We start from the raw sequence: 144,179 nt of genomic DNA, 5'->3' as shown, positions 1-144,179 counted from the left end.
GTTAGGAAAGGCCAATAAACATGGACATGCACCACCACACTGAGAGTCATAAACTCTAACTAGGTGGCTACAGGGAAGAGTTTAGATAGTGACTTGACCATAGTTACAGTACAGGGTCTGACTCACGATTAGAACTTAGTAGTATCTAGTGAATACATGGAAGAACAGATGTCAGCTATGTAGAAAATGAGAAGTAACACAATTACCTAGAGGCAAGAAAACCATTGGAAAAACCAAACTTCAGTTTTCTGTTATTGTGTGGAATAAGTTTCTAGAAATACAAATGACAGAGGTTTAATGGGTTATATTAAAATCAAATCAAGTTCTATAAATCAACTCCTCCCTTGGCACATATCAGGTCACTTTCTTTTGGTGTCCCATACTACTCCACATAAGCCTCTTTCATAGAATTGGACTGTTTGCTTTAGTGAACTATACAGATTGATTAACCTGCAGAAAGTGTGGCTTGAATGCAGATAGGCATAAGAACAGTATCTGTGTTCCCTGAATCCAATCTAGTGAATTCCTGGAGTGCTCAGTCATCTACCAGGGACACCCACATACAATAGAAGATTTAAAACTCAAGACGGCTAAGATTTACTCTTTTTTTTAATACAAGACTTTAAAATTGACTTTAAGTCTTTCAACCATGAAGGTTACTTTATCTTTGTGATTATTTTAAGTCTAGTCAGTGGAAGAATTGTGAACAAACTCAAGGCCACAAGTACAAGATGTAGTTAACAATGAACAACTTTATTCAAAAGAAGATGTGCAATCATTCAATTGGTATATGAAGATGTTTAATATCAGGAAAATGGAAGACATAACAAATGTCAACTTTCAGATACTAAGTAACACCCATTAGAATGACCACTATTATAACAACAAAGGATTGCAAGATGACGACATGGAAAAGATAAAATATTGGCCTATTTTGATCTAGCTACAGTACTACCAGGAATCGAACCTAGTAGGGGATAAAATCAATATGTCAAAGAGATACTTGCACTCCATACTAATTGCACTGCCAATTGCAATAGAAAAGATAGAAAGTCAATATACATGTCCCTCAGAAGATAAGTGAACTAAAGAAGATGTGGTGTATATATATACACAACATTATAGTATTCTACCATAGAAAAGAGAAGGGGCAGCATGTCTGACAGCATCTGTACTAACTAGTTTTATGTCAACTTGACACAAGCTACTATCCTTTAGAAGAAGGAATCTCAGCTGAGAAAATACCTCCACCAAACTGACCTTTGGACAAGCCTATAGTACACTTTCTTGGTTGATGTGGGAGGTACTACCCCTGAGATAGTGGGTCCTGGGTGCTACAAGGAAGCAAGCTGAACAAGAAACTAAGATCAAATCAGTAAGCAGTGCTCCTCCAAGGCCTCTGCATAAGATCCTGATTCCACATTGCTGTGCTGCTTGAGTTCTTGCACTAACTTTCCTCAGTAACAGACTGTACACTGAAAGAAACCCTTTCCTCAACAACTTGCATATGACCATAGTCTTAAAATAGCAGTGAAAACACTATCATACCATCATGATCCTAGAAGATATTGTGATCAGAAAACTATGACAGGCACAGAAATATAACTACCACATGAATTCACTCCAATATGGAGTCTAATGTAGCATGATAAATAAAAGGACCCAGAGACTCATACTGGTTCAAACTTCAAGGTGACTATCAGAAAGGCAAAACAGGTGGTCCAAGCCTCAAACTGTAACCTCTCCCCAGCGTGGATGGAGAGTGAATGCCTCCTATTGACTACTTGCTCATGTCTTTTACACCTCTCTAGTGCTGGGATTAAAAGTGTGACCAATAATCTTGTGTAGATATGGATGGCCTTGGGCTCACAGAGATAAGTCTAACTCTTAATCCTGATTAAAGGTGTGTACCAACACCTCCTGGCTTTTGGCTGCTGGAATTAAAGGTGTGTATCACCACTGCCTTGTCTGTATAGCTGGAGACTGACTTTGCTTTTCCGAATCCTCAGGCATGCTTTAATAAATCATAAATAATATATCACTACAGTATAAAAAGGCAGAATTCTGAGAAACAGAAAGAAAAATATTTTCAGTGTCTTGAGTGATTAAAGACTAGGGATTAGAAGGTATTGTTCTAAAGATATTATAACTACAGTGAGATAGGAATATTTTTTAAATGTCCAGGATAGGTAAATATTTAGAGACATACAAATAGTCAACTGATTGTTGGGTTTGTGGAAATGAGGTAAGAAAATGGGAGGGCTGAGGGAACAAATAGCGGATAAGGACTAAGTTACTGATGCTGTTGTCTGGATGATGAAAATGTTCCAAAGTTGATGGTGATGAAGAACAAAATAAAATCCAGTGAATTAACTGTAACATCCACTTTATATGGGTAGATGGTAAGAGATATCAATTATGCCTCAGAAAAGTTGTCTTCATAAAACAGATATTTGACTGTGTTTGGTATGTATGTTTGTGTGTGTGTGGGAGGGGAGGGTCAGGGCTCTAGACACCGAGAATGTAAAAGGTCTCATTTCCAGCCTGTCAAGGGACAAGGAGTAGAAAGAAAGGCAGCTCGCCTTTTCAATATTTAAGATATTTTAAGTTTTCCCAGTCCGTTTAAGACTCTCCTTTAAAATCATAAATTGTGACTGCATTTAGAAGACAAGAGTAAAGGGGATATAGAGAATACATAAATACATCAACACATACATATTTGTTATCCTACAATATTCACTATTGTAGTAATAGATTTGTGTATGTTTGTCTTGTCGTATTCATATTTGATCTTATAAAATTAAGGAAAATTAAAATTAAAGAAAATAATCTCCCATAAGCCACAATTACGAAGTTTTATTATTTTTTCTTTAAAAAGAAAAGTTAAAACAAAGTACAGATGACCTAGAAGAAGTCAATGGCATCAGCTGCTTGCTACTTTCCCCTCCTATTCTTTGACAGTGCAAACTCTCCTTAAAGCTCTAGGACTACCTCTCCAGTTGGGTAGACGTTATGACAGTACGATGTCAGCAATAACTTCCAGTCAACATTTCATTGTCATGACACCCTCCTTTTAACTTGACACTATTAAATCAGTAGCTGTTATATTAGAATTCAGAGCATCTTTGAGATGAATGGCATCTACCTCAGCAGCTCCATTTCCTATGGGCATAACGACTATGTCAACAGATAGAAAGGGCCCTTCTGAGACTTGCTTCCTCGCCTGTAATATCTAGGCCCTCTTTCAAAAACAAGAACACAGTTGTTGTTGCTTCAGATGCTGGCTCTTGCTTGGTGAGATGAAGACTATTATCATTCCCGTAGGCAAAATTTGCTGCCCAAAATGAACTTGATAAGTTTTGCATGTTATTTTAGGTTGTCCTGAATGTAAAAAAGGTTGACATAATTTCTCCTTTCCTTACCTCCCACAGGGAAACAATCATACATGTCATATGAGTATATACACACATACATATACTTGTAATATTTGTGTACTGCAGAAAGGAATAATACAAACTTACATCACACTTTCCATGTTTATATTATGCAAAAACGTCCACAGTAAGTAATTCTTCATTATTGTCTATATTTTAATGGTATTGAATTCCCAAATACTTTAACAATACAGAATGCCACTGACAAAGCCTGGAGGCACCGGCTTCCTTTGGGTATATTCTTTTCTATAATGAACTAAGAAGTTTTCTTTCCTTTTTGAAAGAGTTGAGTGAGTTTTCATAATCAGTTTAAAAAATGAAGACTCTGGGGCCTTCTTGGGGCTTTAATCCTTGTGACTTTCTGAATCCCACAGTCCTAGAAAGTCCCCTCCTGGTCCACTCTCTGGTGTCACAAAAGTTAAATCAAATAATTGTTCATTTCTTTGGCCCTTTCAGCCAGGAGGCTGTTTGAATTATGAAAAGTAAAGTTCTCAGTAGATTTTTTTAAAATGAAGATTCTGGAAATCTAATTTCTTCTTGTTTGTGAGTAGTTGAATACGAAGTATCTGCTAAACATTACACATAAATTTGTTAACTGACTCAAACAGTTTGTAAGAGCAAGCCAACCTCTTCAGCTGTGGCAGCGAAGAGATCACGTTGCTTTAGCGCTTCTGTATGTGTAAACTTAGTATGGAGGAGTGAAGAGAAACAGAAACAGCTCTCAGATGTGTCAGAGATTATCCTAGAATATATGCATTGTATGTGTGTGTGTGTACATATTCTGTTGTAATAAATATTTTTCAGACATGGTTTTGTGTTTTATTTCCTCTATGCCATTCTATAACAAAGATTTTGCAGGGAAGAGTGCTGTAGAAAAGAGCTCAAGAGAGCTGAAGAGGCAGAGAAGTAACCTGTAGTAACCTAACAATGCAGATCATTCATTCTGCATCCTCCTCTTCTCACATCCCATAACTCTCTCTGTACAGGCACCAGAAAAGCAACCTCCCCCAAACCCACAACCTTCGTCGTAGAAGCAGTGGGACAGGAAACTTGTCCTGACCACAGACTTTGCCAAAGGAAAAGTTCCAGACAGACTTGACCGCACACCCGAATTGCACAGAGTTGCAGCACACAAGTGACATGAGACCCCTTTGATGGTTTAGGAAGAAGAAACCCAGATGCTTTGTGTTCATGCTCACTGTGGACACTGTGGACATCTTGAAGCCCTCTGTCCTGAAATCAGGGCTTGAGACTCCAGACGGGAACCCAATTAAAGTTCTTCCGCCACGATTTGTTATGCCATAGAGAAGACTGGGAGTGGATTGTGGGGGATTGTTACTTCTTTTATTTAAGCTGCTCATTTTTTTTTTCATTTATAAACCCCTGGTAATGGGCAAAGTTGGAGGCCGTCATTGCCTCAAACACAAAAACTTGGGGCAACTGAGTCTCTTAATGTTGCCTTTCTGATTTCCGGTGTTTTAATGTGTGATCTTAGGTAGCCTGGTCTTACCACAGACTTCGCTACTGTGCCAATGAAAAGATTGGATTGTCATTGTCCTTCCTGCAGTAACCTGTGAATTTGAGGGAGTAATTTTGAATCTTAATAGCCTTAGATTTAATTGGGTTCCACCTAGTGGCCTGGACTCGCATTGCTGCTGTACATTCTATAGGATTTTCTTTTTTAGACTTTCAGAAAAGTGATCTGGATGCTTTTGTAATCAATAGGATAGAGAAAAAAAAAGGAAAGGAATAAAAAGGAGGCAGGAAAAATATTTATTCTGAGGCCAATGTTATTAAAAGTCTCTATAAACTATTATCTCTAATTGAGGTAACATGCACAGCTACTGAGACTGACTATATTTTAGGCAGTAACTATTTACATGTAAACCTTTAAAACACACTTAAATATGTCACAGTGTGCCCACATTTATTCACTTAGAAGGTCATAAATTATTTCTTCTGGGAAATTCCATAGTCAGCAACATGTTGGATACAACACTGTTTTACCTAAGGGAATAATTCTTAGGTGAAATAGGAAAATCATTGAAAAACCAACAGCATCACCAAAAACCACCTATAATAATGTTCATATTTTCACTAGTATCTTTTCTGAGATTGTTAAGGGAAACTCTTGGGATAGAAAGATGCAGGAAGCTGCTTCCTATTATCCCCAAGAGACTGATAACACAGAAGCAGCAGATGTTTATAAGTATAGTTAGAGCTCTGCATGTAAATATGGGAGCTATCATTGAAATCTTACAAATGGGATTGCACTGTTAATACAACAGAAAAGTCTGTTTATTTGGGCAGGCAAACTATTCTTCACTGAGCAGAAATCGCAGAAGAATAAAAGACAGGGAAATCATTGGCAGAGTAGGCTGTTTAAGAAACACTCCGTCTTCTAATAGGATGTAGTTGAGCTCTGCACAGAAATTCAAAAACTTAAAAAGACACATATCAAGTAGAAAATAATTCAAGCAGTTCTGATGTCAAAAGCTAGGTGTTGAGAAGCAGGTAAAGTGCATTTATCATTTTTATGTTCTACATTTTATTTTTCTTGAACAAAGCTGTTATTCTATGTATTTCTTTCTGGGGTTAAAATTGAACTAGCCATGAATATTGTGTATGTCTGCAACTAGTATTGAGAGGTTGCAAAGGATGTGGGCATTTCCAATGGCATATCATACTTCCAGTCCTGGAAATCACTTACTAGATAGTAACTTCTTAGCTCTTTCAGAGTTATTTTCTTCTTTGCTAGTTTGGGAAAATTATAATAATATTTATATAGCAGTGCTATTAGATCTAAGGTTAACAAAAATAATAGCAGTATTAAAAGTAATGATATTGTTTTTAGATGTTAGAGAGATTACAATGAATAGTAAAAATAAAATTAAAATTATGTTATTAGCTTATGAAATCCTGATGAAATGGGTAGGTATGTAGTATGAAAATACTAAAGGAAAAAAACACACCAAACTTGACCATTCTCTTTGTTTGTTTTGATCATACTCTTTGAAAGAATAGTCAATGATATATATATATATATATAGTATGCATATATGATATATATATCAGGATAATATTAATAATAAAATAAACAAGAACATTTTAGAATAGAAATATGCTAGCATCTCTAATAAGAACCTATGCAAAACTCCTAAATATTAATTGACAGATTAAGCAAATGATATCCTTATGAGTTAATTCCATATTATGTCAATCTGAAACTAGTATAGCTTACTGTATTAAGATAATCATATGTTTATCTCTATCTGTTGCAGCATAACTCTGTAGGCATTGTTCAGTGTTATAGTATGCACCTGATATGAGCCATACCCCTAGTTTGATTTTCATACCACAACTTAATAATAGTAATAATAAATGTGTAGAGCAAAGATGTGTGGTAATGTTCATTGTTTATTTACATTATAAATTTCCACCAACCAATTAACAGAAACTTTCTTAAATAGTAATCTACCAGTTCCTCATCATACAGTTGATATTTTGTGGTAATTCTTTGGCATTTGTAACACATAATTAGAGTCAAGAGAGAATGCCCAATATTTCCTATCCTACATAACATTTGACTCAAGATATTGTTAAGCCTAGCTCCAGCATTGGAGAAAAGGAAATCAGTCATTACTTGTCACAAGTAACTTGACTGTTGAGTGGAAGACAACAAAAATGTTGCAAACATATTTAGTTAATTCAGCATAAAATTAATTTGTAATTTATATGACAGTAAAATGTAATTAGAAAATGTTTGCACAATTTTATAAAAGTGAATAATACCTAAGGTATCTCTCCATTAACAATAAAAGATATTATTGAGAGATTTTAAATATATTCAGCTAAAACCCAGATGAAAGGCACAAATGTCCAGGGTTACTCATAAAATGTTGACATTAGTTGTATAGTAACTCCAGTAAGAATGAGTGAACTAATTGATTGCTCTCAATAGAACAGATGTCAGGAAATATTCTTACAAAAACTGCCATTGACTTCCAAGCTTTGATCAGGTCTAGCAGGAAAAGTTGTGGAATGGCTTGTGAAAGGTTGGAGCCCGACACGTGCTAAAGCAGACATCAATAATCAAGCTACAGATGTGGGAGTTTGGGGAATTGATTCTGGTTAGTGGGATAAAAAGATTTATATGTGTGCATATACCACAGGAATCTAAAAATAAATAGACCACATGAACTGATTTTTCAGTGGTTACTGACACATTATTTTAACAATATTTCTGTATCTTGGCTTTATGCAAATTCATACTTAACTATAACTTATTGAATAGTAGAACTTATTAGAATCAGTACTTTCTCTTAATTCAACACGAAATTCAGCTAATTTGGTAAGAAACATCAGAGCAATAGTATTCAAAACTAGGAGTAATTTCACATGTCTATTGTTAGTATTGCAAATTTTTTGGCAACTTGACAGGACATGTCTGGCAGAAGAGCAGACCACCCCCCCACCGCCTCCCCTTCTCACCTAGCAGATGTGTCCCAGTACCCAAGTGATGTGAACATACCTTGTTAAACACAAGGCATGCTGCCAGAAGATCAATTTGGATACCTGCTGAGCTTCTCCACTATCTCTGTTCTCTTAGGCCCAGTTGTCAGTGTCACCTATCACTGCAACAGAATACTCGTGCAGCCTTTCCTTCCCCTTGTCACTGAGTCCTACCCCCTAAAATGGGTGGACACCACCTTCTCACACAGCTGCCAGATGGCTAGGCAGGCTTATAGCAAACTTCTTGCTCTCTCTGTTCCCCTCTAGACCTAATCTGTAGGGTCACCTCTACCACTGCAGCAGACCATCTATCTCTAACCTCCACTTGCCTCAGCTTCAAAAAAGCAAGCATTCCCATGAACACACTAGTTTAACAGGTCAGTAAAAACATGTAGCAGCAAACACACCCTCAGAAAATCCAGAGAAGAACCAGAAGCCAAGGGACAAAACACTCATCCAAGAAAGACAAATCCAGAAATGAGCAACAAGACCTATAGTCACTCCAAATCCAGATGCCTAGACACCAGCATAAGAAAACAATCAATAATAACCAGTGCAGTATGTTTGTGCCAGAGCCCATCTATCCTACAACAGCAGGATATTCCAACTCTGAATATCCCAACATATTTAAAGCACAAGGAAAAGACCTTAAAACCATCTAGATAAAAATGATAGAGGTCCTTAAAGAGCAAATGAATAAATCCTTTTAAGAAATCAAGGAAAACGCAAATACATAATTGGAGGAAATGACTAAATTCCTTAAAGAAAGCCAAGAAAAAGCAAACAGTTGAAGGAAAGAATAAAACTACTCCTGAGGCCTAGGGACTGTAATGGGGATTCCATTCTGGTGGACCAGGCCATACAGAATCTGCGGACTTTTCAGTGTTAGTCCCATCTCTACCCCTGGGAAGAGGAAAGCCATCAGAGTATTGAATGTGTGCTCACCCACCAGAAGAGGGAGATACCCTACCAGCACCCACTGGAAAAAGGAATGGGAAGACAATATTATAAGAACATATTCAACAACAGGAAGGTCAATATGACTCCACCTGAGTCTAGGGATTCCACACCAGCAAGACCTGAACATCCCAACACAGATGAAGCAGAGGAGAATGACCATAAAAACAAATTTATTAAGATCATAGAGACTTGAGGCTCCAAATGACACTGTAACGATAAGCGACACACTTACTGAAAGTAAAACTAAGAATTTATTGTAGAAATTACTCACAAGATACCAAACAAGTAACCCAGATGAGCCAAGTAGTTTTCCCGCTGCCAAACCGGAAGCCGAACTCCAGGAAAAAAAGAGCAAGACTTCCTGTGTGCTGTCTTTTATGCCTTCCCCTGTAACACCCCCTAGCCATGCCCAAAAGTGGGCCTGGCTAGTGATGTAGTTCACCGCCTACGTACATATACATCTTTACGTCCGGCTTTATATGTCTTCAGTCATGCCTAAAGTGGGTGTGGTTAGCAGTGTGGTAAACCGCCTTTTATTACCTCATCTGTATGCACCTCCAGTAAGTCACATGGTTAATGGCGGCATACAGGTTTTCTCCTACAGAGACTCTCAAAGAGGAAATGAGAAAATCCCTTAAAGAAACAAAAAATTCAAGAAATTGAATAAAAGATAAACCAAAAGTTGCAAGAAATAAACAAGTTTCTTAAAGAAAACAAGGAAGCCAAGAAAAAGCAACCAAACAAGTGAAGGAAACAATTCATACAGTGCAAGGTTTGAAAGCTGAAATAGAGACACTACACATGCACACACACACACACAGTCTGAGGGAATGCTGGAAGTAGAAAAGCTAGGTAAATAATCAGGAACTACAGATGCAAGCATAACGAACAGAATACAAGAGATGGAAGAGAGGAAACTCAGGCATTTAAGATACATTAAGTGAAACAGATTCATTGACCAAAGAAAATCTTAAGTCCAACAAATCCCTAACACAAAATATCCAGGATATATGGGAAACAGTGAAAAGGCCAAACCTAACAATAATAGGTATAGAAAAAGGTGAAGTGAAAGACCCTTCAGTCTTTCTCTTGGGACCCTCACACCAAAGACCACCAGGGAGCCAAAGTTCATTGCAAAACACAAGAGGACTTTTATTAAGCTGGCACACCAGGGTTCAGCAGCCTTCAGGAAGGAGTGACACCGAGCAGAAATTACAATGAGTTTTAAAGCCTGAAACCGCAAACAGGGTGGTGGGGGTACAACGGGAGTTTGGTAATCAGTGCCAGACATTCATGCAAACACACATGCTTGTGGCTGACTGGCTTGTTACCTATCTTAGGCAATGGCTGTGACCCTTTTCTTGGTACCTTGAAGTCTGGGGAATGTTCCCAAGTCCTTGAGGGGAACCTTCAGGTCTGGGGAATGTTTCCAAGTCCTTGAGGGCAACCAGGGGAGGATATCTATCTTTAATTGCAGCTACTCACCCCAGAGATAGCTAGTAATTTTCCAACTGCTGGGGCTCTTCAGAAGAAACCCAAATCAAAGGTGCAGAAAACGTATTCAACAAAATAATAGAAGAAAACTTTCCCAACCCAAAGAAAGACATGCCAATAAAAGTACCAGAAGCTTACAGAACATCAAATAGAGTGGACCACAAAAAATCCTTTGCCACATAATAATCAAAACACCAAACATACAGAATAAAGAAAGCATATTAAGAGCATCAAAGGGAAAAGGCCAAGTAACATTTAAAGGCAAACCTATGAATTACACCTGACTTTTCCAAGGAAAAGAGACCACGGATGCCAGCACAGACTACTAAACTCAGCAAAGCTTTCAATCACTACAGAGGGATAAAACAAGATATTCCATGACAAAACCAGATTTAAACAATACTCATCCACTACAGAAAGTTCTGGAAGAAAAACTACAACACAAGAAAGTTAACTACATTCACAAAAACATAGGCAATAGATAATCCCACTTTACCAATAACCAAAAGAGAAAAAGGGGGGGGAGATCCACACAAAATTCCACCACCACCAACAAATCCAAAACAAGCAAGAATGCACAATCAATAGTCATTAATATCCCTCAGTGTCAATGGTCCTAACTTGCCTATAAAAAGACACAGACTACCTGAATCAATATCAAGACAGAATTCATCCTTCTGCTGCATATAAGAAATATACCCCAAATTTGAAGACAGACATTACCTCAGAGTTAACAGTTGAGAAAAGATTTTCCAATCAAATGGACCCAAGAAACAAGCTGGTGTAGCAATCCTAATATCTAACAAATTAGACTTCAAAATAAAATCAGTCAAAACAGATGAAGAACATCATTTCATATTCATCACAGGAAAATTAACCAAGATGAAGTCTCAATTATGAATGTCTATACCCCAAATACAAAGGCATCCATTTTTATAAAAGAAACATTACTAAAACTCAAATCACACATAAAACCTCACAGTTATAGTGGGAGACCCCAACACCCCACTCTCACCCCTAGATAGGACCACCAGACAGATACTTAAGAAAGAAACAAAGGAACAAACAGAAGTTATGATCCAACTTTGTTTAACAGACATTTATAGAACATTCCACACAAACAAAAAGAATATTCCTTCTTTTCAGCGCCACAGGAAACCTTCTCTAAAATTCACCAAATACTGGGAAATATAGCAATCCTCAATAGATACAAAAAATGGAATAATCCTCTGTATCTTATCCGACAACTATTTTTTTAAAGCTAGAATTCAACAAGAAAACAAATTACAGAAACCCTCCAAACTCACAGAAATTAAACAATGTGAAATTGCAACATTCCTGGGTGAAGGAAGAAATAAAAAAAAGAAATAAAAGACTTCCTTGAATTCAATGAGAATGAAGACACAACATACCCAAACTTATGGGACACTTTGAAAGCAGTGCTATGAGGAAAGTTCATATGAAGCACTATGTGCCCAGATGAAGAAACTAGAAAATTAACAACACAACTGACAGCTCTAGAACAAAAAGAAGTAAAATCACCCAGGAGGAGTGGACACCAGGAAATAATCAAATTGAAGGTTGAAAGCAATTAAGTAGAAACAAGGAAAACAAATACAAAGAATCAATGTAACAAAGACTTGGTTCTTCCAGAAAATCAACAAGAAAGACAAACCTTTATCCAAACTGAAAAAAGGGCAGAGAGAGAACATGCTGTTTAACAAAATCAGGAATGAAAAGGGGACATAACAACGGACACTGAGAAAATCCATATTTTGAAAACCTGTAATCCACAAAACTTGAAAATTGAAAGGAAATGGAAATTTTTCTGGATAGATATCACTTACCCAAATAAAATCAAGAACAGATAAGCAATTTAAACAGACCTATAATCCCTAATGAAATGGAAGCAGTCATCAAAAGTCTCCTAACCACCCCCCCAAATCCCAGGATCAGAAGGTTTCAATGCAGAATGCAGAATTCTACCAGAAATTCAAAGAAGAGCTAATATGAGTACTCATCAAACTGTTCCACACAATAAAAGCAGAAGGGTCATTGCAAAACTCTTTAATGAGGCTAGAGCAATACGGCAACAAAAGGAGATCAAGGGGATACGAATTGGAAAGAAGGAAGTCAAACTATTTGCAAGCAACACAAGGAATTCTACCAGGAAACTCCTACAACTGATAAAGACCTTCAGCAAAGTGGCAGGATACAAAATGAACTCAAAAAAATCAGTAGCCATACTATATATAGACAATAAAGGGGATGAGAAAGAAATCAGAGAAACGTCACCCTTTACAATAGCCACGAACACCATAAAATATTTTAGGGTAACTCTAACGAAACAGGTGGAAGATCTGTATAACAAGAAATTTGAGTCTTTAATGAAAGAAATTAAAGAAGCCCTCAGAAAATGGAAAGATCTCTCATGCTCTTGGATAGGTAGGATCAATGTAGTAAAAATGGCAATCTTACCAAAAGCAATCTACAGATTCAATGCAATCCCTACCAAAATACCAGCACAATTTTTCACCGACCTTGAAAGGACAATCCTCAACTTTATATGGAAAAACAAAAGACCTAGGATAGCCAAGGCAACCCTGTACAATAAAGGAACCTCAGAAGGCATCACCATCCCTGACTTCAAGCTCTATTATAGAGCTATAGTCCTGAAAACAGCTTGGTATTGGCACAAAAGCAGACAGGTAGACCAATGGAATCGAATCGAAGACCCTGATATCAACCCACACACCTTTGAATACCTGATCTTTGACAAAGAAACTAAAAATATACAATGGAAAAAAGAAAGCATCTTCAACAAATGGTGCTGGAGTAACTGGATGCTAGCATGTAAAAGACAACAGATAGATCCATATCTATCACCATGCACAAAACTTAAGTCCAAGTGGATCAAAGACCTCAACATCAATCCAGCCACACCAAATCTCTTAGAGGAGAAAGTGGGAAGTACCCTTGAACGAATTGGTACAGGAGACTGCTTCCTGAACATAACACCAGTAGCATAGACACTGAGATCAACAATTAATAAATGGGACCTCCTGAAACTGAGGAGCTTCTGCAGGGCAAAGGACACAGTCAACAAGACAAAAAGGCAGCCCAGAGAATTGGAAAAGATATTCACAAACCCCACATCTGACAGAGGGCTGATCTCCAAAATTTACAAAGAGCTCAAGAAGCAAGCCTCCAGAACACCAAAGGATCCAATTTAAAAATGGGCCCAGAACTAAACAGAGAATTGTCAATAAAGGAGTCCAAAATGGCTAAGAGACACTTGAGAAAGTACTCAACATCTTTAGCCATTAGGGAAATGCAAATCAAAACAACTCAGAGATACCATCTCACTCCCATCAGAATGGATAAAATCAAAAACACTAATGACAGTTTATGCTGGAGAGGATGTGGAGTAAGGAGTACACTCTTCCACTGCTGGTGGGAATGCCAACTTGTACAGCCACTTTGAGATCAGTATGGAGATTCCTCAGAAAAATGGAAATCAGTCTACCACAAGATCCAGCAATTCTACTCTTAGGCATATACCCAAAATATGTACCCTCATAAAATAAGGATATCTGCTCAACTATGTTTATAGCAGCATTATTTGTAATAGCCAGAACCTGGAAAGAACCTAGATGCCCCTCAACTGAAGAGTGGATAGAGAAAATGTGGTACATTTACACAATGGAGAAAAAAACAGAATCTTGAAATTTGCAGGCAAATGGATGGCACTGGAAGAAACATTCTGGAGTGAGGTAACCCAGTCACAAAAAGACAAGCATGGTATATACTCATATACTCACTCATATGTGGATTTTAGACATGGAGCAGGGCATTGCCAGCCCACAATCCCACCGCCATAGAATCCGGGGGTGCAGGGAGGACCCTAAGAGAGATATATATGGTAACCTGGAGAAGGGTTAGGGGATGTGATCTCCTAATTGGATTGGGGGGGGAAGGGGAGAGTAGAAGGAGATAGGAGAAAGAGAGGGAGAAAAGAGGAGGGGAGAGGAGGACATGGGAGAGCAGGAAGGTTGAAACAGGGTAAGAATAGAGGAGAAAAGGATGGAGATACTATAAAAGAGGGAGGCAGTATAGGTTGGAGGAGAGATCTGGCACTAGTGAGATCTTCACAGATCTACAAGAATGACACCAACTGGCATTAAGGCTACCTTAAATGCCCTCCCATGATAATGAGAATGATGACTACCTTATATGCCATCCTAGAACTCTCATTCAGTGGCTGATGGAGGCAGACACCCACAGCTGTGAACTGAATTCAACTCCTGGAACCCAGTTGCAAAGAAGAGTGATGACCAAAGGATTCAAGATCGGGCTGGCGAAACCCACAGAGTCAGCTGACCTAAACAAGAGGGGACACATGGACCCCAGACTGATGACTGAGGGGCAGTATGAGACTGATCCAGACACCCTCTCACCGAACCTGGGTGACAGAGAGGAGGCCTTGGCAATTTGTGGGATCTTGGAGAGTGGAGCAGTATTTATTCCTGGCATACAGAAGGACTCTGGGAACCCATACTACTTGGAGGGATGCTCTCTCAGCCTGGGCACATGGGGAAGAACCTGGGCCCTTCCCGGGATAATGTGACAGACTCTGAAAATCCCTCATGGATGCCCTTGCCCTCCCTGGGGAGCAGAGGGGGGATGGAATGAGGATGAAGGGCTGGGAGGATTGAGGGGTGGGAGGAGGGGAGGGAGAGGGAACTGAAAGTGACATCAGTAAAAAGTTAAATAGAAAAAAAAATATATATATACCTTAATAGAGGGAGCCAATATAGGTTTAAAGAGAAATCTGGCAATAGGGATATGTCCAGAGATATACTAGGATGACCCTAACTAAGAATATAAGCAATAGTGGGGAGACTACCTTAAATGCCTTTCCCCTAGAATGAGATTGATGGCTACCTTATATGCCATCATAGAGCCTTCATTCAGTAGCTGATGGAAACAGAAACAGATACCCATAACTAAGCACTGAGCCAAACTCCTGGAATCCAGTTGTAGAGAGGGAGGAGTGATGAGCAAAGGTGTCAAGACAATGCTTGGGAAAACCATAGTAACAGCTGGCCTGAACAAGGGAGAGCTCCTAGACCCCCAGACTTACAGCTTGGAAACCAGTATAGAACGGAACCTGGCACCTTGTACATGTGTGTCATTTAGGAGGCCTGGGCAGTCTCCTGGGTCCCTGGTAATGGAACTGTACTTATATCTAGTGTATGAACAGATATTGGGAGCCCATACCTCATTCAGGGATATTCTCATAGACACACAGGGGAGGGCTTAGGTGCTGCCCCAAATGATGTGACAGATTTTGATGATCTCTCATAGAAGGCCTCATCATATTTTATGCAGCAGAAGGGAGATCTATCATACATGAAAGAGAATTAGTCATTAAAAAATCTCATGACCCCTCCCAAAAAATTCCCAGGGCCAGATAGTTTAGCACAAAATTCTCCCAAACTTTCAAAGAAGTGTTCATACCAACATGCCTCAAAATTATTCCACAAAATAGAAACAGAAGGAACATTGCCAAATTCATTCTGTGAGGTCACAGTTAACTTGATATCCAAGCCATATAAGGAAGGACACAACACAGAAAATTACAGACCAATTTACTTTGTGAACAAAGATACAAAACACTCAATAAAATAACCTAAACCAAGAACAAATCAAAAAGATTATCTACCAAGTTTAATTAGCCTACATACCAGAGATGCAGGGATGGTTCAACAAACAAAAATAAGCAAATGCAATCACCATATAAGTAAAGTGAAAGAAAAAAATCACATAGTCAATTTCATTAGATGTACAGAACATCAGCAGCACAGGTATTAAGATCAACAGTTAAAAAGGGAACCTCATGAAATAAAAAAGCTTCTGTAAGGCAAAGGACACTATCAGTTAGAGAAACCAGAAACCTACATAAAGGGAAAATATTTTTACCAATTCCATATCTGATAAAGGTCTAATATCTAAAATATACAAAGAATTCAAGAAATTACATTATCAGAAAGCTAAATAGTTCAATTAAAAATATGATACTGAGGCCGGGCATTGGTGGTGCATGCCTTTAATCCCAGTACTTAGGAGGCAGACGCAGGCAGATCTCTGTGAGTTCAAGGCCAGCCTGACCCTGTTTCGAAAAACCAAAAAAAAAAAAAAATGATACTGGGCTAAATAGAGAATTGTCAATAGAGGAGTCTCCAAGGGCTGAGAAACACTTAAAGAAATGTTTAACATCTCTAAATTTGGATAGTTAATATATCTCAACTATTTTTTCCTTTCTGGTATCTGTTTAAGCCAATTAGAGATAAGTATTGCCTCATACATGTATGAACTTTAGAATTATTCCTGAATAGATGCATTTTATAAGGCAGAACGGAAATGAGAACTCATAATTATACTGTTAAAATTTTTGTATATTTTAGAGTTCTTAATTTGAGTAAAAATTAAAGTGTTCCAAATTAAAAACGAGAGCAAGGATGTAAGTTCTGTGATGTTGGTTAAGAGTATGTCAGATTTGTACATTAGTATTGTACAAACAGGACAATAAAATCATGGTATTTAACTGTATAATTACATGATTTTGCAGGGAAACATTTAATTTTCCATATTTTTCATTTCTCTCTGACCAGTTCCTATATTTTTACATGCCCAATTCAGCATAAGTTTTTGAAGATCTTTTTCATCTATATTATTAAACTTTCTTTAGTTATTATTTGTATATATTTTCTGTATAATTATCATTTCAACACAGAATAAATGTACTTAATTTGAAGATAAATTTTGTTTTAAAGCTTATTTTTATAAATAAAGGGAGACTAATACAGTGCCTTCCATCAGCCTTTAGCTAATACTTGATTATTGAATGAATAAAATTAATAGCAAAATTATTTTAAGACAAATGCAAAAAGATAAAAACTAAAAAGCAGTCTTATATTTTTATTTGGGAAGTATTACTTTTTCTGTTTCTCATTCTGAAGATGACAGATCAACAGAAAAAATCATTTGAGAGTTATATATGGGAATAGGAATTGAAAGCAAATTTTTTATTTTACCAATTAATTTCTAGAAAAGAAGCCACATTTTTATTTTAAAAACACATTTAAAAAATGGTGTATTTCTATGGCTCTAAACGTGAATTATCTATGACTAACATTTAATCTTTTGCTGACATTTTTCCAGTGACAGTACATATTTCAAATAAAAAAGACACAACTCTATAAAAACAGTAGAATTTGTAAGAATGTAATATTTTCTTCAAGCTTAAGGAACACAGTTATATCATGCTTTGGTCTTCCTGTGTACATTTTTATCTCCCACAGCCCAACAGGCACTTTAACTTTTTCCCTCAAACCTGGTACACTTTTAAGAACTCAGTACAGAATACAGGTGACTATTGTGCTGATATTGGTTATTATCCTAAATGGCATGTGGATATCTAAAAAAATGTCATCAGCAGTACTTCTTGCATGCCCCATAATCACCACTAAATCAGGACTAGAGGGTAAGGTAAGTGCTTCTACGTAGAATGACTGGTGATGACTTTATTAAATCAGGTGCATAATACACACATATTTAATATTCAGAAGAATTTTGTGGAGTGTAATTAAGCAATAGCTATCAGATAATTAGCTCCAGCTCCTAGCAGAATCAAGTGCCAATAACATTGGATGGAAGTAGTAAAGTTTGATCTTGAAGTCCTGTTGCCATATGTACAGGGTCAAGTCATTTGCTAAAGTGTTTGAGGTAGTGCAGGCTTCCAAACAGTGATTCCAATATATTGGTTCTGTTACAGCTCCAAAATCTCTCAGTCCCTCACGTCTACAATTATGTCAGAAGAAGGTTATAGGGAGAGATACTCAAGTGGTTTATAGCCAGGTTATTTTACTAGTAGTCCATCTCTGTGTAATACTGATCATATCCAAGTCATGGGACCTAGGACCTAACTTCAAAGAAAGCTGGAACAGCACTGCTCCTTTACTTTCTAGATAGAGAAGGATTCGTTAGCACCTTCTTGTCTCCTGAAAGCTACAAAAAGAAACAAGTGCATGCTCTACAGTGACTCCTTTTAAACTGTTTCTTCCCTGATCTGCCCCACAAACAGTCCAATTGCAACAGTGCTAATCACTCCAAAGTAATAAAACATTGCTTTACGTCCCAAAGCCGTCTCAGAATAATAGTTATTTCTATTTTTGGACTTAGTGTGCTTGAAAAATAGAAGTATCACTTGAGACTGAAGGTGTCTTTTTATTTACCTTATATTCCACTTTGTTGAGAAACCACTTATGGGGCAAGGAGATTGAAAGGTTTCTTTCACTCGTTCTAATCATGAGCTTTTCAGGATTGAGGCAAGTGATACAAAAACTTCAGATTCCAGAAATGTCATGCTCAAACTCTGTGAGTGGGATCTGTAGCCAGTGCTCCATTGCCATGATAATTGTTCAATGATTATTCTTTCCCTCTTGGGCTCATTGTAGATTCATTAGAAGCTTTCAATCAGGTTCACTGGGTTTCCACAGTGTTGAAATATATTCATAACGTTTTCCATTGGGCTATGTAGACACAACCCCCAGTCCTTTCTTTACAGGTCTGATAACTTGCTTGTGGGCTAACTCTTAAACATAGTCCCTTTGAAAACTAACTTCAGGCCAGCTTCTTGCTACACAGTTTATATTGAGTCTTTGAAACATAATACATATTCTCACCAATTATCTGTAAACTGGGGAAGCTAAGGGCTTTTAATGTACTTCACTCTGGTACTAGAGCATTTTCATTAATAGCATTTAAAATTTATACTTCTTCAGCATTAATTCTAAAAGATTTTTAAAAATACATTAGGTCATTTCAGTTGTTGTTAGGAAAATCTTCAAAATTGACTTGAGGAAAAGAAAATGCTTTTTTGTTGTTGTTTGGAAACAAGTGGAAGAGAAAAATCATAAAACTTTCTACTACTTTCTTTTAAAAATTCACTCCTTAATGTAATTTAGGGAAATGGATTTCTAGTCCTATTCTTTCAAAGCTGTATTAGAAGTGTATTATCTCTTTGAGGTTTGGGCAGGAGTTAGGATTAGCACTATAGTGGTTTGAGTGAGAATGATCCTCATAGGCTCATAAACTTGAGTGCTAGCTCCCCAGTTAGTGAAACTCTTCTGGCAAGAATTAGGAGGTGGGACTTTGTTGGAGGGGGCGTGTCACTAGGGATGGGCTTTGAGGTTTCAAGCTCATGCCAGGCATGGTCTCTCTCTCTCTCTCTCTCTCTCTCTCTCTCTCTCTCTCTCTCTCTCTCTCTCTCTCTCTCTCTCTCTCTGTCTCTCTCTCTCTCTCTCTGTCTCTGTCTCTCTCTCTCTCTCTCTCTCTCTGTCTCTGTCTCTCTCTCTCTCTCTCTCTCTCTCTCTCTCTCTCTCTCTCTCTCTCTCTCTCTCTCCTCTCTCTGCTTCCAACTTGTGGATGAGATGTGTGCTCTTGGCTACAGTGCTACAGTGCCCTGACTGCATACCTGCTACCATGCTTCCTGCTATACTGGTTATGGTCTCACCTTGGGAATTATAAATATGCTCTCAATTAAACACTGTCTCTTCTGAGTTGCCTTGGCCACTGTGTCTATTCATAGTAATAGAACAGTAGCTAAACAAGTACCATACTTGTTTTTTTAACTGTGTAATTGCCTTTAACTAGTACTGAGAATATTATTAGTATTAACACATTGTTAACTGAAGTCAAGAATTTCAAGAAATGGTATACTTAAAACAGAAGGGTAAATTAGCTCGATACCAAGGGTTATTGTTTTTGTTTTTTTAATGCCGTTCAGTGCATTAAAACTGCAACATGTAAGCATGTTTATCAGATTACTTTGAGGGCAAAAAGTCATCAATAATTTAGATCTCTTCAAAAATGAATGTTGAATAGACATAACACATGACACTGTGACTTTTACAGCATGGTCATCTCACATAATTGTGTTGGATTTAACATTAAATAGGAATCTTTAGTGTTATTTAACAATATGAGATTACCTAATATGTTGTTAATGTGGGAGAAAACTGTATGATTTGTGGCATGGGAGGGGGTCATTGGCTACTTAACTAAATTTACAACATAGACAACAGATAGCAGAATAGACAATTATCAATAAAAATTATATGATAAAACATTCGATAAAGAGGCCAATTCTCTAAGAATACAAACCCATTCTAAATTCCAAGGTTTAGAATGGGAGCCTCTTAGGTCTTTGTCTCTTTGAATGGACAAGACTGTGTGATTTCACTTATAATTCCGTACTCTTATTCCTCATACACTGAGTAACTTGCCTTAAGAAGGAGAATGGCTTATTGTTAATCTCCCCCTGCTGATCTGAGATGCACTCTAGCCATCTGAGACTAACGGAGTGAAAATTTTTCTCTTATAAAAACTTTTGCAAAATCCCAGCTCTGTTCATGCCCAGGCTCCTTGACTTTCCAGTGTATCAGTCACATGGTTGTCAAAATGCCTCCTACCTCTGGTCCCCTAATGCAAACCTCAGCCTTGTCTCAGAATGGACAAATGCTTCTTTTCAAGAAGAAAAGTGATTCTAGACCATAAACTGCTTTTTCAATAGGCACTCCTGTATTAGTTACTTTTCTCATTGCTGAGAAAAAATACACGACAAAAGTAGCAGCATTTGGATATATTTTCAATGTGTTTGAGAATACAGCCTTTCCTGGCATGGAAGGCATGATGGTAGCTGGTTACACTGCATCCCCAATCAGGAAGCAGAGTGTGATGCATTTTCTCCGCCTGTGTGTGTGTGTGTGTGTGTGTGTGTGTTTGTTGGGGAATCAAGTCTAGGGAATGGTTTTGCCCACATTTAGAATGGGTCATCCCACTTCAATTAAGTCAATCTAGAAAGTCTCCCACAGGCACAGCCTAAACCATTTTTCCTAGGTGATTGTAGACCCTATCAAGTTCAAAGCATTAATCATTCTAGTCTTCATAGCTTCTCAATACATTTTAAATAAGATTTACTGTATTTTATCTAACTTTCCATAGATTTACAATTTATCCTCAAGGAAGCATACATACTTCAAGGTATAACATAATCTACTACATTTGAAAGTGAAAATTCTCTGCTCCACTGCTGTTATTATTTATTATTATTATTTTGAAAGGTACTTTTTATACAGCCCTTAAACTCATGATCCTCCTGCCTTAGAAGAAGAAAGACTGAAATTACAGGGGAAACCACAATGGCTAGATATGGCATTGACATTTTAAAAGTAATTAGCAAAAATAGTTGGCTTTATTTGATGTTTCAAGTATTATGGTAACACGCACACACACACCATTTGTGTCTTGTTCTTATTTGCTGCCTCCATCATCTCTATATTTCCTGTAAATTTCAAACACCAAAATCCAAATGATCCATTCCACGCATAGCTCAAAGATGAACTCTATGTACTAAGCTCTCTTCCTTATTGTTTGAAGCTACACTTCATTTATAATACAGAGGTAAATGAACAATCTGAGAAGCAGTGACTTCCCTTTAAACTACTAACTTTTTAAAGGTAATTTCAAAAAGAGAAAAGAAATGGGATTTGCTTGGTGGTCACTTTTATTTAACTATTTTCATGTAAATCATCTAATTGATTTTTAAAACTTTTTATTACTTTAATTTTAAATAGCTTGCATCACAGGTCAATCCCAGTTCCCTCTCCCTCCCCTCCTCCCGCAGCCCTCCCACCATCCCCCTCAGCCTCCCACCCTATCCCCACTTCCTTCCACATAGAGGATATACAGTCTGCCATTTCGCTCAGAGTAGGGTCTAGGCACTCCCCAGTCCAGGCTGAGAGAGCATCCCTCTTTGTGTTATGGACACACGAAGTCCATTTGTATGTCAGGAATAAACACTGATCTACTGCCCAGGGTCCCATAGGTTGCCCAGGCTTCCAGCAGAGACAGCTGATCTGAACAAGGGGGAGATCTTGGATCCCAGACCTACAGCTGGGAGGCCAGCATGGGACTGATACAGATCCCCTGAGTGTGAGAGTCATCTAATTGATTTTTTGCAAACAATTTCAAAGGTACTATCTTCTCCACTATAGAAATCAGTTGATTAAATAAAAACTTAGGAATGGAGGTGTGGGATGCAGGTGTGGTTCAAGTTAATCCAGAGACTGAAGTGGATCTCTTGAGCCTAAGTGTTCAAAGCCAGTATGTATACCATAGCATCTTAAGATGAAATATGAGTAACTTGAGGCTTCAAAGGTTTGGATATCTTACATACACACTCGTAGAACACTGAGGAGCAAGTGCCTTGACCTCTGAATGAAACTACAGCCCAGGCTTTTGAGACACACCAAAGACCCTTTAAATGTTTTTGTTCTTAGTGGGAAGAAAAGGTGAGATTATAATGAAAGTTTTTCTTTGATCTATTCTGGTATGCTGGCCCCATAAAATACATTTCAAAAGTTGCATAAAGTCTTCGCCAGTAATTACATGGCTACATAACCTCCTTGGCCTAGTTGTTTAAAAATAATCTTGGAAGTCTCCATTTCCTCTCAAATGCCAAATTTATATTAAATTTAGGATTGTATTGCTATATCAGTGATAGAGGGAGAAATGAATCTGGCAAAGGTTTGTTTTGAGGAAATGTAGAGACTGCTTAGAAAGAGTGTTAGAGAAGGGGAGGACATTGCAGCAGCTGGCTGGACAGGAATTCTTGAAGGCATGGTGCAAAGGTTCTAAAAGTTGAAGCCTTCACTAGCAGAAAGAGCAGAGGCCTTGAAATATGGGATTGGATTAGACTCATTAGAGGATGTAGGCCTCTGAGTGCCCAGAGCCCAGGAGCCTAGAGCTTCTGCAGGTGACTGATGAGAAGCTACCTGTCCAGGCACAATGCCATTACATTAGTTGTGAAAGGTACCAAGGAAGGTGGTGCCAACAGAGCGGCAAATGTTGGGTGGAGGAAGGATTGGGTACCAGGTAAGAACGGGAAACAGGCAGAAAGAGAGTAGGTTTCTGCTTAATCAGCTTTTATATCACTGTAAACAGCTGAAATAACAATATAAGAAGGAGGATTATTTTAGCGCACAGTTGTAGAGGCTTCTATTCATGGTTTAGTTCCATTGATTCTTTGCTTGCATTGAGGCAGACAGCTGTTGATGGATATATGACAGAGGCTTACTTCCTGGTAAACAGGAAGCAGAAGGGTAAGAACGGGATTGGGAAATCAGGAGTGGTGGTATACAGAGGCAGGTGGATCTCTAAGTTTGAGGCTAGTCTGGTCTACAAAGTGGGTTCCAGGACTATACCAAGAAAGGATATATGGAGAAGCACTGTTTTGAAAAGAAAAAAAGGTGAAGCAGGACTAGGGAGCATGGATAGCCACAGAAAATTCACCTACCAGTAACCTACTTTCCTTGGCCATTCCTCAGCCCCTAAAATTGCTACAATCTTCCCAAATAGCACAATCAGCCAGGGACTAAGCGATGAAAACATGAGCTGATGAACAGCATTTCATATCCTTTGGGGGAATCTTAAATATTTGGTGACAGGAGATCACAGAAAAGTAGCAAAGCAGTTTCAGTAAAGCAGGCAGCAAGCATCTCCTGCTGACTCATGCAAAAGACTGCATGAGCAATGCCTCACTGTTTCAGCCAGTAACTCTCTCACTTAAAGCCCTTAAGTGTAGCAAAATGTTTAAAATTTTCCTATGTAGCAATTTTAGTTATTAAAGCCTGAGGGGTATTTCTGGTTGTCGTGTGCTCAATTAACTACAGTGCTTCTTGTGTGTTAATTTTTAGGACATCCCTTTTTTTCTCTACTAGTATTTATTTAAAAAAAAAACTCATCTGAGCCAGGCAATGGTGGCACATACCTTTAATCCCAGCACTCAAAAGGCAGGCAGATCTCTGAGTTCAAGGCCAGCCTGGTCTACAGAGTGAGTTCCAAGACACTCACAGCTACACAGAGAAACCCTGTCTCAAAAAAAGGTAAAAAAAAATCATGTGTTTCAGTGTAGCCAATTTGAAGTTTTGCTGAGTAAGTCAAGGGTACTCTATCAAGAACTAAATTATTAGAAAGTTAGACTAATGTTTAGGTCACTGTCTAAATGTATTTCTCGTGTCTTTTTTTTTTACCAAAAATAAGTGGCCATGTGCCAAGAAAAAGAATAAGTATTATCTCACTAGTTTTCATAGATCTACAAAAATCCTCTCCTCAAATCATTTACAGGGTAAGTATATCAATAAATGATTGAAGAAATATTAAATGTAGTAACTTTTGCTCCACCTGAAATATAAATACACATTTCATTATATTTTTTCTAATTTTCTTTTATTGAAAATATATTTTTTCACAGATTGTATCCTGAGTATGGTTTTCCCTTCCCCAACTCCTCTGAGACCCTCTCCACCTCCCTTCCCATCTGAATCCACAACTTTTCTGCCTCTCATTAGAAAACAAACAGGCATTTGAAGAATAATAAATCAAATAAAACCAAACAAGCAGGAATAGGACAAAGCAAACAAGTAGAAGAAAAACTGAAAGAAGAAAAACAGCACAAAAAGCATGAGAAACACATAGAGACACAGAGACAACGGACACACGCAGGTCTGTATGTACCCTTGGTCTCAGTATCTTCATGTTTACTTTTTTCTTCATGCACTTTTTGTTTTAAACCTATCTCATGTGATTTGTTCTTTTAAACTGTCCCATAGATAGTTTTCATTATTTATTTATTTATCTATCTATTTATTATTTATTTATTTTTGTAATTACCAAGACCTCGTTTTAGTGGAGCAACTGAGGTAATGGTGCAGAATAAAATCTTGGAAAATATAAAGGTTGGTTGCATGTTCCTTCTTTTTTTGTTTACTACTCTGTATCCTGCTGAGGAACTTGTTCATGTCTGCAGGTACAAATGAATGACCTGACCCATATATCTGCTTACCACCCGAACTGACTTTCTGGCCCTGGTCAATTTGGGTTCAATGTACTTCAATTAATATGATGCTATGATAAGTTCTAGATAGCAAATAGCACCAAAACTAACTTTATGTCCAAAAGCATATCATGACACAGAAATCAATGGCAAAAATGACTTTTAATTTAGTTCTGTAGCAACTCATCAACTCCTGTATTCAGTATTCCAGAGTTAAAACATCTTTCATGCTTCATAGAGGAAATGTTTAGGAAATCTTCCTTGGCAGTGATGCCTCCATCCACACAACTTGTAAATCTTAGTTATTGGCCAAGAACACACTACATGATCAGGATGTCATTTTTCAGAATCAGATATGTAATATGGTCACATTTACCACTAAATAGAGTACTTATTATAGAGACAATGCTAGAGACTTTGCTTGCTGTACAAACTTTTACTGTTTTACCATAAATTCTGAACACTCTTGTTTCATATAGTAACCCAAATATTTTTCATCCCTATTTTTTGTTCTTGACTTTTTAAATAACTTGTAAACAATCTGAGAAAATTTTATAACATGAAGTTGTATAACACTTCCGATTAGCGATATTATTTATTTAGGAATCTTAGAAGATATTTGAATATTGTAAATGATTGATGGCCACTTAACAACTGTGTTCCTAAAGTATTGTGTTAGTCATTTTCTGATTGTTTCACCCCTAAGGTGTATTCTGTTTTCTTCTATTTTCCTGCTGTAGTCTATGTGGATGACCACCATGACCAGAGCTTAAATAAGGCTGCATAGCATCTCTTGAAATTAGAGTATACTCATCACTCCTATGTCTGAAAGAAGTCCACCCGATCCTGTTATTTAGTAAGAAAGAAATTCACTGGTTTGGGACCAATGACCATTCCTCTTTGTTTGGGTGGCTAGGTTCAAGTTATAAGCCACACAATTATCTATAGTGGCCTTGGCCATGACTCATTCAGACACTGTTACATGCATCAAAATATAGTACTCAAGGAGACCAATATTAATTGGGATTTTAGAGAACAATAATATCTTTCTTCTACGAAAGACACTAAATGTACACTTTCCACCACTGGACTCTAATAAGAAAGCAGTATTAGCCATAACAGACAATCTCCTGGTTTTCTTTTCCAGCAATGGGACCAGGGGACCAGGTAAACTGGGTACTGTATCCAGTCCTGCCTTCTAGTGCCTGGGGACTGCCATAGAGCCTTTCCAGCAGGAGACACACACCTCAGATTCCTAGTCTTCTCTTCCACCAATGGGACCAGGGGACCAGGACCAGTGCCTGCAGACCACCAGTGAGAGCCTACACACCCCAGATTCCCGGTCTTCTTCTCTACCAATGGGACCAGGACTAGGACCAGGAAGAGGAGAACTACCATAGTATCGGACTTGCTTGTACCCACCGAAAGGGAACTCTGGTCTCCTAACCACCAGACCAGTAAGGGGATCTTTCTGCACTCACTAGAAGAAGGGATGGGAAAGAGACAATACAAAAATGCACTCAGCAACAGAAAAACAATATGACACCACCAGATTCCAGAGACTGCACACCAGCAAGACTCCAACATTCCAATGCAAATGAAGCAAAAGAGAATGACCTTAAAAACAACTTTGTGAAAATGATAGAGGTCCTTAAAGAGGATATAGGAAAATCTCTCAAAGGAATGGGGGAAAAAACAAAGCAAAAAATGCAAGAAATGGAAGAAAAAACAAGCCAGAAATTTCAAAAAATGGACAAAAAGACAAAGCAAAAATTGCAAGACACAATTCGAACAGTACAAGGGTTGAAAACTGAAATAGAGACAATAAGAAAAGCACAATCTGAAGGAAGGCTGGAAATAGAAAAGCTGGGCAAACAGGCAGGTACTATAAATACAAGCATTACCAACAGAATACAAGAGATGGAAGAGAGAATCTCATGTGTTGAAAATCTTAAGTCCAACAAATCCCTAACACAAAACATCCAGGAAATATCGGACACCATGAAAAGACAAACCCTAAGAATAATAGGTATAGAAGAAGGTGAAGAAAACCACCTCAAAGAGGCAGAAAATATGTTCAACAAAATCATAGAAGAAAGCTTCCCCAACCTAAAGAAAGACATGCCAATGAAGGTACAAGAAGCTTACAGATCACCAAATAGAGTAGACCACAAAAAAGTCCCCTCACCACATAATAATCAAGACCCCAAATATACAGAATAAAGAGAATATTAAGAGCAGCTAAGGAAAAAGGTCAAGTAACATATGAAGGCAAACTTATCAGAATTACATCTGACTTCTCCATGGAAACTCTGAATCCCATAAGGTCCTGGATAGATATTCTACCAACACTAAATGACCATGGATGACAGCCTATACTACTATACCCAGAAAAGCTCTCAATCCCTATCGATGGAGAAAATAAGATATTCCATGATAAAACTAGATTCAAGCAATACATATCCACTAACTCAGCCCTACAGAAAGTTCTGGAATGAAAACTCCAACCCAAGGAAGTTAACTACAACGAGAAAAACATAGGCATTAGATAATTCCATCTTACCAACAGCCAAATGAAAAAAGGGGTGAAATTTCACACATAATTCCACACCACCAACCAATCCAAATCAAAGAAGAAGAATGAACAATCAATGGTCATTAATATGCCCCAATATTATTGGTCTTAACTCGCCCATAAAAAGACACAGGCTAAAAGAATGGATTCGAAGACAGAACCCATCCTTCTGCTGCATACAAGAAACACACCTCAAACTCAAAGACAGGCATTATATCAGAGTCAAAGGTTGAGAAAAGATTTTCCAATCAAATGGACCCAAGAAACAAGCAGGGGTAGCAAACCTAAAATACAACAAATTAGACTTTAAAATAAAATAAATCAAAAGAGATGAAGGAGATCATTACATACTCATCACAGGAAGAATCCACCAAGATGAAGTTTCAGTTCTGAACATCTATGCCCCAAATACAAAGGCATCCACATTTGTAAAAGAAACATTACTAAAATTCAAATCACATATAAAGCCCCACACACTTATAGTGGGAGACTTCAATACCCCACTCTCACCACTAGGAAGGAATACCATACTGAAACATAACAAAGAAGCAAAGGGGCTAATGGAAGTTATGACCCAATTGGGATTAACACAAATTTATAGAACATTCCATCCAAATAAAAAAGAATATAACTTCTTCTTAGCACCACATGGAATCTTCTCAAAAATCGACCACATAGCAAACCTCAGCAGGTACCAAAAAATTGGAATAACTCCATGCATCATCAGACCACCATACATTAAAATTAGAATTCAACAACAACACAAATTGCAGAAACCATACAAACTCATGGAAATTTAATAATACACAATTGCACCATACCTGGGTCAAAGAAGAAATAAAAAAAGAAATTAAAGACTTCCTAGAATCCAATGAGAAAACATCACATACCCAAACCTATAGGACACGTTGAAAGCAGTGCTAAGAGGGAAATTCAAAGTACTAAGTGCCCACATGAAGAAACTGGAGAATAGTAACACTAGAGAATTAACAGCACAACTCAGAGCTCTATAACACAAAGATGCAAATTCACCCAGGAGGAGTAGAAGCCAGGGAATAATTGAACTGAGGGTTGAAGTCAATAAAGTAGAAACTACGAAAACAACACAAAAAAAATCAGTGTAATGAAGAGTTGGTTCTTTCAGAAAATCAACAAGATAGACAAACCTTTGTCCAATAAGCAGAGTGTGAACAAGCATATTAACAAAATCAGAAACGAAAAGGGGGACATAACAACGGACTCTGAGGAAATTCAGAGAATCATCAGATCATACCTTGAAAACCTATACCCCACAAAATTTGAAAATTTAAAGGAAATGGACACTTTTCTGGATAGCTACCACTTGCCAAAATTAAATCAAGAATAGATAAGCAATTTAGATAGACCTATAACCCCTATGGAAATAGAAGCAGTCATCAAAAGACTCCCAACCAAAAAAAGTCCAGGTACAGATGGCCTCAGTGCAGAATTCTACCAGAAATTCAAAGAACAGCTTATACCAATTCTCCTCAAAGTATTCCATGCAATAGAAGCAGAAGGGTCTTTTCCAAACTCTTTCTACTAGGCTTCAATGACATTGATTCCCAAGTCACACAAAGACATAACTAAGGAAGAGAACTTCAGACCAATATACTTTATGAACATTTATACAAAAATACTCAATAAAATTCTGGCAAAATGAATCCAAGAACATATCAAAACAATCATTCACCACGATCAAGTAGGTTTCATCCCAGGGATGCAGGGATGGTTCAACGTAAAATCCATCAGTGTAATCCACCATAAAAACAAGCTGAGAAACAAAAATCACATGATCATCTCACTAGATGCAGAAAAATCCTTCGACACAATCCAACACCCATTCATATTAAAAGTCTTGGAGAGATCTGGGATAACAGGAACATACCTAAACATAATAAAAGCTATATACAGCAAACCAACAGCTAACATCAAACAGAATGGACAGAAACTCAACGTGACTCCACTAAAATCAGGAACAAGACAAGGCTGTGCACTCTTTCCATACCTTTTCAATATTGTACTTGAAGTCCTAGGTAGAACAATACGGCAACAAAAGGAGATCAAGAGGATAAAAATTGGAAAGGAAGAGGTCAAATTTTCAATATTTGCAGGTGATATGATAGTTTACATAAGTGACCCAAAAAACTCTACCAGGGAACTCCTACAGCTGATAAACACTTTCATCAAAGGGGCAGGATACAAGATCAACTCAAGAAAATCAGTAGCCCTACTATACACAGATGATAAAAGGGTCGAGAAAGAAATCAGAGAAACATCACCCTTTACAATTTCTACAAACAACATAAAATACCTTGGGGTAACACTAACCAAACAAGTGAAAGACCTGTATCACAAGAACTTTGAGTCTTTAAAGAAAGAGATTAAAGAAGACTTCAGAAAATGGAAAGATCTCCCATGATCTTGGATAGGTAGGATCAATTTAGTAAAAATGGCAATCCTGCCAAAAGCAATCTACAGATTCAATGCAATCCCCATTAAAATACCAGCATAATTCTTCACAGACCTTGAAAGAACAATAATCAATTTTGTATGGAAAAACAAAAGACCCAGGATAGCCAATACAACCTTATTCGACAAAGCAACATCTGGAGGAATCATCATCTCTGACTTCAAGCTGTATTATAGAGCGGTAGTCCTGAAAACAGCTTGGTATTGGCACAAAAATAGACAGGTAGACCAATGGAATCAAATTGAACACCCTGAATATTAACGCATACATGTATGAACATCTGATCCTTGACAAAGAAGCTAAAAATATACAATGGAAAAAAGAAAGCATCGTCAACAAATGGTGCTGGCATAACAGGATGCTGGCATGTAGAAGAATGCATATAGATCCATGTCTATCGCCATGGACAAAACTTAAGTCCAAGTGGATCAAAGACCTCAACATAAATCCAGCCACACTGAAACACTTAGAAGAGAAAGTGGGTGGTACCCTTGAATGAATTGGTACAGGAGACTGCTTCTTGAACATAACACCAGTAACACAGACAGTGAGATCAACAATTAATACATGGAACCTCCTGAAACTGAGAAGCTTCTGTAAGGCAAAGGACACTGCCAACAAGACAAAAAGACAGCCCTCAGAATGGGAAAAGTTATTCACTAACCCCACATTTGACAGAGGGCTGATCTCCAAAATTTAAAAAGAACTCCAGAAGCAAAGGATACAATTAAAAAGTGGCCTACAGAATTAAATAGAAAATTCTCAACAGAGGAGTCTAAAATGGCTGAGAGGCATTTGAGAAAGTGCTCAACATCCCTAGCCATCTGGGAAATACAAATCAAAACAACTCTGAGATACCATCTTACTCCTGTCAGAATGGCTAAAATGAAAAACACCAATGACAGTTTATGCTGGAGAGGTTGAGGAGAAAGGGCAATACTCCTCCACTGCTGGTGGGAATGCCAAATCATACAGCCACTTTGGAAATCAGTATGGAGATTCCTCAGAAAAATGGGAATAAGCCTACCAAAAGACCCTGCAATTCCACCCTTAGGCATATATCCAAAGATGCACATTCCATGCAACAAGGACATCTGTTCCACTATGTTCATAGCAGCATTATTTGTAATAGCCAGAACTTGGGAGCAATCTAGGTTCCCCTCAACTGAAGAGTGGATATGGCACATTTACACAATGGAGTACTATTCAGCAGAAAAAAATAATGGAATCCTGAAATTTGCAGGCAAATGGATGGCACTAGAAGAAACCATCCTGAGTGAGGTAACCCAGTCACAAAAAAAAAAGACAAGTGTAGTATATACTTTCTCATATATGGATTTTAGACAAAGACTGGGCTGGTTTCACCACCAGAAACAGCTGACCTGACAAGGGTTAGCCCTTGAATCCCACACTGATGGTTGGGAATCCAGCATGGGACTGATCAAGACCTCCTGAATGTGGGTGCCAGTGAGGAGACCTAGGCAATCTATTGGGCCTTGGGTAGTAGGTCAGTAATTATCCCTGGCATAGAAATGGAATTTGGGTGTGCATGCAACAATGAGAGATTCACTCTCAGGCTGGATTCTTGGGGGATGATCTAGGACCTGCCCTGAATGAAATGACAGACTATGGACACCCCCATGGATGGCCTCACCCTCCATGGGGAAATGAGGGGGTATTGGAGGGGTTGGTGGGTGAGAGTGGGAGTAGGGGAGGGAATGGGAGAGGGAGATTGGATTGATTGTGAAGCAGCATTGTTTCTAATTTAAATTTAAATTTAAAAATAAAAATTAAAACAAAAATCAGACAATCTTGGGACCAACCTCAATAGGATGCTATATTAGCTGGGTTGCAATAAACAGAAATCATTCCGTATTAATACAAGCTTATTCATATAAAGTTCAATATTATTTTCAATTTCATTGCTTTCAAATACAAATGATCTTTACTTTTTATAATGATCAGTTTTATAGAAATATAATTGACACAAAATATAGTTCTTTGAATGATACCGACAGGCAAGAAAGAACATTGTACCATCAGTAAATTATCTTTCTATGCTCAATCACCCTCCTCTAAGACCTTTTCCTTCTTCTGCTATGCTCTCAGGCTGTCACTAGTCTGTTTTCTGTTATAATATGATGGTTTCTATTGTAAAGTACTTCACAGGCATAACATTACAAGTGACACAGTCTACTGATCATCACAGGATTATTATTTTGAGATAAATACATATATTTTCATGTATCTATAATTATTCCTTATTACTAAGTAAAATCCATTATACAAATGCTCCAAATGTACTCAATGTTAATGAATTTATGGGTTGTTTCCTATGTAGGGGATTAGAAATAAACTGAATATACATATCCATATATATTTGTATAGACATGCTTTCAATTATTGTAGGTGAAGACATACAAGGAGAATATCTGGGTCATATGCTTAGTGTCTTTAACATTTTAAGCAAATTACAAGATAATTTTCTGATTGGGTTCTCTATTTTATATTATCTTGAATGCTTTCTCTCTGCATTTCTTTTAAGTTGGTCTTATTATCTTTATCTCACTAATTTTCTCACAAGGTGGTTGTTATTATCACCTAGTGATTTTCTTAATTCTAATCATTATAGTTTTCATATTTAAGGAACTTTCATCTCAAAACATTATACTAACTCTCAGTATATGGAACACAGTGTAATTACTAATTTCTTTGTCTAGTAGTTCTATGATCTGTGTTATTCCTTTGAGGGTTTTCAGTGCAATGTTTTCCCTTTTCATTGTGGACAGTATTTTCCTGTTTCTTTGAAACTCTGGACATTTTTATTTGGGTGTCAAATATTATAGTTTATTCAGCTTTGATATATGCTAGATATTTAGCCCTGCAAAAATTCTTCAAAGCTGTTCTGTGGATAGTTATGGCAGATGGAAGCAATCTTATTCTGTAAGAATAAGGAATAGATAAAGTAATTTTATTTCTCTATAGGGACAAGACCTTTCTGAAGAATATGCTGCAAACCCCATGAATTATGGAGATATGATACTTACTTACTAGCTGTTAGGAACAGACACTAGTTCTTGCCTTGGTCCTTCTAGTACTGTTCTTCTTAAATTACTAATTTGACAAGTTCATACAGTTCCTTCATCTGTTTGCTGGTCAGTGTTTTGTAGAATACCAAAAGATGCATGCATATGTATCTTGTGTGCATTTTCTCAACTCTGTCAGAATAGTTCTACCCTTTCTGTTACACCGCCCTGTGACATCTACTTCTTTTCTTTTTACCTCTAACTCACACATCCAATTTCTTAGAAAAATGTTCTAGGCTATACCTCAACTTCCTCTCCCTGAATCAGGTCTTAAATGGACAGTAAACTGGAATGGGGCAGGACTTGCCTTACTGTATGTCGGATTGCTATACTCATTACTTAATACCAATACCCAGTACTTGATGAGCTAATGCTTCAAGTATTTAATTTGGCTTATTTGTTACTTAAAAAATAAAGGAAAATGCAGATCCTTCCCTCTATCTATCTTATCCCATATCCAAGCTCCTTGAATTCTTTGGCATTATTAATGTACTAATCTTTATCTTCTCCATCTCAGAATTCAGACCATAAAATATCATGTATGGGTCATTTTTGTGAGTTACATCTGAAACTAGTCATCCAGTAATGTCCCATGACTGCATTTGCTTGAAAGGTCAATAGGGAACAGTAGCCAGTCTGTACTCAAGTCCATAGCACACTGAACATTTATGGGTAACAAATGTCAACATTACTTCATCTCTCATATAATAAGGAGTACCATTCCATGTTAAGGGAAACTTTATGAAGTCCATCATTTATGATCTTCAGGTAATCTGCTCTCCATTGATTTTGCATGTTGTTTTTAATTAACTCTTAGAATTTGGGACTTTAAATATGTAAAGACCTTTCTTATGTCCACACAACAAATGATATTGGAAAACAGAAGAAACAACTATAATTAAAACTTTCATTTATTCTGCAATATGAATGAGGCAGCTTCATTTCTCTAAACAGAAGTCAAAACATATTTGCTCTCATTTGATGAGGATTAAAAACAAGTGAACCTAGAAACTGTGACAGAGCAAAGAAAACTTGAGGCTAAAACAATCAGAAAAATATTAATGGATAAATGATGGTGTCACTATACAAGTTGATGTGACAGACTTTGATGATCCCCATGGAAGCCCTCACTATTCTTGGGGAGTGGGTAGGGATAGGTTGGGGGCTTGGTAGGGGTATGGGGAGATGGGAGGGAGAGGGAACATGGGGATTCATATGTAAAGTGATTGTTTCTAAATAAAAAATTAACAAAAATTCTTTCATTTAGACAAAGAAAATAGTGGAATATTACTTAAGTTGTAGTTCACAACCAAGTCAATGCAGCCATCAGGTCAAAACTGGCATAAAGGGAAGAAAGGAACAAATGGATTAAAAAATAAAAGTAAAGGAATGACATGATATTGGAAAATCCTTACCTATTACCTATTAATGATTACTTTAAATATAAGAGAAGTAAACTCATCAATTTAAACTACTATTATGATGGAATGGATAAAATAAGATCTAGCTATGTTCTGAATATAAGAGACTCACTTTACATTTAAAATACACATAGGTTGACAGGGAAATAAATATATATACCACACTAGTGTAATCCAAAGAGAGTAGAGTGGCTATACTTAAGTCAGATAAAGTAGGGCTATAGAAAAATGTAGTCATAAGATAAAGTCATTATAGAATAAAATGGTATATTCCCCAGGAAGACATAATAATTGTAAATACATATTCACCCACACCAGAGCACCTAGATATGTAAAACAAACACTGGCAGGTACAAAAGAAGAAGTAATAACATATTTAATATACCAATTTCAACAATGGATATGACATTCACAATAAAAATTATTAAGAAAAAATAGCTTGAACACTTACGTATTCTTGACAGATATTCCCAGTATGCTTTGTCATACGGCAGAATATGCTTGCTTTTAAATGAAATGTGGAATATCCTTCGGGATTTCTAGATATCAATCTAAAAGCTTATTTATATTTAATTCTGCTTTATTTTAAACGCATTTGTTATATTTAAGGTTAAATGTAATGAGCAGAATACAGTTATCATTATCTAACCTTAATAAAACCATTTTATTTTTTAGTTCTACAATCAATCATCTTTTCCATCACTTGGGTCCTCAGATTCTGGAATTTATCTTCTTCCCTACATGATTGAAATGTATTCTATTGGGAACTGGATAGCTCACTCAATGGATAAGAGCCTTGGCTTACCTTCCAGAGGATCTGGATTCAATTCTTAGTGCTGATATGGTGGCTCATAACTGTTTGTAACTCCAGTTCTAGTGGATCGGACACACTCACACAGAGTATAGCAGGCAAAACACCAGTACACATGAAATAAATGAATCTTTAAAAAAAACTATTTCCTGGGCTGAACTTTTCCTTGCAATAAATTATTAAACAATAAATAATAGCAACATATTCTTACATTTTGACATGTCCCTTAATGCTACAAATTCATACATTGTTTTTTTCTAATTACAGAAACAGTAGTTTAATTACTTTTTGTTCTACAGTATGAATCACTAATATATTTCCTCTGTAATTAAAGCAACTACAACTGAGAGAACTAAGTGATGTTAAAAAAGATTAGGATGTCAGGATAACATCACTATACTTCTGGAATCAGTATTTCCAGGAATATATTAAGTACAAAACAGCTGGAAGTTTTGTTGGATTTGGTAGAAAACCTAATTAAGAAGTACATGGTGACACACACCTTTGATCCCAGCACTCAGTGGGCAGAGGCAGGTGGATCTCTGAGTTCAAGGCCAGTCTGATGGTAGAGCAAGTTCCAAGACAGACAGAGCTACACATAGAAACCCTGTCTTGGAGTCATTCCAGACCCTACCCCCGGCGTACCCAACTTCAGGTGAGCTTGGCTCCTCTGAGGGACCCCTTCCCTGCCCATCACCCACCCCCACAATCTTCCAGAGGCTGCTCTGGGTATTGAGAGGACCTGCCCACAGGAGGAAAGACATCAGTCCTCACAGACCCAACCCACAGCTCTCCCCACACCTGCACGCCCAGCCCCATGTGACCTTGGGTCCTCCTGTGAGCCCTCCCCTGCCCACCACCCACTCCCTCTGTCTTCCAGGGGCCCACTCCTGTGATCAAGAGGACCCACCCAAATAGGAAAGACATAAGCATCCAGAACCCCCGTTCCGATGTGCCCAGCTTCAGGAAAAAGGTCAGCTTCAGCATCAGAAAAAAAGGAGACCAGTGGAGACAGAAAGACCCCACCTGAACTCACTGGAAGAAGAGATGGAAAGAAGACAGAATAAAACTCACTCAGCAATAGAAATAGAAGAAAGGACAAACAAACAAAATACATGAAATGGAGGAAAAGGCAAACCAAGAAATTCAAGAAATAAACAAATCTCTTAAAGAATCTAAAGAGTACCAAGAAAAAAAAACAAACAAATGAAGGAAACAACTCAAACAGTTGAAAGATTGAAAGTTGAAATAGAAACAATAAAGAAAACACAAAATGGGGGGATACTGGAAATAGAAAAGATGTGTAAACAATGAGGAACTACAGATGCAAGTATCACCAATAGAATACAAGAGATGGAAGAGAGAATCTCAGATGTTGAAGACTAATTAGAGGATATACACTCATCAACCAAAAAAAATCTCAAATCCAACAAAATCCTAACACAAAATATCCAGGAAATATGGAACACCGTGAAGGAGCTAAACCTGAGAATAATAGATATAGAAGAAGGCAAAGAAATACAGCTCAAAGGTACAGAAAACATATTCAACAAAATCATAGAAGAAAACTTCTCTAACCTAAAGAAGGATATGCCTATGAAAATACAAGAATCTTACAGAACACCAAATAGGCTGGACCAGAAAAAGAAGTCCGCTCACTACATAATAAGCAAAACATCAAACCTACAGAATAAAGAGAAAAGAGAATAAGAGCAGCTAAAGAAAAAGGCCAAGTAACATATAAAGGCAGATGTACCAGAATTACACCTGACTTCTAAATGGAAAGTATGAAAGCCAAAAGATCCTGGACAGATGTCCTACAAACGCTAAGGGAAAAAGGATGTCAGCCTAGAATATATCCAGCAAAGCTTTCATAACCATAGCTGGAGAAAACAAAATATTCTACATGGATCAGGATAGTACCAGTCTGCACTTCCACTGAAAGAGAGTCTGGGAAACAGGATAGAACCTAAGAGATATGCATGGTACCCCAGAGAAGAAGAATGAGGCAAGATCTTCTGAACAGATGGGGAACATGGCAAGGAGTAGGGGGAGAAGAGGAAGAGAGAGTAGGTCATGGGGGAACAGGAAGGTTGAGTGGGGGATACAATAGGGGGAACAGGGAATCATAGGTTAGAAGACAGATCTGGCACCAGTGTGACCTCTAGTGATCTAAAGGGATGACACCAACTGGCAAACTAAGCAATAGTGGAGAGACCACCCCGAATGCCCATTTCTGATAATGAACTTGATGTCTATAACCATCCTGGAGCCTTCATCTGGTGACTGATCGAAGCAGAGCCAAACACCCACAGTTAAACACTGAACTGAACCCAAGGAACCCAGTGACTGAGAGACAGGAGCCATGAGCAAATGGGCACAGAATGGCCTGACGAAACCAGCATAGACAGCTGATCTGAACAAGGGGGAGCCCTTGGACTGCAGACCGACAGCTGGGAGGCCAGCATGGGACTGATCCAGACCCCCTGAGTGTGAGAGTCAGTGAGGAGGCCTGGGCAACCTATGGGGCCCTGGGCAGTAGATCAGTATTAATCCCTGGCATACAAATGGACTTCGTGTGTCCATAACACAAAGAGGGATGCTCTCTCAGCCTCGACTCATGGCGGAGGGCCTGGACCCTGTCCTGAGCGAAATAACAGACTCTGGATATCCCCTATGTGGAAGTAAGTGGGGATAGGATGTGAGGTGTGAGAGGAGGGGAGGGAGAGGAAACTGGGTTTGGCATGTGAAGCAAGCTCTTTTCTAAAAAAATGTAATAAAAATAATGTAGAAAAGAAACCCTGTCTTGATAAACCATCAGTAATAATAATAATAATAATAATAATAGTAATAACCACCTTCATTTTTTCTCAATTGTATTCTTTAAGTTTTGCATGGTATAAAAGATAAATGGTCACAAAATTACATTTAGATAACAAATGTTTTCAAATATACACAAGCATGTATATTTGTCTATAGTGGCAATGGTATTTTAGAAAAAAATCTATCTCATATACCCTGGTCAACAATATTAAATGATTTGTTGTATTAATTGTGGAATAAAATTCAACTCCTTCTAGACTACACCCACTGACCAAATGACTGATCAATTGTGATGTCTTAATTTGAAGAACAGTCATCAGACAAGACTCTCTAACTCCTGTTTCCCATGACCTACTGGAATCCTTTTTTTTGGAAGCATAAAAAAGCAGGCTTTTTCAAGACTTCCTTTTTCTAATAGTTAGTAGAAACAGGAAAATAACTCCACAAGCTTTCATATAACTTCCTTCAGGTCATTACCATACAATTATTGGTGATTGGGGCAGTTCTTGAATATTCTGTCTGACTCAATCACAGCTTGATTGGACTTCATCTTCATTCATTCTCCATGATTATATGAAACACCCTTGATTAGAGGTTTTTTTTTAAAACTAAGCTTCAAAATCTTTGATAAACACATGCTCCTCCCTCAATGTCTTCAGTCACCAAATGAAGAATTTTCCTGTAAATAATTCACCCCTTTCTTTTTGCGTTCATTTCTTATGCTCATTACAGAGAGATAGGGAGAGAAAATGAAACTCCAAGTGTTTGTGAACCACAGGACAATTGTTCTACAGATGTTACTGGAGTTCATACTGAAACAGGAACTTACTGCAGCCTGTAATTTTCACATGTTTCTACAATGGAAAATGTTCATATGCCACCATAAGCTTCACAGGCAAAATGGAAAAATATGTAATTTATTCTATAATTCCATAATAAGATTAATGAATATTCATTGAGCTGTGACCATAGCACTGTTTAAGGTTCTGGACTTATAGGTACGAAGGAGAGAATTAGTAGAGGAACTTAAAATACTAAACATATAAAATGTCAAGTAAGCATTTAACTGACATAGAGACCGTGTCACCAAATAAAGTAGTGTTAGAAATACGAAATAGCTTTTTCTAAACCATTTATTTGCTTGTGTGTGAGTGAGTGTGTGTGTGTGTGTGTGTGTGTGTGTGTGTTACATAAATACATGAGGCAGCCAGAGGAGAATATCAAGCATCCTCCTGTACCATTCTCTTCTTATTCATTTGAAACAGGGTTTTAACACTGAACCTGGAGCTAGGAAGGCAGCCAACAACGTATGGGAATTTATTTGTCTCCATCCTCGACAGTGCAGGAGCTGTAGGTGCAGGCAGCCAAGCCTGGATTTTATGTGTGTTCTGGGGATTCAAATTCAGGCCCTCATACTTCTGTAGCAAGCATTCTTATGTTTTCAGTCATCTCCCTAGCTCCAATAGTAATGTTTTAATGTCAGTCAGTAAAGTTATGCAATGCTTCAAACAGCCCAACACTTCCTTACATTTGTATGAAAAGGCGTTTCATTGGAAGGTAGTGCTTCATCTGACTTGATGTCTTATACCTGTGGTTTCTAAGATTATGAAGCTTACTTAGTTCTTCAGCTTGTAGAAGAATGTATCTTGGTGGTTCTTTAATGCCCTGGGCCTGGAGGGAGACAAAACTTTGCCCCCTACTCACTGGTCAGATCTCACTCATACAATCAAACTTAATTATAAAGAAAGTTAAGAAATTTATACCTTCTAGGAAAAAACACTAACCAGTTCCTATAAAGAAGCCAACACTGAAAGTAACTATGTATATTAAGCTACTGGGTTAAGATTTATCTTATCTCTAAGTTCAAAGTTAGTTTTTGCTGAAGTTCAATTAAATCTGATTTTCTCCTACCTACTATATCAAATACTGCAATTAACACAGTTGTCAGATAAGTTTTCCATGTATATCAACAAGCAAATCAAAGAATGCACTGCTGGAGTTCATAGGAAACAGAAACAACAAAATAAACAAAAGTGAAACATTAAAATAGGAAGCACTTTTGTAGTAAAAACAGATTCAGCTCGAGCAGAAGAGGAGCAGGAGAGAGCAAAGAAAAGTGAGTAAAAAAAGACTAGAACAAAGCAACACACACTTGTTCAAAACAGCCAAGTACTAACAAACACGTGTAAAAGCAAATGTAATCCCTGAAGTCAGACACTGTTCAGTTTATATTTGAGCTCAGTTAATACGAGTTATTTTATTATGAACCTTAATTCTGCTTCTCTCAGCTTCAATTTAATTGATAAACTGAAGCCAGCACATATACTTCAGGCTTAGGCTAACCTCTAAACAACACAATGCTAATAAAAACACACAGAAAAAAAACCTCACAGTAATATTCCCCTTTTCCTTTTGTGATAGGGTTCGGGTTGAGGTTGAGATTGGAGTTGGAGTTGAGGTTAGACTTAGCCTTCCTCCATTCAACCTCTCACCTTCCCTTTCTTAGATTTTTTCTTCTTTTCTGTCTTCCCAATGAATTATTTGCCCTTTCCATGTAAATATACTAATAGCTCAGTTATTCCCCTGAAGATTACAACTGAAGTTTCAACAAATGCTCTTCAAGTAAGGACTTCAGAAGGGCACCTTCAAATAATCTAATTAAGATTATAATTAAAATGTTCTTTATTAGATCCAAAAATTCTACCCTACTGAGACTTTTGAAGTATTTTCTTTAGATAACACATCGTAGACACTCCCTACTCTTGCTTTGTTGATGTAACTGATAATGAGCTTTAAGCATCTGACTGGATGGTCAGAAGCTGGAAAATGGCAGGAAGAAAAACAATGTAAATGGGTGGTAGAGCAGTGTGAGGATTTAACAAAATTCTTAAAACTATTTACTTTCCTCATCATTAACTGCTTTACTTGAAGTATCACTATTTGGATTTGTTTCATTTTAACAAGTCATCATAATGAATTTAAGAGGAAAGAATGGGTTTTTGAATTCCACTTCTGTGCATTTTTCTTGAGTAGAGAACATTTGTCTTAGAATTTTATGAGGTCTTTAACCATATGTTTTTGCATATAGTCTCTTATGTAAGAGGTTCAGTGAAATTTTCTTTGTTAATATCACCTCTAGTTAAATCTTTAATTAAAAGATTTGAATCTTTATTCAGCAGTGTGAAATGCTTTGATGAAGCCCTGATAAGAAGTTCTAAGCATAATTATGTGTAGAAAATTTGCATATGCTGGAAATCATGTTCAAAGACCACGAAGACTTTTGTAAAATTTGTACTTCAGTGGAGCTACCTAAATATATGAATTACAACTTATATAGCTCAAGAAGACTATTTTTATAACTATGTTTTATTTTGGAAAAAGCAGATGTTTTATTATCTTTGAGGAAGGAAATGATTTAACTTAAAATGTTATTTCCTATGATATATCACTTTATATATAATGTGTTTAAAGTAAGAAAACATCTTATTAAGACTCTAGAGATGTTATATTTGGAAATGTCATACTGGATTAAAAAGTTATAGCTTGCTAAGCTTTCTCTTGAGAACATTTTTAAGAGAATAGAATATGAAGAAAATGTTAGTGTCTAATATTTGAAAGCAAAGAAATAATCATTACATAAACAAGTAGAAAAAGATGTTATGTTCCTATTATTCTTCTAAGCATATTTACACATCTACATACACTCATATGTATTAACAGATAGAAGTAAATAAGTAAAGTGTCTGCTAATTTGACTCAATAATGAAGATAAATTCACCATTTAATGATGTATATTAGCAGAAGGATTTATGACTCATTAGTAACTCTCCAAAATCGTTTTCATTGAAGACTCCTTGCTTTTTCATGAAGTAAATAGCAATGTAATATATTTACATTACAAACAGGTGGTCAGAAAATTCATTGTTATTAAGCCATAGCATGCTATCTTTTACTGAGTACTGATTTTTTTCAAAATATAGGTGTATCTAGGCTGACCTTGAACTCAAGATCCTTCTGCGTCAGTTTCCTGGATGTTAATATTATAGGCATGTACATTATACATGGGTTAAATACTAAATATGCATTCACTCAACACAATCAAGAGATTTTTTTGTTTTGTTTTCTGAGACATGGTTTCTCTGTGTAGCTTTGGAGCCTGTTCTGGAACTTGCTCTATAGACTAGGCTGGCCTCTAACTTGCAGAGATCTGTCTGTCTTTGTCTTCTGAGTGCTGGGATTAAGGGTGTGCACCACCACCACCTGGTCAGTAACAGAACTTTTAAAATTAGTTCTTAGAGAACTTCATACAGTAAGTTTTGATCATATTCCTTCTCCCAACTCTTACAAGATTTACCTGCTCTTCACTTCCCACCCAATTTGCTGTCCTCCTCACCTCCCTTTTTTCCATAGATGACAGTGTATGGTTCAACCATTCCTGGTTATGAGCCTTCCACTGGAGTATGCTCACCTTATCATGGTCTATAATTTTAGAGAAAACTGGCCCTTCCTCTCCCAGCAGCTAAGACTTGTGAATAGTTAAATAACATTGAAACTTCATGCCCTAATCTACACTCCATGCTTTTATTTGACTTGTAATAGACATGTACAGGTCTTTTCATGAAGTTAAAAATCATTGTGAGTTCATATATGCAACTTCCCTGCTGTGTTTAGAAGATACTGTTGCCTTGTGGTCATCCACTGCCTATATCTCTTACACTCTTTTGTCCCCTCTTCCTCAATGACCCTAGAGCATTTGCAAGAGGGGAGCTATATATATATATATATTCATTCATTTAGGGTTGTACATTTTGACATCTCTTAGTCTCTGCACATTTTGGGTGTGTGTTGAGCTTCATCTACTGAAAACAGAAGATTCTATGATGAGCTTTGATTAATGCCTTAATATATGGGTATATTGATAGGTCATCAGGGGTTGGTTTGAAACAGTCTATTTAGAACAATAATAATAATGTGTTCTCTCATACGGTCCATGATAAATCTAGCCATTGTTTCTTGACCTAATAATGGGCTTCATCTTGGGGAAGGGGCCTTAAATTTAACTAGAACGTAGTTGGCTAATCCCATGATATTCATACCTCAGTTGCATCAGTGGCCGTGTCTTGTCTGGTCAGTTGTTACTGTGGATCATAGAGTTCATGCCTGGGTAAATTAATTAATTTTCTTTTCTAGTAGCATGCTTACTTTAAGTATGACATTTTCAAAAAGGTGTGTGTGTGTGTGTGTGTGTGTGTGTGTGTGTGTGTGTGTGTGTTCTGTGTGCCCAAGGAGTTAAAAAGAGGACACTGGACTTCCTGGAGCTGGACATACAGGTACTTGTTCATGTTTGATGTGAGTACTAACAATCAAGCTTGGGTCTTCTGCAGGAACAGCCAGTGCTCTTAACCACTGACTCATTTCTCCAGTATGACTTCATTTTCAGAGAAAAGACAGAGAAACAGAAGGCTAAGGCATCCTTTTAGTGTTTTGTGTTAGCACATATTAATTATACATGAGGTAGATTTCATCATGATATTTGTGTATGTGTGTGCAATGTGTTTCAATCATATTCATCCCATTACCTTCTCTTATTCTACTCCCATTCTAACTGATAACTTTCCTCTTCCCAACTACATCTCTATATGGTGTGTGCATGCACGTACGTGTGTGTATCCCAGTGAATTTCACTGTGGTTGTTTACAGAATTGTGAGGTAAGAGTGTCTTGATAGGAACTTGATTGAATACCTTACCAGTGATTGTATTTAACTGTATAGGAGAACTGTGGAGGCCTTGAGGCTGTTTTCATTACATGACAGGGTTTTGATTGGATTAGTCTTCTGCAGATTTTGTGCAGGGCATGATCTATTGTGAGTTCAAGAATACAACACCCTTGTCATGCCCAGAAGTTATTATTGTACCCTGTCTTTTACTGTTCCTTTGGCTATTATGTTAGTTTCAGAGACATATTCCACAATATTCCTGAGCTTTGGAGAGAGTGGTATAGGTCTTGCATTTATGGCTGGCCATTCAGCTTATTCTTAAACACTTATTTTCATTACTTTGATCATTATTGCATCTCTGCAGTTACTAGTAGCTACTGCAAAATGAGCTTCTCTACCCAAAGTGGACAGTAGCATTATTCTATGAGTATAAAAACAATTACGTGGAAAATTGGACAGGCACATCATATTCCTTTAGCAAAACAATAACAGTAAATCTCCCACTAAAACCTTTGACCTCCCCATCCACAGGCTTATGCTTATCTGTTTCACAAGATCCCAGAATTAATAACTATTTTCAAAAAAAGGAAACAAGAAACTTTGCTTAAGGCCTATGTTCTTAACTACCTCTTAACTAGAATGTTCTGCCTGAACCCACCAAATGTCTACTGTGTCACTTTATACTTTGGTTTATGTGTCACTGCAAGGGAGATGAATATGTTTCCAGATCTGGAAGGTTCTCAGTTCAAATCCCACTTCCAATGAAATTACATGCAAAAGATCTATTAAGTAACAGTTCTATCTCTTACAGTAATAATGGTGGTCTCTTCTCTGAACAATTTTTAATGAGAGCATATTTAAGTTGTATTATATCCAAAGATGGTAAGTGTGTGAGTTAATGCATATGTTAAATAACTCAATTTACTCATCCTTTTATATATAAGTGTGTCTTAAAGAATGTGCTGTCCATGATATACATACATGCTGTCACACATAATTTTATCAACTAAAATAACGTATAAAAATCCAGTTCAAGAATTTATATGCTAAAATTTATATATATATGTCTTTGGAAAATGAACCTGTCCTCCCAGATTTAATTTCTATATAAAAAATCCAATAATAATACTGTTTGTTGTTAAAGAAAGAGTGTTCTTTAATTATATATAGGACGTAAACATGAAAAATATGTGTTGGAACATTAAGTGACTTCTTTGAGACTGCACAGTTAATTAATGCTACAGTCTCCATTCAAGTTCGGGTTCACTGATGCAAAACAGCACATGTCACCAAATGTCAGAGAGGCTAGAGTCACTCTAGTTGGCTATGCTCAGGAATGCTTCCTTAAAGTAGGAAGACTCTTAAGTTCTTAGTTTTTAGCTTGATTTAGTCAAGTTTTTTAGATTTATAGGATAGGCTGATGTTTAATCAGACAGTACAGTATTTAGTCTTTAGTACTTTAGTAAACAAAATATTGTGATTAGTGTTTAACCTTAATACTTAATAAACAGAAGAACTATTTTTAATCTTATGGCATGTTCACAAGAGAAGAATTCTTACCTTACTTTCATATAGGGATTTCTTAAGCTACTATTCTGATTTGCTACTAAGAATCAAGGTTTATTTCTTCTTGGTCTTTTGACTAATATCAACCGTAAAATTTGAGGTTCAGAAAAATCCAGTGACTTCTTAAATTCATACTACAGGCAAGTAATGGGGCTGGTATTAAACTGAATAATGTGTCTTCTATGGTAGAATTTAAAGTGCCTTCCAAACGTGAGTAGCTGGCCTCCCATCAGAGTGTGTCTCTGGAATCTGCTATAAGCATTTCCTTCTCTCAGGCAAGATGACCATAATTTCCTTTGTTGAGACCCATAATTAAAGCCTTCAGCAATTCCTGTATACCCAGTGTTCCAAGCCTTCTTTTTTCCCTAGTTATGTTAGCTTCTCTATGTAATGAGTGTCAGGTAGTACCAGCTAATTAACGAATGGCAGACACTGCATGTTGATACATAACTCTTCACTCAAAAGCCCCTACTTGCTATCTGTGACTTGTGACCTCATTGTGAACTCAAGTTGCAATAAGGCTACCACTGTGATTGAGGTTAAAGTAGCTGTAATCTTCTTAGCCTTAGTTGAAACTGTGAAGGTCTCTTTCATCTTCAATTATTATTTATTTGGCCTGTTTCCCTGGAAGGCAGGGGGTTCTCTAATCCTTTAGACTGAGCCTCAGGAGTCTGCCCCAGCAGAAAGGAATGCTAGTATTACATACCAGGAGCTAGAAGACTGGGTCTTGACCCCAATAAGGATAGAAGTAGACATGTTTCAGAAGTTCACTTGTCTCATGGCTCAAGAGAAGTTCCTAAAATTATAGATGATTCCTACATCAAGAAGCATTAAAACACTGAAAACCCCTTATTTTCAAAATGAACGAACAATAAAACTAGACAAACACAACAGAGCAGAGAGCAAACTGAAGTACTGCAGAGTGACTCACAGATGACCCAGCTGATGAATGATTGTCTCCTGAAGTTTCCAGGCCAGCAAAGCTAATACTATCTCTATATGCACATACTTTACTTTAGGACTGTGAAAAGCATTAGAAAACGCATCCTGGAGACCATGTGTCCAGACGGAATTAACTTGAGAACTTTAAGGAATCAGTGAAGTTTGTTTGCACATCCATTGCATCAGATGGAGGAACAGCAATGGTGTGACCACATTCACTAAAAATGACTGTTCTACCAACAGCCCCTGCAAGTACTTGTTTTACATGGCACCTGACTGGGCTGTGTACAGCTCTAATCTGAGTCTTTAGATACTGGGCCTCATGCCTCTTTTGGGAATTTATTATGAGAGTATATGTCCCAAGAAGCCCAGTAGACATGCTTCCTGTGGCATCTTGCCTCTGTCATGAGCCTATTGCACAACAATACTCCTCACTTGTAGAAATTATCATGGCTACACTGGCTAAGAAGGGCTGGCACCAATCATTTGCACTACAGAATCTGACCAAAAAGATTTAAATAGACCTGAGCTAAGAGACCATTTTGATAAACAGCCAACTGAAAACAAAACCCTCTCGTCTTTCCTAAATACTTCCTATCAGAAGCTTTTTGAGGACCAGACTCAATGCCCCCTCAGGATTCAGACAGGAATCTTCAACAAGTGGGGAACTTAGAAAAGTCTGAGAGTGAATGAATTCTCTACTATGTTATTTTCCACATAGGTTTCTTTATTGTTCTGTTTCTATTCTAATTATCCTGTCCTACTTTGAATTCCTCCTAGCTTCTTCTTTTTTCTAACCTCTTCTTCCTCTACTATAAAAACTTTTATCTTTCAGGAGCCTTGACATGATAATGAAAATTGGAAGAGTTACCTTTTCATTAGTCAAAAGCATGTTTCTAGGGAGTTGAGCCATTACCATGGCAAAACAAAGGTCCAGGGTTACAGAAGTGAGACCATAACCATGAGGGGGTGGAGGGTACAGTGAGGTAAGTTTTGAGGCATAGGTCTGTTGTTAGTAGACTGGCAAATAAAGAATTGACATGCTTTTCTTAGTATCCTTGGTTGGACATCTGTGACTTTGACCTTGTACATAGTTGTAATGTTTTAAATTTATGATTATTTACAAAAGGCCTTTTGTCTAGTTTGAACTTGCTTTAAGGTGGAAGTGAGCTAATTGTGTGCAGTTAATAGTCTGAGCAAAAGGAACAAGCAGACCTTGTGGAACAAATAGATCCAATTATGAAGCATACCTCAGTATATATTCTATATATCGAAATTATACAGGTAATGAAAAGTTATCTTCCTGACTATCCACAGATATATGTGCCCAGTAGATGGAATATTTTCATTAGATAAACTTATACCAGTGGGAAAACACCCAAGCCTATTCTTAAGGAAGAAATGAGGTTCTTATGGGAATAAATGAAGTGACTCATAAGAGAAATTACAGACAGGAGAAACTGGTTTCCACAGCCAGTAACTCCAAAGCCTTTCCAGGTGGGGTTCCCTTTCAGATAATCCGGTAGGCTGATCTGTTGAACAATAGTTAACACCTGCTGTATCTCTCATGGCCCCTGACAACTTCCATTCTACCTTTCGTTTTGAGTATTTTTTACCCAAAGTTCTGAATAAAAGATGGCCTTTAAGTGGCTTCAAGTAAAATTACAGAAACCTGTCATCTCTCAGATGGGTGATATCAGTTTAGCAGTTTAGCTCATCAAATTTTATTTCAATGTATAGCTCAGAGGAGTTTTGCTTTCCATAGATCATCTATTATACCTCTTGCAAAAATGAGACTGGGATGAGTCAGGTTTGCAAATCTACAGGAAGTATACAATTTCTTTTCTTTAAAATACTTCCAAGATGGCAAGATGGGAAGTGATGTTCTTAAGTAGTGAACTTTCCAGTTTATTTTTTAGGAACCTGAAAATACATTATTGCCCAGCAGCAACACAGAAAGCTTAATGAATTAAGCTGTAAATGCATATGATAGAAACATGATAATTTGATGATTGCATATGCACCTAGATAGAAATAAACAATATAGTAAAACTTTTTTCTGTGAAAGATGTAGATAACCAAGTTGAACAATCTTTCAAAGACAAGAGAGAGAAATGTGAAATATATTTTAAATATACTCATCACGGTCTAGTGTTAGTTATATGTGAAACACTTTGAGATACTGAGGATACATGAAAACGCAGTGAAAATGTCAAAGTAATAATGTAACAATGTTTTTTTTCAAAAAAAGAGGAAGGTGAAGAGTTAAAAGTACTTAGTGACTGAAGCCAAATATATCAATGGAAAACTTCTAATACTTAGTGGAAATAAAACTAAGAAGATGTTCTTAAATAATTTTGCACCAAGTTTAGAAATTAATACTCTTACCTTGGTAACTTTTTTCCCCAGTTACATACACACACACACACACACACACACACACATATGATAGACATAGGTACAGTCAATATATGTCACTATATCTTCATATAAATATTCATATACAGAGAAATATGATTAATGTGCCATTTAATGCTTTTTTCAATGTATTCTACATATGCATGATAAAGCTGATAAATAAAAACATATCACATGTAACTTTAAATGTTGCATTTTCAAATAACTTTATAAACCCATTAACTAAATTTCATGAATTAAATGTTACATGAAAGTAAGTTACTAAATTTTATGGACAATGACATCATTGTCATATCAACTTTCGATTGATGTATATTCTGGCTGCTATTAAATTTCATGGTATATTACATACCTTGTGCCAAGATTTTGAATGATTGCCAATTTCGTTTTTTATTCTTTTTTATTATTCATTTTACATACCAACCACAGTTCCCCTTCCCTCCCCTCTTTCCCACTCCTCCCATCACCTCCCCACAACCCACCCCTATCCACTCCTCAGAAAGGGTAAGGCCTCCCATAGGAAGTTAAAAAGACCTGGCACATTCAGTTGAAGCAGGACTAAGTCCGTCTCCCTTGTATCAAGGTTGAGCAAGGTATCCCACCATAAGGAATGGACTTCAAAAAGCCAACTCACGCACCAAGTTTATATTCTGCGCCATTGCCAGGGGTCCCACAAACAGACTAGGCTACAAAACTGTTGCCCACATGCAGAGCTCCTAGTTGGTCCCATGCATGCCCCCCAGCTGTCATATTGTCTATGAGCTCTCACAAGTTCCTGGACCCCACTTGCTCCTATAATCCCTCCTCCCTCTCTTTGACTGAACTCTCTGGTAGTTGGATGTGGATCTCTGCATCTGATTTCATCAGTTACTGGATGCAGGTTCTATGATGACAATTAGGGTAGTCACCAATATGATTATAGGGGAAGGTCAGTTCAGGCACCCTCTCCACAATTGTTAGGGGTCTTAGCTGGAGTCATCCTTGTGGATTCCTGGGAATTTCCCTAGTATCAGATTTCTCCCTATCCCTGTAATGGCCAATTTCTGTAGAGTAGATTTTTAAGAAGACATTGGTTACACAGCTCATACTGTTTGTTGGATAATTATGTCTGTGTTTCAGATCCATGATGCACATGTTTATAAATGTCTTTATAATTTAGAGAAGCTGTTTAACAGGAAGTAGCACAAGTAGCAATACTAGGCTGATAATGAAGTCAGTGACAGAGTCAGAAAGGAAAGACAAGCCCATGAAGCTTCTTTCCAAGCAGTCTTTGTTGGCTTATGTCTTCACCATTGCTTTTTATACATGCCTGTTGGAATGGTCATATGTTAGAGTCAAACAATGACAACTTCAACAGCTATACAAAACAGGTATCTTACTATACATAGGCTCACAGCAACAGAAGACATAACCTTTTGTGTTTTCTATTTTATATAATTATTAAACGATTCTTGAACATACATTCAGGGCAGAGCATCAAATGTAGCTGCCCCTGAATAGGTGGGAAAAATGTCTCAAACTTCCAGTTATGATGTGTCAGGCACAGTACTATGTACTGAGAGAATATATGCTCATAATCTCACAAGTAGAGTAAAGAGGAGATAATGGCTCCAGAAACAAACTTTGGAGAAAATGCCAAACCAGCTTTCATGAAAGGGCATAAATCTCTTTTCAGACTCAATGGCAGGTATCAGTTAGGAATTCAGTTTGACTGCACATAACAGAACCCAACTAAACTAATCGCTAAACAAAATAGAATATATCTTTCTCATGCATAAAGTAAATCTCAAAGTTATAGAGAAAATATAACTATTCTATTTTCGAAGAAGATTGATCTAAGGCTGAACAGAGTTCAGGCCTAGTAAAACTTAGTCAGGAAGATTATTTTAGGAAGACACTACTTGAAGAGCTATTAAGACAGAATAAGATTGGGTCAGTGAGACAGTCCTGCTGGTAAAGGTATTTGCTGCCAAGTCTGATGACCTGAGTTTGATTCCCAGAACGCACATGGTAGAAGTTGACAAATAACTGCTAAAAGCTGTTCTCTAACATCCACACTTATATTGTGGCATGTACGTACCCCCACTCCTCCCACACAAATTGGAAGGGTAAGGAGGGAGGGAGAAAAAGAAGGCAAGAATAGGGAACAGAACAGGGTAAATGGGAGAGGCACTGGAGACAACTATCAGCAAACTGCTGCCAACGGGAAACTGGGGCAGGATCAGGAAGGAGACAAGAATACTATGTAATGACATCCATGAGCCCAGTAGGAATTTTAACCCAAATTAACCCATCAATGCCTCCTTAGCTAAATACGGGCTGCTGAGGCTGAGTCACTCCAGAACAATGGCCGGGCCCTGTCTGACTGGTTCTGAGTGTCACATGAAATGGAGTGTTGGTTTGTGGTGAAGGAAAACTTCTAAGCACTGATAAGATCAGTGGGACGAGAATGACACATGTTGGCTGGAAAAATACTGACACTCAGCTGAGAACTTGGCAGCAACACTTTGCACACCATTGTCATCGCACACTGAAGCCTGAAACCTGCATTGAGAGTTTCCAAAACTCCTCATTCAGGGCCTATTTGTGCACTCGGATTCTTATCTCTTTTAGGTATCAGCAGTGTTGTCTGTATAGGTAAAAATGAAAATTAGAAAAGCAGGAGCAACACAGTGTCAAAAGGCAGTCATCTCTCCACCCAAGAATACACTTACAATTATATACAATAGTCTATCCTTCTGATTTCATTCTATGAATAATATATTGATGTGTTTGTGAAATGAAAGTTAAGGAAGCATGTGTTTTATTGTAACTGATAATTATAGTTTGTGATTTGATTTTTTCCCAAATTTTAAAATAAACGTTACGAAGAAAATATTTTGAATATTTCTCAGTGCCTTGCTGGTATCTCAAGATTATTTAATTTTCACTATTTAAATTGATAGAAATTATGTCTTCATATTATTGTATCTTTGTGTTTCTCATGTACCAAATTGTTTGTGCTTTTATGTATGGGGTTGGTTTTAAATAATATAATAAGAATTATGCATATAAAACATATACCTTTTTTCCTTTCTTCGTTGTAAATTTCCAACCATCTTGCATCTTTCATTTGTCTTGTTTCCAAAGACATACATACATACAAACACACAAACATACATGCACAACCATACACAGTGACATATACCCAAACACAAACACATATGCAACCTCACATGAAGACATCCACATCCTTTTATCATCCCTGCCTTCATGTGACCCTTCTTAACAATAATATTGAATAACCATATGCCTTTATCTGCTAAGGCTACTGCTGTGCTGTAGAGGAAGCACACTCCGGAACTGGCCTGTGTAGCATCAGGGGGATCAGCCGATGGATGTTGGTAATAAAGAGGGAGGAGTTAAATGTGGCTAACTTTCCAGGCTGTGTATATGATGTGAGGGTGGAACCACAGACCAAAAACCATGAGTACAGGAAAAGGAACAAGTCTGTTAGGGTAGATAATGAATTCAGTTTTGCCCATGTTGCAGTTCAAATGCCTGCCAGAAAACCTGGCAGAAATGCCCAGCAGCCAGTTTGTTAGCAGTGTATGGAATTCAGTGGTAATGCTGGGGTTTAAAGCTTGACTGTGGAAATCAGCAGCCAAACATTTGTTGGCTTAACATTTTTCTTTTCAGTGTATATCTTGGGCCAAGTATTATGAAAAATGTTTTATCGCATTTTTTCATTTAGTCTTCTTAAAGAATTTATTAGGTAAAAAGTATTACTGTTCTCATTATATGTAGGAAGGGTCACAGTTACAGAAATTAAGTTACTAAGGTGTTACTACTTGGTAGTGGTAGAACTTAAGTGAAAATTTAATCATTGGACTAATTTGATATAGTCTAACACAGTGAGTGAGTTCAAGTAAAGAGAGACCCAAAGGATAGAAAATGGTAAAATACTAGACAGACAGAAAAGAAAGGAAGTTGCCAATGAAGGGGATTCAGAAATGGTCACAGAGTAGGTAGAAAGACATGTAGATAATTTAATCAGAATGGGTACATCTGGATGGTAGGGGCTTATGTGTTTCCCGTTCTTTTAGATAGATGTGAGAACCTTGTTTTGACCTTTACCCTGAAACTGTCCACAGTATGATGGTAGGTTTTTGTTTGTTTTGTTAAGTTTTTGGTTTTTCTTTTAAATTTGGTTTTGATTGAGCGTGTGGGGGGATTTAAGGAGAGGGGGCAGATGTGAAGAGTTTGGAAGATAAGTAGGATCAGAATGCATGATGTGAAATGCACAAAGAATCAATGAAAGTTTAAAAAAATACCTGTCCATTGTGGTGTTTTACACAGAAATATCTTTGATGGCTTAATGGTGTTTCAAGAATTTTCTGGCATAATTTCATCCTTCTGGCTACATTGCATGGCTTCTTATATCATCACTTGTGCAGACTCCGAGGACACTCAACATTGGACACCCTCACTCTCATAGTATTACTGCCTTCTCTGGGAGCAATGGAAGAAGCCACCCTGGCACACCCTAGCTATAGATACGAGGTTGGATCACTGCTCAAATAAAAAGTATGCCATTTGTATTTGTTGAGAAAGTGTGGAGCATGTACTTTTATCATAACCTTGTAACTTCTGTAAACTTTATATAGAACCACTGCTTTTTTCTGAAGAGCCTGAATATGATAGTATAGCAACCGTGCATGCGTGCCACACACACACACACACACACACACACACACACACACAACCTAGAGGAGACATTTGTTTCTATATTTTTCAGATCTGAAGGAATGTGACACATACAAAAATGTTGGAGCTCTGTATTGAAAATGCTATTCTGTTGCTGTGACTGGAGTGACTGTTTAAACCATTTAATGCTCATTTTGCTCAAATAAAGAGACGGTGCTTGCTATAGGGCAATTGTGAGGCTTAAATAAATTAAGTTGAATAAAGAAACTTTAAATTTGACTATATTTGGAATGATTTGATGCATGTGATTCTCATATACTTGCCTTTCAGCTATTCCATAGCTTTTGTCTCCTCATCCATATTGGGCAGGTTAGAAGGAACTGAAGCTCCAAGTCCCACAGATATGTCCAAGGTACGCCTAATATGTGCAGCTATGAACATAATTCTTTCAATGAATCTATGACCCAAAATTATTTAGGAGGGAATCAGGTTTCCTGATATAGAGAAATGGAGATTTTAAAACCTCAACTTCAGTAAATTTCTGATGATAATTGCTGAATATTTCATAGAAGCTATTGGTGGAAAAAGTCCAACTTCAGAATTCTTACTTACTGAAATGTGATCATTTCAAGCACTTTCCACTCTAAATCCACCTGGGCTTCTGTCCAAATAATCTGAATGTTAATGTCCACTTGGAGACGACTCCTGCATTCCTGAATCAATACTGGATGTAGCTAACGCCCATTGCTCAAGTGAGTACAGGTTTGAGAGGAACAGGTTTCAGACCTGCCTAGCGGATGAAAAGGGAACTCTTTGAAATTAACAGAGCAACGAACGAACTGCAACCTTAACTTTGCAGCTCCACTTGTTAAAAAGTGCTTTAGGAGATTTTCAGATGCCACAGATAAGTGCAGATCTCATCTGAGATCTCTAACTCCCTGGTTTTGCCTCAGGAATGAATACACTTGAAGAGAACCTTGCCTCATTCCTTTTATTTGGTGTAACTATTAGTAATGCCCCTTTCTGTTCCCAAGAGGCCCAGTTTTGTGTAATATATTATATGGCCATCTCTTCAAAAGCCCTTTTTAGAGCTAAGGCCCTTCTTTTTTTATAATATCTTCCTTATACTAATCTAAGAAAATTTAGTTTACCTTTCCAACAACAAAACCTTTGGGACCAAGTCTATCTTGCAGTCCTTTAAGTATTTCTTTGATGCAATAATTAAGAGCTCACATAAGCTAATGAGTAACTCCCTGTGGTTCTTTTAATGGCAAAAGCAAATAAAATAACTTTTCAGAGCCTCATTTAATTTGGCAACCCCAGAGAGAAGCAAAAAGGACTGGCTTTTAAGTTTATATTTGTGAAGCAATTTCCAATCGTTTTAATTAGTATTTCCACTTAATAAGTGAAAGCTTTTGTGTCCACACTGGACAGCAAGTGAATGGAGACAGAGATGGCCACCACTGTGCTTTCTGGGCTATCAGGAAGACCTTGAACTAAAGAGTATTTTGCAGACTCACACCTTTCTGACTTGCAGCATCTGCCTTTCTGCTGTTGGGGAGAGGGTGTGAAGTGATTTGGCAATAGGAGCATGGTAAGAGCATGAAAACAGTGCCAGGGATGTGTGGAGAGTCACTGGGAAAAACCGGTTTCCCTGATGCAAATATGATGTTGAGATAGTGCCCTTACAGGTTCAGGGACCTAGTTAGATTTCACTAGACTGACTACTACTAGTCTGTATTTCCCATGCTACTTAAGTCCAGATGGTTTAAAAAGAAACTAAGAGTAATTTCTTCCTGTTGTGAGGAATTATCATAAGACCACAATGAATACCTCTGGAAACAAATTACACATGCCTAGTCAGAGTGCCTGATAACTCTGGTTGGGTACTGCACCTTAGGGGAACTTCTACTGCCACAGAGTCCAGGAAACAGACATGTTAGAGCTCCTTCCATGACACTAGACCTGTTTTTTAAGCCCCCCATTTTCATGAACATTGGCTCTAGAAATCCTGAGTTCTGCTCCACCTGTCCTAAATCATACATTTGAATGACTTATGTCGCAATACATTCCTAAACTGGAGAGATCAGATCAAGGTCAAGATGACACAGCTGGTATCTGGCTTGGGAAACAAACCGGGGCCTGCAAAAATGTTGAGGTAGATACAATAGTGAGGGATGGGCCATACTGTGTCTCAAATTTCTGCCTGTCTGCTTGTTTCTTCCATCATCTCTTGCCCACAACCAAGGTTTTTCATATTTAAAGAAGTATGGTTCAGGATCTGGCAAGGGTTTTATTTTTTTCAGAATATCAGGATTTGTTGATGTTAAAAAGGTGTAAGCACTTCCAGTTCCTATGGGCTTTTGCTGGGATGTGAAGATACAGTATTGGTCAATTCTGACAGCAGGCAGGTTGTTCCTCACACGTGTGTATATGTGTCAACTGTATATGTCAAACCAATGGATGATACTTACCTAAGCACTTCAACAAAATCAGAAGCCAGAATGGTTCTACATATCTTCCCTTATTGTTCCATTTGAACAAAGCTTCTGAAATTATCATGTAAGGAGAAACAAAGCTGAGGAACCAATCCCCATTGACAGAGCATAAAACTTCCCTGTCATTTTCCACTAAGAGCTGTCATTTATTCACATTTAATCAGCACCTACTACATGCATGAAAGTATATGTATGTATGTATATACACATGCACACACATGCTCCCTCTCCTGGTCATTCAAACATGACTGCTTTCTCTTTGTCTTGAACACCAAAGTTCAGACGTTTACACATTTCTGGTCTCCCAGGAAAGGCTCTCTCTCCTTCTGAGAGGCTGATGGAATTATGTAATTTCAGAGAACAGCAGAAAGACTTTGACCATAGCATGCTTTGCACTCACTATTTTATACAGATTGAATCTCATTTCTTATACTCTCTAGCTACATGGCACCTTAGGGAGGTGCCTGTCAATATTGCTTTCCCCATTTGCAATCACACACAAAACCTCATTTCATAAAGAAATGTAAAAGCAGGGCCTTCGACAGCTCAGTTGGTAGAGCAAAGGACTGCAGTGGATAAAGGAATATAAAGACAAAATAAGATCACTCAGTCCAAGCTCCCTTCCTTTCTGAGCACACTGGGTACAAAATGACCCATATTGACTAAGACTGGAGATCCCCAAACATCCGCATGTTCCTTTCCTCACTTCCTGAATCTCCTGGGGAGTATTCAACTATCCAAGGAGAAATTTCTGGCCTCCTTAAGCAAACAGCCAAACCCACACAGCGTTTCAACATTCTTTTTTCCTATTTTACTGGGTCTGTGATTATTTAAACATTTCCACAAGCTCAGGGCTTGCTGCATAGAGCACACCATTAAGTGAATGACTAAGAAAGAAGGTGTTTATACCTGCAGGACCAGGGTTCGAAACAGACGTTTTGTTTACACTACTGAGGTATATCGGGTTCTTGGGACTCCTCATTTGTTAAAGAGGAAGAATAATTACACTTATTTATAGGACTGTCAGATGAATAAGTGGCATATGTAAGAGGGATTATAAACATTTGCTGCTACTTATAATGATAAGACCTCACATGTGTAGTCGCTCAATAAAGGGGGGAGGCCTTAGGACGGGAGTGGAGGCTGAAAGTTTAGCAAGCCCTCAGCATTTCATCTCAGGGGCCATTAAGGTTATTAACCGTTTAATAGGTTTAAAGGTGCTAAGAGCATTACCACTGTCCAGCTGTACAGGCAAAGGGGCTCGAAGGATTTGTCCAGTGTCATTTAACTCCTGGCTCAACCTAAACCGAAGACTTGAGCTCCTGCTTTGGTATTTCTCATAGCCTCCCCAATCTCACACCACAGTGTGGGTGGCAGCAGGGTAGCCTCAGAAGCCTTTGGACACTCAGTTCTCCCCCAGGCAGAATATGGAAAACAAAACCCACAGCTTACAAGTTTGTGCCCTAGACGAAAGTTGGGAAAGATCTCTGCGAAAGGCACGCAGCACTGTGCAAATAAGAGCTGGAATTGGCAAAAGCACTCAGGTCCCTTAGCTTCCAGGGCTGGGAGTCACTCCTGTCTCCTCCCACTTTGGAGACCGCGGTGTAGGAAGGAGGATTAACCCCGGGGGAGGAGTTCCGCCCCAGTTCCCCAGCCTGCACCAGCACGCCCGGCCTTCCTTGGTGCCCACACTGCACGCCTGGGTCTCTGTCCTGCGCCCTAGCCCCGGCTACATTTCCCAGGGCAGGCTCCAGGCTCCGCAAGACCAGCGGGCCTCCAGGATGCAGACCCCGCACAAGGAGCACCTGTACAAGCTGCTGGTGATCGGAGACCTGGGTGTGGGCAAGACCAGCATCATCAAACGCTACGTGCACCAGAACTTCTCCTCTCACTACCGAGCCACCATTGGCGTGGACTTCGCGCTAAAGGTGCTCCACTGGGACGCGGAGACCGTGGTGCGCCTGCAGCTCTGGGACATTGCAGGTGAGCGCCTAGAGCAGCTCGCTCAAAGGGGAGGGGTTGGGGGAGTGGAGAGTGATTTTTCAGCTGCTTTCCAGTCCCAGGATCCAGGAGATCCAGATCACCAAAGTGGTCCACTCTAGGAAACTTTGGCTAGTGCCTTGGAAACCTATTTTCAAAGAATAGAAAGTGTTTTCTTCCTGTTGTTTTTGTTGGGTTTTTCACTAGCTGCAACTTGAAATAACTTTGCTCTCACCGAGTGCCATGGCTCCTGCTGACCCTTCCACTTTCTCCTGAGATTCCTGGGTGAGCATTCTGTGGCCAGGATGCAGGAGACCATAGTGGCATTCTGTTTCCATTCTAGTCTCTTTCTGGACACAAGTAGCCCCGATTCGGTCTAGTGTCCCACGTGGCCTTCATTCTGGCCAGCAGAGGGGAAGCCCCTAGGAAATTTAAGAGGGAGCAGGATTATCTCAGGTTAACTCTTCTTTCCCAATCTCGAATTTCAGGAATTTATTTTATCCCAAATTTCATTACCATGGTTACCTTTTCAGTCAAGAAAGTTTGAGATTGTTGATTTTGTATACAGCTAGGGCAAGCTATCTCTTCCCATACCATTCCTTTTTATGTCTGCCTCTCTCTCTATAGTCTCTCTCAGAAAGGAGACTATGAATGTGTTATAGGACAACTGGTTTTGTTTGTTTGGTTTTTTGTTTGTTTTGGTTTTGGTTTTTTTCCGAGATAGGGTCTCACCACCTAAATCTGACTGGCATGGAATTTGCTATGTAGAAGAAGCTGACTTCAAACTCATAGAGATCTGCTTCCTGCTGCCTCCCCAGTGTTGGAGATGGGGTGAGGATGGGTGGAATTATGATAATGTTCATAGTTTTTGCTTTTAAGATTTCTTGATTTGATCCTGGTGTAGTCTTTGAGAAATCTAAAAGGTGGTAAACAGTTTTATAGTGCTTGGTACCAGAATTTGATCAGCAGGTATAACAGCTCACAGGCACAGTGAAAACTAAGGCTGCAGCTTTTACTTCATTGAGTCCTACTTGTCTGCTTGTAACCTGGACATGCCTAGCCTCTTATTCTAGATGCTTAGTCACCTACCAGATCAGGAGCATCTCTGTTAAGATGCAAGGGGTTAGGTGGTGATGGCTCAGAATCTGCCTGCTTGCAAGTTTTATTTTATCTCCAATGAGATTCTCCACTGCAAATAGCCCTACTTAATCTCTATTCTTGGTAGGTGCTGGATCTAAAGTAAGCAATTTGTTTTTCAGAAAATATATTCTAGTGTATTTGACTGGAAATGTTCTGTGAGGACTTCAAAGAAGAATCAGGGATGAAAATTCCTAAAAGGGCATTTCTGGTCTTCTGTAACTTTGAGTGTTGACATGTCTTATGATAAAGTTAGTGTAGACAGGTTCATGGTTTGGAGTCTTTAGTGGGTTTAGACAAACATGAATTCTTGGCGACTTGAAGATGGCATCGATCAGAGGCTTCTGAAGTTTTCATTCCTAGTCTGTGTACTATGTTGTTTCGTGTTTAGTGTCTCAAGTGTCTTTTGGTTGCACTGGAGTTCCCAGGATCCCAGGTACTAGCACTAATTCCAAATTCAAGTAGCGTTATGTCTTCAGCCTTGCTAAATGTTTGTGACCTTTAGTTTCCTCTTCTAAATGGGAGGAAGAGAAAGGTATAACAGTTCTGAGCTTAAATTCTGGAATGGAATACCACCAGAGTGGATGGAATACTTCCTTCTGGATCTTGCTTTATTTCATATGTGTTATGTGATTATTGACAAATTCCCCCATTTCTTTCTTTCCCTTTCTTTATCAATAAACAAGGAGTGTGTTTTATTCCACCAAACAAGAGAATAAAGACAATAATGCCTATTATCTAGGAGTTCATTAAGTTACCACTGTTTGAACATTTTTACATATTAACAAGAGGAACATGGCATACATGTTGCAATTAATTCCTAATAAGATGCAGTTCCTATACTGAACATAAATCCTGTCCTCAGATGCCAGCATCATTTTTCAGTCTCTCCCATTTTGCAGCATAAAGTACTTTAAGTTCCAAGCTTGCTGCTGTCAGAAGCAATTTAGCTGCCAGAGTTGGGAATGCTTTTCTAAGACATAGTTTCAGACCCAACTTGTGGTGAAGACTGTAATCATAGAAGTTGGTGCAAGTAGGAAATCTGAAGGATCTGAGACCCATTCAGCAGGCCAAATGGTACTCTGTGGTAATGCCCAGTTCACTCTTTAGTAGCCTCAAGCTCAAATGCCCTGAACTGTTGAGTTAGAGGTTGAAAGCTCTTTTAGGTAAAAGCTACCTAGCGGGGACATAAGATGGTTGGAAAATAAATGTTTCAAGACATATCGGGGACCTATGGGTTATAAGGGGATGCAAAATCCAACCTCAAATCTCCACTCAGATTCAAATTAAGTTAGTATGCCCTCTAGTACAGCCAAGTCATAGGATGCCATCCCATTTTTCTAAACTATGTTGTGTATCTATAAAGAATGGGTAGCAGTGAAGCAAGTTTTAAGAATGTTCAGATTCTTTTTTTTCCACTTAAAAACTAAAACACTCTTTTATATGTATGGGTGTTTTGTCTGCATGTGTGTCTGTACACTACATGTGTTCAGTATCCATAGAAACCAGAGGCGAGCATTAGATCCTCTAGAACTTTACAGATAGTTGTGAGCTACCAAGTGGGTGCTGGGAATTTAATTTAGGTAATTCCTCTGCAAGAGCAGACAGGGATCATAACTGTTGAGTCATTTCTGTAGTCCCTCCCCTTATTTTGCTTTATTTTTGAGACCATGTAACTCAATTGAACTCACCGTGAAGCCAAAGATGATTTAAACTTCTTATCTTCTTGTATTTCCCAAGTGCTGAGATTGCATGTAATTGCCGTCACAATCAGTTTATGCAATATTGGAAATAAAATTAGGGGCCTTGTGCATATTAGGTAAATACTTTGCCCACTGAACTTAATCTTCAACATTGATACTATTGATGAGATGGAGAGAACTTACTCTGGCCCTGTAGGACATTAGCCTATTACAAAGGTTCTTCTTCTTCTTCTTCTTCTTCTTCTTCTTCTTCTTCTTCTTCTTCTTCTTCTTCTTCTTCTTCTTCTTCTTCTTCTTCTTCTTCTTCTTCTTCTTCTTCTTGTTCTTCTTGTTCTTGTTCTTCTTGTTCTTGTTCTTGTTCTTGTTCTTCTTGTTCTTCTTGTTCTTCTTGTTCTTCTTGTTCTTCTTCTTGTTCTTCTTCTTCTTCTTCTTCTTCTTCTTCTTCTTCTTCTTCTTCTTCTTCTTCTTCTTGTTCTTCTTGTTCTTGTTCTTCTTGTTCTTGTTCTTCTTGTTCTTGTTCTTGTTCTTGTTCTTCTTGTTCTTCTTGTTCTTGTTCTTGTTCTTGTTCTTGTTCTTGTTCTTGTTCTTCTTCTTCTTGTTCTTCTTCTTCTTCTTCTTCTTCTTCTTCTTCTTCTTCTTCTTCTTCTTCTTCTTCTTCTTCTTCCTCCTCCTCCTCCTTAGGTAGACTCTTTGTGTTTTATTTGTTTCAATGATACAAGGCCTTATTTATACAAAGGTTTCCAATGATATGTAACTTCTGGTCAATTTGACTAGCCAATCTGATTCTGAAATTCTCAAGATCTTATGGGGATTTGTGAAACAAGATAATAATATTTCCCAAACCACACAGGGAACAGTGTTCCTCCAGATCTGAGCAAGTCTACCATAAAGAAGCAACTGGGTCAACTCTGTTCAGATGTTCTTGGTAGAGTCAAAGATGTTGGTACTTTGCCCAAGTTGATCCTGTTAACAGTGGACAAGCAGGACTGTACCTGTTCTGTTTGATTTGAAATCATACTATTCTATGAAAGTCCACCAGTCTATGAGTACCTGGCAAGCAGTGGGAGCTTGTGAATAAAGTCTTCATCCTTTCTTTGGTTTGCAGATAATCCTAGGCTTCTTCCCTCTATCTTTATTTATTAAAAATATATTATTATATACAATAAATTTTGATTACACTTTACCCTCCCTTTCACCTCCTAGTTGTTCCCCACATTTCCCTTTCTTTGATTGTTAGGTAATCCTTTTATTCTTCCTATACACTTTTGGATGTCATTAGATACCAGTATGGAGAAAATGGAAATAAATGAATGAAAATTTTTTTGAAAATTTGGCCATTGGCTGAGATGTGAGTTTATATTCCCCCTTATCTATATACACCAACCAAGGAAAGAAAAAAGAGTTTACACATGAGACTTCTTTTCTTACTATTGTCCAAATCTGATACCACGTTAATACAAGTAGAGACATGGATAATTCTCTATGAAAGACCTGATATACTTTGGGACACAGCTTCAGGAATTGAGACAATTGTAGATCTAGCAGGTACAATCCCATAAGCATCTATTCTTATGGTTGTCCAAGGACATTTAATTTAATTACCTAGTGAAATAGCTGGCTATATGGGAGTGTCAGGATTTAAAACATGGCTGTTGTACAAGCTCCTCCCCACCTTTTCTAGCAACTTTGCTCTACTTCCTCTGGTTTAATAGTACAGTGCTTCAGATACATTCTATATGTGGTATTAATTATATATGGTGAAAATATAATAGTTGATATTGGTCAAGTCATGAAATCTTACTGGACCTCAGACATTCCACATATAGAATACAGTTATTTTATTTGTCTATGATATCACATTGGAAGTTGTGCTCTCATTCAGCCTCTCCCAACTTTAATATCATAGCCTCACCTTGGCTGCAGTGTAGGTAATATATGGTAGTTTCCCCTAAATTCCTTAATTGTGAGTCTTTTGACATAGAAGTTTGCTATCCTCTGCCTTGACTGTAAAATGAGGGTAGCAGAAGTTGTATCTGTTAGAGTTGTTATAAGAAATACCTGAGTTAATTCATGAACATTCCTGACACATAATAGGTACATTATTGTTTTTATTCTTATTATGAGCGTTGCCATTATTATAAACTACTTATCCATATATTTCCTGCTTAATCTTGATATAGATAAAGAAGTAGTTTCAAACTTATTTTATACTAGTAAAGATCAAGAATCAAAGAAGCAAGGACTTGTCCACAGAAGGGCAGAAATAATGCATTTTTTCTAACTCTCATGTTGTGAACTCAGCTGAAGGAAGGGTTTGGACTGGGCCATTTCCTTATTATTTATGTATAAAAATAATTATCTAATGAATTTTATAAGTTTTAAGTGTCTTGGCAAGGGATATAGATATATAGAAAAACCTAACTTTTGAAAACAAGTATGTCAACCCAAGTCAAAAATGAATTCAAGGATAGACTCATTTCTGCAGGGGAATTTGTTGCCTTGTTTTTATCCTGGATAATTATAGGTTTTCAGATCACTATGTAGAATAACATGTTGTGTGCTTACAGCTAAACAGAATGTACAGTAAGCAAATGTGGAGATATTCAATATTGTGCAAGAAACATAAAAACCGGAAGGAGCTTAAATTTAAATATGATTGTAAAACTGTGATTCTTCATTTATCAAAATCTATACAGTTTGCAGTAAAATGTCACTCGCTTGAAGGTCAAGTGGAAAACTATCTTCTTTGTGATTTTTCAATATATTAAATGGAGTGATAACCCATAAAAAGAAATTTTACAAAGTTACATCATCTTGTAAGTACTCCCCGAAACCATCCAGGCCCTTTTAGAGACAAAGTAGTTACGATTTGGAAGGGAGTAGTATTGGATTCTCAGGCCCATAGAACTTAATAATGGTAGAACTAATTCCATGTTTATTATTGGTGTAGTCTGGAGAATTAAAACCTTTTTTAACATTATATGTCTGATGTTATCTTAAGCACTGAGGTTTGGAGGTCATGGAATTGAATAGGCAAGAGGGAGCCTCAGATCAATTGCTAACAGTACATCTTTTTCCTGTAGTTCTGGGAATTGAACTCAGAACCTTATGAAGGCTATGCAAGGGATATACTATGGACCTACATTCTTAGGGTCTTTGACAATAATTTTAAAATTAAAACTGTCCTCCTGACTATCTATTGTGATATTTATATTTCAGTCATTTTTAACTCCTTGGCATTCCCTGTTTGGTCCAATGTTTATTGTCTCTATTCTTTTTTGACTATAGTTCCTACAGATCCATGTGATCATTTCTTTGTTTCCACATATCATAGTCCTTGCTAATATTTGACTCATTTGAAAAGCAACTCCCCCACGGAAATACCCCAATTGTTTCCTGTCAGTAGCTTCTTCCTCCTTTTGAGTCTCATGTGACTTCTTTTGTTTGTATTGCCCTGTAATACTTCTCTCACCAAGCCTTCTATTAAAGTTACCTTTAACTATTGTAGATATTCTTTGCAAGTTTCAGAAGACTCTGCCATGAGTTATTTGATATACAATTGAATTAGATGATCAGCAAAGAGGTAGAAAAGGAGAAATCTGGGTTACTTTTCCTACTGTAATAAGATATTCTAACAAAAGCAATGTAAGAGAGAAAGGGGCTTCTACCTCATAGTCTGTCATGGCAGGGAAGTCAAGACAGCAAAACCTGAAATATCATATTCACAGTCAGAAAGCAAAGAATAATAAATGCATGAATGTTAGTGCTTAGCTTGCTTTCTCCATTTTATACAGTCCAGGTATACACACACTTAAGATGGGTCTTCCTATGTAATTTAGCATAATCAAGATAATCTTCTGCAGGTGTGCCAAGGGGCCCTTCTCCCACTGTTTCTAGATTGTGTCATCTCAGAGAAAAATTAGGAAAAGCCCTAATTTTTTGAAGTAAATGGTCATGAATTTAAGAAGACTGAATAATTTTACATGTTTTATTATGGTTTTCTTGACTCTGTAATTTTTGTAGTATGTATTATACTGATGCATTAGTTAGCCTTTGTTCTCATGTTTATATTCAAATTTAACTTTTAATTAGTTTTCCAGCATAAAACTGCTCTCCCAGGAAGAATATGAACTTTCTTCTTTACTTCCTAAGTCTAATACAGACGAAATATTTACAGTGTAAGGGGAATTCCTAACTATTTCTGTCTAATTCATGGAGGGGGTGGATTTTAAAATAAATTGATTCAAAATCCTTGCTGAGACATCTGTTTTCCTCTGCAATACAATGTGTTATTAATAGCTCTATTTATTGTAGGTCAGGTATATTGTAGGCATATGCATCATTACTTTTATTGCTAACAATGAGCTTATCAGGACACTATTATTATAGAGAGACAAGAAAACTCTGCTTATTTAGGCTATAAAAATAAAACTTTTTGAAAGGCATACAGACAATGACTTCTGCTGAGTTATGATTTGTGATTTATCTGGCCACAACTCATACTTTCTAACTTTTCTATGCTAATGATTCCCAATATATAATAAGATGGTGCAACAATTTTCCAACTCATAGATTGTTTAAGTTTGACCCATAAAGTAAGCTAAGTTCTCTACGTTCATCATTGATGGAAACAGATGATTGACTGGGCTTAATAACAGTCATCTTCTTGTATGACTTTTAAGCTGGAAAGCTACAGTGCCTGAGGGGCAGAAGTCACTAATTTGAGAACAAAGTTAAGAATAGCTGTGTGGTATCTGAATAATGAATAACTCCTATGGTGACAGGAGGGTCTCTCTGTGGGTATGAATCTATGTATGTGCATTCTAAATGTAAGGAAAAGAGAGTGGTCTCTAGAGACTAAGACAGAAAATCTCATACCCTCAGTTCACCAAATTCTTAGTGTCAAATAATTTCTTATTATGCCCTTTAGTCAAATGAAATAACTAAAAATTCTGTTCCTTAAAAAGTTAACACCAAGCCAATTGGCAGTTTTGTACATGCCTTTAATCCTAGCACTCAGGATGCAGAGGCAGGCAGATCTTTGTGAGTTTGAAGCCAGCCTGGTCTACATAGTGAGTTGCAGGACAGCTACCCAGAACTGTTTCACAGAGAAAAAATTAATTGAAAAAATTAACATCAGTTGACTTAATAAGCACATGTTTGGGGTTAGGGATGTAACTCAGTTACCTACCACAATAAAGTTCTAGGTTTGGTCTTCAGCACAATGTAAAATCAGGCCTGATGATGTTTGCTTAAAATCTCAGCACTCCAGTGTTGACAGCATAAGTATCAAAACTTGGTCATCCTTTGCTATGTACCAAGTTCAAGGCCAGCCTGGACTACATGAGGCATGGGTATACACACATAAAAGTACCATCTAGCAAATAATTATCCATTTGAGAAAACAGTATAACTTATAAGAGAAAATCATTATTATTTAATTTTTTTGGTTTTTCGAGACAGGGGTTCTCTGTGGCTTTGGAGGCTGTCCTGGAACTCACTTTGTAGACCAGGCTGGCCTCGAACTCACAGAGATCCGCTTGCCTCTGCCTCCCGAGTGCTGGGATTAAAAACGTGCGCCACTAACGCCCAGCTATTATTTGATTTTTAGAAACTATAGTTGGGGATATGTGTCTTTGGTTATGGAGTGATCTCTTCAAACTTTGAGACAGAGAAGACCCACTAACCTCATATCCTGTTCGCTTTGATTTTTCACATGATTCTTGTTCTCTATGACACAAAATTTCCAAAATTGAACTACTCTAAGTTAATAGTTTCTGGTGTATTTGCTTGACCATAAATACTACTGTGTTTGCCCCAAGATTTTAAAATATCACATAGGTTTCCTGGGGGACATATTAGAACATTTCTGGGATGTGTTTGGGCAATTAGTATTCTAAAGGAATCTAGAAATCCTTCAGAAATCAAGATTTAGAAATTAAGATGGTATTTTTATATGTTACATATTAAATTGTCTTTAAAGGCTGCTGGTGAGCTACTATTTCAGATGCCAAGTAATTCTAAGATTGTTTCTCATTGGATGTATTGAACTTACTATTTCGTGAACATATTTTAGGTTGATTATATTTGTTGTATTAGAATTTAGTTAAAATTGTTGGTGTTTAATAATTTTAATGAAAGAAATCACAAGATTTTTAAAGTTAAGACCAGGGAAGGTAGTGTACACCTGTGATTCCAGCACTTGGCATATGAAGCATTAGGACCACAAATTCAAATCTAGCTTATATTACAGAACAAAAAGAAATTATGGAGTCATATTTTCTTTCACGTTTTGGCTCAGTTAAATATATAACAGATAACTTATTGATTATTGTTGGATAGATTCCAAAAATGTTAACTACCAAGAGACATTGAAACTAGAGACATTGATTACAGATACTCTAGAATGATGGGAGTGCCTGTGTAGTTGTGAGTTACAGGCAGGTTGAGACCTTTATGAAGAATATATTAGGAGCAGGAAGTAAACACACAAGTTCTAAGATTCTGCTCTATTCAGTCTACTCCTTTCCTTACTGGGGTTCCCTCTAACAAATGTAACAGTCACTTCTTTATATGAAATCCCTGTATTCCTAGTTTCATTATGTTATGTAAGCCTATTAGAAGCACACATTTAGAGCCTCTTATGGTCTATGTGCTATACAGACACGAATGCTGTGATTGAATAGTTGAATACATGGCTTGAGGAGTCTATGGTGGACACACTGTAGAGGCTTACAGAACATGAAAAATGCTACATACAGGTGCTGAGTTACATAGTGAGTCACTGCTATGGGAACTTACACACACACAAAAAAGATGAGTACAAAGGCAAATAAACAGTCATAGATTTTCCAGGAAGGCTGGGCTTGCATACAACCTTGAAGGCTGAGTGAGATTTGGTTAGGAGGAACATATGGAAGAGGTTATGTTATAGTGAGAGTAGGTCACCTTAAAGTGAAGCCTTCAATATCAGACACAGGACTTAGCAGAGACTAACTAACAAGACGTAGTTTGATTTGCTCTTAATAATTAGCACTTAGACGACCTCCAAATTCTCCCAAGGGACCAGAAGGCAAATGTTCATCTTTTAACAGACTTTCTGAACGTGTATTCCCAGTTTTGGACTATTCAAGCGTCTGCTCCCAGCCCACTAAGAAACGGGAACTAAGCTTCTCAATAGCCATGGGCCTGTGCCACTATATTTCAGTAAACCAAAATATGTTCATGTGTTTTGATGAAAAAGCAAAGCAAAGCAGCAGCAAATAAAAACCAACAAGATGTCCTAAGTAGTTTTTAACTGGACCCATACAACAACAACGTACCAGTTGCAGTGTTTCTTAGAAAATAAAATTGGATCTTTCACTGATTTCTAGATATCTTGGTTAGAAAGAAGGCACTTACTTTATTAAAATGGTATGAGTGCAAATCTTACAATTAAATTGTTGTTTTTCTTGAACATGACTATATGAATGAAATAGTTGTCTCAGCATATTTTCCCCCTTAAAAAGGGAATTTTAGGAGTTTAGTATTGGTTAGTTCAAAAATGTTGACAAGTGGACATATAGGGACACAATTTATAACTAATATGAGTATTGTATTTCCAAGTGTTCAGAATTTTTAAGACATTCCAGTATGTGATTATTTATGATAACACTTCCTTCCTATTAGAACAGTCTGAAGGAATTAACTTATATTGTTCAAAACCTGGTGTGGATCACACCACACATTAGCAGTCCAACTTGAAATTATGTACCTCAGCTCTAGGTTCTAGGCACATGAATATCTACAAGGGTTGATACTGAGACATAAGTGCTGTAGAAAGTGAATTTTGTAGTAGTACAAAGAAACTTAAAAAACAATAGGTTATATCTACAGCCCTGACTGCCTCCAGGAATTTCTCACTGTATATCCAACTACCTGTATAACATATTCTAGTTGCTGGAATAATTCCTAGAAAATAATAAGCATTAAAGTTTTTGTTTGTTTGTTGTTGCATGATGAGATAGATGACTTATTCCAGTTCAAGTAGAATGACAGTGAAGAATATACAGTCATGTTTAAGACTTGGTAAGCCTATACTTGTCTGTTGGGAGGGAGGTGCAGAATTGGGATTATTAGTTAGCTTTGCTGCCACTGTGACAAACTATCTGAGGGACAAATACTAAAAGTAATAAGGTTTATTTATTTATTTATTTTTCTTTGCTAAGTTTCTTCCTGGACCTTCTTTTTTTATATATATCATTTTTTATTTTAATTTTAAATAGCTTGTTTTACATGTCAATCCCAGTTCCCTCTCCCTCCCCTCCTCCCGCACTCCCCTTCCCCCCCCAGCCTCCCACCCTATTGCCAATTCCTTCCACATAGGGGATATCTAGAGTCTGTCATTTCACTCCAGGTAGGGTCTAGGCATTCCCCCTAAGAGTCCAGGCTGAGAGAGCATCCCTCTTTGTGCTATGGGCACACAATGACTGTTTGTATTCCAGGGATAGACACTGATCCACTGCTCAAGGCCCCTTAGGTTGCCCAGGCCTTCTCACTGACACTCACATTTGGGGGAATCCAGATCAGTCCCATGTTAGCCTCCCCGCTGTCAGTCTGGGGTCCAAGAGCTCTCCCCTGTTCAGATCAGCTGTCTCTGCTGGTTTTGCCAGCCCATTCTTTGCCAATTTGCTCATCACTCCTCTCTCTCTGCCACTGGGTTCCTTGGGTTCAGTTCAGTGTTTAACTGTGTGTTTGCCTCTGCTTCCATCAGCCACTGGATCAAGGCTCCCAGATGGTTATAGACATCTAGTTCACTATCAGGAATGGGCATTCGAGGTGGTCTCTCCACTATTACTTAGCTTGCCAATTGGTGTTATCCCTTTAGATCACTGGAGGTCACTCTGGTGCCTGATTCGTCTTCTAACCTATGATTCCCTCTTCCCCCTAATCTACCCCCACCCACTCAACTTCCTGTTCCCCCATGACCTACTCTGTCTTTCTCTTCTCCCCCTCTCTTCTTCCCAGCTCCCACTCCCCCTTACCCCTCACCGTGTTCCCCATCCATTCAGAGGATCTTGTCTCAATCCTCTTCTCTTGGGTACTATGCATATATGCATATCTTTTAGGTTCTTCCCTGTTTCCTGTACTCTCTAGAAACCATATATGAGTGAGTACATACAATGTTTGTCTTTTTGTGACTGGGTTACCTCACTCAGGATGGCTTCCTCCAGTGCCATCCATTTACCTGCGAATTTTAAGATTCCATTGTTTTTTTCTGCTGAGTAATACTCCATTGTGTAAATGTACCACATTTTCTCCACCCACTCTTCAGTTGAGGGGCATCTAGGTTGCTTCCAGGTTCTGGCTATTACAAATAATGCTGCTATGAACATAGTGGAGCAGATGCCCTTTTTGTATGAATTTGCCTCAGTAATAAGGTTTATTTTTATTATCTCTTTGCACATAGGAAAAAAAGAGAGAAAAATAATACACACATACACACACACACACACACACACACACACCATATAAATATGAAACCTCAAAGCCCACTCCCAGTGACACACTTTCTCCAACTTGATTACAACTCCTCCAACAAGGTCACACCTACTCCAAGAACATAACAACACACACTACACAGTCTTAGTCACTATTGCATTGCTATAAAAAGATACCATGACTGAAGCAGCTCTTGTGAAATAAAGCATTGAATTTGGGGCCTGTTTACAGTTTCAGAGTTTTAGTTCATTATCATGGCAGGGAGCTTGGTGGCAGGAAGGCATGGTACTGGAGAAGTAGCTGAGAATTTTACATCCTGATTCACAAGTAAAGAAAGACTAGTCCTAACATGGGTTTTTGACACCTTGAAGTCCACCTCCAGTGACACGCTTCCTCTAACAAGACTACAACTCCTCCAACAAGGTCACGCCTACTCCAACAAGACCACACATGCACACTTGCTAATCTTTCTCAATAGTGCTATACCCTGGTAACTTAGCATTCAAATATGTGAGCATATGGAGGCTAATTTAATCCAAAGCACCAATGTATATATGAAGAGTGTCAGGGGAAGCCCCACAGACAAAGTGATTTAGCACTTCTCGCAAGGTCCCATCTTTGTTCATTGTGAAATCATCATGGCCTGTATGAAAGCAGTATCTTCATGATCCAACCCCCCTCAGCTAGAGTAAAGCTCAAGCTTTCAGTACTTGAGCCTTTTGAGGAAACACTTTCTAATCAATCACAACATGGAGTTTCTCTTTCACTCAGTATGTGAATCTTATTGAACTTTCATCATTCAGAGTTCAAAATTGGTCATGGGGCTGATAGAAATTTGATCACAGTTGTGTATCAGCTGGTAGTGTTTCAGGGGTGATTAGAAGAGGTTGGTACTGAGTATAATCTATGCCTAAATGAGGAAAATAGTGATTAATAGATACCTTTCTGTAACTGGCATATCGGGGGAAACTAATGAGTATATTAGAGATCAGAATCTACCCATCAGATGATCGTTGAGGCGCCTAAGAACAAGAAAACTTTCACAAGGTGTCATGTATTTTAGTATGTGGGTTTCCCCAAACCTTCAGAACAAGCTTACTCTTTTAACTGCTCAGTGTTCTTTTCACTGCAGCAGGGATCGTATAATTTGGCTGTTTTCTTTCAGAGCATTGCAAAATAACTATATTTACTTTTGATTCTTGTATTGGTTTCCAACTTTTCACACACTAGTCTTATAAATAGAGAGAACATGTTTATGGCCTTATTAGGTCTTATAATTGGACCATAACTCCCCCAAATGCACTATTTATAGCAAATTCATCACAAGTGATGATTCCTTAAGGATGAGAATGTCTACAATAGTATAACCTTCTAGTTTGAAACTTATTTAAAGACATATGTTCATGAACTTGTTAGAATAATGTTGATTTTTCTCCTCCAATGAACACTTATTAGTTACTAGAAATGAGAGTTCATTATAGACTAAGTATGCCAGTAGTGGCTTGTGAATATATACTGACGTATGTAGAAAAAAAATGAAACCTTAAACTCGATTTATTTTCATCCTCTTATCTGATGCTCTCACTGTGTCCAAAAGATGAAGAAATCACCCTCAAGCTTTACAACATCAAAGCATAACTAACCTGTTCTCTGAGATTTTCAATGACATAAGAGAGGTTGGAGCATGAATACACACATAATAAGTGATCCTGAAGTGTCAAAAGGCAATGGTGTATGCCTGAGGAGGTGGTTCAAAGAGTAAGAGTGCTTGCTGTGCAAACACAGGCCCCAAGTTCAAATCCCTAGTGCTCATATAAAAGCTGCTGAAGTCTCTTAGGGAGATGCATCTTCCAGTGACTGGGCCATAGAGCATTTTGAACAAAATGAGATAAATTTGTAAAAATAGATGGAGACAAAATATGCACAACATTATGTATAGTGTTAATGGAAATATTTTTCTTAAATATGTGTGAATAATGAAGAACTAAAGTGACCCAGAATAAGTTTAAGAGTTTCCTTATGTAAGTAGTTTATAAAGTTTATAATAAACTTAGAGTTATAAGACTAGGGTATACATTAATGTCACCTAGAGGGTATTTGCAAGTGGAGTTCTCTGGGCTTCACGCAAAATACTTCTCTAAAGAGTGTAGGACATAATAGGTGTTCTATAGATATTTCAGATTACTTAAAAATGAAATTGTTGGAAGACCTGTAATGGTAGAGTTACACACACACACACACACACACACACACACACACACACACACACACACACACACACATATATATATGAGAGAAAGTGATGAGGAACAGAAAGGACCTGCCGAGGGTTCAGGTCATGGTCATTGTGGCAAATTCAATGGATAGGAAGTGACAGTTAAGCGACACTTCAGAATGGAATTTGGGGTGCATATTAGAGACTCTTTGGATGGGAAAATAGAGTATGTTGGAAGATAGTCTGAAGATTCATTATGGGTGGTTGTGTCAGTGATGCTGTGAATCAGATAGTGAGCACAGGGATGGCAGGAGTTGACCAACTTGGGCACCTGCTGTATCAATTGCTTGTCTCCTTGCTGTGATGAAATACCTGACCAAAGCAATTTAAGGTTCTTTCATTGCACCCATGTCCATGACATGTGGTTCACATCAGCACATAGGGTGGCAGGAGCAGGAGGTGGCTGGTCACATTGCCGTCAAACTCGGGAAACAGAGAATACCAGTATTCATCACACTTTCTCCTTCTCCTTTCATACTAGAACCCTCCCTCATGTTATGATGCTGCCCTTAGTTAAGGCTGGTCTTTTTACCCACCTTATTCAGATAAGTCCTCACAGGCAAGCCTAGGTACTTGTATCATGGACAATTCCAGTTCCTGTGAAGTTAGTCATAGTGACTCTAACACCTGCCGGATTTCCACAAACAATAGGGAATGTAGTTTGCAGTAAACAGTCAGAAAACTGAGTCCCATTAAGGTGAACAGACTAATCTGAAGTCACAAACTGGTGGGTTAGAGTCAATTGGCTAAAAGTATCTGCTTACTTTTGGCAATTCTGCGTACTTCTTCAATTAAGTCCTCCTCATCTGGAAGTGTCTATAAGAATATGGAGACCAGGTTTGTGCAGATGGAGTGCACCAAATAGTCAAAAATAGACTAAGGACCAAACAGTTAAAATTTCTTTACTATGTTAAAAACTTAATAGAAATATGATCCAAAACTTAGTTTTTAGAATTTTGGATCACAGCTTAAGACCAAACATTATTACAAGTACTTTAAGCAGAGACAAAAAAGTGAATAAAATCTTACTCTCCCTAATTCTGTCTGGTAGTGATTGCTGGAGGCAGAGACTAATAAGGGGTGGATTTTTATTTTATCAGCTCAAACCTTTATTGATATCAAATCATAAAGTTCATAAAGTTATATAAATCAGAATAGAAGTAGGTAAGGTATGCATCACTTTTCTTAGAGAGAAAAAAATACTGAAAATGCAAAGTACTTAGGAAAATGCATGCCAGTATAATCTCAAAAACATCTTGCATAAATTTCAAACACAAGATTATGTACTGGTGAAGTTTAATATAAATTAATAAATGTTTTGTAGATTATAACCTACTATACTTTTGTATAAGTTTTATGTCTGTTAAAGAGACTCAATGCTTGGCTGTTCCTAGTGAGAACATCTATGGTACTGATTGTTATAGTAAGAGGAAACCTCAATTGCTAATTGATGGAGGAGGGCCTGGCCTACTGTGGGCAGTACTACCTGATCTGTGTGCAAGTGGACCCAGACTGTATAAAATGGCAGCAGATTTGGGGCCTTAAAGCAAGTCAGTAAGGAACATTTCTCTGTGATCTCTGCTTTAGTTACTGACTCCAGATTCCTGCCTTTACTTCCTGTCTTGACTTTCCTTGAGGATTAACATGTAAACCAAATAAACCCTTTTCCTCTGGGTTAATTTTGTTAGTGTTTTATCACAGCAACAGAAAACAAATAAGAATGCTAATTATTAAGTGAAAATACCATTAAATACACATTATGGTTGTGATATTTGTAAATATTTTTCCTGAGCTTGTGACACCAAGGAAATCATTTCAGGCTGTTAGAAAACAGAGCCAAGGTTTGACTAAATCTTAGAAAACAAGCAACTGGGGGCTTTAGCGATCAGCCTTAGCAATTTCATTTATCACTGAAGAAAACAGATGCAGAGAGAGAAACATTTTTTACGGCTATCTTGTTTTGTTTAAGATCACTGGTGATTAAATTAAGGCCCATGTAATAAAAGTTTTTACAATTTCACATCTCTCAAAGTTGGGAGTAGCATCATAAGCCATGTCCGTATTACGATGCCGTGTATTTAGAGGTTATAAAGGAAGTGTTGTTCCATTCAGTGAAGTGGGCCATTTTCACCAGAAGAACCAAATACAACTTTCCTTGCTTATGAAACCTCCCATGTTCAGCAGCCTTATAAAAAAAGTGGCATAGAATTAAGTTGCTGTGCAATAAATATGTGTTGAGTGGGTACTGTTAAGACAGAGATGGGATTTAAATTATAGTCTTTGCTTTGCTTTAAAGCAAATTTACTCAGAGTGGACAAGTCTCTATTTTACCTACAAGTGGGCACTCGCTGAGAGTCACATGATTCTCACTTTTAGCAAGAAGTAGCAGGGAGGCCTGTCAGCTGACAGAGGAAGGATAAGATGTGAGAGCCAGAAATGCTCTGGTCTGCCTGTGACCCCTTTCTGGAATGTCAAAAATACAGACTTTCCCAGTGGCTTGCCCCAGTGACCTCCACATACAAAGATCTTTTCTTTCTAATAACTAGTTGCCTTCCCCTTGTTTCTGATGCATTTACTCACACACTCGCACAAGCGCACAGTCCTTTTAAAATGCCAGTCAGGGTAAAATACCCTATGTTGCTTTTGGACATTCAGAATATGATCCTTGTCCATATGTTAAAGTGTAAAATCTTCCTTTTGAGGAGCCACCTACATTGCAAACCCCTGGACAGGCAGATCGTTGGATAACCCATGACTGCCCTTCATCTGGTTAGATCTCCAGACAGATCATAAGACATTCTTAACAAGCGTAGAGGCCTCAGCGTCCTGAATGATCACACAAGGCTTTTTTCCCTTTTGTCCTGAAATGTCATGCCCCACCCTGAACAGTATCAAAGGAGATCATTATTTGTATCATGCACCAAAAAAAAAAAAAAAAAGAAGGGGTCATTTGGGGAAAAGGAAAGTTCATCAGTGGGTTGTGTGTCATATGAAAAAGGTTTTACCCCTTTTCATTGACTAGATGACTGTGAGAAACAGCTTTAAATTTCTGTGTGGAGCAACATATGCAAGAAAAATCTGATTGTCATGTGCTGGTCCTGATGCAATGATGCTCTCCAGCACACATTTATGAACAGACGTTTGTTTACTAAGGCAATAGTCATCAAGTTCCATCCCTTCCCATGATGTCCTTAGGAAAGCATACTTTCTGTAATACCAATCCGGAAAAAATCTACAAAGCATTCATTATTTCTTGCTAAAATTCACCAGCACAAAATCTTTAGTTTATCTAAAGTTGGCATTCGTTTTCCTAAAGACATTGTATTTTCAATATTTTATTCCTTATAAGAAAAGTGATGCATACCTGTTTTGTGCTGGTTTATATAATTTTATGACTCAGTGTAAATAAAGATTTAGTGTTCATAAAATGAAAATCCATCCTTCGTTAGCCCCTGCTTATAGAAATCACTAGTGGACCTAATTAGTGGAAATAGGATTTTGCTTACTTTTTATCTCTGCTGAAGTACCTATAATAGGGGTTTGTCTTAAATTCTGATCTAAACTCTGTTTTTAGAACCTATATCGTATTTCTATTATATTTTCGACAATTAAAGAAACTCTAACTGTGGAATGCTTAGTCTATGTTAATGCATTCTATCTGCACAAAATTGGTCTTCATATTCTTAGAGACACTTTCTAGATGAGGAGGGCTTGATTGAGAACGTGTAAGAGACTTGCCGGTCCTCACTAGGAATATTTTCAGAGAAAAACTGCTTCTGGCTGACTGCAACTAATTCCCAAACCAATCTCTATTCTTTAAAAGGAAACAATTTTCTTCAATATCAAGGTTTTTCCTTTGTCTAATTGATTGTAGACTCCTTAATGGAGAGAATGTTTGGTTCGCTTTTGTATTGTAGGGACATAGACCAGAGACTGGCAGAGATTCTACAGCTGTCAAGCAAATGTCTGTAAAATTGGATTGAGTTGGCTCTTTCTAGAACATAAATCTGGAGTCGAGTTAGCTCAAGAGTGTGGTTTAGAAGCTGAAAGTGCTTGATGTTAGTGGATAACATGGGTTTGGATTCAGGCAGCTGAGGTTTGAATTCTGCATTTGGAAGCAAACTACACAGACATTCCAATTCTCGATTTTCTCATTTTAAACTGCAGACAATGGTTGGGAGCATAGTCCTATGATAGAGTGCTTACTAATACTTACTAATACTCCTGAGATCCTGAATTTGATCCTAATCTCCACACGAAACTAACAGCGAGGATAATAATTATATTTTCATGCTCATTTGTATAAATTATATTTCAGATGGGCAGTAAACATACAGAATATGCTAACTAGTTTTATTATGTTTGACAGAAATGGATTTTGGATGTCTCTTTATAATACTACATATTTTAATTGCTGATCTGCCTTTCCACTAGAATATAAACTCCCCAAAACAGAGATTTTTCGTGGTAACACCATGCCTAGCAAGTGTTCAGAGCATTCTTGCCCAATACAATGACCTATATTAATTCACATATTCTCTATTGACATCATATATTGTAGCAGTCATGTAAGAAGTTAGCTCTTTTTAATAAAATTAAAAATTAGTATGTAAAGTAATGAACTTCATTATTGCTTATTAGTTGAATGTTGTTTTTAATCCATGAGTTGGTCTATTTCTTTCAATAAATGAGTTGAGCCTGCTTTTCAGGTTGGTACTGAGAGAGATTTGATGTTTTCATGGTTTTCTTTGGCTCTTGGTTCTTCCACTGTTCATTTTGGGGTTCTCTGCTTTACAGTGTTGTACATGGTTGCTCCCTTACCAGTTCTCCATCTTTGATCTACTCCTGAAACAAATGGTATTATTGCTAGTGTGCTCACTGATGAGTCTGTGTTTCTTCTTTCACTGAGTAGTCTCCTGTTTTAAAGTAGTTTGCACTTTTGGCTCAGCTGTCGTAATCAACTTAATTTGTGCTTATCTTGAAATAGTTTTGAATTGTCTGTCAATTTTAAGGGTGACTTTCTTGTATATAACAACTTTGGTGGGTTTATTTTTTACTTTGGGGACTTAAAGCATAGTATTTCATGCTTACATAGCTTTTCTTTTAATAATTAAAACTATATTGTAAAGGATTTGCAAATAAAGGACAGTATGCGGCCAGGCAGTGGTGGTGCACACCTTTAATCCTAGCACTCGGGAGGCAGAGGCAAGCGGATCTTTGTGAGTCTCCAGAGTGAGTTCCAGGGCAGTGTCCAAAGCTACACAGAGAAACTCTTTCTGAAAACAACCAATAGAAAACAGAAAAAGACAAAATGCAATGAGATTAGTCAGATACAAAACATATGTCTCAATGAACATATTAGAATAATATTATAATAGCAGTTTTGAAGAAATGGAGCTTCACACTGAGTTTTAAGGTTGTTGATATGAGGGGTGATGTTATTCTGATATATTCGTCGATGTAATGAGTTGATATTTTTAACTAACAGTTTCAATGATCCTTTGTTCTTGGTAACTGACGTTTTAGCAGGTATGTGGTAGTGGTTTCTTCTCTAGTCATGTCTATTTGGATGTTCTAAATGCCTCTTGCATTTAAATATCTCTCTAGGTATAAGAAATTTTCTGTTATAACTATTGAATATATTTTCTATTCCTCTAGGCTTTACCTGGTCCACTTTGTACCTCATGGATTCTTAGATTCTGTATCTTGGACATATGCCATAATTCTTGGTAGTTTTGGTCACATTCACTAATTTTATCTTACAGAAGTCTGAATTTGTTATATTCCCAACTTTGTCTTTTGTTCCTGAATAGGATTTTCTGCTTGGGATTCTCTGTTGGACATACTTCCCACTGTTCTTTTTTTGATTGATTTGTTCTTTCATTTCCAAAAGGTGCTTGGTTTTCTTTTTAGAGTTTCAATATTCTTTTCTGAAATTGTCTTCTGAATACTTGATATTTGAATTTCTTCTCCAAGTTACTGTTGTATCTACTTCAGTCCCTTCCTTGTCTAGGTTCTGATTACCTTACTTCATTAATCTCCTTACTTGAGTTCTCCTTATAGTTACTGATCCTTTTTAAATGTAGGAATCTTAGCTCCTCTCTAGTGTTTCTTGAATCTCATTATCTTTTGTTTCTAGTACTAAGGAGTCGGGAGCTAGTGGAAGTGTCAGAGTGGATTGTTTCATACACTTGTGTTTCATGCTTCTGTTAAAATAGAGGTATTCTCAGTTTTTATTTTTCCCTATTCTTTCCATTGTTTTTAATTTTCATTTTATTTTTATGTTAGTTCTCTGGTGAGATGTCTTTACTTAGGTTTATGTTCTATCATGCTGGTTAGAGGGCTAACCAGCCACAGTCACAGATTTAATAACAATCTCAATCTTAATGTTTAGTAGAAGATAATTTGTTCTCCTGCTTAAGTCCTGATAGAGTTCAGAGACAGTGCCTCAAGGGTACTTGTTAAGAGATTGTGTTTTGTAATGCCTTTAGAGGTAAGGACACCAGTATTTAAGACTGATGTGAGGACAGAATGTAGGAGAGGGAAAGATAGAATAAAAAGAAGGAAATTATATGAAATAGAGTTAAAAGAATTACTAGGGAAAATATTTCAGAGTAAGAATAGAGAACAGAAGGACAGTCATAAAATCTTAAAAGCAACTGAGATCCAGGTTAAAACACAACAACAAAAACAATTAACTTATAAAAGTGTAAATAATGTTGATGATGATGATAATAATACTAGCTCCTCAGTGAAATAGAAGAAGGCATTGTGAGTATATTTGGGAGGACATGGCTTCTCCTTCACCTTGTATTGGCTTTTGAATCAGTCTTCATAAGTGGATAGGAAAGATTTATAGTGTCAATAATTCAAACAAGTTATGTCAATTTGTCCTTGCAAGTGAGAAAAAAATTATGTGGCCGAAGTTCACTTTTTATCAGAATTCCCAGTCTGTGACACTTGCTATCAAATTACAACTTTGTCTCTGATGTTTTGAAGATCATTCTTTCTATGAGAACTTCCTGTGATTGAGGCTGTGAAGGAGTTTGGAAGACCTGCTTGCCCATGTTGACCTTTTATGGAGTTGTCTGAATACCATACCAAGTTCCATATCTTGTCTAGGCCATAGCAGGAGTATAGGTTGAAGATTATTGAGAAGTTTTAACTTCAGGTTCCACACTTGTGATGCTATCTCCTGTCTGTGATGCTTTTAGCTTTGCTGCACCCATCAGGACATTGCACTAAGTTCTGCTTCTAACTTCCTGTGAGCTTTGAAGCTCATACGGGCAATGGGAAGGAGTGGCTGTGAGAGTGTTGAGTTCCTCTCGGCTTAAAAACCTGCACCACACTTCCTGTACCTCTGAAGCTGGTTGTAGTCTGGGCAGTTTTCACTGAAAACTACATCTACCCTCAGGTTTCTGAAACCTGGATTGCCTCTTCCTCTTACATTGATGGTTGACAATAACCCCGCTTTCCAAGCAACTATCGCTGAATTTGTCAGGGTATATACTGGCAGTGTGGCTTGGCTGGAGTGCTGGTTTTACTACTGCTGTATGGAAAAAAAACATTTTCATTTATTTCTGTTTTCCTTAGGTCTTTCCTTTATAAGAACAGGATCTATTGCATTTTATATTAACATTTCTTATTACAGTCTCACAGACACAGCTTCTTGCTTTTGTTTTTTGTTTTGTTTTGGTTCTTTTTCTGATTGTTTTTAGAGACAGGGTTTCTCAGTGCAACAGCTCTGACTGTCCTGTAACTTCTTTGTGACAAGACTGGCCTCAAACTCTTAGATATTCACCTGCCTCTACCTCCTGAGATTAAAGGTGTGAGTCACCACTAATAGACTTAGACAGTTTCTAATCTGTCAATTTACCCTGAGCTTCAAAGAAGACCACATGTAATTACTGAATATTTGAAATGTAGCTAACTACTATGACTTGTGGATTGAATTTTAAATTTTATTCAGCTTTAATTGATTTAATCTAAATAATCACACAATCTACTGGGGTACTATACAAGCAGAGTTACAGAATATTACACACTACATAGTACTTTCTCAATAACTCACAGTTTTATCGCAGTTATTTTGTATGCATGTGTGTGAACACATAAACACACATACACACAAATAAACAAACACACATACTATAGCACATTTGTGGAGGGCAAGAGTAAGCTGCAGGAGTTGTTTTTCTCTGTGTACCATGGGAGGATCTGGGAATTAAACTCATGTTTTTAGGCTAATCAGTAAGAATCTTTAACTTCCAAGTCATCTCACAGGCACAGTATACAAAACACCATTTTTTTGATGAAAGATTTCCTTCTGGCTGTAAAGATTAAATAACACTATTACATAATTTTTATTTGTCCACTATTTAAAGCTTAGAAATAGAACTCTCTATTGCATCATCTTCTCATTTTGGAGGCCCCATGAATCTCTAGTGTAATGTATAATTATTATCTAAACTCTGTCTCATTTTGGTGATAGGTCAAGAAAGATTTGGAAACATGACAAGAGTCTATTACCGAGAAGCTATGGGAGCATTTATTGTCTTCGATGTCACCAGGCCAGCCACATTTGAGGCAGTTGCAAAATGGAAAAATGATTTGGACTCAAAGTTAACTCTCCCTAATGGTAAACCAGTGTCAGTGGTTTTGTTGGCCAACAAATGTGACCAGGGGAAGGATGTGCTTATGAACAATGGACTCAAGATGGACCAGTTCTGCAAGGAGCACGGTTTCGTGGGATGGTTTGAAACTTCAGCCAAGGTAATGCCACATTAAACAATAAGTTTAATAGAGTAAGATCCATAAAGATTCTGACACATAACCATTATCATTATCATAGAATACTGTGATGTTTCTGTCCAATGATAAGCAAGTTTGCTAATTCCTTTATGCTCTGTTTCTTAGTAAGGTAATGAATGGACAAGAAAGAAATTATTATATACTATTTAAGATAATTATGAATAAGAAAACAAAACCATTTATACATGGCCACACTGATCATAGTTTATAACTGCACAACTTTTGTGAGCTCACTATACACAAGTGCATTCACCTGCATGCCGGGAGTTACAATTTGTCATATGAATAAAGAAATGACTATAATATAGGACCACCATATTGAGAGTACTAGAATAATAGGGTAAGAGAAAGAATAGTACAAATGTGGGGTACATAGAATAGCTCCGTACTTCTGACTCTCCTGGGACATTGATAAGTACTAAGAAGTGGGAACCTAGGCAAGGCTGGAAGACCCAGGCTCCTTTGTGGCACAAAAAGGCATTGCACTTCAAATGTGCCTTACACTAATCTCTGAGTTGTTATTGCTTTTCTACTCTAACTCTCAGTTCCCTTTATGGTTTATATTTTAAATAGTAATCTTAAAAGAAAATATCTTTTGGGGTAAATTTGTTTAATTCATTTCACTTTTAATTGACATATAATACACAGATGTTTGCCTTGATTCATTAATTCATCTGATCATAATCAAAGTAGGGCACTTAGCATATTCATCAACATTGCTGTATTTTTCTGAAGTTTTCTGTGTGAATTTAAATATATCTTTTAGATTATTAGGATTTCAATATATATAGTTTTGCCACCGCTGTTCTATTTTTGTTAATTAGTACAAAACAAATATTTAGATATTTGTGAAGCCCAAGTATTTGATACCTGTTTGGGTGTCAGATGTGCATAAGATAGGTACTGTCTCTTTACTTATGAAGTTCATATGTAGACGTCATTATGAACATTTGTACACATCCCCAGAGATTTTTAGGGTGAATCCTTGAATGGCCATCATTCAAAGTAGGTTGCAGGTATTCTCTATAGCAGTCTGACTATACCTATGATAATCTACTGTACATCTTAGATATAGCTATACATTTCAAAATAGGTAGAAGAAATAGTGTTCCATTAAATATGCTTACTTTGATTAAAAAAAACCCTGGATTCCTATAGGAAAATGACCTTGCTCGATTAGTGGCTCCAGGATTTGAAAACAAAAAGTTTATTTGAGAGTGTCCTTGAAATGTAAAGCCTGCACGATTAAGCTACTGCTTGACTCAAAAGATGAGAAAAGAGGAAAGGGAATTGGTGGTCCCAGTGATGGGGTCCTAATTGAACCAGTTATGCTGTAGTAATTTCTAGGACACTCTTAGCACCTGAACCTCCCTGTTTCCTAGACTCACTTGCACTGGGATTGTAGGCTGGACTCCCCTGATCCATATCTAAAATCCATATATGAGTGAGTACATCCCATGTTTGTCCTTTTGTTTCTGGGTTACCTCATTCAGGATGGTTTCCTCTAGTGACATCCATTTGCCTGTAAATTTCAGATTCCAATGTTTTTTTTCTGCTGAGTAGTAATCCATTGTATAAATGTACCACATTTTCTCTATCCACTCTTCAGTTATGATAGGGCATCTAGGTTGCTTCCAGGATCTAGCTATTGCATATAATGCTGCTATGAACATAGTGGAACAGACATCCTTGTTGTGTGAACGGGCATATTTAAGGGTATATGCCTAAGAGTGGAATTGCTGGGTCGTTTGGTGGATTGATTCCCATTTTCCTGAGGAATCTCCATACTGATTTCCAAAGTAGCTCTACAAGTTTGTACTCCCACCAGCAATGGACGAATGTTCCCTTTCTCCACATCCTATTCAGCACAAGCTGTCATTGGGGTTTTTGATTTTAGCCATTCTGACAGGAGTAAGATGATATTTCAGAGTTGCTTTGATTTGCATTTCCCTAATGGCTAGTGATGTTGAACACTTTCTCATGTGTATCTCTGCCATTTTATACTCCTCTATTGAGAATTCTCTATTTAATTCAGTCCCCCACTTTTTAATTGGATCCTTTGGTGTTTTGGAGACTTGCTTCTTGAATTCTTTGTAAATTTTGGAGATCAGCCCTCTGTCAGATGTGGGGTTAGTGAATATCTTTTCCAAATCAGTGGGGTGTCTTTTTGTCTTTCTGACTGTGTCCTTTGCCTTACAGAGGCTTCTCAGTTTCAGGAGGTTCCATTTATTAATTGTTGATCTCAGTGTTTGTGCTATTGGTGTTATGTTCAGGTACCTACCTCTTTCTCTTCTAACAGGTTCAGTGTGGCTGGATTTATGTTGAGGTCTTTGATCCATTTAGATTTAAGTTTTGTGCATGGCGATAGACATGGATCTATCTGCAGTCTTTTTTTTTTTTTTTTTTGGTTTTTACGAGACAGGGTTTCTCTGTATTGTTTTGGAGGCTGTCGGTCCAGCCTGGCCTCGAACTCACAGAGATCTGCCTGCCTCTGCCTCCTGAGTGCTGGGATTAAAGGCGTGCGCCACCAGCACCCGGTTCTATCTACAGTCTTCTACATGCCAATATCCAGTTACGCCAGCACCATTTGTTGAAGATGCTATCTTTTTTTCCATTGTATAATTTTAGCTTCTTTGTTTAAACAGGTGTTCATAGGTTTGTGGATTAATCTCAGGGCTTTCAATTCGATTCCATTGGTCGACTTGTGTATTTTTGTGCCAATATCAAGCTGTTTTCAGGACTACAGCTCTATAATAGAGCTTGAAGTCAGGGATGGTGATACCTCCTGACGTTGCTTTCTTGAGCAGGGTTGTCTTGGCTATTCTGGGTTTTTTGTTTTTCCATATTAAGTTGAGAATTGTTCTTTCAAGGTCTGTGAAGAATTGTTCTGGGATTTTGATGGGGATTACATTGAGTCTGTACATTGCTTTTGGTAGGATTGCCATTTTTACTACATTGATCCTACCAATCCAAGAGCATGGGAGATCTATTTCCTGGTGTCTCCTTTAATTTCCTTCTTTAAAGACCCAAAGTTCTTTCAATACAAGTCTTTTACTTGTTTGCTTAGCATTACCCCCAGGTGTTTTATGTTGTTTGTGGCAATTGTAAAGGGTGGTGTTTCCCTGATTACTTTCTCAGTCCTTTTATCGTCTGTATATAGTAGGGCTACTGATTTTCGTGAGTTGATCTTGTATCCTGCCACTTTGCTGAAGATGTTTATCAGCTGTAGGAGTTCCCTGGTAGAGTTTTTTTTGGGTCACTTATGTAAACTGTCATATAATCTGCAAATAGTGAAAATTTTATTTGTTTCTTTCCAATTTGTATCCCCTTGATCTTTTGATGTCTTATTGCTCTAGCTAGAGCTTCCAGTACAATATTAAGAGGTATGGGGAGAGGGGACAGCCTTGCTTTGTTCCTGATCTTAGAGGAATTGCCTTGAGTTTCTCTCCATTCAAGTTGATGTTGGCTGTTGGTTTGCTGTATATAGCTTTTATGATGTTTAGGTATGTTTCTGTTATCCCGGATTTCTCCAAGACCTTTATAATGAAGGAGTATTGGATTTTATCAAAGGTTTTTTCTGCATCTAGTGAGATGATCATGTGATTTTTGTTTCTCAGTTTGTTTATATGGTGGATTACATTGATGGATTTTCATATGTTGAGCCATCCCTGCATCCCTGGGATGAAGCCTACTTGATTGTGGTGGATGAGTATTCTGATGTATTCTTGGATCTGATTTGCCAGTATTTTATTGAATATTTTTGCATCAATGTTCATGAGGGATATTGGTCTGAAATTCTCTTTCTTTTGTGTCTTTGTGTGGCTTGGGTATCAATGTTATTGAAGCCTCATAAAAAGAGTTTGGCAAAGACCCTTCTGCTTCTATTGTATGGAATACTTTGAGGCTAATTGGTATAAGATGTTCTTTGAATTTCTGGTAAAATTCTGCACTGAAGCCATCTGAGCCTGGGCTTTTTTTTTTTTTTGGTTGGGAGACTTTTGATGGCTGCTTCTATTTCTTTAAGTGTTATAGGATTATTTAAATTGCTTATCTATTCTTGATTTAATTTTTGTAAATGATATTTATCCAGAAAATTGTCCATTTCCTTTAAATTTTCAAATTTTGTGGAGTACAGCTTTTCAAAATATGACCTGATGATTCTGTGGATTTCCTCACTGTCTGTTGTTATGTCTCCCTTTTCATTTTTGATTTTGTTAATTTGCATGTTCCTACTCTGCAGTTTGGTAAGTTTGGATAAAGGTTTGTCTATCTTGTTGATTTTCTCAAAGAACCGACTCTATGTTACATTGATTCTTTGTATGGTTTTCCTAGTTTCTACTTTATTGATTTCAGCCCTCAATTTAATTATTTCTTGGCATCTGCTCCTGTGGGGTTAGTTTGCTTCCTTTTGTTCTAGAGCTTTCAGTTGTGCTGTTAATTCTCTAATGTTACTAATCTCCAGTTTCTTCATGTGGGCACTTAGTGCTATGAACTTTCCTCTTAGCACTGCTTTCAAAGTGTCCCATAAGTTTGGGTATGTTGTTTCTTCATTCTCATTGAATTCTAGGAAGTCTTTAATTTCTTTTTTTTATTTCTTCTTTGACCCAGGAGAGGCGCAATTTTGTAAATTGTGCATTATTCAATTTCCATGAGTTTGCAGGGTTTCCTCGATTTGTGTTATTGTTGAATTCCAACTTTAAGGCATGATGGTCTGATGGAGTTATTCCAATTTTTTTGTATCTGTTGAGGTTTCCTATGTTGCCAAGTATGTGGTCGATTTTTGAGAAGGTTCCTTGTGGAGCTGAAAAGAAGGTATATTCTTTTGTGTTTGGATAGAGTGTTGTATAGATGTCTGTTAAACCCAATTAGGTCCTTTGTATCCTTGTTAAGTTTCTGTCTTGTGGTTCTGTCTAGTGGTGAGAGTGGGGTGTTTAAGTCTCCCACTACAAGTGTGTGCGGTTTTATATGTGCTTTGAATTTTAGTAATGTTTCTTTTACGAACGTGGATGGCCTTGCATTTGGGGCATAGATGTTCAGAATTGAGACTTCTTCTTTGTTGATTTCTCCTGTGATGAGTATGAAGTGGCCTCCTTCATCTCTTTTGATTGATTGTAGTTTAAAGTCTAATTTGTTAGATATTAGGATTGCTCTCCCCGCTTGTTTCTTGGGTCCATTTGATTGGAAAATCTTTTCCCAAACCCTAACTCTGAAATAACGTCTGTCTTTGAAGCTGAGGTGTTTTTCTTGTATGCAGCAGAAGGATGGACTCTGTCTTCGAATCCATTCTGCTAACCTGTGTCTTTTTATGGGCAAATTAAGACCATTAATATTGAGGGAAATTAATGACCATTGATTGATCATTCTTGTTTGTTTTGGAATGGTTGTTATTGGTGGAATTGTATGTGGATTTCCACCCTTGTTCTCTTTTGGGTGTTGGTAAAGTGTGATTATCTATTCTTATTTGGACTGGACTTTTCCTTCCAGAACTTTCTGTAGGGCTGGGTTAGTTGATATGTATTATTTAAATCTGGTTTTGTCATGGAATATCTTGTTTTCTCCATCTATATTAATTGAAAGCTTTGCTGGGTATAGCAGTCTTGGCTGGCATCCATGGTCTCTTAATGCTGGTAAAATGTCTGTCCAGGACCTTCTGGCTTTCATAGTTTCCATGGAGAAGTCAGGTGTAATTATTATAGATTTGCCTTTATATGTAACTTGGCCCTTTCCCTAGCTGCTCTTAATATTCTTTCTTTATTCTGTATGTTTGAGTTCTTGATTATTATGTATCGAAGGGATTTTTTGGGGGTCCACTGTGTTTGGTGTTCTGTAAGTTCTTGCACCTTCATTGACATGTCTTTCTTTAGGTTGGGAAAGTTTTCTTCTGTTATTTTGTTGAATATGTTTTCTGGCCCTTTGAGGTGGGTTTCTTCATCTTCTATACCTATTATTCTTAGGTTTGGTCTTTTCACGGTGTCCCATATTTCCAGGATATTTTGTGTTAGGGATTTGTTGAACTTAAAGTTTTCTTTGGTCGATGAATCTAATTCTCCTAGTGTATCTTCAACACCTGAGATTCTCTCTTCCATCTCTTGTATTCTGTTGGTTATGCTTGCATCTGTAGTTCCTGTTTTCCCAGTTTTGATTTCCAGCATTCCTTCAGACTGTGTTTTTTTTTATTGTTTCTATTTTAGATTTTAGCCCTTGCACTGTTTGAATTGTTTCTTGCAATTTTTGCTTTGTCTTTTGCTCCATTTCTTGAATTTTTTGGATTGTTTTTTTCTTCCATCTCTTTAAGGGATTTTCTCATATCCTCTTTGTGGGCCTGTAGCATTTCCATGAAGTTGTTTTTTATGTCATTCTCTTCTGGTTCATTTTTGTTGGGGTGTTGCAGTCTTGTTGGTGTAGGGTCTCTAGACTCTTGCAGTGCCATATTGGTTTTTCTGTTGCTCGTTGCTCTTTGTTTTTTTTGTTTTTTTTTATTGTCTCCTTCCCATCTGTTCTTGCAGTGGGTGCCTCTTCCTCTCCTGGTGGTTGTGGGACCAGGGTTCCCTTCTGGTGGGTGTAGTCAAGTTCACTGTTATGGTAGCTCTCCACTTCCTGGTCTTGTGGATGGAGAAATGGACTAGGATGCTGGGGTGCTTTGGATCCCTGGTTTAAAATAATTATTAAAAATTTCTATTCCTGATTGTAAGTGTACACTTAAGTGTGTGAGTTGCTCAGGAGCTCAGTCTACCTCACTCTGTCCATTTACTGTAACAATGGGTGTTTTTTGTCTTCCTGTGACCATATGTAATCTTCATAATGTGCTTTCATAATAAAAGTTTGGGGTCCTGCCAACTGTGCCTGAACTGCTAACAGGTTCACCTGGTTCATTACTGGTGCCTGTTGTCTGAGGTTTCCCTCTTTTAGCTTTGGGATTTGTTTTCTCACCACATTCTGAAGCTGTTGTGATCACTGTGAAAATGTATTTGGATTTCCCAGGTGTGTTAAATCTGATTCCACTATAGCACACATGTAAACGCACACACACACACACACACACACACACACACACACACACACACACACACACTCCTACTGATTGTTGCATAGGTCATCTGCTAGTCTGGATTTTACTGTCTGTATTTGGCTCTGAGGCACCCACAGCTGCCCTCTGGTAAGAAAAGTCCTCCTGTATCTCCAAGTGTGGTCCTTCAGGTGTAGTTATAATGACAGCATAGGTGGAAGTAATGGAACCTGTTGTGTCTGTGTAATACTGAGGATGAGTCAAATCCATAGAGGAAAACATGCAGTGTCTTTTGTTCCTGTTTTCCTTTAGCTCTAGCCATATTTCTTTCAGATTTCCTCAGCTATTATTCTTCTATGTATAGTGACTCTCTAGGCCCACATCTCCAAATGGGCTCTAGGATCAATAGGTGCATTGGGAAGCGAGTATTTTAAATTAAAATCTCCCCAGTTTGGCTTAAAAGAAAATATGTCTGGGAATGCCTTCTGCTCAGAGAATAATGTGCCTGACTGTACACCTTCTGATATGTGGCTACTCATTGTAGTAGAAGAGTAAACATTTTACACTGCAGCATTTTTTGGCATTTTAGTAAGTGGTAAACACATTAATTATCTTTAGGGATTTTTTTAGCTCGCCTATGAAGGAAAAGCCTATAATTCTTTTGTTTTGCTTTGCTTTGTTTTTTTGTTCCCCCCACCTGCCTTTTTTTAATCATTCTTACATATCCTAGCCTGGCCTCAAACTCTCATGTAGCTAAGGGATGGCCTTAAGTATTGATCTTTCTGCCACCACATTCTGAGCCCTGGGACCACAAGCATGTGCCACCTCACATGATTTTATGAAGTGATATGGATTGGACTGAGCTGTAAGCTTTGTCTATTCTTGACAGGCTGTATTATTTGGAATAGTTTTATTACATTCATTTGATGTGTGTGTGTGTGTGTGTGTGTGTGTGTGTGTGTCTTCACATGTGTGTGGAAATCAAAGAACAACCTTTGGGAGAAGTTCTTTCCTTCTGGTTCTAGGAATTGAAGGCTGTCAGACTTGGCAGGAAGTACCATCACCCACTGAGCTATCTCATTTGTTCAAATTTTCCTCTGTTGCTTCTATGGAAACTAGAACATAATCCCATGACCTAAATTCCACCAATTAAATGGACTAGGAAGTGAGCAACTAGATGACAAAAGTAAAATGAGGAATTCATTTGTTCCTGGAGTGGAATGGCAGAAAATTCTCATCTTTGGGAAGCAGAGTAGTTTATAGGGCTGTGGTGCTTTACATAATCAGTGGCTGCTCAATCTATGGATAATTATAGGGTTCTTGGGTGCTTCAAAAACAACAGGATCAGTTCTCGGAGGAGGCTAGGATCAGTTTTTTCTTTAAGCTGTTTCTCTAGGTGGTTTGAAGTTCATTCTGGAAGATCAAACTAGATTGTTTTCTGGATGTATGCATAATTATGCACACTATTCAACATTTCTTGAATATAGTCATATTTATCCAAATGGTATTAGGCTTCTATATACTTCTAATGAGATTATAGCTTACCATCAGTGTGATCCAGAGAACGGTGAGAAAAACAATTTTGCTATTGTCTTTGTTTTTTGTTTTGTTTTGTTTTGTTTTTTGGTTTTTCGAGACAGGGTCTCTCTGTGGCTTTAGAGGCTGTCCTGGAACTTGCTCAGTAGACCAGGCTGGTCTCGAACTCACAGAGATCCACCTGCCTCTGCCTCCCGAGTGCTGGGATTAAAGGCATGCACCACCAACGCCCGGCTGCTATTGTCTTTTCTATAGGGCTTCTTAGACTTTAATTTCTTATGTGTTCTGAATCCACAGGGACAATCTTTTAAATATTTATGTATCTGTATTCCACATATGTGTAGGTGCCTGTGGAGGCCAAAAGAGGGTGTTGCATCTCCTAGAAATGGAGTTGCAGTCAGGTTTGAGCATCCTAATGTGGATGCTGACAATCAAACTCCTATCCTCTTCAAGAGCAGGAAGCTCTCCTAACCACTGAGCCACATCTACAGCTCCTAATATTAATAGTGTGTAAAGGTTTTTGTGTAAGAACAAACTCATTTATTTGTAAGACTTCATAGGGTAGGCATTTATTATCATCCAAAAGAAATAAAAATTGAGGCATAGGTGAGCACCATAAAGTTCCATAGGCATTTTATTTTTTTATTTTAATATACATTTCTTTATACCTAATTATAGTGCATTTAAAAAAATTAAGGTATGGCCTATAGTCTGGTGTTGTGACATAACAAGCTGCGGGCTTGTTGTTGTTGTTCTTTTTTTCCTGTTTCTTCTAAGAGGCAACTATACTGAGTGGCAATTCCTAAGTGTTTTACACCATGTTAAACACTTTAACATAGCAGCAGGAGTGCTAGCCTAGAATTATGTTTTTGTTGCAAAGGAAAAGTTTTCTGTGTTTCATTAAATTTAGTGAGCTCTTTTATTATTTTTAAGCTATTCTAAAGCTGGCATTGAGAGCAGTTAAGACTGGCGAGTTTTCTGGAAGCTTTTACAAGGGTAGTATCACACGTCATTTATTTTACAGGCATCCAGAAAATAAAAAGTTATAAAACTTACATTTATCGAAGCTGGAATTGCATAGATAATTGCACTTGGGTATGGGTAAACAGTTATTCTAATTTCTTTTTCTAATGAGTTGAGCATAAAACATTATTTTTTAAATCCTTTTCTATTAAATCAAGTAATAAGCCATCTCTGATTGTTTTTAGTTTTCAAGTGTCAAAATTTGAAAAAAAGAAACCTTGATTGCCCCTTGTGTATCCATTGGTGACCGCAACTTGTAAGAGGTGACATCTTTCAGGATCGGTGTTATGAATGGTGTACCCTAAGCCATTTGAGTGTTCAAAGAAACATTATGTTTTTAACAAGGCCTTAAGGAAAATACATCAGTCTACACATTCAGCTCCCACGGATTTAGATGGAGTTACAGAATGCAACTAGACTGACCTATCTGGACATACCTTTTAACCTGGACATTCATTTTACCCTTCATTTTTAGTTCTTCTGTTTGGAGCTGCTAGAACTTAGGGACATAAAAGGATGAGACCCTTTTGAGATCTAAAGTCAGAGTGAAGTTAGAAGGTGTAATTTAAAGGAGATTATGGGTGTGTTTATTTAATAGTCGTGACTGGCTCCATAATGACTACCAGTCCTAATTACCACCATCTGAATAATTGCTTCTGAAAGATTCTTAATGTCTTTCTTTGAGAAATGGAAATCTTTTCCTGAGTTTGAGAGTGTCTTAAGCCTGACTCACAAATTCAAGCTATCCATCTGCTTATATATCAGCATAAATTAATAATAACACTTTATTTTTTTACCTAATTAGTTCTCTAAATATGCTCTATCTAGCTCTGTGCTAACAGTTTGCTAGATAGCCTGACATCCCATTTCAGGAGAGTAAGAAGAGACTATTGGTTAATATAACCACGGGTTTGTAACTAGAAGGCACAGTGTTGCACCTGCCACTCTGTCCTTCATGGTTCATGATTTAGACCTCTGACCCTTACTTTCTCACATTTAGAAAATTATGGTATCTCATCTTGAGACTTGTTCAGAGGATCCTAATTTATGTGCCATGTTCTGGAACTCACCCTGAACAAGGATTGCTTTGATTTCTTCACTGCCTAGATCAATAATCTCCAATATACTCCATTTATTAATGGTTATTATTCATGATTATTATTCAGACAAGGTGAAAGTGTCAGCAAACTATGACCAGTGGGTCAAATATAGGCTGCCTCTACATTAACCTAAGCTTCTATTAGAGCAGAGCTGTGCTTGTGGTTTGCACATTATTGATGGATTCAACTACAGAGGAGTTACATAAGAGGTCTTGCAGACTGCAAAACCTGAGTGGTTCAACATCTGTACATTGTTAAAGTTTGCCATGCATGTTTTATAATAAGGACAGCTTCTCTTCTGAAGGTATTTTTGCTTTACATAAAATGCTGTACTATTGGATTCCTTCGAACAAGTTTGTAATGAATCTGCTGTTAATTTTCTGTTTTAGGAATGAGGACAATAAACTTTATAGTAGAAAGTCTGAATGACTAGCCAAAGTACTCATAGTTGGCATGTAATAGAGATGAGATTTCAGTATAGGTGTCCTAGAAGCCCAGATTAATCACCCAAGTATCACATTGTGCTAGTAGGTTGTAGCCTTCTGTAATACCTACTTACTGAGCAACTGGAACTTTCACACGATAGAGTATGAATCTATCTTCCAGAAGATTCAAGTCTAATGAGAGAGACACATGCAATGAAAACAGACCTTTCTTTCACCTTCACAAAATGCCTGATAGAAAGACCTCAGAAGGAAGAAAGGTCTACATATATTTCTCAGCCCATGCTTTCAGAGGTTTCAAGTCATAGTTTGACTGAGGTGAGGGCAACATCATGTGAGTCAGGAAAAGACAGGAACAAAGATGATGGGTGAGATCAAGAGGAAAAGAAAAAGAGAGAAGAAAGGAGAAAGTGAGGAAAACTAAGAAGAGGAAACATTGATATATCCCTCATGTCTTTCTTAACCTAAGTATGCCCAATTTTGAGAATATCTACCTCCTCCTAATAATACCATTAAATTATGAATCAGGCTGGAGATTTACCTCAGTGACAGAGCATTTGTCCAACAAATGCAGATCTCTGGATTCAGCCCCTAGTCCAAAACAAATGAACAAAAATCCACACATTATGGGGAGAGTCTTGGAGGTCTCTGTCTGGGCCTTCTTCTAGGAGAATGGCAACCCCTTAGAAAGAAGGGTAGGAAAGATTGTCAGAGTCAGAGGTGATGGAGGACATCAGAAGAACATGACCACTGGATCAGCTAAGCTGGGTAGCAAGGTCCTTGGGTCTATATATAGTATGGCTGTTAGCTTAGTGTTTTTGTGGGAATCTTAACAGTGGCAGTAATTGTATCTCTGACTCAGCTCTTGAGATGTTTCCTCCTGTTGGGTTCTCTTGGCCTGTCTTTATATGAGGCCCTTTTGTTTCATCTTATTATATCTTGTTTTGTTCTAATTTATTGTCAACTCTTGGAGGCCTTCTCTTTTCTTAAGAGGAAACAGAGGGGTGGGGTGGTTCTAAGGGAGAGACCAGGTGGGGGCTAACTAGGTAAAGTGGAGGGAGGGGAAGCTGTGGTCAGAATGTAATATATTCCTGCAGTGGGTGGCAGTTAACAAAACGGATCAATATGCAGTGACTTTGGCATACTCAGCCCTAAGTGGGACATCTATATTACTCTTTTTCCTCTCAAGACTCAGGGATCATTGCAGAAGACAGGACAGAAAGATTGTAAGAAAAAGAGATAAGTGTATGACAACAGGAAAATAATGTTTTCTGGATACAAGACAGCTACACTCGTGCACTCAGAGGTTGTGACATCATGCACAAGACCTGTATAAGATTGAGCCAGAAAAAAATCTCAGCATGCAGAGGGAAGGTGGGCATGAAGTCTTACTTCTAGCTGAGAAGCTATTGGCAATTGATGTCTTCTAGGAAAGGAACAATATATTTTCTTCAGGGATCCAGCCCTTGAGTGACTACCCATGCTCCAATAGATGTCCTTACACCTATACTCATACAGAAAACAGTAAGTGGAGTCAGTGTTTGTGGTGGTTTGAAAGAAAATGGCCTCTAAAGGAAGTGCAATTATCAAAGGTGTGATCTTTTTGGATTAGTTGTCATTGTGGACGTGGGTTTTGAGGTCTCATATATGCTCAAGCCACCCCCAGTTAATCAGATAACTTCCTGTTGGCTACACATCAAGATGCAGGACTCTTAGTTACTTCTTCAGCATGATGTTTGCCTTCATGCCATCATTTGCAACATGATGTTAATGGACTAAACCTCTGAAAAGATAAACTACCCCAATTAAATATTTTTCCTTTATAAGAGTTGCCATGGTCATGGTGTCTTTTCACAACAATAGAAATATTAACAGTGCTTTTAGTATTTTTTAAAGGACACATGGAATATGGTGGGGGTAGTGCAGATGTGAAAAATAGAGGAAGAATTAGAGTAGTAGGAATGGGGAATGGACTTAGACAAGTAGGAATGGGAAATGGACTTAAACAAGACACAATATATTCAAGCACGAAATTTTCAAATACCAGACATAAAATAACACACCTGCATGCAATCATTGCACCAGAACTCCAAAGGCTTCTCTTACAATCCTGTAATCAAACTGTGGTATGCTCTGTAACTACTCCCTTAGTGTACTGAATTTCTTAATTCTTTTTTGATACACATTCAGAGTGCTAGAATATCATTTTTGTGGAGGAGTATCAGAATTGGAAAGGAAAGAATGAGGAGCACCTTTAAGCAAAATTCAGAGAACTTTGCCAATTTCTTGATAGAAGGTCCTCTGTCCTTCCCCTTGGAGATATACTGTCTGGATATACAGATGGTTCTCATGGGAATGAATTCACTGTGGGAAAGGAAACAAAAGCTGTACACGAGTGAGTTTATCTAGAGGACGGCTGGAGTGGATGGGATCTGTAAGATTTGGCTTATTTTTTGCACGTGTGTTGTGTGCATGTATATGTGTATGTTCACACATGTGTAGCTGCACAATTGTAAAGGAGTGCACATGCACATGTACACATGCATGTGGAGGCCCAGAATCACTATCAAGTGTCTTTTACATTCACTACCGCCCTGGTTTATTGAGTCAGGGTCTCTCTCTGATTCCAGCTAGTCTCAATAACCAACTTGCCTAGAGGAGCCCCTGTTTCTGTCTCTTGAGTGCTAGGATTACAAGTGGTTCATCATACCTGCCAGGACTTTGCATGGATTCTGGGCATCTGAACTCCATTCTTCATGCTTATAAGGCAAGTGCCTTATCCACTACTCTATCTCCCTAGTCACTCAAAATTCCATTTTGCACTCTCTTCAATCATTTCCCAACTCTACATTGTAATTATTTCTGCATTTTTAAGGAAAAAAGATCTATGCACTTCTTTGTGAAATTCCAAGGGCTAAAGATGCTCCCAAGATTCCATCCAGTTCAAACTTCACCTGAAACACAAAAGCCCTTCTTCATCAAACTGCAGTTTTATATACAGATGAGAACAGCTCATAAAATTCTGTGGTGCTGGCAATGCAAATGTTGTTTTGGTGCAGCCAGGTGCAGGTTATAGCTAAATTTTGAACTCTAGACGTAACCAGAAGACCACATTGCTTATCCCCTCATTCAAACGATAATCAAATACAACCAGAATTTGTGTCTGGATTTTTGTTTCTGCCTGGATAGCTACCTCTAGATATAATTTCTTTCCACTCTTTAGAATTTCATTTTGTTATTGATCTGTGCCTCTATACTACCCAGAGATTGGAAACCTGATGTGTCTGAACCTGGGTGCTTCTCTACAAACACATTGTCTTGTTTGGAGGCCCTTCACACACAGTTAGCTAAACTAGTCCTCTCTACAGCCTGTTACTCATCCTTCAGGATCTTCTGTCCTGAGCATCAAAAATTCCTGTATAGAGCATCTTATCTGCTTTCTCTGAGCTTTTTTTAAAACCTTCATACCTTTTCATAATTATGCTATATTTCATGAAGTTCTCTCTTGGTCTTTGTACCTTCTACTTGGAAGACTATATTTCCTGCCTTTACGTACATAGTTCTCTCTCTGCAGCTTGATATCCAAGTTTCTTAACCACAGGTCATCTTTTTCTTTACTTCAGAGTTTATGTAATGATTATTTCTTCTGGAACATGGGCCCTACCCTCATTTATGAGTGTCCCTGTTTGTCACCCAATATAATATCTGCTACAGAGAAGGTGATCACTTTGTCAGAAACTGCTGAAGAGAAGAGCATTGTTTACTGTCATGTCTTTCAAGGACACTTTCAGAAGATCCATTTACTGCATTATTCTCTTCCTGCCCTTTGTAGACAATTTCTGTCCTTGGAGACCTCTGCAGAGGAAAAAATTTAAATTACTTTTTTATTTCTTTGAAGTACTCTACAGCATGCAACTTCTTTCATATAGCAAGCTCCCCAGACACTTAGCACAATAGGCAGATTGCTGCTGTGTAGATGGGGAATGGAGAGTCAGAGGGGAGAAATGAAGGGGAAGGAGACCTACTGTTCTCTTAATGCCCTCTGTCCTAAACTGGGGTTGCAAACTCTGCTAAAGCTACCTAGAATCCAGTAAGAACCCAACACTAGTCGATGGATCTTATCACCTAGTGTATTCCACATTTTCTCCTTACTGATTTTCTTTTGCATGGTCATCTCATATGTTTCTGTTTATATCATTTGAGACATACAAAATGGTTATCATATTTGTCTGTTTTTACTAACAAAGAAAGGAGCTCTAAGAAAGTTTTGTAAAGTGTCTTTAAAATATTTACTTATTAATTTTCTTTATATGTATGTGTGCTTGCTTGCCTGATGGAGTTTCTATGCTCATCATGTATATAGGAGTCTGAGGGAACCAAAAAGTTGACATCAAATCTCCTAGAGCTGGGGTTAAGGCAGTTGTGAGTCACAATGTGCACACTAAGCACAGAATCAAGTCCCTCTACAAGAGCAGTAAGCATGCTAACCCATCCCTACAGCCCCAGGACAGCTTTTCAATGATGTTTATTGGACATTTCAGGCTTCATCTTCAGAGCTGGGTCAATGATCTGTCCACTGACAGTGATTCTAGAGGAGACTTTCATATTGGGGACATCCAAGGGGCTTGATGCAATTGCAGGTGCCTTGGTCTAACTTTTAGAAATAGCTGTATGGAAACACAATTTTGGAAAATACTGATTTAGTGATTGTGATGTGGTAACAAACTAACATGCATTATGTTCCTGTTCATTCATTCATTCTGAAAGCATTCTGTGAATTTCTGCTGTGTCTATAGGTGGACCCTTTACTAAATACTAAGACACTGAAAATAAAGGGCTGTTTCTCTTAATCAAAAAGCCCTCAGTTTCCTAGGAGAAAGCCCACAAAACAATTCTGGTACAGTGTAAAGTTTGATTAAAAATAAAAGTCCACACATTAAGAACTGTGAGAGGATTTGCTAATATAACTGTTGCCTACATTTTGGTGAAACAGCTAGATTTCTGTTTGATCAGGGTCACCAAACAAATATGCAAGGGGCACGCTTAGTAGAACTTTTTCATGGTTGTAGAATGCAGTCTTAGCAATCACATTTAGGAACCCAGGGAATGCTGAAGGCATTCGAGATTCTCATCTTGATGCTAAGTGTCCATACAAGAACATGTTGCTGCTACTCCAGAGTTATCTAACTTTACAAGTCCTTAGAAAATTGTCACAATAGGCCACAGAAAATTCTAATATTAATGAAGCTTTACAAAAAATACGTGCTTTCTTTTAAAGAGACTTTTCCCTAAGTGATTCAGTTATTCATTTTACCAACGTCTCACCAACCTTTACGAAGTATGAATAGATGCTAAAGAAGGCAATATATTTACCTGCGATCATCTGGTTAGCTCCGGGCAGGGTCAGAATTAGAATGCTGCTCTCTTTAGCCACACCTCACATTCTCTGTTCTCTTCCTCATTTCCAAGAATATAAATAGAAGTTTTCTATTATTTTGTCTTAGTCTATGGTAGATAGACAAACATACATGTTGTCTGATGTATTAGCTGGCTTCCTGTCCATGTCTGTTTTATCTTCAATGTCGCCAAATCTTTCCAGTGGTTCTGCCACGGCTTTTAGTTCAATCATAAGTAATGACTCTATGTGATGTGATTAAACATGACAACTTTATTTCCTTCTGTAGCTTGTAGTTCATGATTATCCTCAGTGAAACGCTATTCTTTAATGTTCTCAAAATTTTTCCCTCACGCTGATTATTCTATTAAGAACAGCTTTGTTCTAGTATACTCCACCCCAGGCTCCTCTACTTCCCATTTCCTGTTTGTCTCGGATGTCCTGCAGACTCATCACAGGCTTAGATTCCTGGGACTTAGCTCTTCTTCCCTTGGGGTTGCTTATGCTCTTCCTCTGTGTGGCTCACCCACTCCCTAGTGCCCTCTATTGTGGCCTTGTTTTATTGGACCACAGGCTTCTGAGACTGCTTAGGAAAAGCCGCGTGGACATTTCTGATTCTGAGAGCTTCAAGTACGAGTTTTCTCAGCTTCACACAATTTTAGTTCTCCGGATGGTTCTCCAATTTTAGATTTAAAATTGTTTCCCTTTATTGTTGGAAAGCCGTGTTCCACTGCTGCATCACACTCTGTGTGGCTCTTTAGAGGCCTCATCCTTTCTGATCCTTACAACTCATTGTTGATGCTGTTTTCCGTTGTCTGTCGGGTTTCGGGGTCATTTAATTAAGCCTGGCAATCTCTAATTTCACACATTATTGCTGTCTAGGACTGTTGCTCTTTTATGTTTATGGACAAGTCCTTCACCTTAGAAATTTATATTCTAAAAGAAACGATTCCCTTGGTAGTTTTCTCCCTCCCTGCCTCCCTCCCTCCCTCCCTCCTTCCCTCTTTATTTTCTCCCCTTTCCCTCTCTCTTTCTTCCTTGTTCTTTAAGATTTTTCTGATTTGGGGTAAGCTCATTTAAGTCTGTGAACTTTTCACTTTTTCCACATACTATCAATCCTTTTCAATTTTTATTTCATTGTATACATTTTGATTAAACATTCTTTATCAGACTGTTTGGAGTATATAGGTATATTTGATTGAGACTTAGATGTTGCAGGTAATTTCTGTAGTAGAATGGAGGAGAAATGGAGGACTACATTCTTTCAGTCATCTGACTTGAGCTATCTTAACATGGGATTCTAGGGGTGGTTGGATGCTGTGGACATGAAGATTCCCTCCTATGTATGAACCTTAGACTACGCTGTCTACATGCATGCTAAGTAACCCCTTACCAATTTTCTATCATGTCCAAATTTCCAAAATGGTGTCAAAATCTCATAAATACACAATTTCCTTATTCTCTTAATCACTGATATGCTATTTAATGTATCTCATTACTCTCAGACAAGTTTTGCAGAATATTGGTAAAGAAAATGAACTGGCACATTCCTTCTCCTAGCAACCCAGTACTGGAATCTATTCATGTTCTTGTCTACTTGCTGACTGCTTTGTCACTAATGTGTAACTTCATTATTGCCATTTCTTTAAAAATAAATAGTATGTCTTAATTTTATAATGTGGTCAGTAAAGTCTGGCAGTATATGAGTATCATACCTCCAGTCACCTAGTTAGTGAGTATCAGAGCTGGGAGTGAAATCATAACAGTTGATTCACCTGCTCTCCTTGTCAACTTCCTACTTAAAAATACCAAATAGAAAAACGCTGTGCCTCCCCTGTCAGAGCCAATGTCTCTCTCTCTCCTCTTTCCATGCCTGGCAAGGGTTTTCCTGTTTCAGACGGGCTTCATTGTTAAGACCTCTTTACCTCCTTCCTCTTCGTGTTACTTATTGTTTTCTGTATTGACGTTGTTTGCCCCCCCCCCTTCTGTGGCGCTTTGCCTTTTCTGATGGTGTCTTGTTTGCCATCTTTGAAGCATTCTTGATTTGTTGGTGACAGCCTTATCATCCCAAGGCCTTCCATTTCATCTCTGTCTGCTTCACTGCAAGTGAGATATTGATTTCTTCAGAGAGCCTGCTGAGATTGGGGGAAAATCAATATCCCATTAGACTTAAGTGAGGAGTAGCAGAGCTCCTCAGCCGCCAGCCCACTAACCCGACATGCTGGCACAGTACTCAAAGACTGGCTTAGCCTGCTGTGCCCAGCTATATTCTGAAGGGATGAGAATGTCACAGGGAGAAGGAAGGCAACCTAGTAGGGACAGACAGCACTTTCCTATGTGCTGATAAACCTGAAAGAAAACATGTGTGACTCCAAAAAGAGGTGAAAAGTGTGGAATGGCAACAGAGGATTACAGTAATTGTAAGACTGTAAGAGAATGAAATAGAGAAACACTGAATAGTGACTTTATAACGGAGTTCACAGACTAACTCAGAACACTGCACAAAGCAGCAGGGGAAAGAGAGAATTAGGCTTGCACTAAAAGAGAGAAATGAAACATCTTTAGAAGTGAAAACAAAAGACATACAATAACCGTAGAGAGGATTCTGGGTGACGATCCACCCACGGTCAGCCATGCCTCATTCTTGCCTATAATGCTGGTGTAAGGAAGGAACAGATCCCAAGAGAAACTCTCCAATCAAGCTGCTCAGCTGGGAAGGGGTGGTTAGAGAGACAATGCTAAAGCACCAAATGTTCACCCTCCCATTAACAGGGTGAGGCCCAGCAAGCCTCATGAATACTCCATGTGAGTCAACCTGAACTGAAGCCTAGGAGAGCAAACTTACTCAAGATACAGTTAATGATGCTGACATGAGCAATCCAAGCATGAGTAAGACAAACATATGCAGGCAAAGGATAAATAGGGCCTGGTTGCATCAAAGACCTGAGTGCTGAGATTCACTTAGGGAAGTGTATTGATGTTGAATATTAGTGGGTGAAGTACTCGGGGGAACACTTGGTGTCTGGAAAAATCCAGAAGTATGGCCCACCCTTTCTGATGTTTGTGCATAAATCCAGCACAGACCCATATTGTCGGATCATATATACCAGGTTTCTCTGGAAACGCAAACAGTAGGTCTGTCATCACCAATTTACTCTAGAAAATACTTTATAGAGAATTTGGCTCTAACATCCATCTCAGCAAAGCAGGGATATTAACTGAAGCTATAAATATCACTTTGGCTTTTATTTGTTTTCATTTTCATTTTCTGTGGAGGTTGGAATGAGAAATATCCCCCGTAATTTCCAGTACTTGGCTACCTGGTTCCCAGATGGTTGTGCTGTTTAGAGAAGGTTGGGGTGTGAGGCCTTGATGTAGGAAGTATGTTACTGGGGTGGACTTTGAGTGCTCGTAGTCTTATCCTACTTCCACTTGACTCTCTTTGCTACATGATTGAGGTTGAAGATGTGAGTTCTTAGCTCTATAACTGCTCTCTTCCATGGTGAACTCTTATCCAGAACCGTAAGTGAACTAAATTCCTTCTTACATAAGTTACCATGGCCATGATAGTTATCACAGCACCAGAAAGGTAACAAATACATTTATATATAAGTGTTCCTTATTTTGTTCTGTTTTTCATATTGTCCAATTAGTTTGTGTAATTATTCCATTTGTTTCTACACCTCCTTTGTTCTGTTTTTTTCTGCTATTTACCTGTAACACCTGTAACTTTTTATATTTCTCATGTCTCATTTTCTCTTTGTTGCATCCACCATCAATTCATGTTTTTACTTCTTCAATATAAGTATACATAGCACTAATAATTTTAAACTATTTAACCAAACAGTATCGCAACCGAATTTTATTCTTTTTCTTCTTTATTTTCCCATTACTCTAATATGAATCCCTAGTCTTACTAAGCCCATTCTTACCCTTAGTAATGAATATTTTAGTATTTACCACACTTTCTGCTTCTTTATTCACTTAAAGTTAATACTGCTGAACTGTTTCTAATTGACCATGGCCACAATGTATTTATTGTTTGTGGTTGTTTCAAAGTTAGTATTCTACTCTCAGAGTGCTACTGGAAATCATGTCTGATGAGCTACACCCATAATCTAGTAAAACGGAATGCTGCTTGAACCCTATTACAACCTAGATCAACTTGAAAATTGCGGTTACTCTCACTGAAGAATATTGATTTTTAAACAAAAATCCAACCAACTACATAAGCCCAATTGCTTAAGGCTTGGAGATTCACTAGAAGCAGAGAAAAAGATGAAAGCAAGACTTGGCTGCAATTACATAGTGACAGGGTAAGATAGTCAGGTTAGAATGAATCAGATGAAATCCCAAAGGAAGCCAGAAGAGTGAATTAGATTAAATCCTAAAGGAAGTCATAAAAATGATTATAAGAATGCTTAACAAAACCAAAGACGACACAAACTCCTGAATGAATTCAAAGAGAATGTATATAAAAAGCTGAATAAAATAAGGACGTCAATAAAAGATACAAAAGAAAATTCCACACAGTGTTAAAAAAAAACTAAAAACATTTACATTTTAGAAATGAAAACTAAATAAGTCAAATGGGAATCCAGCATGGGACTGATCCAGACACCCTGAATGTGGGTGTCAGTGAAGAGGCCTAGGTAATCTATTGAGCCTTGGGTAGTAGATCAGTATTTATCCCGGGTATACAAATGGACTTTGGGCACCCATCCAACAAAGAGCGATGCATGCTCACCCTGGACTCTTGGGGGAGGGTCTAGGCCCTGCCCTGGATGAAATGACAGACTATGGACATCCCCATGGAGGGCCTTACCCTCTCTGGGGAAATGAGAGGATAATGGGGGGGGTTGGTGGGAGGGCGTGGGATGAGGGGAGGGGAAGGGAGAGGGACCTGGAATTGACATGTGAAGCAAACTTGTTTCTAATTTAAATTTAAATTAAAAAAAGATATTATTCATTTTGCTCTAATAAGCTGATAAAAATCCTCTAAAGCAACCAGAAAATAGAAAGTAGGCTTTAGTTCTTAAGTTTCAAGTAGACCTTTTCATTATTATTTCTATATTATTATTATTACTTTACAAAAGAACATATTGAGTAATTATGGCTTTCTGATTTAAGGTCATTCTTTCAAGCCACTCCTGTCTCAATTCTCTTTAGGATCTCTGTCACTATGCCCAGTAAAGTAGCCCAAATTATCCGTGTGTCCAGCACATGATGAAGTTATTAGATATCCCTGCACTTGCTGGTAACTGTAGCTTCATGAAAAATACTTTTCTTGTTTGTGCTTTGTTTAGGCTGTATAAAACACAGGCATGTACCGTATCTAAAGGACAACTAAAGATTTTCAAGTTCAAAATTATTCTATCATATCAGGTTTCCTTTTCTTCTCCTATCCATGTTCCTCTTCCCCTCCTCCTGCATGTTATCTAAGTATAAGTTACCTTTTCTACATGCTGGGCCTATCAAATCACTGTCAATTGTAAATCATGTCGACAAAATCTAAATGAGGCCACTCCTGGAACCACTGAACTCGGAGTTGTTCTAGCCTTGAGTGTGAACATTTGACCAAATTTAATTCATCTGAGTTCTTCAGTTCTTCCTCAGAATTTTTTTATCTGAAATTGAGGCCTGGAAATCTTTTTCTCAGACATCAAAATGATGAACCAATGAACCTAGAAGCTTCAAGTGGCTTCCAATACAAAAAGCCACTACTGACCTGATAGCATTTGAGAGCACAATTTTATTGCCTAGTGACCATGGAATAGCTTGAATCTTTCAGCAAGTCTGTCACTCCCGGGACCTAAACTCCAAATGCCTGGGACAATTCAATGGATTTCTGAATTTTATCATCAAAAGACTTATGGCTAATCAAGTTGATAGAGTGTACTTGCTCTAGTAAGTGATCCGTTAAACAAATGTCTCCTACTTTGAGCCTCAATATGAGGAATCGTCCTCATTAAAGGGGCAGTATTCTGTCTTCCACAAGTTCCACAGCATTAGGCAACAGACAGAGTCAGTCTCGAGGGTCATCTTCAAGTCTGCTTGGAAAACCAGTGTATAAATCCCCTGACTTCACAGTTGATGAAACTGACATGACACACACACACACACACACAGGGGTGAGAGAAGGAGAGACAGAGAGAGAGAGAGAGAGAGAGAGAGAGAGAGAGAGAGAGAGAGAGAGAGAGAGAGAGAGAGAGAGAGAGAGAGATTTTGACATGGACTTAATGACTAGGACAGTGAGCAGTGACATCAGTGCCAAGATGAATTTCCTATCTTAACAGATCTTGAGTTTAAAGGAACTTGAGTATGGTAAATATCAACATAGGCAGCTCATACTTTTTGCCCCATTTTTCTTTCTCTTTCACAGGATAACCTACCCAAAAATGATGTTTTAAAAACTATTTCCCTACACACTAAGTAACAGTATGGCAGAACACTACTAGGAAGCACTTACAAGAAGTATGTAGTTTTACCTTGTTTTGATTGGCAGGGATTGATTACCAATAAATCAATGTATACAATGTCTTTTCATAAACAACCAAGTTCACTGTTTTAAATGTTGTGTTATGTGACTACTTTGTTAACATGGTATTTGCACACACATACATACATACACACACAAACACACACTCCCTTCATCTTCAGCTAGACTCAGAAATAGAGAAAGGTGAACGCAGAAATAGTATATGTAGACAGAATTTTCTTTGCGCCCTAAGCTCATAGAAAATGACACAGAGACTTATTATTAAATATGACCCCTAAGCCTTAGCTTAGGCTTGTTTCTAACTAGCTCTTATAACTTAAATTAACCCATAAATTTAGTCTGTGTTCATCATCACACTCATTACTTGATTTCCATTTTGCCCATTCTACTTCCTCAGCCTCTGGCTGGCAACACTGCCTTTCATCTTCCCTAAGCTCTCTCTGTCCAGAAGTCCCTGCTATACCTCCTACCTAGCTGTTGGCCAGTTATCTTTTATTAACCAATAACAGTGACATATCTTTATACAATGTAATCATATATCTTGCAACATAATACCTTAAATAAAGGTTAAAATCATGCTCCATAAAAACAGCTGATAAATCTCTTCTTTGTCCAACTTCTCCATCCACTACTCTCCCACATTCACTGTTGCTTCACATTAGTAGCTTCCAGTTGTATAAAGAGAAGCAGTAAGCATAAGAAATACATCACTATGTAATAGTCTTATGGTCAGACACAGGTATGGCTGTTTGATACTCTTTCCCCATGTTAGCGTAGGAGAAGTAAAATGGGGTGGGGATTCTGTTTTGCTTTGCTGGAGTCCTCTCTTTCCACCTGGAATCCACCATGTCTCATTGATACTCTGGGTGCATAGTTTCCTGTGTGCTTCATGTTGTTCTGAATGCACAAGGCATCTACACAGAGAGTTGAAATAAGAATAACCAAACCAAGCCAGGCGTTGGTGGCACACGCCTTTAATCCCAGCACTCGGGAGGCAGAGGCAGGTGGATCTCTGTGAGTTCGAGGCCAGCCTGGTCTGCAAAGTGAGTTCCAGGACAGCCTCCAAGACAATAGAGATAAACCCTGTCTCGAAAAACCAAAAAAAAAAAAAAATAACCAAACCAGATTTGGTTGATCTACAGCCAGAGAGGGAAATAAAACTAACTTGGGCAGAAGCCTCCACGAGTGCTCTAGTTTTCAGCACATCCTATGCTCTAGCTTAGCTGGGCTCTGCTAAGCAGGGGAGTCAGTGGAGATGAGACAGAAGGTACACGTTTGTCACACTTTAGTAGCGTGTACTCTTTCAAGTGGGTGGTCTGAACCAATAAGTTTAAAAGCTGATAAAGAGGATGAGGTGTGAACAAAATTATACTTTAATTAAAATGGCCAGGAGAAAATTTGGCAGGAAAATAAAGGGCGACTTTTAATGGGAAAAAACTGGAAGCATGAAGCCTGAGAGAGTATACAGGGCATGAACTAGGGGAGAATAAGTATGAGAGGAAGGCATATTATGTATGTCTGTCGTCACCTCTAAAATTCCTGAACTACACTGACAATCAGAGTGGCTGGCACGGTGTGTTTAAACACAGCCTGAGACAAGATGTATCTGATCTGTTGAAAGGCTCATGATTATTTCCTGACTAATCCATTACTTTTAATTTTATTAATTAATTAGTATTAATTAATCATTTATTCTCTTCATTGATGTGATATTTCAAGCCCTGTAGTGCCCACTTTTCCAATTATAAACTTATGGAATGAGGAAAGGAATATATGACTCCATGTCAGAAAGGAATAAATTATGTAACAGATGCTACGTCTTACTTCAGGGCTTCTGTCCAAGCCAAGGGAAATCATAGGACTCCACACAGAGCATGATGACCAAAGTATGACTTGAAGCAAGACGAGAATGAGATAGGAGTACAGACTTGTATTTGTAGAAGTACCAATGACTGTATTGGAGTTATGTCTGGGTACTTCATCTCTGTTTATCATTTAACTCTACCAAGAGCCCCGTGAAATAGAGTTGTTACTGGTCTCATTTTTCAGACTAAGAAGTGGAGACAGAGCCTTTCAACTTATCCTTGGTTCCAGAGATAATTTACATTATAGATCTTGACTCTGAAGCATCCTTTCATTCCGTTACACCCTGGTGCTTCCTGAGACAATGGTGCTCCAGTTCTGGTTTTGCAGTCTTAACACACAGAATTGCATTTAATCAAAACAGAAATAGATTTTTAAGACAGATCATTTCCGCTCATAGTGAGCAATCAATAACACTTGGAATTGAATCAAATACGTACAGCATACACTGTGGCTAAGTGTTTATTCTGCTTGTGTCTCAATCTTCTCTTCACTAAAGTGGGGTTAACAGTATATTACTACTCAGATGAGCTAATATATATAGCAGCATGCGTAGCAGAAAATGGAGTAAGTGTCCAAGCGGTATTAGCAGTTATTACTATTAATATTTGTGTCTGTTGGGTCATTTGCCTTCCAGAGCTGACAAATGAGAAAGGATATTAACTGAATCTCTTCTTCATGAATGGAGTTATTAAGTCTGACTAAGTGATAGCGTTGAAACTTGGCTATTCTCTTTTTAAAACTGATTATTGGGTGTCTTAGCACTGTGTTAGCAAAAGACTCAAAGTGAGGGTAATTAAAACATGACTAAATTAAAAGTGAAGTGTTAATAGTAGCAGCATTTGTGAGAGTTCTGACTGAGTGATCATTCATGTGAAGCTACACATCCTGGATTTGAAAAACACTTCTCGGGAATAGCAAACTCAAAAAAGCTCTTGGGAACTATCTGCCTAATATTAGGGTTGCAGGTAATGAAGGAGAAAACAATAGGTAGGATGCCATCTCTCTTCAGGTTCAGGGATTTAATGGAAATGAGTGAGTTAGGTGCCAATCCAGAGACAGTATGTATATGCCATTTAAAGACAGTAAACCTGAAAGTTACCAAATTAATTACTAGCCATGGAGCAAGTGAAAAACATTGTAGATGCCTCATTTATAATCTTTCAGGTTTGGAAAGAAGCAATAGAGCAAGAAGGATGGCGAACTGATGCCTGGTGCCTTACATAGTGTTGTGGAGAAGAGTAAACTTGAAACAGGGTAATATGAATAGTTTAATTTTGGGGCTTTGTAACTCTGGGACAATTATGTAATCTCATTTTTCTTGCTTAGGTTTTATTGGTGGGCAGGATTAACTTGGGTGATACAAGGAAATACGTAAATGGTACATGATTTTTACTAACTTTTCCATAAGTATTAGTAATATTGCATAATATTATGACTTATAGAGTTCTTGTAATGTTGGAAGTCAGTAGCACACAACGTGTCTTATCATTAAACATGATAATGTTGTGAGGACATCATTGAAAGGTAGGAAAGACATAGTAACCTCAAATGCCAGAATCCCCAGGTTCAAACCACAGCACAAAAAAAATACAGCATGAAATTAAAGACAGTAGGAGCGAGTTGGAGATAGGAGCAGTGTTGGCAGAAGAACGTGAACCTCTCTGCTGAATGCATTTGCAAACATCTCTGTGTTCTGTCTTCTGCTGACAGCATGATCACTTTCTGCGCTGATCAGTAATGATGCAGCTCAGTTTCCCAATGCCTTAGACTGACACCTTTAGTTTCTCTTTATATACTACATATGCCATCTCATTCAGAAATAAGGACAGAGTACAAAGGTTTGGGCCTTCGTGTCTGTTAGCTTGGACATACATAAAAGGTAGCAGAGCATTTTCCAAGCAAATGGAAAATTCAGGGCTTTGAAGGCAGAAGCCAGGTTCCTTCTGAGCCTAAGTGTTACCAGATCCTGAGTACAACATTCTATGAACTGAAATTTTCTCTTAAAAATGATCACTCAGTATTGCTGTGGAGATTAAGACAAAAGTTTCGTTATGAGGACAGTGTGTGAGGCATACGTCTCAGACGAAGGGAGCCCCAGTCAGAACTTGGGATCTACAAACGTAAGTCCCAAACCAAATGGAGGGGAGGAAGAAAATGTGAAGCAGACACAAATTCAGGCCTGTCACCAGTGTTCATATCGACTACAGAAAAGAAAATATGGACTAACAAAGAGCTAGAGGCCTTTCAGCACATAGGTGTTCAATACACAAATGACACATATTTCCCTCTGAGTAAGGAATTTTAAGCCCCTGTCTGTGTGAGACTTCTTACTGTAGTGTCATTACCCAACATCCACTTGCTCTAATTAGAACTTCAAGTGCTGAGGAATTTAGTGCCCTAACCTCAGGCTTCTGGTACATTTGGTATTTCGTTTGAGGTTGATGTAGTTAGAAAGACTGTGGAAAGTGATTTCTTTGCTGGCTTCTAATGAGGTAAACATGAAAGTTTTCTATTAGAGGTTTTTTTCCCTCTCTGACACCAGGGGTCAAAGATTAAACAATTTGACCTCAGACAGATGTCCTAAACAGTTGATTAAAAAACTGACAAGATCCCCTGACCTCAGATAGAACTCTATGCTTTGCTTCACAGAAAAATCAGAAACACTCCAGTGTAGATCACTGTATTCAATTGTATTTAAGAAGTTCCAAAGCAGAAATGAAAATAATAGAGTATTTAAAGATATCTTTACTGTCTGTGTCTTCTAGTTGGGTACACATTTCATTTCTCAATATTTGTGTATGTTTGTTCAAAGGGAGGGTATGTATGTGCACTGCCTGTGTATATGTTTGCATGCATGTATGGAAGCCAATGGTTCACATTAAAGCCTTCCTTAATCAATCTTCATATCCTTTGTTGGGAAAGGCTTGTTCACAAAATCTGGAGTTTACCAGTTTGGCAGACTGGCAGGTCAGCTAACCTCAGGGAATATCCTGTCTCTGCCCATCCAGTGCTGGGATTATAGATACATGGCACCTCACTCAGGTTTTACATGAATGCTGAGGAACTGAACTCAGGCACTCTACCAATTAATTCACAACCCTGATCTATATGTGTGTGTGTTGTCCATGTGTACAAGTGCTGAATGTATATATGAATAAATGTTTGTTTGTCCATAGTTGCCCACACCCAAGTGCTGGTGCATGTAGAAGCCATTGGGTGTTTTCATCTACTGCTATCTGCGTTATTCCCTTAAGACATCATCTTTTATTAAAGCAGAAGCTCAGTATTTTCAGCTAGGCAGACTGTCTATTGAGCTCCCAGTATCTTCAAATCTGCCCTTCTCATTGTAGCCATACCCAGCTGTTACATGCATGCTGAAGATTTGAGCTCAGACCTACACTCAGGCTTACATAGCAAGTGCTCTTACCAACCGAGTCATCTCCTCAGCCCAGAATCTTTTGAAACATGTTCACATGGGTTATTACGTTAGACTAATTGAATCCACGCTTGAGAGAGGGAGCCCGGAAATGTACATTTGTAAACTAACATGGTAGACATAGATAGCCAGGATTTAGAAGTGAAGTTATTTGAGAAACTGTTGTGTAGTGTTGAGAGAGCAGCACAGAGGGTGAGTTTTCCTAGCCTTATGGTTTCCTTGCCTTTAAAATGTGACTGTCAAGTACTTTTCATAGTTTGTGTGTGTGTAAAGGGTGAGTGCATAAAGACATTAATTTGTAAATAACCCACTTGTCTAACCAAGGCACTCACAACATTTGTTTTAGTGAAATGCTTTGTTGGCAATCTTAAGCTTTTATCTATTGATACAGTGAAGGGAATCCATAGCAGTGGTCTCAGTCTGAGCCATCTGACTTGAAGCTGCTAGCACAATAAACCATCTCCTCACATTACACACATGTGAATGAATCAGCCAGATCTCTACAGCCTCTGTGTAGCTTGGGAATTATAGAATGTGTAAATTCCCGTTCAAACAGAAGAGGCTCCTGGGATACGGTTACTGCTGTGAGTCACATATGCAAACAAAAATCCCCAGGTAGCATTTTGCAGTTGTGCCAGGACATCTACTCTGCAGTCACCTGCAGTTTGAGCCTGACTGTGTTTACCTTGATGCCAAGCTGCTCAGTGTTACTCAAAACCTAACTGAAGTTTTAACAGGCAGGGTTTGATCATCAACCTTGTAAAGATGAAAGGGGAGAGATGTTTGTTTCTATGTTAGGCTGAAGTGGACCCAGAATGTAAAAGTACCTACTGTCAACCTTGATGATCTGAATTCAATCCCGTGTGTACATTGTCATGCACACACACACACACACACACACACATACACACACACACCGCTAAATCAATAATTCTTTGAAAAGTTTCTATATTGCTATGTGTTTTCTTACCTCCTGTGTCCTTCGGCTGTGTCAAGTTGTATTCAATGAAAGTAAAAAAAGGATACAGCTGGGCGGTGGTGGTGCACGCCTTTAATCCCAGCACTCGGGAGGCAGAGGCAGGCGGATCTCTGTGAGTTTGAGGCCGGGCTGGACCGACAGCCTCCAAAACAATACAGAGAAACCCTGTCTCTTAAAAACCAAAAAAAAAAAAAAAAAAAAAAAAAAAAAAAAGATACTAAATATATTTGAATGGGTATCAGCAGTTAAAAAGTTAAAATCCAGCTTACCTGAGGTCCGAATGACATGCTCCTTCACTTTTTTATTCTGTCACCATGTACCCTGTCCAGTTCATCCCTATATTTATTGAGGAAATCTTTAGAAGTGATGAAATGAGTTGAAGTTGGCTTCAGACACTACATACACACTTCCCTTGCCTTTTGGCAGTAAGGATGTGGTCATTTTCACTATTTACTATTTTCCCTGCACTCACATCTGTGACTAGGGGCTAGCTACCTACTTACTCTCTGTCATTCTCAGTGTCCTCAGCTGTCAGATGAAGGCATGGAATTCACACATTACTGTTCTTCAGATGCTGAGTGAAATCTTACAAGAACAGAATATAGATGCTGCTATACCCTTCACTGCTCCAAGTATTTTTCTCGTTTTAAGTATTAATGTGATTAACTTATAATCACCTATATGGCAGAGTTTTAAATTTCTCTTTTCAAGAGAGATTGCTTACTTTTCTATTGTAATAATATATCATTACTTAAAGAACCTTAGTATAGAAAAGGGTTTATTTTAGCTGACAGTTCCCAAGGATGTATAGTCCACCATACCTATAAAGTCATTACAACAAAGGCAGGTTGGCCTGATAGACAGGAAGGAGAAGATCATGTTTCATGCATACATAGGAAGCAGGGAGAATGAGCAGGTAGTGAGGCCTGGCTATAAGACCCTAAAGACCACCTCTAAGTACCTCCTTCATGCAGCAAAGCTCCGCCTCCTAAGGGTTCCATAACTTTCCCAAACAGCACTATCATCTAGAGTCCAAGTACTCGAGTCTGTGGGATACATTTCTCACTCATAATGTCATTGAAGCATCTGAGGCTTTGGACTTTCCTGGGCCCACACAGCCAGAAAGGGTGTGACTCAGGACTAGAATAAGCATGTGACTTCAGATACCTTTTCTACCCATTATATCCCTTCCATTTTACAACATGCTTGTGGTGAATATAGTAATAAATGGAAGCCCTGAATGCTTCCTGGCTTCAGCCTATGTCTCTGATCTGGATCAGGCAAGCTGCCATGATCACTAGAGTAAGCACACCAGCACTGGAATTCATGAAACATGTGCTGATTATGGTTAAGGTGGAGTGCTCAATGTCCCACCGCCTTGTCTATAATGGAATTATAGACCATTGTCCTTATTAGCACTTCATGTCCAAGAGATTCTAGTGATTAAACTTCTGCAATAAACTGATCCATAGATGCTCTTTCCAGACACGTTATACCTCTGTGGTTCATACAAACTTCTCTAGTTTGTAAGCCAAGACTGGAATGGTACTTTATCATCTTCATCTTTATGCCTAGGACTTAGCAGGAATGCACATAATACTGGATAATTAATGAATATGTTCCATTTGCCATGAACTGCCTGCCACTCTGTTACTATTTAGGGCCTCTGTGAAGATTCTGTTACTCCTTTGCTCTGCTAGTTTCCTTTGTAGGGAGTTCCATGCACCCATCCCTGTCCTAATCCAACTTACCTTTACTTGCTAAGTTACTCTCCAAAACCACCTTCTCCTTCACCATCTTATCTTTTACAGGTACCATCTTACCAGGCTGCTAATAATTTGATAGATATTTTAGTAGCTCCTTGGTTATGATGAATAGATTTTCATTTATTTGTCATTATTAGCATTTAACTATATTCATTAAGAGATTTTTGTCAATTTTGCATTAATAAATGAAAACCATATTTAACTGCCATGTTGACATATAAATGGAATTTTAAAAAAATATCACTAGAAAGCCTGTTACATTATATATGAAGGAGAGACCCTCTTAAAGTTTTTCTATCATATAAACATATTTGTATAGTGTATAACAAATAAAAAGAAGAATTATTTAGAACCTATTGTATCTAATGCTGGGTAAAGAACCTTTGTTACTGCATCTGATCTTTAGAACAGTTTAGAGAGTGTTTTGTCATGGGTACTAAATAATTCTCTCCCTGAGGGACTATTAATAGTCACTGATTCCTGGGGAAGGGGTGTCATTTTCTTCAGTAGTGTAGACACAAAAATGTTGCATATGTTCCATTAAATAGCCTTTCACATGGCTCATAACATAACCCTAATTAAACTAGGTGAGTCACTCTGTTGCTGATGGTTTTCTTTTGTCCCACCTATGTCCCGCCACCTCTTCAGCCCCAAGGAAACACAGGGACAGTATATTAGTTATAAAACTGTTGGCCGGTGGCTAGGGCTTCTTATTGGTTAGCTCTCTCTTAAATTCTAATCCATAACTACTAATCTATGTATATATACATGATCTTGTTTTACCAGAGAAGGGTCTGGACCTGTTTCTCCTTTTTGGTCTACATGGCAAATGTTTTGGTGGGCTCCCTCTACCTACCTCTCCCAGAATTCTCCTTGTCTACTATTCCCACCTATCTTTTCTTCCTGACCACTAGCCAAACAGTGTTTTATTCATCAGCAAACAAGAGAAACATATATACAGAAGAACATCCCCTATAATCTCTCAGAGCAAAAGACATGGAATTGTGAGGGAGATTGTGAAGAAAAAGAATTTATGTGGAAGAAGAAGGGGACTGAGAGAGGGTAGTGTGGGTGACATGCCTAACATTCATATATGTGTGAATGTATGTGTATATGTGTGTGTGTGTATGTCAAAGAATAAATATTCAAATATTTAAAAATTGAACAAAAAAGTCTTGAAATTAAACACAACTTGCTTTAATGCCAAAGAGTGGTCTGACCTTCCAATCAGCTAGTACCATTGGCCATGGATACATTTGGTGACCATCATCACTCTTACCATTTTCTAGGTAACAATACTTTATGCAAGGATTTTTCTTTTAATTTGGCATTTTCTTTTAATTTAATTTATTTTTTGCAAGGCTCTTAAAGAAGATCAATGATTTTGAGAAAGAAAAATATTAGGAATAGGTAATTTCAGTTCATGTTGGACAAAAAGACACAGTGATATAACAGTTTGACAAAACAAAAGCCCTTATCTTTTAGCAATGGAGTATCTGAAAGTACATTTCTAAAAGTTCTATAAAATGTGATTTTAAACAATGAAAGTTTTCTGGAGATCTTCACTGAATTTTACATGAGAAAAGATTTTTTTTTTAGTATCCTGGTAATAAATTCCTTGTTACTTTTTTTTCTGTTCAAAAGAAAAAACACACAATTTATAGTAATTAAATATCTGATATATATATATATATATATGTATATGTATATGTATAGCTTGTCAGAGCACATGTGTGTGTTGAGGAGAGGGGAGTGCCATCATGCCATGCCGACTTGTCTGTGTTTAGTCAGAAGACAACCTTGGGTATTGATTCTCACCTTCCTCCTTGTTTAATGCCAGGTCTTTTTGTGGTTTTCAATCAAGTGCCAAACTAACTGGCCCATAAGTGCCCAGCAAGTCTCCTGTCTTTCCAGTCCTGCATTCACTTCTGATTTCCCATTTTCTTTTGAAGAGCTACCTCCATCTAATGTCTAGGTGATGCCATGGCAAAATTATTTCTAATCTTAATGAGCTCCAATAGCTTAGGCATAATTCCCATCTATGCTACATGTATTATGAACTCATCGGGACACAGTCTAAGAATTCCTGCCTCAAGGTTTCCATGAATTCATATGAAAAGAATGTGGAGCAATTAAATACTGATTTTTATTGCTTCTAGCCAACAAATTAAGACATGTACATTTTCGTGGTTCACATATTTAATTGGCCAGCAGCTGTCATGTGTTCATATCTGAGTTCAAGGAGGCCAGAAGCATGGTAACTGCAAGGAAGTAAAAGTAGAACTATTGGTTAAATTGGTAATAACTGCTACAAAAGGTGTCATACTGACTCTAATTCCTATTCAGACTGTAAAAGCAGTATGCGTTAGGGCAATTATAAATCTAAGATAGACTGAGAACTTATTTTTTTTCTTATAGGATTATATAACAGGTGAAAATTAAGAAAATTGAAGTTTAAAATATCTAATATTAAATAAATCCACAATACTCTTGATATTGGACAAAATAAAATCTATACCTTAACTTTTGTGACTAACTGAGAGATAGAAAATAGAAAGAAATGAAATGGGGGAAGGAAGGGGAAGGGAGGGAAGGAAGGAAGGAAGGAAGGAAGGAAGGAAGGAAGGAAGGAAGGAAGGAAGGAAAGAAGGAAGGAAGGTGCCAGGGTCTGGCCTGTATCAGTCCTATGCTACAGGGATCATCTGTTCTGGACTGATGTCTTTAGGGCTATGTTCAGAACCAGCCAAACAGCCCCAGGTCCAACCCTGAGTGGGGGAGTGTGGATCAGGGAAGTCCTAGCTACCCAACAGCTTTAAGGACAAGACAGAGCCATTTTGTCATTTCAGGAGGACTCTCAGACCATACTGGAGACACCAGTTTATTCAAGCATCCTCTAAAATAGCTTTCTAAAAGTGAGGGTACTGGCAGAGGACATCTATTATCATGTATATAGGGCTGACTAGGAAACACTTCCTTTAACCCTAGAGGTGGTCCTAGAATGCACATACACAAACCCTCAAGAGTCTTCAGGTACATCTCACTGGCCTCTAGGCACATTTCACTAGCCCCCCCCCCATGTGGGGCCTAGTTCTATTGTTAGGCAAACTAGAACTCATTCTTCATTGTGGCCAGGCCATCCTAGGTAACCAGTCTGACATCTAAAAGACAATAGGAGATTCGAACTGAGGCCTATATGGAAATATCTTATTTCCCCACAGGAAGGAAGAAAAGAAGGAAGGAAGGAAGGAAAGAAGGAAGGAAGGAGATGAGAGTGAGGGAAATAAGAGGATATATGAATAATGTTTAGAAAGGCTTTTTTTTCATGAATCACCAACAACACTGCCCTGGCTGGGGAGAAAGCTTAGAGGGTAAAGCACTTGTTTGGCAAACACAAGAATTAATATTTGATCCCCAGAACACAGGAAACAAATTCCAGACAAGCTGCTGCAAAGATGCCTTTAATCCCAGTGCTGGGGAGGCAGAGACAGTCAGATCCTGGAGCCCCAAGGATCAGCCAATCTAACCTGTTAGACTAGTCTCAGGGCAGTGAGAAACTGTGTCTCCAAGGTGTAGGTGCCTCAGATACAACACTTAAGGTAGTCTTCAGACCTTTATATGCCTATGCGTACGTGTGCATGGAGAAAACAGGAAATGCACACGCGCACGCACACACACACACACACACACACACACACACACTAACTTTTAATATTGGGTTTTGTCTTAATGAGATGGTTATTTTACAATGTTGCATTACAAGAAAACTGGTTATTTTTTTCCTCCTCTTTAGGAAAATATAAACATTGACGAAGCTTCAAGATGCCTGGTCAAGCACATACTTGCAAACGACTGTGACCTCATAGAGTCCATAGAACCGGACATTGTGAAGCCCCACCTCACATCACCCAAGGTTGTCAGCTGTTCTGGTTGTGCCAAATCCTAGAAGACGCCTCTGCTGGCATATGGCCGGCAGAAGCCCATGGCCCTAATGAATTGTGCTTCATTTTTTTCTTTATTACCATTTTGGGTAAGTGTCGGGATAGTGAAGCACATGTCACAAGCCAAAGATGTACGACTCCGTGTTTTCTGTCAGAGAGGCACAGAAAATATTCTTTATGTTTTCCCTGACTGTCAGCACAGTGTTTACAAGCTTTTAAACATTTGTCTGTTGTAAAATGCTGTTTTATCACTGAGCAAAGTCACTCAGGAACACATCCAGCTGTGATATGTGTTCCTTTAAATCAGCAAAGGCCTCTGGTCTTCTTGAGAAGGGGAATAGGAGAGCAAGGCAGAGGTCAAACCAAGTGTGGATTTGCCTTTCCCTGGTGCGTCTTTGTTCAGGATTGAATTTGTTTCTGGGTGGCCCTATAGGTCTATTAAGTAGAAACGGTATTTTTGCCATTCTTGGCAGACCTAAGAGCTGTCTGTGATGTTGCTCTTGTGTGCACAGGCAGCCTGTGCTTTTGTCCCCTTCGTCGTGGCTTGCTGTGCCCTGAATGCTGGTGTAACTGAAAACTGTAAAGATAGAAAGATCTGTTCCCTGTATGTGCCTTTCTGTTAGCGTCCTCTGACTCAAGCTCTGGGAGTTCTCTGTACATGTAAGATATATATTTTTCACAAGTGGAAAATAAAACATTAAAGATGCTTTTTCCCTATTTCTGATAGTGCCTTCAATTTCTTTGTTAGTGCTGTGGAATTTTTGACAATACAATCATATTTCTCAACTTCCAGTTCTACATTTGATTTTAGAAAGGAGGTGAGGAATTGAAATGAGTTTCTTCTATCAGCTGTTTCATTCAGTATATAGGTCAGGGAAATAACCAATGTTTATGACATTTTTGTTAATAACAGAAATATAGCTTCACACATTCTGACTAAGAGTATTATAGAACAATGAATATAAAAACCAACAACTGGCCATATTGTTGAAATGTTACAGGAGGGCAACATTTTTAATGGGACTATTTTCCTTTGATATTATTCACTGTACACTCACAAATCTTCAACCTTTGCAACATATATTTTTAGTACATACCCTTGACATTTATTGTTTCTGTAAGCACCACACACGTGTTAGTATTGTGTTCCTTTGTCCCTTAGAGTTGCACTTGCCTCTGGTGCAGATGACCGATGAGGCAGATAGTCCTGTAGCATGTAGGAATTCATGCTTCTTGAATCAGCTCGTACCCATAAGAACAGAGAATGAGTTACACACACACTCCAATTTCTTTTCACTCAAAGTCATTCCAAGGCATGCTTATGGCATTAAGTACCTTGTTTTTATAGAGGGAATTTTTTATTCATCTGAAATTATTTCCTTATTACTCTACTTATGTTTCTGGGCTTATCTTCCAAACAAGCTACATTTGTACAAATCCAGGTCTTAATATGTGGAAGGCAACCTAAGTTTGTAAGGTGGAAGTGATCGGAGGGGGAAGATCATCAGATCAGATGCTTGAATTGAATTATGCAAAACTAAGGCACAGCCAGAATGGACTGGTTACTGGTGAGACAAGCTGTAAGCAGTGGAACCAGTTTACTAAGGTTTTCCTGAGATGGACAAAGGACAGATGAAAGGAAATAAGATTTTTTTTCTTTTTGGTTTTTCGAGACAGGGTTTCTCTGTATTGCTTTGGAGGCTGTCCTGGAACCAGCTCTTGTAGACCAGGCTGGTCTCGAACTCACAGAGATACGCCTGCCTCTGCCTCCCGAGTGCTGGGATTAAAGGCGTGGGCCACCACCACCTGGCGTAAATAAGATTCTTTTAAACTTAAGCTTTGCACAGCAAAGGGTACGATCAACAGTATAAGGAGACAAACTACAGAATGGAAAAGACATGTTCAAACTACTTATCTGATAAAGGATTCATATAAAAATATACAGGCACTCTAAAAACTCAATGACAATAATAATAAGTCAATAAAAATTATCTGAAGACAAACTCTTCCAATGTGAATATATCAATGGTCACCAAATAATGAAAAACATTATTAGCCATCAAAGGGATGCAGTTCTACAGTAAGAGATATAATTATACATTAATCACAATAGCTAACATCACAAAAGGAAAAATAGCAAATGCTGGTAAAAATATAAAGAAAATGAAACTGATACATTATTGATGGGGTGAAAATTAATTTAACAGCTATGATGAACAATATAAAGGTCCTTAAAAATCTAAAAAATGTGCTTACCACATGGCTTAGCCATACATTTCTAGGTCTGTGCTCAAAAGAAAATGAAACAACATATCAAACAAATATTTATTGTGTTACTATTCACAATAGCTTTAAGGTGTGATGTCAATAAAGGTACCCATTGGCAGATAAATGGATAAAGAAAATGTATAGGTAACTCAGGAATACTATTAATCCATAGAAAAGAATGAGATCCTGTTATTTTTAGGAAACTAGGTACAGTAGGAGGGAGGACATTATATTATGTAAAATAAGTCAAACAGAAAGACAGATAATCTGTGCTCCTCTCTTTCACACGTAAAAACTTATTTAAAAGCAGAAAAGATAGAATTGTAATAGAGAGTTTGAGGGAGCAGTAATGATGGAGGGAGTGTGAATAATGGATATGAAAATAGATAAGAGGAATAATTAATGATGGTTTATAGTATACGGAGGTTATTGTATTATTGTAGTTTGCATATTCATGAAAAACTAAGACATGAGCTCAAATTGCCCAAATGTGACAGAGATAGATAGTTCAATTTACATAATTTAATTATATTGTATGTATGTATCTCAATATACCACATATATAATTATCATTTGTTACTTTAAAAGAAGTTTTAAAAACAGAAGAAGGAGCCTTCAATCCCAGCACTCAGGAGGCAGAGGCAGGCAGGTCTCCACATTCAAGGTTAGGGTGGCCAGGCCTACCCAGAGAAACTCTGCCTTGATAAAACAAACAAACAAAAAAAACAAATAAACAAGCAAACCAAAATGAAACATGCAAAAACCGAAGAAGAAGCTCTAGAGGAGAAAAAATATATAGATTTAGGTAAATCTGTAATTGTAGGGAATGTGGTGTGCAAGCTGTATCTAACTACCTGAAAAACATGTCAAAGATCTAGCTTTGTTTTGTTGAGATGTTAGAAATAATTGAATGTGTGTGTTTTTAAGACCAGATAATTGATAATTTGCTCATGAATTCACTCTTCCATGGCTCAATTTTCAATATTCTGGAAAATCTACTTGTAGTAGACTTTAATATGCTCCTAGATATCTGCTTAAATTTCACAATGATGTTGATCCAAAACAAAATGATATGGAAATGCTCAGAATTGCTTTGGCAAAACAAAATAGGAAAAGTGAATAAAGTACTTATTTTAAAAGCTGAATAATCTATCAATTGTTTCATTTCTTCAGTGTAGAATGCACACCCTTCACTAAAGCAAAAGTAATAAGGAGTCTTCAGAGGAGAGCAGGGATAACAGCCAAGAGAATTTGGTTGCTACCTTTTTCAGTAGTTCAGGTTTGAGTGAATAAAGACATGGCTGTATTTTAACAGGAATATGACTTATATGGTTAAGGTACAAGAAATAGTAAAATGATGCTACAATATGGATAACTAAGCCTGAAAGATAAAATCTGAAGTGATTCTTCTTTCAGTAACACAATCTAAATGTGTGCGTCTCCTTTCTCCCACTGGAATTTTCTATAGAACTAGGAGACTTGGTACTTACTCAGTGAGCATAGGCTCTGAATCCTTATAGGCCAGCACTTAGGAAATATTCTTAGGCAGGATAATTCATCATGATGGTCAAGGCGAAACTAGATTGCTGAATGCCAATGGACCAGGGAGGTGTATGTCTGGAACTCTGGGTTCACTGGAATCTGATGTTTCCATGCATAATGATAGCTCCTGAAGCAATTGCAGTATAACACTGGTGAGGAATATCAGGGGCTCACGATCCTGGGGATAAAACCTTATTTCTAGTGTCATATGGGATACTTGATCTAGAAGTGACTGAGTCAGTGGAATGAGAGTGTTAGAGAACAATCGTGAGCATCAGTTATGATATCAATGATTAACCACAACATAAGGAGGCAGATATTGTTCGACTCCTATTTTTATTGCTTTTTCCTTTTTATTAAGACTGAAACTTAGTATTTGTGGCTTGTGACTCTTTAAGGAGCAAAATAGTCGAATGCAGGGTCTGTGAAAACTTGGCAGCACTAAAAGGTTTCTGAACACACTACACAATCAAAGATTATTTTTAAAAACAAACACATCGTGAATACAATGTGCTTCTGAATGCATTCAACCTGTGCTGAATCACAAGGTCTTACTGAAGCCTTAGTTCTGAACATAAAACATATGCTCTTTTCACTGGGTATGTTATGCCACCAAATGCTGCCTAAAGAATTTTGGCTCAGATTGGAGATTATTGTGTTGAGAATTGCAGTGCTTTTATTGTATATAAAGAGTTTTCTCCTTTTCCAGAAGTGTAGTGGCATAATTCTCTAAAGAGAACACTTTTAATGTTTTTTGTGCCACCATGCCTCAGCATGTACATGTAAAATAAATATTTGAAAGAATTGAATTTCATCATGTCAGAATGCTTGATTTCAAAAGTTGTTATTTAAATTTCTGAATTGAGTTTCACAAAAACCATTAAAGGAATTTTGACTTTGGGTTAAGATAGAATTTTAAACAATTGCTGAAACAAACCAAATTGTACTTCTATCATTGTGTACCACATATTTATATGATACAGAGTTGTCAACACTAATGATTACAAAATCAGAACACCAAACAATGAGAAATATTACTGACAGATCATCTATGTCCTATAAAATTCTTTATGAAAAAGTAAATAATTGCATCCTTCTCATTAGGATGCAAATAGACTTTCATCTTCAACAAATGATAAAATTAAATATATACAACAAAGTATTTTAAAAATATATTTATTTATCCCTTACTATCTGTAAATATTTGAGTTATATACCTATCCTTTATACCTGTATGCTCACTCAGGGTTTTGTAAAAATTTCTTCATGAACAGGGGTCACAAGTGAAAAAAAAAACACTTAAGACCAGTGATTTTCTTGAAAAATCCATGAAAGACAAGACAGAGTGTACTGTAGATGCAGAATGAGTAAATACAGAGTATGCAAAGAATAGCAAGGAATGCCAAAGACATTCTGCATAAGACCTCCTACTACAGCCTCCTGCTTACAAGCTTGCTCTAGTTGCCTAGGGTTGGAGCACCACTGCATTAAGACCTCCTGGACAAAAAGCCTCATGCAAGACTAGTGTAAATTAGTAAATAGTAGTGCTTTCTCACTTTGGCTTGAAGAAACCTCAGGCTTCCTCCTCCAGAGGCCTTCAAAGGCAAAGTTACATAGAGTAGGAAACTGATTATTTCAACCTCTTTGGTTTCCTTTCGTCCCTGCCTCCTTTTCTGTCTCATCAGCAGTGAGTCCCAGGGTCCTTAAGTAATTTTCATTTCTGTTTGAGCTCTGAGTGTTCATGGATCTTAAAAGATCAGAGCATCCAGTCATAGCTATGAAATTTATAATGCACTGCACTTCTTGCTTGTTCTATTTGTTTTGCTGATACAGTCTGTCACTCAGGGTGGTCTCAAGCTTCTGTTATCCCTGCCTTAGTCTCCCAATTAGCTGGAATTACAGGTGTGTGCCACCCAACCCAGCTCTTACTACTAAATTTCTAAATAACTTTTATATTTTAAATTTTCTTTTTTTATGTGTGTGGGTATTTTCCCTATTTGTATATTGGTCTATCATATTTGTGCAGTACTTCCGGAAGCTGGAACTGGGCATTGGACCCACTGGGACTAGAGTTAAGAGATAGTTGTGAACTGAATTGTAGGTGCTTAGAATCGAACATTGGTCCTCTGGAAGAGTAGCCAGTGCTCTTAACCACTGATCCATCATTCATCCATTATTTCAGCTCCTACTTAGTATGTATATTTTAATACCCATCATTGCACATATTTTCATTAGTGTGGTTAAGTCTGAAATACCCCTTTCAACAGCCAGCTTATTTTCTCCAATTAAATTAAATGTCGGAATATTAATCTCCAGGCACAGGCACTGTCTTCCTAAATTCAGTATACTAGCTGACTTTAGACATAAGACCCAGGATGTTAACAATGCAGACATTCCAGATTATGCTTTCCATTAGAACATGAATCAACCTTATGCAAGTGTTTTTTTTCCTTTTTCTCACATCAAATACCAAAGGATGTGCCGATACTTGTAATACATTCTTGTATTTTCTATTGCCTTGAACTGAAATTTTAAGAAGCTACCTTAAGTTGGATGTGAAACATCAATCGATTTGTGTTCATAGGAGGCTTTAATCAAATAGCTAGCTATCAAGTCACTGCTCTGAGCATGTCTCTGTATTGATATTAAATAGGCCACCTGTCAAGGTTTGTAACAAAATACACAGTGCTTAATATGTGTTAGTTTCTTTTTTCCCCTGTAATAGCTGTTGTCATGGAAACCTGAAGAATAAAATGTCATGATTCCCTGCACTTTAAGCTTGGAATTTCCTTAGAGGAAGAGAGAGTGGTTAATAAGACAGTCAAAAGATGGAACCAAGGATGGGGGTGACTGTTTTCTGATTCTATTACATGACAGTCTTCATTTTTATAGTATGTTTACCATTACAGAAAAAGTAATGGCTATTATTTATTGATAGACTCTATAATATATACTTTCAAAATAGAGTGTCATTTAATTGTTTTTACTATTCTATTGACTGGAGAGCTTCAAAACAAACAAACAAATAAATAAATAAGCTTATAGAAAAAACATGCTCTTATCATTATTCTAGAGAGACTTGTAGCTAGTATATCTACCTTTCTGATTAATTTGAATATTCCTTCCATAACTAATGTGAGATGCAGAGATGTATTTTTTATGCAGGCTGGGCTTTAATAAAGCAGACTACAGAGTGTGGCTGGTATTATCTCACACCAGCAACAGGTCAGTGAACTATTTTTTACAATTAATTTATATTTAAATTAGAAACAATCTTATTTTACATACCAATCTGAGTTCCCTCTTTCTCCCATCCTCCCATTCGTCCCCCCCATACTCCTATCCCAGCCCCCATCCATTCCTCAGGTAGGGTGAGGTCTCCCTTGGGGAATCATCACATTCTGTCACATCATTTGGGGCAGGACCTAGGCCCTCCCCTGTTTATCCTTCCATCATAAGGATAAATGCTGGTTCCAGTGCCAGTGGCCCCATAGACTGCCCAAGTCCCCCAACTGACACCCACGTTCAGGGGGCTAGTTCAGTCTTATGCTGGTTCCCCAGCTGTCAGACTGGGGTCCATGAGCTCCCACTTTCTCAGGTCAGCTGTTTCTGTGATTTCCCCAGCATGATCTTGACTCCTTTCCTCATCACTCCTCCATTTCTACAACTGAATTCTAGGAGTTGGGCTCCTAGGGGATTCAGTAGCTGTGACTCTCTTCTGGAAAGGAAGATGTCAGACTTTCACTATTTGCAGATTATATGATAGTTTATATAAGTGGTTGCCAGTGAACTCTTAACCTATACACAGTGGGGTAAAGCTAAGCACTGAGAGCAGGCAGCAAAGAGAATGGAAAAGCCTAGCTAGAGCTCTTGCTTCAACTATGTAGGAATCCTAATTTAACCTCTGACATCTTGCTATAAAACATAGAAACTCTCATTTTGTTTCTCTGCAGTTTTGTTCAGTAAAGACTGAGTTGACTTTCTACTGTCCATATCCCAAATGTCCTGGACTACTACAGAGAGGAAGGAGTCTCCATTAAGGAAATGCCTCCATGAGAACTAGTTGCAAAGAATTTTCTCAATTAGTGATCAATGGAGGAGGCTCTGGTCCGTGGTGGGTGGGGCCACCCCTGGACTGATGGTCCTGGGTTCTGTAATAAAATAAGCTGAGCAAGCCATGTGAAGCAAGCAACTAAGCAGCTCCCCTCCCTGGCCTCTGCAGCAGGCCCTGCCTCCAGGATCCTGTCTTGTTTGAGTTCCAGTCCTGGCTGCCTTCAATGATGAACAGCAATGCTGAAGTGTAAGCCAAATAAATCCTTTCCTCCCAACTTACTGTTTGGTCTTGGTGTTTTATCGCAGCAATAGAAACCCTAAACAAGACATCTTTTAATTGTATTCATTGACTACAAGGCCCACATTCCTGACCATAATGTTCATTAACTACAACTCCCAATTACATGGAAATGTTTCACTTTTCTTATTGGAGCTTTGTCTTCAAGTATTCAAGTAGCATAGAAATATAAAGATACAGTGGATGTGGAAATATGTTTTATGCTAATAAAAATCAGTTACACAAAAACAAATAATAAAATGGTAAAAAGTGGCATACCTAAATAAAAACAAGCATATTAAAATTTTGTGATTTAATTAATTTGTAAGATTATATAGAACAGTATAATAGACATAGAGTATTTCACATTGTATATATCAATTTGTATTTAACAATTAGTGTGAAATGTTTACAAGTATATTTATATATCAATCAGGGAAGCAGGTTTTAAAAGTCTATTAATAATATACTGGGAATCTGTTTTAAAGAGAGATTGAGATTTCTGAAGGGAATTTAACAAAAGAATAGGAATAATATTTTATGAAAATACGGAATTATATGGCCCGTTGAATATCCCCAGAGAGGTGTGACAGGAACGATCCTGGTGGTGATATTTGGATCAAGCACTAGAGGCCAGGGGTAGGGGACTGTTGAAGTCAGGGAACCACAATTTGAACATTTCTCTGTGTAACCATAGATATTGATAGGAACGAAATGACAGTTTTCACATTTACTTACATTGTGTGTGAAAATGTAGAGTTTCAGTAAAGAGAGAGGCGTACATAAACTTGGACAAAGAGCATGTAATATGAGGATTTGTTGATTAGGAAGTAGAGATTAATGATGAAGAGTTAATTAAGGAATGCAGGGGAAAGCCAGCACTTTCAACCCTGAGACAACTCTTGGCTAAGCCTCACCACCTCTCACCCTTTGCCTGAGGCTGATGTGTGTGGTCTCTGCAAGAGAAGATGCTACTGAGGCCCAGAGAACACCTCCCAGTGGGTTTCAGTGGTATCCCCGCCAGTGATTTCTAGAGAGTGATTCCTGCTTAACTATTCCTGCAAAAGGCTCTCATATTTAGGTTCTCTGTGTCTCAGTAGCATCTTTTGTCAAAAGAACTGTTTGCCAGAAAGGAATCCATGAGCATCAGACTGTGGAGGAAAGAACAGCACTAAATCTAAGCAGGAACGTTTCCCCTCCCTCTGGGATCTTTCTAGCACCCTCTACTGGCAAGTCTGTGCACTGTGCATACTGGAAAAGGACACGGGAATGATTGGAAGGCTCATGTCTGGAACCTAAGGAAAGACAATACACACTCTAGTTGCATACTGCTAACTGTAAGTATTAGAGGGAAACAACTGTCAGGACTGTCTAGGAAGCAAGAGAATAAAGGGGAATAAAGAAAACCCCAGAATCTAAGAGAGCACTTGAGATTATGAAAGTGGAGAGACAGAAGAAGGGATGAACCCAAACCAAGTATGCTTGAAAACGCAGCTAAGAACCCTGCTCATCTGTAAGAAAAATTTAAAAATAAAATTAAAAAAAATAAAAGACAACACAGATTGAATTTGAAATAGAAATGCAATTAACTGGTAACCAACACAGTGTGTTAATTATGGCAAGCCACAATAGCTCAACCATAAATACTCCCCATGTCACTGGCTTAACTTAAGCATTCACTGTCACTGAAATCACGGAGTGGAGTTCGCCAGATGAGGTGATTCTTCTCTTGAGTGTCTCCATCAGCTTGGAGTCTTTTGCTTCTAGATCTGCAGACAGAAGTGAACGACAGAAGCCAGTCTTGTACGTGTTGTATTAAACACTTGCTCACGCTGAGATAACTGGAATTAAGGCTCCTAGTTCTATGAGAGGCTGAGAATGTGACCCAGAAAATGACATGTAGTCTTGTCTTTGCCACACTAGATTTTTAAGTGACTTGCTCATTTTAAAATTTCAGCATGCCCCAAATGTCCCAAATTCAGTTATTGTATCTAAATATAAAATATGATGAAATTTAACTGCAATATTGATATTCAGCAAATATTAAATTCCCTTAATTGGTAATTAGGAAGGCTGGGAGAGAAATCCACACATGTATAAATATCCTAAAGAGGTTGTGATGATAAGAAAAATATTCAATTTGTAGTTCATAGTGGGAACCAGAAAAGTCTACTCATTTTTAGTGATGGAATTTACAGATTTTTTTAAATCATCTGGATACCAGATAATGGTTGTCTTAACATAAGCCACATCGTTGAAGAAATTCTACATGTTGTAGCTTTGATATTGATTAGGCCTAGCATGAATTTCCCACTCATACTCTAAACCTTTGGCTCTTTAATTTGCAAAATTGATGTGCTGTTACTCTTACCATAGTCTCCACTTATTGTGAAGATTTCATTGCACAGGCAGTAGAAGCATTAGGAGTAGATGAGCACAGGCTTTGTTGCAGGCACAGCTCTGAGTGCTTCGCATGAAGAGAGCTATTGCAAGCTTGTAGGAAGCATTGTTGTCTGGTTTTTTAGTTCCCTACTTTCTCCTTGATCACAACCATAATCATTCCAATTAATATTTGAGTCTGTCTTCCCTGAATTCCGTAAAAGTTAGTTGAAATAGTGCCTAACTATTTCTATATGGACAATAATGTAAATATGCAATTATTATATAACTCTGCAACTAGGAATATGTAGCATTTTTTAAAAATCAGATTAGCTATGTATACTATTGTTTGTTGGTAACCTCATAATCAGCTGCTAAACGTTATTAGGAAGCATGTAGTTAAAGAAATAAAAACTTGTTTAGTTTTATGAAAACATGACTAGGTATTTATAATCACCTTCTGTATGTTATGAGAAATAAAATGAATGCAAATGTCATGTGTGATTTCATTTCCCAAATTAGCCAACATTTTTCTGTCTAACGAGAATCGGTATTTAACCTGATGTTGGGATCTATTGTTTTCTCTTTATGATGAAGATCTTTCTAGTTCATGAACTTTTTATACATCATAAGTTTTGAGGGTGGATAGAAATTACACACACTATAATCCAATATTATTTTGCAGAAAACATGTACTGATGGCTCCTTCTCTTGAGGGTATTTGAAAATAACCGATGAGCAGAAAAACCTAGGTTCCCCTATTCTGCCTGGACTTAGAACTGTTGCAGGTTTTTTACAGAAAGCCTCTATGTATGTATGCTTAGGAGTACTGGCAAGTGTATGAGGGAAAGAGAAATCTCTACAGATACCAAAGGTAAAGGAATGATGTCATTTTTAATTAAACACAAATTTAGACTCCTTCCTTCTCTCCTCAGTACCTTTGAAAAAGGTCACTTTGCTCTCTAGTCCTCCGGGAGAAGTGCTATGGCACTAAATAAAAATGCTAAGCACAAATTGGTTTTCCTAGGAGTATTTTATGTACTAGGGAAATGTAACCTATAGACTTCAGTAAATCTGCTTGCTAATAATATTAATGAAATCAATGCGTCAAGTATTGTGTTTTATAGCGCTATACTTATTCTACCAAGTCATTATAAATTATAACACTTTTGAAATCATAATAGAATCTTCTTAGTTTGCTTTCAGCCTATGACAAGAAAATGCATTTTACAAAATACTGTTGAGTCTGCTTTCATTTTAGCCTTGTAAAATTAAATTATAGTGACAGAATAAATCCAAGCATAAAACATTTCCCCAGCAATATTTATGATTTTTTGTTTTATTTTGTTTGCTACCTTAATTTATAGAGGTTTGACAGCCCTCATATCATATGCCTGCAATCTCATCCCAGCACTCAGAAAGGCTGAGGCAGGAGGATACTGCCTTGGACATCACCCTGTTCTGACTATATATAGTGAGTCTCAAAAATATAAACAAAAATGAGGTTCTTTGGTATATTAGATTGGAAGAATACAAAATATTAGATATTAAGAACTTCTGGATTATGGAAAATAATTTTAATCTACCATTTTAAAGACTCATTTACATGATTTTTTGTTTATTTTAAAACTACACAAATCACACTATCCTCTTTGGTACTTTTATTTTTCAGTTTATCTTGACTGACTTTGAATCAGAGTTAGTGATGTTTGCCAATATCATACTAGTTCCTCTCTTCTTTGAATTTAGAGTAGGAGACAGAAAGACTTTTTAAAACCTTTTTAGGTATCCTGCACAAAGACCTATAGGCAAATGACTAAAAGCTAGGAGCAGGATAAGTGGTCTGCCCCCGGGATAGAGCACACCAACTGGTTGTCCAGTGCCAGGTGGTCAGCCTTGAAAACATACATACAAGAAACATTATACAGACTCAACAGGTTATATTTAGTAATGTATGTGTATGTACAAACATATACATGCATGCAGTAACAAACTGTAAGGAAAGAGATCGTGAATTTGAAGGAAAGCATGGAGTAGTATATAGGAAGGCTTGAAGGAAGGAAAGGGAATGAAGAAATGTTGTAATTATATTCTCAAAAATGAAATCAAAAACAAAAAATAACCCTTTATGTAATTCCCCTCTACTCTCCCTTATTTCTTTCTGTTCCCTAGGCAACCTGACTGAGCTTTAATTTCTTCCAGGGAAGTGACTCATGGTTAAATGCTTGCTGATAAAATTTTAAGATCCTGATAATGGAATTCCTAAGTGAATTGAAGGAGATAACCAACATGGAATATTTAGAGGAGTCCCTGGCTTCTTGCTCTCCCAAGATGTTAGCTAGTGATATTCTGATGTGAACTGGAATTCAAATGTCACACAAAACAAAAGGCATTTGTGACCTTCTGGGATGACAGTATGTTCTATGACAACCACACATTTAGATTTGAGACATTGAAAACTAACCCCAGTCTTAGTTCTAAAACTGTAATAAACACTAATGGTATTAGAAAAAGTTCATTTGACAACTCTAAGTACATTCTCTCACTCTTTGGACTCCCTTGGATGAAGCTCTGTGGGTTTGTGGAGTGTGCATGCACATGTGTAAACTCACATATGTGCCTGAAAAAGTTTCAAGGTTTACTTCTATTGATTTTAATGATATGTACATGTGGTTTATGAGTCTAAGTCTATTCATGTGTATGTATCAGATGCCCTACAGATGGAGTCACAGGCACTTGTGAGTCTCCTGGGAACTGAAATTCATTCAGTTCACATTCCTTTTCTATTTTAAACTTTTTCAGACATGATATTTTTTATTAAATTTATTTATTTATTTTTATTTTTTGCATCTGGAGCAGTTTCCCCTCTCTCCTCTCTTATCACTCTCCCCCTTCACCACCCTCCCCACCTCTGTTTCTGTTCAGAAAGGGGCAGGCCTCCCATGGGCATTAACAAACATGACATAGTAAGTTACCTAGGATTAAGCTCCTCCCCAAATCCTCCAACCCCCTTTGTATTTAGGTTGGGCAAGGCATCCCAGTATAAGGAATAGATTTCCAAAAGCTAGCTAAAGTATGAGAGACAGCCCCTGCTCCCATTGCTAATAGCAGAAATTTTATTTTAATCATGTTATTTCCCTCCCCAGATTTTCTCTACCTCCTTACCCAACCCTCTGCTGAGCCATCTATGCTAACACTTTGAATCTGTTCACTCCTTCAGGAGATTTCAACTGGAGACAATGAAATTCAGTGTGAAGAATTTCTGCCTAGGTACCTGTAAAGTTTTCTTTCACCCCTCCTTTCATTTTTCAGAACATCAATCAAAGAAAATCTATGGCTCAAGGAGTGGTAATAAATTTTGTGAAAATTGAAAAATACAGTATAACAAGGAAAGGAATTTTCTTATGCTCGAGGGCATGAATGCCACTGAATATTTAACTGCCCTGGCTTGATTTTAATCTGAGTATACTTTCAATATATTATTGCATTTTATACACTATATATAATTAGTTTACATATGAGAAAATTGAACAGACAAGTTCCTCTTTATATTGAGATTATTCTTTGATAAAGGTCAGATACAGTTCTCTGAAATTTTTAAGCAATTACTAAAACAACCAGAGAACTTGATTTAAAACAAAAGTGAACACTAAGGAAACACTTTCACTTCCTTGGATCCATTGTGTATTCAAGTGGAATTAAATAACAATGATTTAAGCTAGTATTAACTTTTCTAAGTTAAAGTAATTAATTTTCAATTCTTTACTCAAACCCATAAAAGATGAAACAATAACTAAAGTCATTTCATTAGCATGACTGTTCAGAAGACAGAAAATGAAGAAGCTGATTGGATTTCACAGGGATTGGATCTGTTCTCTAGGACAAGGTAGGAATCTCAGAGGCAAACACACAATACAGATTCTCTTCAGCCTGACCTGGCCAATCAGAGTCCTACAGCAGTGAGTGGGTCAGCTTCAATGCATCTCAACAGCCTGCCTTTGGGTTTGATTTTCTTGATTCAGAGATGCTTCTGCAGGACACTGGTAAAATTGGAACATCCTATTTTATTTTTGATATAGCATCTTAAAAACTAGTTGGTTTTAAAACCACAGCATGGTACCATCTTTTCTTCTTGCTTACAATTATAACTCTGATCACAGAAGGTTGAGTGCCAGACACGAGATCATGCAACCAGTATTCTGTTGACACTAGTTTTGGAACTGGAATAGCAAGCAACTGTACACCATACACATCAATTTAAAGGACACAAAGACAAAGAAGGTAAGGAACATGTGCACAGTCACATGGTAGAGTATAACAAATCAAGTTCTCATCCTTAGAGTAAGTCTTTTCAATGTACAGGCCTGTGATCCTCATAGCAAGCTTCTTATTCCATCATCAGTGCTGAAATTCCTTTGACTGTGCTATTTTATCTGTTGTGCACTACACTCCTGATGAGATACTAAGTAATCATCATCAAAAAAATATATCCTTCTATCTGTTGGTGTTGCTAATCCCAATAATCAAGAATAAGACCTCATGGCTGGGAGGCCACCATGGGATTGATCCAAATCCCCTGAAAGTGGGTGTCAGTGAGGAGGCCTAGGTAATCTATGAGGCCTTGGGTAGTAGATCAGTATGGACTTTGGGTGCTCATTCCACAATAAGGGATGCTCTCTCAGCCTGGACTCTTGGGGGAGGGCCTAGGCCCTGCCCTGAATGAAATGATAGACTCTGGAGATGCCCCATGGAGGTTCTCACCCTCCCTGGGGTTCGGAGTGGGGATTGGGTGGGATCTGGGGGTCTTGTTGGGGGGTGGGGAAGAGGGGAGGAAGAAGGAGCTGGGATTGACATATGAAGCAAGCTTGTTTCTAATTTAAATAAAATAATAATAAAAAGAATATGACCACTAGTGCATTTTAAAGTCAAATTTAAATCAGTCTTTAATTAAATACTGGCCAGATAGATGGGCTCTGGCCTGGTCCATACCCAGGTTCCTGAGAAATGGCCCAGAATCACAGTTTGTAGTTGCTTGAAGAGGAAAACCCATAGTTCATTACATGTGCCATCAGGTCCAATCAGAGGCAAGCTCACACCCTGACATACTTCCTTGTGTGAGCCCCCTGCCCACATGCGGTCAAGCACATCAGTTCAACTGGATCAAACAGACTCTTTTAGGGAAATGAAAAGTATGTGGCTTGTTATCTCCCATAATCTTTAGCCTCCAGTATTTCAGGAACTAGCTATTCTTGGGCATGGGCTTGCAGATGAAAGGCATAGTAACTAAACTTAAAATGTAACTTTGGCTGTCACAGTATGAGTAGATTTCTGGAACAGCTGATATATTCTGACTTGTAAATGGACCATGTAGGAATTCCTAAGGTCTTTAATAATTTCTATTGATACTTTGTGATATTTTGATTCCAGTCTGACAATAAAGTTTGCTTTGAATCAGAGGGTCTAGAGATAGCTACTAGCCGACCAAAATTAATCATAGAGCTTTTGGAGGACTGAGGATAGATAGAGAGACAAGAAGTAGAAGAGCTTGGCTTAGAGAGAGTCTCAGTCCTTTTGATTGGAGGAATGACAGAGATAGGTAGTTACTGGTTGCTGCTCCACTGACTCTTTGATTCCCTGACCATTCATATTCTTACCCTAATATTTGATGCCTGAGTTTTTATTAATAAATAATAAATAGATAAATGTATCATCTGGCATCCAACTCGGGGCTTGAAATCACGAGCTAGCCACTAGGCCCTCTTTGCAGTTGCTTTAACCACCGTATCAGCGGGTGACTCCTCCCCCCCCACCTCTCACAAGCCCTCTGAGGGAGTGTGGGTTTTCCTATTGCAGCCTCTCTACAACAGCCTCCAGCTGCCACTCACTCCTGTCCCCAAACTCCACAGACCCAAAACTCTAAAGGCAACCTTGCTCTGTGGTAGTTACCTGCCCACCACAGTTCAGCTCTGCTTTCAGGTGGCCCGGTTCATGCCTTTGCTTCCCACCACATGTGCTCCTGGGTCTGCTTTTCAGGTGTCAGGCTCCCTCTCCCTATGGGTTGTTGGCTTTCCTGGACCCCCTCCTAAGGCCTCTGGCACCTTGAAGCTGTCACTGCCCCAGCTCCCTGCTAGCATGAGCAGCTGCAGTTGCCCTCAGCCAGGCTGTGCACTGCCTGTGTTCTCTGCCCAGCTGTGCTGTGCAATGACAACCAGCCTCACACTTCATTGTCATTGTCACCAGATCTGGTTAGACACTTGGGAACTCTTAAGGGGGGAGGGATCAGTTTTAAGAAATGTTTTTCCTCACGTTAAATGGGAAATATTATGATGTAGGAAGTTAGTTCTGTGTATAGTTCCACAATGGATAGTTTGAAAATGGGACAGGTACATTAAAGGATAATTAACTTAGCAGGGATTGACATAATGTCTATTATAGTCATTATCATTTTGGTAGTTCATGTTTTATCCCTAAAAAATTTGCTTGATATCAGTGCCAATATGAAATTTAACTGATAAGGTACAATCTTTACAAAGACAAACTAATGAAATTAAGAAAAATATTCATACAGAAACAAAGGAGTTTAGAGCAGAAGCTACTGCACCATTGGATTATGAACTGAAGAGGATCTGCCCAAGGTTATTAGAAAACAAACCTTAACTATCCAGTTACCATTCAAGAATGACCACCAGGCTGGGTGGTGGTGGCACACTTCTTTAATCCCAGCACTTGGGAGGCAGAGGAAGGTGGATCTCTGTGAGTTCGAGGCCAGCCTGTTCTACAAGAGCGAGTTCCAGGACAGCCTCCAAAACAATACAGCGAAACCCTGTCTCAAAAAACAAAACAAAAGAATGACCACCAGATGATAGGATGTCCAAAGCTATTCAGAAGTTAACTGGGATCTTACAGAAATGTTAGCTTTGAAGAAATTTAAGGAAGCAGGGGTTCCATATGGTATGCATTCATCTTTTGTAAACTAGATGTTAAATTCATAGGGCACTCAGAACAGAATTATTCCACAAGACTGGAAAGATTTAAATACAGCACCTTAGAATAGAAACCAGGATATATGTTACATTGGGGAACAGTTTTTTTCTTTTGTTTCTGCAGGAAAAGAAAAGCTATGGATACCATTAAAATCAATAAAGATTACAGGAGTGACCTCTTGTTTAGAAAAGGCAGTAGTTCATCAAACAGAGGGTAATTCAATCTAAAATAACTTTGACTAACAAACACTTTTCATCTTATCATATATAGCCTGTCAAAAAGGAAACTCCACAAAGTTGGGACTGGAGTAGGTTTTGTTTTTGTCTTTCTAGGAGAATGAAGAAAACCAACTAAGGAATCTGAATACCACTGGACAAATGAGACATCTGAAAACAAAGGACAAATCATATAGAGAAAATGTCCCAAAAAAAGAGCAAATTGTCCTAATGATATACCACATTTCCAACAGGATAAATGTCATAAGTCTCCCCAAATTTTGTTTCTGCTGTTCTCTACAGATATATAAGGTAAATGGTCTTTTGCAGTCCCAGTTCAATTAAAAATTAAAGCTTGGTTTGAAGTTGAGGCATGATTCTCTACTTCTCTAAACCTAAGGATTCTTGTTAAAGGAAAATCCAAAATCTCTGTCTCATATCCAAAGAGCCAACTGGTTTGGGACAGAAGAAAAACCAAAATTAAGAGACTATTCTATTTTCTATTGCCATTAATCTTATAATCCTTTGGTTTAATTGTGACTCTTTAAAACATTTCTTTTTTTGGTTTTTACGAGACAGGGTTTCTCTGTATTGTTTTGGAGGCTATCGGTCCAGCCCGGCCTCGAACTCACAGAGATCCGTCTGCCTCTGCCTCCCGAGTGCTGGGATTAAAGGTGTGTGCCACCACCGCCCGGCCACTTAAAACATTTCTTAATGTATATATTATCTCAAAATTTATAAGGTTAACATATATATATATGCTTCCTGTTGTGATATTAATGGTAATATAGAGTAGTAATTCTAGAAGAGGTCTTAATCTAGCTTCCTGTATCTGATTTTGGACTTGAGTATCAGGTAACTAGGAATTTAGTGTATCTTGTATGACCTTAACAAATTGTGGTCCTTTAACCTCTGTGAGATCTGTTGCGTGTGATATTTAAAACATTTAATTTTTCTGTAGTAAACCATGATCATTCCTAACAGTGACCTTTGAAGTCTCCAGTATGATTATGGGGCACCATAACAATGATTCCACTGGGACTAACCTGACAAACACCACACAAATATCAGCTTTGAACAGCAAATTGCTCAGGACAATTTCTAGGTAGCTAGCAGAGATGGTCCAGCCTCATGCAGTACTCCATCCAGGACTTCGGAGAGGTCCTACACTTTACCATAACACAGAGATTGGCAACAAATGATATGGCAAACTTTCCTAGGACTTGGCCATTATCTCAATTTTCTCAGGGTCTCTAGAGAAGCTGTCAACCACCAGACAACAGGAAGCAATCTAGAGAACATGATGCCCACATTCCTAAGAGGTGGGGTGGGTGATTTTTTTGTGATTCAATGAGGTATGGATATTTGTCATCATTTAGGGGACATTTGTTACAAGTTGTTATTGGTAATGGCCAGGAAAAAAACTGAACAAAGGAGATTAGATTCAGGGATCTCATTCTAAAAAGGACACATCTGCTCCTGTCAGCGCCAATCTATTTCAGATGTGATGATGGGCCTGAATCACCTTTATATGCAATTTTCTTTATTTGTGGCAAAAGTTAGATACTTGGCAAGAAACTCCCCTTGCCTCAACTGCTGACATTATGCTGTTCAAATTGGACAAGAAAGAACACAACTGCCAAACTTTGACAAGGTAAGGCAGGAAATCCTTCAAAATTTCTGCTTTACAGAAAAGTCTGTCAGATATTCTAGGCTTGTAGGCTGAGGATGGATGCCCCAACATTACAGAAGAATCTTGGGTCCAGGCAACTAGGTATTTCTGTCATTTCTATAGTTTTGGAAGTTGTTTGTTGTACATTTCATGTTTACTCAAGTAACATTTTATCCTTCTTGTGTCTCTGACAGAGAATGAAGACCACACATAGTTTTCCTTGTTACTAAATTCAGAAAAGGAAGTCACAAAAGATGTGTAAACTGTACGAAGTATATAAGTTTGAGAGACATAAAAGATAAAATTGCTTATCTAAGAAAATATTTGAGGTCTAAAAAATAGTTTTAGGTTGGTAATACAAGTTAGGATAGAAAGTGAATTAGATAAAAAAAAAAACCTTTGGTTTCAAAGACAGGATAGATAATGGAGTATTTTCTCCGAATTTGCCTAATACAAATGGACTGGACGTTGTGAATGCAACTCTTACCTGATACTTGTTCTCATTGTATATAGTTTTACTATGTTAGAGTTAAAACCTTTTATAGACAAAAAGGTGAAAATATATGATATTTCGATGACATTCTGACAATAAAGTTTGCTTTGAATAGAAGGGTGGAACTAGCTACTAGCTGAGTAAAATTAGCCATAGATGTTTTAGAGAACTGAGGATAGATAGAAAGAGAGGAAGTAGTAGGGCATGGCTTAGAGAGGGTCATAGCCCTTTTGGATGGAGGAATGGCAGAGATAGGAGATCACTGGTTGCTTCTCCACTCCTCTGATCATTCATGTTCTTACCTCAGTATCTGATTACTGAGGTTTTATTGATAAACAATAATTAGATAAATACATAATATTAACAAATTGAATTAAAAAAAGAAAGTTAATGGATTTCTGGAGGAATTGACCACACCAAAGGAAGTCATAAGTACTGAGGCATGGATAATGATTCATGGGACTAGGTTAAATATAGGTTAAATATAATTTATTTCAGGGAGAAGTCATTTACACAAGAAGCAGATGGCCTCTGCAGGTTCCCACTCTAAGTATCTGCATAGGCTGCTGCCTGTGACCTGACCTGATGCAAGAGAGAGCCACCTGCACAGACCCTAAACCTAAACTTGTTCCTCATCACGTCCTCACCTGTGACCACGCCCAAACCGGTGTGGTCCGTGCTACAAGTGCTGCTGGGGTGGATATCTCACTACAATTCCCCTTTTAGTCTAAAGAAAAAGATTTAGGTTTGGTACTATATACAAAGATAGCAAATATCAAGTATATTCTAGGAGAAGGAAAAGTAAGAGCAAACACATTTAAGACCTATTGGCAATGAAGCAGCTAGAGCAAAAGGCAAGAACTACATATCCAGTCCTAGGGAAAAGGCATAAGAAAGATTACTATAGAGCTGTTCTCAACTGGAAAGTTTAAGTCTTGTACCTAATACTTCTATCTAGGATGAGAGAGCAATAATTCTGACAGTCTAATCTTCAACCTCATCACAGACCTGAGAAGGAGGATAACTATACTCGAGTAGGCAGGAAGTGCAGGTGAGCTACTTCCATAGGTGCAGTCAAGACAGAAACAGCAGGCTACCTGGACAGTCACCCAGAGTCTCACAGCAATGTAGGGGCAACCAGCTTTGGCTAAGGCCTGGAGTATCTGACTGATCAACACAGAAACAGGGAGGTAGAAAGGCTGTCTTATCCTGACTTGGCAAGGTTAAGCAGTCTTCTAAGTTTACCTCCTGCAAGCACAGTAGGACAGCATGTCCAAAGTCAGCATGCTAGATGGGTACAGTTCTTTGCCCAAGAGGCCATTAGCTGAGGAGAAAATGGACTCCAGAAGGAGTGACATCGGTGCCCAACATTTTCTCAGGAGTAGCTTGGTGATGTTAGTAGCAATTGTGTCTCATGTCAATGGAGCACTAATATTAAAACACTTAAATGCCATATTCTGCAGGTCTATGAAGCGTTTGAAGATCAAGTATCTATGACTGACTAATCTCATAGATAAGAAACATGTTTGGTAGCCGGGCATTGGTGGTGCACGCCTTTAATCCCAGCACTCGGGAGGCAGAGGCAGGAGGATCTCTGAGTTCGAGGCCAGCCTGGTCTACAAGAGCTAGTTCCAGGACAGCCTCCAAAGCCAAAGAGAAACCCTGTCTCGAAAAACCAAAACCAAACCAAAACAAAACAAAACAAGAAACATGTGTGGTAATAGTCCGTAATTCTCAAAAACATAGTTGTACAATAGCTGAAGCTTCCCAAAATAATTTAACCAGGACAATGACTTCAAAAAATGTATATATATATATATATATATATATATGCATATATATATATATAATTCTCAATAACGGAGATAGAACTGAAATGTCTTGACTAAAGGTAGAACTGTAAAGTGCAATATGATAAAATATCCTAAGTTGCATAAATATGCAAAACATATACACATCAAGATAGTTTTATATTTGTGTGCAAGACATCATAAACAGAAAGAAATTATCTATAGCTAACAGTAGCTAAAGTTAGTTCACTAGAAAATGTGTTAATCTATCTATATCCCATCTTAACCATACCCTTAAACTTATTTAGAAGAGATACCTGAGTCTAAGCATCACCTTTCATACCCAGCCCTAAACAACTAAAAGCAACTTTATACAGGTGAATACTCTCCCTTAAAACCAACAGTAGTGAAAAGTGGTATATATGATCAATTCCTGATGATTTGGGACCATGATAATTCCATGGGATCTTGTAGGACAAAAAATTAGAACAACAAAAATATCCAGAGGACTAGCTGTAACATTGTAGCTAGTATCTGAGTGACAAGAGATGCTTGACTGAAGTTCTTCCCTGAAGCTCTGGCAGTGTAATAAGAAGATGCACTGTTTCAGCTACCTCATTTGGAGTTGTCTCCAGCCTTATAGTCCCAGACAGGTTTTAGGGTGGTTGTTAGTTCAGAGGCATGAAATTGAATCAAGTGGAATTGGTGAAGTGGGGCTTCATCTTCTTTCTGGAGCGTTCAAAGATTGCTGTTTGGAAAATTTTTGCTTGCTGTGGAGGACCCAAACATTAATATCAGCACATAAAGTTTAACTTCCATAGGAAAACATACAGGGAAAGGTAACAATAAGGATGAAATTAAGAATGAGGAAAATTAGGATTATAGAGAATATAGAGTTAAGACAATACTAGTCCTAGAACTTGTTTTCTGTTGTCTTACACCAATGGCCTTATGATATGAGACAGAAACTCTGAATTTTTTTAAACAACATGTTTAATTTGGAGAGGGGCCAAGTCCAACGCCAAAGCCAGGTTTGATTTTTATGTGAATTAGGGACTGCGATAGTGCTGGGAAGCAGGGAACCAGAAGACAAGAGTTTAGTATAAATATTTTACCATAGTCAGATTCTTCTTTGTATGATGGTTCTTTCTAGATAGATATCCTCTTTTCTTTAAGCATCTACACATTCGGTGTCTTCTCACTTTTGAAATAGGTTTTCCTGTAAAGGTAAGAACAAAATACTCCCCCTTCCTTTGTGAGGTTTCCCTACAACTCGTGGAATATACCTTAGTGGATAAACTATCATTTCTCCTCATTAAGAGGTTTCTCCTTTTCAAACAAGATCTTGATAAACTTTGATGGAATCCAAATCATTTCTTCTCCTGTAGAAACAAAGGTGAAATCTCTACTCCAATGTAACACAAATCTTGGTTTCCATAGTGAAGTAATACATCCTGGAAGTACACTTGCTGATTTAGTTCAGAAGTTTTTCTATTGTCCAGTGTTTTCTGCAACTGTTTTTCCTTTCTTATTAGCATTAAGAAAGTTTAATGTTAGTAAAGAATTATGTAATCTGTGTTTGGGGTTTTTTGTCCCCCTGCCTGTTTATAGAGCATTTCCTTTAATGTGCGATTGGATCTCTCAGCCACTGCTTGTCTTGTAAGTTTGTGTGGTATACCAGTTATATACTTTATTTTATATTTAAAAACTATTTCAATTTGCTGGAGACATATGCTGGAGCATTGTCAGTTTTTATTTGTGCCAGTATACCCATAAAAGCCATTACCTTTAATAGGTATGTAATAACAGAATCAGCCTTTTCTGAGCTCAGAGCAGTGACCCATTGAAACCCTGAAAATATGTCTATTTTATGGTGCCCATATTTTAATTTTCCAAATTCTGCAAAGTGAAACACATGTATTTACCAAATCTCATTTCTATGTATACGTTTAAGGTTACTACCTGCTGGTAAAGGAGTTTGGTTACAGAAGGAACAAGTAGGACATTTATTTATTATTTCCTTAGTTTGTTGTCTTTTTAAACCTTTGCTATTCACATGGTGTTTTTAATGAAATTCTGAGGGCTCCAGTACACTTACTATTAATAAATGAGCAATTTGGAGATCACTGAGAATCTGGTATCAGTAAAATTTTCTGTAGACCAATTTTATATCCTAAGTAGTTGATAGAATCTCCTCTTTATATTTTTGGGGGGCAATTTGTAATGCCCAGTGAGGTAAAACTTCCTTTACCTTAGATTAAGGTCTCAGTCATACAGAGACACAATCTGAAGCCCCAGCCTGTTCTTTTCTCATTGTAAAGATTTTCTACTCATGTTGGAATTTAAGTTTGAAAATGGATTAGTTTGGTGTAGCTATGTGGAGCTACAATAGGAGTTAACAGATAAAAGAGTTTTCATTCTTCTCACAGTAGCAAATGGACTTGATCTTTGTATAGCCATCAACTCCTGTCATACCTGAGTCACAAAGGGGAACACCAAAAGATGAATTAGACTGAGCGCATGTCCAGGTACCCTGCAGTGAACCAGGTTTTCCTCAGGAAAGTTCCACTGTATATCTTACTTCTCTTAAGGATTTTTTTCTTCTGAAAAATATTAACAAGTGTCCCAGTCAGTGAAGTACATACCAAGCCAGCGTAGGAACCTGAATCCCATCCATAGAATACACTTTAACAAATAAAAGAAGCAAGCAAACAACAGCAGTAACAAATAGGATTGGCAAAGAGAACCTGTAGAGGGTCCAGGGTTCAACTCCCTGTTTGGCCACTATACTTTTATAGAACTCTGTCCCTACATATCCCTGTTGCTCACTGTGATGTTTGAATAGCACAATAAAACAACAAAAGATTACCTTTGCGGCTGGATGTTGGTGGCATATGACTTTAATCCTAGTACCTGGGACTCTTCATTTACTCACTCTGACTTCTTTTGCTCTATACTTATTTTATTTTTCTTCTTTATATCTCTCTTATTTCCTTTTACACTCCCATGTTCTTATTTCAATAAAGTACTTCCTTCAAGTAGAGTTCCTTTGTTTAGTAATTTGTTAGCTGTGCTAACATTGATGTGGCAATAGTATAAAAGAAGCAAGATTCCCACTCACATCGTTAATAAAAGTGTGCAGACACAACGTACACCAATAAATAGGTGGTATATTAGCTATTACAACATTCCTGTTCAAAGTAGAAATACTTGAGTGGAAGAAATAGTGTATGTTGAGTTGTTTTTACAATAGCCAGAAAAGTCTATGATAAGACGAAAATAGAGGAGGAATTAATGGGAATGAAAAATCTAGATAAAAAAAATATCCTAGAAGACAACTAGGCAACTAGAAGAGAAAACAGCACTCTTTAGCTGGGGACATGTTTGGAGTACCCAAGGAACCCAAGAAAATCAGGAACATGAAGACAGTATTGGAGATTACAAATGAATGAGTGAATAATGTTGTCATGAGGAGTGTGAAGAGAGTATAGGACTTTTTACGTTGATTTTACTCAAATAAAATAAGAAACTATTATGAGGTAGGGTAAGGCTCAACCCTTCGTGAGGTGGGCACTTTCCCATGCACAGATTATTTTTGTAGGTGGCTAAGGTTACATTGTCCTGCAAGATGGGATGAAGGCAATGCAGAGGTCATGCCTTTTGTGATGGCAGGTGCTTTCCACAGACTGAGGAATTAGAGTAGGCTGAGCTGAGATACTGTAGTGCAGTTAGCGTATCTGAACAGGATTAAGGTGGCCAACTGAGAGTAGCTACTGCTGTAACTGCTCTACTGTTGCTGGAGTTGTTCTCACTCAAGGGTGTCCTGGTAAGAACATCTGCTTCCGTGACTGCTGTGACAGTATTGCTTCAACTGCCCTGTCTCTGAAGTCACCCTTGCTTCAGCTGCTTACTTCCCTTTAGACTTGCCACGGAGTATCTTATGGCCTTCAGGGGTTGAGATGAGCATCCTACCCCTCCGCTGTGGGAGCTGAATGTAGGAATCCAACAAAAAAGCAGAGTACCTTTCAAGTACAAACAAATTGCAGTGCCTAGGGCAAAGAGCTGGCATGATTGGACAGAAATTCTGTGGCTGACAACAGATTGTGAGTGTATTAATCCACATCATTTGTCTTATATATGATTTACTCCTCCCATCCTTGGGGAAACAGTACAGAAAAGCTGCCCTATGTACTGCATTTCTTGTGCTGAATCATAAGTTCCAAAACGTCTCACTCAATAGTTTGAGTTTATCTTTTTTTATGAATTAAACAAAAGAGCCATGGGCTGAGGTGATAAACAGGAAGAGCTGGTCATCTGGAGCTGCAAAAAAAAAAGAACTGAGAGCTGTTAACAAGAAAGCTGGAGCTGGGCAGTGGTGGCACAACCCTTTAATCCCACCACTTGGGAAGCAGAAACAGGCAGATCTCTGTGAGTTCCAGGTCAGCCTGTGTGAGTTCCAGTACAGCCTCCAAAACAATACAGAGAAATCCTGTCTTGGAAAACCAAAAAAAAAAAAAAAAAAAAGAAAAAGAAAGAAAGAAACTCTCTCTTAAAAAAACAAGGAAGCTGGAGTCTGAATTTTCACAAATTCTATCCAAATTGAACAAAAGAACTCTCAGATGCTCAATAACAATTACTGTGGAGAAGAATGATCTAGTGAATGCCCAGAAGAGTTTATAGGGATCTTTTTGTCAGGAGTGGAATGTCTAACTAGGAAAAATACTCTCTGACTTACAAAGCTTTAAAAGTCAATGAGATTTCCTGATAGATTGGATTTGAAGACTGTGTGAAGTAAAGAGATTTGAGAATTTCATCTTGACTTTAAAAATTCTGGGATGAATGGGAGAAGTTGTGGTGATGGTGGAGTGGCTAGAAGTTAAACTGAGGCTTCCTAAAGTTGATACAAATAGTTGGACATGTGATTAGAATAAAAAAAGTGCTAGATTTAGGCAAAACTTTGAGACCTTATACAAAGTATTTAAAGCTATGGTGTTTGTAAGAAAAACATGTAAATGCTATGAAAACAAATCTAAAAAGGTCCTCAAATACTCAACATTGAGATTGGGAGATGAGAAGAAACAGAATAAAAGACAAAGTAATAGGGGGTTCTTGATGAAAGAATTACATACTGGAACACAAATAAGAGTTTCAAGGTTTGAGGACAATATTGTTCCAAACTGCAGACAGGCCCAGGAGTGAGGACTGAGAGTCTATCTCTTGATGTGTTAGTGAGAAAGTCACCCAAACCTATGAAGTGGCTAACTGAGATATCTCTGTTCCTGGGTACACATGGAGACTAATCAAAGAGTTTGCCATCACAAGTTAATCAGAAGCATTCCCAAAGTCTAAAGCTGAGATATACATAAAGAAAGATTAACTGGTCTTGGATGGAACAGAGGAAGTAAACTTGTATGATATGCCATGGTGATAATGGGACCCCAGACAAGCTTAAAGAGATCTTTTGTATCTTAAAAGATTTTCCTCTTCACCCCCTCTCTTCTTCCCAGGTCCCACTCCCCCCCCACCCCTCGCCGTGCTCCCCATCCATTCAGGGGATCTTGTCTCCATCCTCTTCTCTTGGGTACTATGCATATATGCATATCTTTTAGGTTCTTTCCTGTTTCCCAGACTCTCTATCAGTGGAAGTGCAGACTGGCACTATCCTGATCCATGTCTAAAATCCATATATGAGTGAGTACATACCATGTTTGTCTTTTTGCGACTGGGTTACCTCACTCA

General features: G+C 37.9%; 1 protein-coding gene across 2 annotated transcripts; it reads left to right on the top strand.

The window, feature by feature from the left end:
* Nucleotides 1–58,024: 58,024 nt before the first annotated feature.
* On the top strand, nucleotides 58,025–117,484 carry Rab38 (RAB38, member RAS oncogene family). 2 transcript variants are annotated; one of them, XM_013124682.3, is made up of 4 exons: nucleotides 58,025–58,377; nucleotides 81,461–81,741; nucleotides 107,813–107,902; nucleotides 116,620–116,757. In XM_013124682.3, the coding sequence occupies exons 1-3, from the start codon at nucleotides 58,176–58,178 to the stop codon at nucleotides 107,870–107,872; spliced, it is 543 nt and encodes a 180-aa protein (XP_012980136.1). In that variant the 5' UTR covers nucleotides 58,025–58,175; the 3' UTR covers nucleotides 107,873–107,902; nucleotides 116,620–116,757. The 2 variants fall into 2 exon arrangements, with proteins under 2 accessions (XP_012980136.1, XP_005085426.1); XM_005085369.4 differs by lacking the exon at nucleotides 107,813–107,902 and having other exon boundaries at nucleotides 58,029–58,377; nucleotides 116,620–117,484.
* Nucleotides 117,485–144,179: the final 26,695 nt, after the last annotated feature.

The sequence above is a fragment of the Mesocricetus auratus genome, unplaced genomic scaffold (genome assembly GCF_017639785.1).
Source record: "Mesocricetus auratus isolate SY011 unplaced genomic scaffold, BCM_Maur_2.0 Super-Scaffold_4256, whole genome shotgun sequence".
Lineage (NCBI taxonomy): Eukaryota > Metazoa > Chordata > Mammalia > Rodentia > Cricetidae > Mesocricetus > Mesocricetus auratus.
Note: the sequence above shows the minus strand (reverse complement) of the source record. Positions and strands in the feature narration are given on the sequence as shown.

What these genes read in the sequence shown, in the direction of transcription:
- Rab38 (XM_005085369.4), top strand. Translation starts at nt 58,176, where the DNA reads ATGCAGACCCCGCACAAGGAGCACCTGTACAAGCTGCTGGTGATCGGA. An exon ending in GCAGCTCTGGGACATTGCAG is followed by an intron (nt 58,378 to 81,460) that starts GTGAGCGCCTAG and finishes TTTTGGTGATAG; the next exon opens with GTCAAGAAAGATTTGGAAAC. An exon ending in GGTTTGAAACTTCAGCCAAG is followed by an intron (nt 81,742 to 116,619) that starts GTAATGCCACAT and finishes CCTCCTCTTTAG; the next exon opens with GAAAATATAAACATTGACGA.